General features: G+C 37.8%; 8 protein-coding genes and 1 non-coding gene across 9 annotated transcripts in view; 4 read left to right on the top strand and 5 right to left on the bottom strand.

The window, feature by feature from the left end:
- Positions 1–1,209: 1,209 nt before the first annotated feature.
- LOC111911739 (miraculin) lies at positions 1,210–1,968 on the bottom strand. Its single transcript, XM_023907490.3, has one exon. It carries the CDS (start codon positions 1,964–1,966, stop codon positions 1,325–1,327), a length of 642 nt encoding a protein of 213 aa, XP_023763258.1. The 5' UTR covers positions 1,967–1,968; the 3' UTR covers positions 1,210–1,324.
- Positions 1,969–20,864: 18,896 nt separating this feature from the next.
- Positions 20,865–20,971, top strand: LOC111911743 (small nucleolar RNA R71). Its single transcript, XR_002856951.1, has one exon. It is a non-coding gene; the product is annotated as a small nucleolar RNA R71 (small nucleolar RNA).
- A 22,163-nt stretch (positions 20,972–43,134) lies between these two features.
- On the bottom strand, positions 43,135–43,921 carry LOC111911738 (kunitz trypsin inhibitor 5). Its single transcript, XM_023907489.2, has one exon. It carries the CDS (start codon positions 43,867–43,869, stop codon positions 43,264–43,266), a length of 606 nt encoding a protein of 201 aa, XP_023763257.1. The 5' UTR covers positions 43,870–43,921; the 3' UTR covers positions 43,135–43,263.
- Positions 43,922–46,340: 2,419 nt separating this feature from the next.
- Positions 46,341–46,844, top strand: LOC111911699 (secreted RxLR effector protein 161-like). The gene has a single exon (XM_023907452.2). The coding sequence runs from the start codon at positions 46,341–46,343 to the stop codon at positions 46,842–46,844; it is 504 nt and encodes a 167-aa protein (XP_023763220.2).
- A 19,727-nt stretch (positions 46,845–66,571) lies between these two features.
- LOC111911736 (cation/H(+) antiporter 20) lies at positions 66,572–70,807 on the top strand. The gene is made up of 5 exons (XM_023907487.3): positions 66,572–66,780; positions 67,044–67,566; positions 68,752–69,254; positions 69,361–70,260; positions 70,351–70,807. Exons 1-5 carry the CDS (start codon positions 66,601–66,603, stop codon positions 70,687–70,689), a joined length of 2,445 nt encoding a protein of 814 aa, XP_023763255.1. The 5' UTR covers positions 66,572–66,600; the 3' UTR covers positions 70,690–70,807.
- A 20-nt stretch (positions 70,808–70,827) lies between these two features.
- On the bottom strand, positions 70,828–73,100 carry LOC111911737 (ADP-ribosylation factor GTPase-activating protein AGD7). The gene is made up of 3 exons (XM_023907488.3): positions 72,043–73,100; positions 71,654–71,743; positions 70,828–71,543 (listed from the first exon to the last, which is right to left on the bottom strand). The coding sequence occupies exons 1-3, from the start codon at positions 72,850–72,852 to the stop codon at positions 71,040–71,042; spliced, it is 1,404 nt and encodes a 467-aa protein (XP_023763256.1). The 5' UTR covers positions 72,853–73,100; the 3' UTR covers positions 70,828–71,039.
- A 23,791-nt stretch (positions 73,101–96,891) lies between these two features.
- LOC111911735 (ADP-ribosylation factor GTPase-activating protein AGD7) lies at positions 96,892–99,185 on the bottom strand. Its single transcript, XM_023907486.3, has 3 exons — positions 98,169–99,185; positions 97,787–97,876; positions 96,892–97,673 (listed from the first exon to the last, which is right to left on the bottom strand). Exons 1-3 carry the CDS (start codon positions 98,976–98,978, stop codon positions 97,137–97,139), a joined length of 1,437 nt encoding a protein of 478 aa, XP_023763254.1. The 5' UTR covers positions 98,979–99,185; the 3' UTR covers positions 96,892–97,136.
- Positions 99,186–137,061: 37,876 nt separating this feature from the next.
- LOC111911734 (short-chain dehydrogenase TIC 32 B, chloroplastic) lies at positions 137,062–143,673 on the top strand. The gene is made up of 8 exons (XM_023907485.3): positions 137,062–137,377; positions 141,981–142,212; positions 142,402–142,481; positions 142,611–142,764; positions 142,834–142,912; positions 142,991–143,075; positions 143,176–143,222; positions 143,323–143,673. The coding sequence occupies exons 1-8, from the start codon at positions 137,260–137,262 to the stop codon at positions 143,491–143,493; spliced, it is 966 nt and encodes a 321-aa protein (XP_023763253.1). The 5' UTR covers positions 137,062–137,259; the 3' UTR covers positions 143,494–143,673.
- The window catches only part of LOC111911733 (UNC93-like protein 3), a 3,190-nt gene continuing 2,633 nt past the window's right edge, over positions 143,623–144,179 (bottom strand). Inside the window, exons 9-10 of the mRNA XM_023907484.3 lie at positions 144,076–144,179; positions 143,623–143,960 (exon numbers count right to left, since the gene is read on the bottom strand). The exon at positions 144,076–144,179 is cut by the window's right edge and continues 20 nt beyond it. Coding sequence (XP_023763252.1) covers positions 143,775–143,960; positions 144,076–144,179 — 290 coding nt within the window. The 3' untranslated portion in view covers positions 143,623–143,774. The remainder of the gene's footprint in view (positions 143,961–144,075) is intronic.

Genomic DNA, 144,179 nt, shown 5'->3' with positions numbered 1-144,179 from the left:
TCACTCCTCTAATGGCTTACAAACACCAATAGCAAGGAAGATGATTTAGGAGAGAGGAGAGGGGAGGAAATCAGCCAGGGTTCTCTTACTTTAGGTGAGGTCCCGATTTCCTTATGTCATAGGGTCTATTTATACTTGTAGACTCCTTAAGGGTTACAACCTAAACCCTAATTGGATAATCTTCTCTTAAAGCTATCCAAATCCTTTCCTTAGATAAGCAATGGACGATTTTTCGCTATCCTTTAGCTTCTAGAATCCGTCCCATCTCTATCTATAAGGATTTACAGTCTAAAGCTTAACTATCAAACAATTGACAGTTTATACCCCTTTATTTAACCTCTTTAAGTCACCAAATTAATTCCAATTAATTCTATGACTTATATTAATCAAATAACAATATATTATTCTTTATATTATTCTCATAATATATCAATAATATTTACTCTCTCTTAATAAATCATCCTATCAAGTTGTTATGGTGAAGGCAACCCAAAAGGATCATGCACAATCGGGTCAAATACTTGCCTAATATAGTTGCAGCCTTAGACACTATTCCAACAGTCACGTCGTGATGTATCATCACCATGTCATAGCCACCACAAAAATCTTGTATTTTAAGCCTCAAATGCCATAACAACAACAAAAACTATTATATTTCAGTGTTACAGAACATTTGTTCGTCGTTCTCTTGACTGTAGTTAACGAATAGTAAATAAATTTGATTCGAAGATGTTAACTTTTAAAGAAATGGTGAAATGGTTACCCGAAGACACATGGAAGCAACGGAGGATACGCGCGAGATTTTTTATGTTGCGTTTAGACCATTCACCCACGCGTCGTCCGCATAAAAAAGGTGTGATAATACGGTATCACAATTTGGGATTTTTACCCCTTTGAAAATGCCTCTCTCTTTAGCGGCTAATAAAGCTACATTAAGCCCCTCCATGGCAACGATAAACAGGAAAGGAGACAATGGGTCTCCTTGGCGGACTCCTTTCGAAACATTGAACTCATCTGTGGGAAAGGAGACAATGGGTCTCATTGGCGGACTCCTTTCGAAACATTGAACTCATCTGTGGGACATCCATTTAAGTAGTAGTTGGGTTGGATTGTTATTGTCAGCATATTAAATGTCTATTAATATATTTACATTTATGATATCTTTGATATAATTAAATATTCATAAATTAAGATCCAAACACTAAATCCTTGACCTGGAATCATATCTTTATTGATAAAATAGCTTTTAGAGCATATCCCAGCCCTTTATTATACATACAAAGTATACCGACATACAACCCATTCACAATGGGCACATAAGTCTTTATGCCTTCTTAAAATTGACCTTAAGGGGCGTGTTATTTATGACCAGACTTAGACGTCCAGTTTTAGCAATCGTATGACCAATATCTCCACAAGCTGGCCTGCAAGTGTTGCACACAGTGGGGCAGAACACTAGCTTGTACCCATCCTCATGCTTCTCTATCTTGAACCAATTGCTTATGGTTTGTGGGCCTGGGTTCCCTAAGCTCCCATGGCTTGATATCTCTCGTTGCCCATTCACACCCTGATCAATTCGCCAAATCGCAGACCGGATACAAGCCGTTGAACCTGAGAACCTAATGTTTAGATCGATGGATTCAAAGATGTTGCCATCTTTGTTTGCCTTGACTGGTATGAAAGTCAACGGTAGCCCATTTTGCAGATCGTTGTTTTCTTGCACCACGTCACTAGGGCACGTCTCGTTTATGGTTGTGGGCACTAGTTTAATGCCCCCACCCAGGCCACGTGTAGTGGGCAAGATGTAGTAACCGGTGCCTGACCGGATGATATTCCCGTCAGTGTCGCGAACAGGAACTAGGGATTGGGCAGAAGAAAGTGAGAGCGTGGAGAAGACGATGAAAATGAAGAGTGGTGTCTTCATTGTGTGCATTTTATCCGTGGTAATTATGATTGTGATATCCATGACATTGGTGGAGCAGTACTTATAGTCAAGTTAATGGGTTGTACATAGAATTGTCAATTGTGGATGATGTGGTGTCACGCGGTGGTCAAATTCCTTACGCATGTATTCCAAAAATATCTATTAATGGCAGATAGATACAAGCCAGGCTAAATGTAGTATGGTATGTTCTTTTGAAAGAAGATAGTTTAAAAAACTTAAAATTCAAATAACTATCTAGAACTTTTAGGCTATCTTTGGTAGTTGAAAAGCTGTCTGTTAGCTGAAAAGCTAGCTGTTAAATAAAAAGCTAGCTCATAGCTGAAAAGCTAGCTGATAAAAAATAACGTTTGGTAAACTAGCTGAAATATATAAAATTACATAAAAAAACATATAAGAATATATGTTTCTATAATTAATTAAGGGGTGTATCTGAAAAATTTTTAAAAAGCTCCTAAAAAACTAGTCTAAGGCTATGTTTGGCGGACTAGTTGAAAAGCTAGTTGTTAGCTGAAAAGCTAGTTGATGGCTGAAAAGCTAGCTGTTAAATAAAAAGCTAGCTGATAGTTGAAAAGCTAGCTGATAAAAAATAATGTTTGGTAAAACTAGCTGAAAAGTTAGCTGAAATATATAAAATTACATAAAAGGACATGTAAGAATATGTGTTTCTATAATTAATTAAGGGGCGTATTTGGAAAATTTTAAAAAAACTCCTAAAAAGCTAGTCTAAGTAGCTTTTCAAAAAGCTAGCTTATCAGCTACTTTTTGGCTTACCAAACCCAACAACATAAAAAAGCTCGAAAAATAAGCTAGCTTATCAGCTAGTTGTGGCGCGCCAAACACAGCCTAAGGCTATGTTTGGCGTACTGGCTGAAAAGCTAGCTGCTGGTTGAAAAGCTAGCTGATAGCTGAAAAGCTAGTTGTTCAATAAAAAGCTAGCTGATAGCTGAAAAACTAGCTGATAAAAAATAACGTTTGGTAAAACCAACTGAAAAGCTAGCTGAAATATATAAAATTACATAAAATGACATGTAAGAGTATGTGTTTTTATAATTAATTAAGGGGTGTATTTGGAAAATTTTAAAAAAGCTCCTAAAAAGCTAGTCTAAGTAGTTTTTCAAAAAGCTAGCTTATAAGCTACTTTTTGGCTTACCAAACACGACAATATAAAAAAGCTCGAAAAATAAGCTAGCTTATCAGCTAGCTGTGGCGCGCCAAACACAGCCTTAGAAGGTCGTTGAGTTTAAGACCTCTACCAAAAGTAAGTGGACCCTATATATATATATATATATTTTTATATAAATAAAAATCATTAATATTGCAGTAAATTGATAAACTGTGACCGTTCCAAATTTCAGAATAATTTTTTTATTTTTAAAATAGAATAAATACACATTTTTATAAAGTTACATTCAAGTCAAACGAATTGTTTATAAACCATAATTCAAAATCAAAGTTATAAGGAAGACAATGTGGAATCTCGAATCACAAAACTATTGATGTGTGTGTATAATTTCGCTTTCGCAATCCGATAAGTACCTGACAAACATTTAATTCACAACTATAAACACACAACTTAATGAGTTCCCCAAAATATCACATACATCACATAATAATAATCAACTATAGGTGATCAACAACTCTGGGACTATCAACAATCCTGAGGACTATCAGCTTTCCTAAATATCACATATAACACAACAATATAAACAATTATGAGTTATCAACAAACCTAAGACTATCATAATTCTGATGGGCTCACAGGCTCACAGCAGTCTGATAGGCTCACAGCAGCCCTATAGGTTATCAACAACCCTGCGGACTGACAGTAGTCTTGGAGGTATTAACAACTCAGATACACATAACAACAATCGGCAAATAAGGCTTTGTTGGTATGGCATGCATATACTATGATATAGGTAATATCGTGAGAAGACTCACATGAATGAAGAGCTGAAATCCAATACTCAAAATCCCACAGAATCAGCTACATGAACCTCCTAAACCAATCACAAGCTAAATCTCATACTATAGCTCAACACATCTCCAAGTTTGACCAAAAGTCAAACTTTTCAAAACGTCAACAGACAAAGTTAGCCCCAGCTGATCACCACGTCGTGGACAACCATAGGCCACGACTTGGCAGCTACACGACAAAACAGTCGTGTTAACACCAGCCTACACGTCGTAGGAACTGGTCCCAACAGCTTAATGGGTTAAGTACTTAACACTTAAACCCAAGCTTCCAAATTTTCAAATCTGGTACCTAAGAGCTTCATAATGGATAAAGTTTCCAAATTTATCCATTATAATGGTCTAAACAACCAAGGATCTAAACTTTATGTCTCAAAGGGACCAAGAATACATCTTTATCACTTAATCCCTTAATTCCAAGTCTCTAACCCTCAGATATGAATCGACATGATGTTTAGGTGGATAAAATTTCCAAATTTATCTATAATGATGCCACAAACTTTCAAGATCTAAACATACATCATAATGACCTAAAGGACCAAGATAACTTGCATGGCTTAAAGGGAAGGGAAAATATCATAATTTTTCTATTCCATGAAATCCAAGAAGCATTCCAAACTGATCAAAAGATGTTGGAGTCCACTCAACTCCAAAATCGCCCATAAAATGGAGCAAAAGTGCCAAAAACCACAAATGACAAGATCTAACAAACTAAAGAGCAAGATATGAACTTTATACTCTTAATAGTCTAGAAATGAAGAGATTTTTGATAGATCCAAACTTGAAACAACCTTCCTTGCAACCAAAAGAACCATCTTGATCTTCAAGCGTCATCAAATCACCACGAAAAGCACCCAAAAGTGGTTCAAGAATAGAGAAGGAGCTCAAATCACGAAGAGGCGGGTTAGGGTTGCTCTCAAGGAGTTCTAGATGTGATGGAGGTTGAGAAAATGCCCTAAAACATGAATCATTACATTTAAATACGTTTAAAACCCTAAAAAAACTTGGGCTTGAGCTTGCCCAGCTTCTGCTTCGTGGAAACAATTCTCCGCTCCGTGGTGATTACCATACCAAAGAGACCTACTCTCCACCCGGTGGAGATGGGTTTTCATCTAAATTCAGTCCCACGAATGAACTACTAATATACAACCATGACTTTTCCAACAAGTCACATTCTACAAAAGCCCGACCAAAACTTGTCTGCTACTGAGCCATCAATAGTATCTCCATACTACTCAAATACCGAACTATACCAAAGACCAATGAACCAAATACACGAGTCTCCATGACACAACTTTCGGCTGAACTCTCGTAATTGAAATCCATGATGGTTCACGCCATGTCGTGACACCATCAAACCATTGGAATGAGAAGCTTATGGTTCCTCACTGTTCTTGCCATCTCCCTACCACATGCATGAAGACTCCCGACCAGCACCCAGTAGGCCTATACGCACACGACTATCATTACACCGGCCTATAGAAACCCAATCAACATTCCACTCAACACCTTAACAAAAACCATAGGAGCTATACCATTTTGTAACATGAAACCCTTCCACGGTCCAGGCTATCACCGATGCATCATTAGAAGAAAACATGGTCGCACTCAACCAGAAAATAAGGTAGACAGTTTGTAACGTCCCAAAAATACGAGCCAAAAATTTCATTTTTAAAACATGTACTTAGCAAAACATTAGGAATAAAACGTTCAACGATCATATCATTTCACAAAAGATATTGCATGTCTGGAAAACATTTTTATAAAACATAAAAGTGTCAGAGTACAAATCCCCATGAAGATCTCATGATGCGGAACACAAGCATGTGTGTGATGGGCCGCTACCACACGAGCTCCTTCCCCTTCGAAGAAGAGGTACCTGAAACCAAAACTAAAAACTGTAAGCACGAAGCTTAGTGAGTTCCCCCAACATACCACATACCATACAATCACATAACACACATATATTTTCAGGCATATTTGGGTGTCCGACCTACCCCTTCGGTCCTCTCGACCGGATATTGTCTAGTATATCTGGGAGCTGGCCTCCCCTTCGGTCCTCTCGACCGGATACTGACCAGTATATCTGGGAGCTTGCCTCCCCTTCGGTTCTCTCGACCGGATACTAACTAGCATATCTGGGTGCTGGTCTCCCCTTTGGTCCTCTCGACCGGGTACTGGGGACTATTTCACCCCCTACTACTACCACATAACACATATATCATATAATTTATCTAGCATGGCTGGGCATGACCACCCCTTCGGTCCTATCGACCGGTAATCTGGGGGACTATCTCCCCCTACTGTCACTAGCACATAGCATCATATCATACTAGCACAATAACATAACACAGGTAGTAGCAACCCTAGATGAATATCACAAAGACAATCATCTGTCATACAACTCCTACTGGTGGGCCGGCATTGTGGCCGTAGACCCACCGCTACTGGAAGGTAACTCACCTCAAAGTAGTTGCCGATCGGTGTGGGAACTGACTGTCTTCTTCTGCTGCTGCTCCGGAAATCCTCCGGCTATAAGTCCCACAAAATACTTAGTCAAATACTGCTAACCGACCTCAGGGTAAAATAACCATTTACCCCTAACTAAACCAAGAGTCAAAGTCAAAGTCAAGTGCCAGTTGACCCAACTCGCCGAGTTGGCTTGCCAACTCGCCGAGTCCCTATCCTTTTGTCTGACCATAAACCCGTCTCTACTCGTCGAGTTACGCATTGACTCGACGAGTTTTCCTTCTAAACCAAAGGCCAATAGTCCTTCATCCTACTCGCCGAGTTGTATGAACAACTCGTCGAGTTCATCTTCATCCGAAGAACACTATATGTTGTGACTCGCCGAGCTGTATGAACAACTCGCCGAGTCTGTTCTTGAGGCAAGAAGATTGCCTTGAACTCGCCGAGTCATGGCATTGACTCGCCAAGTTACTTCATGAGTGAGTTTGGTTTCCGACCCTCTAAGTCACACCCTATGACTCACTACTCCACCTCGCAAACGCGAAAAGGGGGAAAACTCGGGGACTCGCGACTCGACTCGCTGAGTCCGATGAGCGACTCACCGAGTCTGTCACATGCAAATACTATATACTCGATTTTGCTTGAATCCAGCTCATGCCATTTATAGATCTGGGTTTCTAGGGCACGAATAACACGTAAAGTTTCCAACTTTACGTGTAAATAATCACCAAAGAAGGTTTTAGGGCTCAAAATGCACTAAAAGGGTAGATCTAGGGCTTTCATGCAATATGGCTCCATAAAGGCAATAGATCCAAGCTCTTGGAGCTCAATCATGCCTAGATCTAGAGGCTAAACAACTTATTACAAACCCTAATACACAATCAAGCTTGGGGAAAGGCTCAAGAAGGACTTTCATGGAGCTATAAGGGACTATAAGCATGAAAACAGAGGGAAACCGAGTTATACCTCAAGGAAATCACTGAGATAACAGAAGGATGCCTGGCCTCCTTCTTCTCTTCTTGATCTACTCTTCTTTCTTCTCAAAATCTTCAAGAAACTCACCAAAGCACTTCAATCTCACAAGAAATAAGGGTTAGAACGATGTTGGGAGCTCTGAGGGTGAAGGGGGCGAGGTTGGGGCGCATAAGGTTGGTTTAAATAGGGTGCAAACCCTTGGAATTTAGAGTTTCACCAGACAGCGGGGACTCGCCAAGTCCAAAATGTGGACTCGCCGAGTCGCCAACTTAAACGTGCCCCCAAACCCGTCTCTACTCGGCAAGTCGGGCCTACAACTCGCCGAGTCCAAGGCTAAAAACGTAAAATACTTAGATAAATTTTGCGTACCAGGAACCAGGTGCTACACAGTTGAACGCTTGATCCAACTTGAAAAGACAACATTTCACACTCCCTATACACCCCTCACAACATTATTTGTTAAACTCCCAGCATTTCACACTCCCTAGTAGAAAACGCAAAGCTCCTCAGGTCGATTGTGTTCCTTCTTTAACATAACCTTACCCAAGGGTGAAGTATCAGCAGATCGAAGGAAACGATGAACCTCAACCGTTAATAAAAACACCCTCCTAACCACCAAACAAGATCCAATGCCATAAATTAAGTTGAACAGATTCCACCAATGCGCAAGTAGACCAATAAAATTTCCAAATTCTAAGAAGAATTCCAAAATTCTTTAGAAATGTTGCCAACACCCTCATCGAATCAAGCTGAAACCCAACCCATCTGACACAACATGACAACAGTGGAACATAAATAGGCCGTGGGCACACCTGGAAAACTGGACAACGTCGTTCTGACATCCGAACTCCTAATAACTAAGGATAGTTGCCAACTCAAACCTACTAGGAACAACAATTCATCAACCAAAAAGTAGAGAATACACATACACAGAGACCAAGATATACATCATACAAAACTTGACGAATGGTTGACTCATCAATTTCACCTTCAATTAGTACAACTCGGAGACCCTCAAAAAAATCCCATATGCTGATGAAGAATCAAATGACTAATCGATCGGAAATGGATCGAATAAACCTAATTATCCCACACATACTAAACAAAGTCCAAGCGAAAATACTCTTACCAAACTCTGAGGTCGCTCAACAAACTAACAAGTGCCCATCTCAATCAAAGATAATCAACGCATATTGTGGGCTAACAATGTTCTATATATCTGAAGCACAACTTGAGAGGCTTAACGCTCCTCTATCAAGATCCATGGTGCTTCCGAAAGGAACTACTGACCACAGCAAGTTCCTTACCCATCAACTTTCTGCTACGAGGGCAACGCATGTGTTCTTGAAGGCATAAACCTATCGTCAACTTGTTCTACACCCACAATCTGAAAAATCTTTAAATTCTCCGCGACCATGGAGGAATCAAAAGGATCCTTATGAAAAGCAACGAGAAACTTCCTATCTATAAGCACTTCTACGATAGCCCACTTTCCTTCTCTTATGCATCAATAAACCTGAGCCGAAATGTAGCATGCCTGAACTGCAGATTCCTCTGACCCATTGTCTTGAAACCATCAAATTAGAATGGAAAATGATCCTTCAATCTGAATAACTAGTTCTCCCCCACTTAGGGTTCAAACCATCATCAACTGACATCTACAACATCAAAGCCTCTGACCGGCTCAACCAGATACTTACCAACCTTGACTCTCAGAATGCATAACACAGCATAATATTATCCTTCAAATAAAAATCATCCAACCATAAGGAAACTTTGAATCTCATATGGAGACCTCAGAAACTTTCCCTATCATTACAACTTCGAAATTAGGAAGGAAAATCAATATACCACTTGGTTGACGAGGCACCCCGAGAATTGAACCTTGCTCCAATAAAATTTATAGAAGCTCCAATAATAGTTTTAACAAACCCATCATAAAAACATGACTCTCTATCCCTCGATGTTGCCTGACCCTACACCTACTCATCAACCTCGTACTGGTTATACACCTCAAATTCGAAATCATATGCCCGCTCTTTCATACCTTCGAACGTGGGATGCTGGAGAAACATAACCCTATCGTAGAAAACGAAATCTAAAGCTATCATCCGACCACCCAGCCTCAGGCTACAGTTTTTAGGTCAATCATCACAATCGCTTCTTACTTAGTCTCATGACTCAAAATGGCACTATTTTGAACAAGACCATCGAGACCTTGAATCAACAAACTCAATCAGGCCTGCAATAATTAGACCCAATCTGCCATGGTCACTAAATCGCGAGCATTAACCAGACTCACCTTCATCTTGAATGACCATCATCAAAAGACCGACGGCGATGGAGATGACTATAATTAAAGCTAGTGTTATACCACACTATCTACCCTCTACTAGCTCCTTAGAAACATTTTCAACTCTTCCTGATCCCCGTACAGATCTTGTGCTTTTAGTTGTATGAACCCATACTACCTTCCACACATATTTGTATGTGTCCCAAGAATTGTCTCAAAGTTCCTAAGTCACTACACACATCAAAAATACCAACTGCAGATACCTATGCTCCCACAAGCATACACTACTATTTTCCTAGACCATCCATTTAGGATTCTTCTCATATATATGCACGCACTAGAATACCTTAACACTTTTCTTAAGTCACTTGGAACTCCACCACTGCTAGGTGTACCAGCACACACATATGCTTAGAAAATCTACCATAAACTTCCTAGATTCTCACCTTAGGTTTCCTCATACACAAGTGCATACACAAGCACATTATAACACTCTTCCTAGGTCACTAAGAATTCCCACCCCATCCTGTTATCAATTGTGGAAAAGACTTCTACCAATGTTAACTAACAATCTTAAGAATACAATTACATGCAACAAGGATTAAACATTCCTTCGACTGAAAGATCCTGCACTACAACATTTGGACTCAAACAAGACCTCTGCAATATGGCCAAATCAAACATTCTAAAACTATTCAATCTTCATGGCATGCAACTTAACCTATTCGCTTAATAGTTAACTAACCTCAATATAGGTTTCACATAGCACAAAGCAAGTAGCATTCAAGTAGAAAAACCAACATGCAATAAGGCATCATAAAGATTAGACAATCCTAACACGCAATTCAAAAAGATCCTTAGCATACACATTATCATGCATCTCTAAAAATTCACATATCACACACAAAAAGGCATATCTCCTAAGCAATCACTATAACATGCAACCCTAAGCAGATCCTTTGGCTACTTGTAGCATGTATTTCATAATATAACATCAATATCATATGAAGGGTCTGATAAATGGTTTGGGCTAGGCTTTCTATGTGATTTGTCTGGTTATGAGTCTGTAATAGTACCTTTGAGTTATTTAGTGTCGTTCACTGTTTTGTCATGTTCACGACCGTAAACACGTTTACGGCCGTAAACATGATTACGGCCGCAAACTCCGTTTGCTGTCTACACGAGTATATAAGGGCTAAGAGTTGGTCATTTGTATGGTTGGATGCCAGTCAGTTTATGGCTAGTGTTTGAGTTGTACCAGACGGTTATTTGATATAAACGTGTGCAAGCTCAATTCTTATTCATCTTATTGTTATTCTCGATTTGTGATTGTTTGATTACTAGTATTAGATATAGATCCGGACCTAACAATTGGTATCAGAACAGAAACTGGTATCAAAAAGTCATTCGATCGAGATTTTGAGTGTTTAAGCTACCATTCTCATTGTTCGAGCATTAGTTTCTACGTTCTAGGCTTTGAAGGGACGAATTTCATCTTAAAATCGTGTTTTAAAGGTTGTTTGTGAGTTTACTGCCCAACCATAAACTTAGCTTACGGCCGTAAAAGGAGGAATCTCATCAACCGTAAACACTTAAACTTCAAGAACCGTAATCAGAATCGAAGAACCGTAAACTTAGAAACTGTAAACTCAGAAACCGTGAACTTAAACCGTAAACCCAGTTTACGGTCGCAAATTCATCAACCGTAAACTCTGTTTACTGTCGTAATCAGCTTAATTTTTAAACCGTAAACCTCTTTGGAACTGTTAAATTACTTTAAGACAAAACTTCAAAAATGGTCCCTGTGGTTTTCGAAAATATCAAGTTTAGTCCCTAAGTTCAAAAAACCTCATGGATCGTCCCTGTGGATTCAAAACTTTTAACATTTGGTCCTTCCGGCTAACTCCGTTACCATTTAGCCGTTAAGTCAGGGGCATTTTTGTCATTTCACTCCTCAGGGACCATTTATGAGGTTTTCTATTCCTTTTTTTTTAAAATAAATAATAAATAAATAAAATTTAATATGCAAAGGGTCCACCTCTCTCTCTCTCTCTGTCTCTTTCACTGTTCTAAACCAGCTTCCGTAGCTTGCAGTTTTTGGGCGTTTTTCCTCCATCTTGCCATTACCAATTGTGTTATTAGTTACAACAGTGAAAGATGCTTATGAAGACCGGAGACGACACAGATCTGACGGGATTGAAAACAATCGTTTATCATCTGTTCTAATGAACAATTCATATGAACAGAAGAAATGGAAAGACATTCAAGTAGGAGAAATCATCAAATTTTCTACAAACTAAACAATTCCATGTGATATCGTTGTGAAAAACCTAACAGAAATATATACGTTTTCTTAGCCAACATGGAGATCGATCAAAAACGCGTCTAACTTGGCCCTTCCAACATCGTTCTTCATGGATGTGTCCTCAAGAACACGAACTGGGCAGTAGGAGTTGTGGTGTACACAGGAATGGAAACCAAAGTCATGCTCACCAATCCAGGCGCCCAATCGAAACGAAGCCATCTTGAAGCTAGCAGAAACAGAGAAATCATATTTTTATCTATTTTTCTTGTTTTATGCTCAGTTGTTTCAATTTGTGTTGGAGTTTGGTTGAGACGCCATAGAGACGAGCTTGATATCATGCCCTTTTATAGAAGAAAAGATTATTCAGATGAAATTGAATAGATACGGAATTAGAAGTGTTCAATGGATAAAAGTAATGTTGTAGAAGAAAACAAGATGATACCTCTTCACTTTCTTCAAAGCTTTTGGACTAACTTCAGCTTTTGAACCAGGTTTCGTCCTCTTCTTCAAAAACTCATTTCCCCATTTTAATCGATCCACCGTCACATCCCCACACCACAAAATTCCCTTGATTAACTGATATGATCCCGCATCAATCATCCTCGCAACAGACCCACTGTAATCTTCAACATTTGGCGCCAACGTTGTCCAATACGCTGCGGCTTTAGCCTCCACTGAGCCACCATTATCCACCGCCACCGTTTCCGACACACTCCTCTTGACCTCTTTCACCAAAAACGCACTATACTCTTCTAAAACCCGATCGAACTCCTTCTCCAGACCTTTACTCAAAATCGTTAGCCCTTAATTTAACAAACTCTCATATTCGAAATCCGAATCATTTCCGTATTTTGTATCGGAAGGTACGCGAAGAGTGAAGAAATAGTGTGATCCGTCTAATTTCATGTTCTATGGTTGTCTCGATTTGAGGTCGGATTGCGGCAAGCAGGCTTAAGAGCGGTGGTTTTGGTGTTCTTGCTGAAACAAGCACCCAGAGAGAGAAAGAGAGAGAGAGAGAGAGAGAGAGAGGGGTGGGACGAAAAGGACATAAATACCCTTTAATATTAAATAATTAAATAATTAGTTTTTTTTAAATAAGACAAATCTTCATAAATGGTCCCTGTGGCAGTGAAATGACAGAAATACCCTTCACTTAACGGCCAAAAGCTAACGGAGTTAACGAGAAGGACTATTTGTTAAAAGTTTTGAAACCACAGGGACCATCTGTGAGGTTTTTTGAACTTAGGGACTAAACTTGATATTTTTGAAAACCATAGGGACCATTTTTGAAGTTTTGTCTTACTTTAATTTCAAATGGATTCTCAAAATCAAACTCATTTCAAGAACTTGATGCTGTTATGGGCACTACTACACGTATTCCAAGGTTAATGTCTGCTGAAGGTTTTCCCGAGTGGAAGTATAAAATAGAGAAATACATTAAAATGAAAGATTTCAAGATCTGGAGAAGCATTCTTAGAGATCCTGTCAGAATCACTGTGACAGTTGGAGGTCAATTGGTTCACAAATCTATTGAAAACTACACTGATGTGGAATTTGAATTGATTGAGGAACAGGAAAGAGCATTAGCCACTTTAACCATGGCATTATCTCCTAATATTGCTCAAGGTTTCCATGAGTACACTTCAGCTAAAGCTCTATGGGAAGCACTTATTGAGGTCTATGAGGGCAATGAAGATATGAAAGAGAGTCGGCAGGACATGCTGAGACAGAAATTCAACATGTTCAACTACATTCCAAGAGAGACTCTTGAAGCTCAATTGCAAAGGTTCACTGCACTCACAACTGGCATGAATATTTCAGGGATTTTCTTGACCAAGTCAGAAATCAACAAGAAACTTCTGAATGCTCTTCCTAGATCATGGGATATGAATGTTGTTGTGATTAAGAAAACCAAATTTGAATCGCCTCACTCTTGCAGAAATCATGGCGGTCATCAAAGCCTGTGACATTGATGACAAACAAAGAGAAATCAACCATGTGAATTCATACTCTACTGCAAATCTTGGAGTTTCATCCAACAGTGCTCTATCATCTTTCATGACTTCCTCAGGTCAAGCTTTCGCAGTTCAACAACCTCATATTCAAACCTTCAATGCTACACCATCCATCCCTCACCATCAAACTTCAAATGTGCCATTTTTCATTCCACAAACCGTCTCTGCTCCCAATGTGTCAGCTAAAGCCTCTTCTTCAATTACCAAAGAATCTGATGAAAATCTAGCTCTAGCCACTGGGCTAGTTAACTGCTACAATGCCTTTGTAGTTGGAGATCTTCCACCTCAGCTATCATTTGCTGATTTGGACCAGATACATCCTGCAGATGTGGAGGAAATGGACATCACATGGCAAATTGCCATGGCTGTTTTCAGAGCCAAACAATTCGCCAAGAAGACCGGGAAAAACAATTGGGCCATGAATGCTGACAAGAAGGTGGGATTCAATAAAATCATGTTGAGATGCTTCAACTGCCACGAGCCAGGTCATTTTGCTCGTGATTGCCCGAAGCCAGATCGCAGAATCAACAACAACATGCAGATGGTTGCAGTGGGAAACAATCGTGCAGGAGCTACAGCTAATGGAGAAACAGCTATGGTTACTCAATCATTTGACTGGCAGGACCAAATTCAAGCCTTGAATATCTCAGGGCCAGAAAATGCTCACCTAGCTCAAATTGATGATATTGCTTCAAAGAATAATGATGTTGATCCCGAAGCAGATATGATCGAACTACAGCTTGCCCTAATGGTATCTACCTCTTCCGAGCCCAAGAAAAGCAAGGTAAATCTACCTTCTTGTTCTTTCGCTTGTAAAGAATATGTTAAACTTCTTCGTGATGAAATTCAAGTATTATGTAGGCAAGTAGAGGACCTTAAATATGAGGGTTATCAACTTAGGAAAGGACAAAAACCCCTTAAGGCCCAACTAGAAGCTAAAATAAAATACTTTAGAAGAATTCAATCAGAATACAGTGAAAAATGTGAACTTTATGACTATATTAAGAGACAATTTGATGATGTAACCAAAGAACTTGACGCTTTAAAAATTAAGAGTGAAAAAATAGATGTTAGCTTCAAAAATTATACTGCGTCAAGTAAGACAGTCGATTCCTTATATGAAACCCAATTAAAATTCCAAGAAAATCAAAACAAGGGTCTAGGGTATGATAGTGTTCCTCTACCTTTCAATCATAACTACACATCCATCCCTATGACACAGGACGAAATTGACAGAGAGGCACATATTCGATATGGCAAACCAGCTGGTTTGGTTCAAGAGGTTTTATTAACGTTGAAAGTACTAATGTTTCTATTTCCTATACAGATCAACCATTAGATCAGGCAAAGAGTGAAGCTGGAGAATATGTTTCTGTTTTTAAATCTGATATCTCTGTTATGAACAATTTTGATTGTGTTTCTTATGCTAAGACTGAAAATGTTTCTTGTGTTGGCTCATAATCTGATACTGTTGAATTTAATTTTTTCGATATGTTTGTTGAATTGTTTGGTAATTCTGATGCTTGTGATACTAATGAAGATTCATCAACTCCATAAGTCAAAACGACTGAGGCACCTTCACTTGTCTCACAATCTATTTCTCATGCATGTTCTTCTGAGAAGAGTAAGAGTGTTTGTAAAGAAAATAAATCTGAAAAATGCAATAGAAGTTCAAATAATAAACATATTTGTTTTAATTGTGGTGTTGGTGGTCATATAGCTAGGAATTGTCAAAATAGGATCTTTGTGAATTACTTGTCACCAAGAGGAGAGAATGAATCTCGGGGAAGGTCTTTAATTAGAAATTCCTCAAGATCTCGCTCTCAAAATGATGATTGGAAAGGTGATAGAGGTAGAAAAAGGACTGTTTTACAAAAGAATAAAAAGGTTTTACTAACAAAACTCACAATCGTTTGCCAAAACCAAACAAGGCTGCGCCAAGATCGGTCTCATCAAAAGGCAGCTATGGATCTTCAACCTCCTATGGTGGAAAATCCAGAGGCTCAAGGCAAACTTCTAAGAAACCAATTTCAAAACCAACTGATAATTTTGCAAAACCTAAATATCAATGGAAGCCCAAATCCCTTTCTAATTCATCATTGAAATCCTCTTAAGAAAGTACGAACGAAGATCCAAATTTGAAAATACTGAAAAATGATTCAAAGAAACCAAAAGGGAAGCCCAGGATAGTGATGACCTGGGTCCCTAAGTCTAAATGATTCCGCTCATTTGGCAGGGACAGTTGCGGAGGAATGTCGTTCGTCCTAGGTACGTCGACAGCGGCTGCTCTCGGCATATGACTGGAGACATCCCAACTGAGCGAAATTCAATCTTTTAATGGGGGTTATGTTTCCTTTGCGGGCGGAGATGGTGGAAAGATCACACAGCGTGGAACTGTTACGAATGAAGTGCTGAACTTCGAAAATGTCAACTATGCTCTCGAGTTAAAGCACAGCTTGTTGAGCGTTTCCCAAATATGCGACAAAGGCTACTCTACCCATTTTACTGATAAAGAGTGTATGATTCTCAAGCCAGGCATTGTCATCCCAGACAAATGGATTCTAGTCAAATCTAAACGGGATAAGAATGCTTACATTATTGAGATGAACAGTAACCTACCTGAACAAGTCACTTGTCTATTCTCAAAGGTCTCCGAACACAACGCAATGTTGTGGCATCGAAGACTCGGTCATGCTAAAGCGAAAAACTAGAATCGTCTTGCGAAAAATGAGATGGTCCGAGGCCTACCTGTCAGAGACTTTATCACATTTAAAAAGTGTGTTTCCTGTGCTCAAGGCAAACATCACCGGAAACCACATCTGCCCAAGCAAATCAACTCAATTAGTCAAGTGCTCCAACTATTGCATATGGATTTATTTGGTCCGGTCAACGTCCTGAGCATCAACAGAAGCTCGTACTGTCTAGTTGTGATTGATGATTTCTCTTGGTTTACGTGGGTCTTCTTCTTATCCAACAAAGCGGGGGTTGCTGATCTGATGAAGAAGTTCATTGTGATGATTGAAAACCAAACCAATAAACAAGTGAAGGCGCTTCGTACCGACAATGGAACTGAGTTTAAGAATGTTGTTCTTGACCACTTTTGCACAGAAAAGGGAATAGTGCGTCAATATATATCTGATCATACACCTCAACAAAATGGTGTTGCTGAAAGGAGAAACAGAACATTGAAAGATGCCGCAAGGACAATGCTTTGTGACTCCAAACTACCTGTTTTCTTTTGGGCCGAGGCGATTAACATTGCTTGCTACATGTCGAATCGTGTTCTAATCAACAAAGCACAGATGAAGACACTGTACAAAATTCTCTATGGACACAAGCCTTCTGTCAGCCATTTCCGTGTATTTGGCTGCCCTTGCACCCTTCTTCACTTAGAATCCAACCCTAAATTTAATGCCAAAGTTGATGACTGTTACTTCGTGGGGTATGTTGCGCGCACCGTGTATAGGGTTTACAACAAAAGGACTAAGCAGATCGTTGAATCCTATGACGTGCGCTGGCTGGAGGAGAATGAAACAGACACTCGAGTGGGTCCCGACTGGTTATTTGATTACACATCTCTATTCAGATCTTTCAATGTGTCTTCAGATAATTCAAGTGGATCTCCTTCTAGTTTGAAGAATGTTTTTGAAGACGAAGAAGAAGATGAAGAGGTTGTCTACAGACCCCCAACGGTTGAGGGGGAGTCCTCTGCTCCATTTGAGAGGGAGTCATCTGCTCCATCTGAGGGGGGTCTTCTGCGCAACCAACTAGTCCAGCGTCTAAGGCTCCGACTGGAACTCCTAATGCTGAAGCTACACCTCTTACACCTGTTGAGAGATAGTTCATGTCTAGAGATGCTTCCGCTGTCAATCCAACATTTTTGGAACTCCTCTTTCCTGAAGAAATTGCAAATGAGTTCGTAGCATAGTCATCTAATAGGATTCAATCAGCAGATGATGGAGGTTTCAACATTCACACTCTTCCTGTTTCTCTCAATGATATCAGCCAAGACATTTTCGTAGTTGCACCTCTTGTTTCCAATCCAGAGGCGGAAATAGCAACTCCTATGGTGACAATATCAGGGATTCCTCTCCTTGATACTGTTTTACCTACATCTATGCCAATGGAATATGATCTCACCGCCACACAAGCCACTCCTCCTCCAAACAAGCGACACAGACTTGTTCTGAGACTAGCAACTCAGAGTACGACGAATCAAAGTGCTACAGCTCTGCCGACAATCACGCCTGTTATAGTCTCTGCTGAACCTATAAATGATGGTCCTAGCTCTGTGTTTGAGACCGTTGGTTCCTCATTTCAACCAAAATCCTCTCCTCCAAGACCAGATCACGATGATGCCTCAGCTAAGCTAGTCAGGCTATTGGCAGAAGAGCAATTCTCTACGCTACCATCTCGTGGCAAAGGAATTTTCATTGGAGGTGATGACTCTAGAGAAGACACCCCTTCACTCCATGGACTCCAAAGTCAGATTGACGTTCTTAATCGAAAGAATGTTGAACTTGATCAAAGGAATATAGAGCTAGTCATCAAGGTCGCAGACCTTCAATCTGAAAATACAGAGCTCAGTATCCAAGTGGCCGAGCTTCGCGAAGACAATGTTATGAAGACTAAGCAAATTGCTGACCTTCAGACACAATATGGTCACTTGGCTGCCAACTTCCTGGAGTTACAAAAGAAACTTGAAGACAAATTCGGTGATGAATTTAAGTCAACTGTTGAAGAACCATATGTCGATCCCCCCATTCCAGACGCTCCTAGTGTTGATGCTCCTACTACCTCTCAACCGATCAGATCTCCCATCATTGTGGATCGCTTTGAAATGGAACCTGAACAAGCTCCAAGGGCAAATGCTTCAAATAGATCCAAGAAGAAGAAGAAGAAGAAGAAGAAGAAGGTTGTTACCGAGGATGACAAAGGTAAATGGCTTTTCAAAAGAAGCATAGATCATAAGGCACCCTGGGATCAGCCACGAATTACTCTTACCGATCTTAGCACTCAAACTTTCAGGGATGTCTATGGTGATAGGTCAGGAATCGTGTCGTGGGGATTCCATGACATGCAGAACATGTTTATGGTGAGAAGGAAGAGCGGGAATAAGGAACTATACAAGGATGCTCATGATTTTCACTCTTTTACTAAGGTTGACCTTATTGAGTTATCCAAAGCTCCCTTTTCAAACCCATCAGGAAATCCCAAAGCCAATCAGTTCAAATCTTTCTTGGAAGATCAAGTGGCCAAGGGGTTTCTGTCAATGAAGACTGCAGAGTTTGTTGTCAAGGTTCACTCCAAGGTATTTGATACCTCAACAAAACAGCCAATTACATCAGTGATGTGGCCTGCTACGACTCAGGTTAAGCAAGTCCCTGTTCTTCAAAATTACCCTGATGGTTCTCTTGCATCCATGCTTTATTGGGTGTATCATGAAGCCATGGATGCTACGGTCATCAAGTTAAAGGAAAATTGCATACGTCTCTATGAGAAAATGGACTTGCTTCAATTTCACAAATGGGACATACATCATCTTGCTACTAAACAGATTGTGGTGGCTGAATCAATATTTGAGCCCGCTGCGAAAGAATATACAGCGATGGTGGCTCAAATTGTTGAGAAGAAGATGCGGAATAGAGCAATGGGGAGATCTGATGTGTTGGTCGTCGACAAGGACTGAATTCATTCTAGCACCAAACCAAGGGGGAGATTGAAGGGTCTGATAAATGGTTTGGGCTAGGCTTTCTATGTGATTTGTTTGGTTATGAGTCTGTAATAGTACTTTTGAGTTATTTAGTGTCGTTTACTGTTTTGTCATGTTCACGACCGTAAACATGTTTATGGCCGTAAACGTGTTTACGGCCGCAAACTCTGTTTGTTGTCTAGACGAGTATATAAGGGCTAGGAGTTGGTCATTTGTATGGTTGGATGCCAGTCAGTTTACGACTAGTGTTTGAGTTGTACCAGATGGTTATTTGATATAAACGTGTGAAAGCTCAATTCTAATTCATCTTATTGTTATTCTCGATTTGTGATTGTTTGATTACTAGTATTAGATCCAGATCCGGACCTAGCAATTTTGATACCAGTTTCTGCTTTGATACCAATTGTAAGTCCTCAAAAATGTCTGTGTATCAATCAGATCCGTTTGATGGTGTGGAATCCCAATCAAACGGATGGTGTCAGATCAAATAGAAGAGAAGGAGAAGAAGAAGATGATGATGAATCTATGTATGATATGATTAGAATGAAGATCAGGATACAAAAGATTCACACACAAAACTTCTCTCAAGTTTCTCTCTCTATAACACCTTCAAATGCACACACTTAAGCTCCTCTAGTGTTCATCACTCTATTCCTCACACCCCTAACCCTTATATATATATACACACGGAAAACATGGGCCGTAAACAGGGTTTATGGCCTAAACGGGTTTACGGTCGTAAACTCACTCACCGACCGTAAACAGCTAAACAATACATAAAAAATACAATTTCTCAGAAAAGAAAAGTATAAACCATATTTTTGACCCAACATCATATCAAACATGTATGTATAAACCATATTTCTTGTAATCTTCATATGGTAACCACTCCTTCTTAGGCTTTCTCCAATCTTCATCATACTTGTAACCACTTGAGTAGAACAATTGCGCCTTCTTATTCCCATTTCATCCAAATCACAATCCTTGGGTTTTCTCTTGAGTGTTTTGCAACACCATCTCGTGGATTGTGGTACTTTCTTGAGTGTTTTGCAAATTCGTCAATTAATTCCTTTATAGATGTTGGCTACTTCTTCGTCATAGGCTCTTGTGAGTCAAGAAGTTGTCTAGTACTTATATTCACTCCATCATAGAAGATGGAAACTTCTTGTAGAACATTCAAATCATGTTGAGGGCAACTTCTTAGCAAGCCCTTGTATCTCTCCCAAGCTACATACAATTGCTCTCCTACCTCTTGTTGAAAGGTAGCAATCTTATTTTTGAGCTTTGAGATCTTCGAAGGTGGACTAAATTGCTCAATGAAAGCATCATGAAGAGTAGCCAATGTAGTGATGGATCTGGGTGCAAGAGACTTTAAACACACCCTTGCTTTACCGGTAAAAGTGATCAGAAGCATCCTTAGTAAAACAGATTCCCTTGGCGCATTAGGGACATGAAAGTAGTTTGAAATGTCTTTGACTTCATTAATGTGCTTGAAAGCATCTTCATACTCTTTCCCGGAGAAAGATATGTCCTTGAGTATGCATAGAATGTGTCCTTTGAGCTCAAAACTTCTCTCGGGTGGTATCTCCGATGGAACTAGACCTGGTCCATGTTCTTCACATATCATCTTCTTATAGTCTCCCATCGTCATTCTTGTAATGTCTATCATCGTATATTCTTCTTCAATCTTTAACTCTAAATCGTATAAACTTCCTTCGACAAAAGATTTTGGCTTGAATCCAATTCCTTTTTTATCCGGCGTCAATTCTAAGCTTTCAAATCCTTTGTACGATCGAAAAGTGCTTGTTGACTCGTTGACTTTCATGTCTTTCATCTTCTGGAAAGCGGAGTATGGTTCTTGAAGTGGAGGAACAATAAGAGTTTTAGATCCTCAGGTCAAAAAGCACTGAAACAAAACAAAAACATGTAGAAGGAATAAAAATCACCAAACTAAAAAAAATCACTGAAGCGAGACCATGACATGGTGAAGATAACCACAACCTGGTTGCATCTCAGAAAGAAAAACAACTTAAACAAATGCAACCAAAGTAACTTTTTGTGGTTTTTACCCCACAAAAGGATCGAATAACTAAGAGTAATTAAAATATAAATCACATAAGTCGTTCCCCAGCAATGGCATCAAACACTTTGATGTGAGAAAAGTACGTACTTAGTTTTAAATTTATAGCCTAACAAACTTTTACTATCTATGCACCTATAGGCAGTGTACCTAGTCATTTTATAGCATAGCTCAGGTAAGTCGGGTGTTGATCATAGGGAATTAATTAACTACTTCTAATTAAACTATTTAACAAACTATGATTGTGGGTAGGGGGAGGGGGTTTATTGATTTTTCAAGATCAAAATAACTTACTATCAACTAGCAAACAAGCAAGCAACGAAAACATCTAAACTTCAAGAATACTTTTGCCTAGATCTGATATGATTTCACTTTCTCCTATGGTTGATTTCTTATGGAAAGATTATATTGATTACTAGTTATCTAGCTATTATGATCAAATATCTAGGTCTACCAATTTATGAATGATAAAGCAATAATCATGCACAAGTTAAATACCAAATTGATAATAACACAATTGGACTATGAATGATATCATTTACTCTCCTAATTCAAGAAACCAAGCACAAATTAATACTAATTATGCTCTCTAACACAGTTAAAGTTACTAGTTTTAATTACTTAAACTAAGATGTGATTAATCCAAGCTCTAATTATCTAATGATCATAAACAATTAGAAGATAGATTCATGCAATTAATATGATCGATTAACACACAAAATCTGATTTACAAGCCATATAAACTAGAACTTAAACATGCAAGGGTTTATATATATCAAACACAAGTAAAATCAATAATAATCATCCATTATCGAAATCAACACATAAGTATCAAGCTCATCTTCACCAAACAGAAGTAAAAGGTGATTAGCCTCTCACTGTTGCAGAAAAATACATTAGATCTAAGTAAAATAAGCTAGAAACAAGTTTAATAAGCAAACCAACTACATCAATGTTGAATATCTTCTAAATATTCTTCAATCCTTGAGCTTCACTTGAATTTTGACTTTCTCTGGGTTTCTAAGGGTTTATTAGTCGTAATTAACCTCAGAGAACCAAATGCATCCTCCAATTTCGACCTAATGTTCGGGTTTTTATAATTGAGGAAGTCTAACCACCCCATCGTGGTTAACCGACACCACAACGTGGTCTTCGAATTAATCCCGTATCTGCCATGTCAACATAAGGTTCACGATTCTTCCAATCACCACATTGAGGATAAGGCACCACGATGTAGTCTTAAGACCTTTTCTTTTCTTCTTTTGTTTTAGCTCTCGTTTCCTGCTTCCAGCTCCTCGTATGCTTCCTTTTTTTCTCGAGCATTTGCAGCTACAAAACACAATTTAAGCATATTAAGTATCTTTTGTTCCATATGAAGCATAATTGTAGCTAAAAGTATTAGAAATATGTATTAAATATGTACTTAATTATGCACATATCAGGTTATCAGCAACCTTGGGACTATCAGTAGTCCTAAATATCACATACAACACAACAATATAAACACTTTTGGGTTATCAGCAACTCTAGTTGTAACATCCCAAAAATCAAGGTAAAATTTTCATTTTCAAAAGCAAGCCAAAAACCCTAAATGTTTACAAAACATTCATGAATCTGAGTATCCCAAAATCAAATATCATAAAATCTGAAGGATATGCACGATCCAGCCTTTTCCTTACCCGTATCCTCTAAAGTACTTGAAACCATAACAATCAAATTGTAAGCCATATAGATAACAACATGCATATATGAGCCTTCAGCATGACTAGACCGCCTTATAGGGCCTACAACCTATTTGGACTGCTCTCTAGGCCTTCAGCCTGAATGGACCACCTTGCAGGCCTTCAATCTATTCGGACCTCATCGGGTATCTTGGACTTCAGCACAAAGCAGTATCACCTCAACCCAACAAACCATAACATGTTGACATATACAATGACAATCAATAACCAACAAGTAGATGTAATCATATAGATCTAACAGTCTAACACATAATCAGTAAACTTAGGTAATGATACAGATCTACCAGTCTATCATATAACCAACATAACATCAATCCAATATACCATGATACATAATCCAGTGGTTCGGCATTGGTGCCTTTGACCCACAAGTATAGTAAGGAAAAATCACATCATAATCTAAAAGATTGCTGAAATGAATGTTGCTCCAAATACCAGCTCTACATGTCACCTATACAATAAATAAGGACCTTATCTCAAGCTATGCTCAAATTACCAAAATATACCCCTAAGTCAAACTTGGTCAAATTCCTCGTCAAAGTCAAAGGGGTCAACATATACTCAGTACGCCCAATTTACTCAGTCACTATGTTTGGCGTAGTAGATCCATGGCCAAAATACAGGGCCGTAGCCCAGTACATGTAACATACCACCAGGTACCCCCAACGTACTCAACATGATCCTACTTTTCCTCATTAAGTGCTTATTCCATTAAGATATCACGTCCAAAGCTCAAACCTAGTCCCAGATATCATTTTAAGTCATAAAGTTTCCAACTTTATGACTTTCCATGGCTAGTAGTGGTCCAAAAATCAAAACCCTAACTTAAAACACAAACCCAAGCACCATAACTCTTGCATTAGGGGAAGAAAGGGACCAAGACCACATTTTTATGATTCATAGCACTCAAAAACGTTTGAAAGGACATCTCTTATGGTTTAGAATAAGTCATACTCATGAATACCAAGATCATGGGACCAAAATGCATAAAACTTAAGAACTTAGCAAGATCTAAGTAAACATTCATCAAGTTCCTAACTTTATACCTTTTGGAGGTTGTTTGCAAGGTGAAAGTTCTAGATCCACAATTGCTTGAAGCTTCCAAGATGATTCCACTTCCTTCTTCTTCCTTCAAGAGCACAAAAATACACACTCAAGCTCAATAAGGCTCGCACAATGGATTAGGGTTTGCGATGGACAATTTGGGAGGATGGAGGCTAGAGGTGGAAAGGGTTTTGAGAGTTAGGTATGCTTAAATAGTGCTCAAACCCTAAAAATTGGGGTTTGCACACCTGCCAAGTACGCCCAATGTTCTCATGAGTACGCCCAACGTACTTACATAAACACGCAACCCTTTTAATGAGCTACGCCATGCGTACACCCTAAGTACGCATGACATAAGGACCAATTTTGCATCATGTTTTCATAATTAGGGTCAAAATAGGAAATACATGACCTTTGGGTGTTACACTAGGATTATCAGCGATCCTACGGGTTATGGGTTATCAGCAACCTTGCGGGATTTCAGCATATATAACAATAAATGGAAAATACGACCCAACTGGTCTAGCATGCACACACTATGATATAGGTAATATAGTGAGAAGACTCAACTAAACGACGAGCTGAAATCCACTACTCAAAGTCCTACAAAACCAGCTACATGAATCTCCTAAACCAATTACAATCAAAACCTCACACTCTAGCTCAACACCTCTCTAAGTTTATCCAAAAGTCAAACTGGTCAAAAAGTCAATAGTCAAAGTCAGCCCCAGCTGACCTCCATGTCGTGGACACCCATAGGCCACAACTTGGCAGCTACACGACAAAAAAAAAAATCATGGTGACACCAACCGCCACGTCGTGGCGAGCAACATGTCACGTCGTGGGAACTGGTCCCAACAGCTTAATGGGTTAAGCACTCAACACTTAAACCCCAAGCTTTTAACTTTTTTGTTCTGGTACCTAATATCTTCATAATGGATAAAGTTTCTAACTTTATCCATTAGAATGGTCTAAATAACCAAGAATTAAAAGTTTAAGTCTCAAAGGGACCAAGAATGCATCTTTATCACTTAATCCATTAAGTCCAAGTATTCAACCTTCATATCTAAATCAACATGATGTTTAGATGGATAATGTTTTAGGTTGGTAAAGGGACCAAGAATGCATCTTTATCACTTAATCCATTATGTCCAAGTCTTCAACCTTCATATCTAAATCAACATGATGTTTAGATGGATAATGTTTTAGGTTTGTCCATAATGATTCTAAAAACTTTCAAGATCTAAACTTTAACACACCAAAATGACCTAAAGGGCCACGATAACTTGCATGGCTTAAAGGGAAGGGAAAATATCATTACCTTTCTAGTCTATGAGGTCTGTGAAGCATTCCAAATTAATCAAAAGATGTTGAAGTCCACTCAACTCCAAAATCACCTATAAAATGGACCAAAAGTGCCAAAAACCACAAATGACAAGATCTAAAGAACTAAAGAGCAAGATATGAACTTTATACTCACAAAAGTCCAGAAATGTAGTGATTTTGATAGATCCAAACTTGAAACAAACTTCCTTTCAACCAAAAGAACTATCTCAATGTTCAAGTTTCATCAAAGCACCACCAAAATCATCCAAATGAGGTTCAAGGATAGAGAATGAGCTCAAATCATGAAGAGGGATGCTAGGGTTGCTCTTAAGGAGTTCTAGATGTGATGAAGGCTGAGAAAATGCCCTAAAGCATGAATCCTTACCTTTAGATGCGTTGAAAACCCTAAAAATCATGGGCTTGGGTTTTCCCATCTTCTGCTTCGTGGAAAATAGTTCTCCACTCCGTGGAGATTACCATGCCATGCACACTTGTTCTCCACCCCGTGGAGACTGGTTTTTACCCAAATATATTTCAGCTTCAAACAGTCATAACTTCTTCGTTTCAATTCCGTTCCCGACAATCTTTATATGCACGCGAAGGTATTGACGAGCCCCATAATTCTATCCAAATACTTTTACTGAAAACATACGGAAATAAAATTATTAATTCATGCAACAAGCCCAAGATATCACATTTCCCATTTTTCCCTTTGCTTCAAAGCACAATTTGAGGGCTTTAATCACTTAACCAACATTATCAATATCTGATAGGGTCTAAACTCTATTAATTTGAAGCCCAAGACCTTTACTTGATCACATTACAACCCGAAATCTCATAATAAGAAATTTTCGTGAAGATGCTACTTTTATGTTATTAATTTGCTATGGATTTCGGATGTGTAGTATTGTAGAATGTGAATATTAATGTGTGATTTATTTGTGGAATAAGAATTCATAGTAGAATAATAACCTAAAAGTAGTGTTTTCATTTTATTTATTGTCTTTATTTGAATATATATATATATATATATATATATATATATATATATATATATGTGTGTGTGTGTGTGTGTGTATTAAAAAATGAGTAATCTAACCACAATTTAATATGTATTTGGTGAAAATAACAAAACAATTTGTTTTTTTATAATAAACATTTAGTTAGGGACAGATATTCTGTACTAAAAAACATTTTTTTCTAACAAAAAAGTATATTGGGCTAACATTTCGGAATTTCGGACCAACATTATGGATTCCAAACAAAAATTTCCTAATTCGAAAAAAAAAAAAAAAAAAAAAAAAAAAAAAAAAACCTTTGAAATTTCAACAAAACAAGTATGAAATTTGATTAAAAGTTTCAAAATTTCCAGAAAAACAAAATCATTTTTTACTTATATCTAACAAAAAGTTAAACAAATACTGTAAATATGCCTTGCATTGAATTATAGACAATATTACGCCTTAAAATGCAGACATTTATTTGATTGGAAAACTTGGCAAGGCTAAGGTAGGAGAAAGTGGTCACTTAACCTGGCCACCTAAATTTTAATTTTTTACAAACAAGTTATATATAAAAAAATATTTATGATCCACCTTAAATAGTTTGAAAGACATACCTTAATATTTCTGACAAAGAAATTGAAGGACATATCTTAATATGTTTGACAAAGAAAAGGTGACAATAGAAGATAAATTATATTTTATGGGATGAAGGAGTCGCACATCAACTTAATGAAGATAAACGATGTGAAGGTTTTTCATTGTAAATAAGTGTTTTCTCTTGCATACTTCCCGGCCTTAAGCTTGTTGAGACATCATTTAGACCAACTTATTTAATGTATAAGTTATTTTAGTAAAAATAAAATAAAAATTAAGGAATGATCGATTTGGGCTCGGTCCTTTCACCATAATTTGTATACATGTTTAACCATTTTTTCAATTGTCCCGGTTAAACCCGGTTTTCTATTGAACCGAACTGGTTGAACTCGATTATGATATAACGTAGTTTTTTATTCTAGATTTGTCACTGTTGAAAGACGATAGCATTAAACACTTCGAAATTTATATTTTGAACAATAATAGGGAGATTTATTTGAAAAAAAATGGAATAAACCAAAAAAGAACTCCAAAATTTGAAAATTAAATCCGAAATGAAATTCGGAGTTAGTTTATTCAATTTGCTTATAAATATTAATTAAGACATAAATGGGAGATTTAAAAAAACGTCGATGGTCCATATTTATAGGGATAATGACTTAGGAGGGTAATAACGTTTTCTGTTTGTCCATTTTAGGTCCCTAACGTATTTTTTATGTGTATTACACCGTTAAGGTTATTATAACCGTTTACAAATAGTCCTTTTAATAGGAAGAAGCCGGTAAAAGGATTATTTATAAACAATTATAACAACCTTAATGGTGTAATATACACAAAAAATACGTTGGGGACCTAATATGGACAAACGGGAAACGTTATTACCCTCCTAAGTCATTATCCCATGAAACTATAAACCCATATAGTAAATTTTTACTTTTTAAATAATAAAAACTTGTAGGTCTTGGGGTTGGTAGTTTGGATGTTTTTAACATCGGTCTTCTTTATAAATGGAAGTGGCGGTTTCTTAATGACAAGGGAGCTCTTCAGGTTAAAATTGTCAAATTTTGTCATAGGGAAGGTGGTGGTTTTTCGGAAGATTCAAGAATAGGAATTGGAGGGGGTGTTTGGCAAAAGATTATAGGATCCATTAATCACCTCCATGAGAATGGTTGTATTCTTTCTAATTACGTGTATAGAGTGGTGGGGGATGAGACTCAAACGAGGTTCTAAAAGGATGTTTGGTGCTTGGATATTCCTCTTAGGGAGCGGTTCGGGAGGCTCTTTGCTTTGGCCTTTAATCAAGATGCTCGAGTAAGTGAATAATGGGATCGGGGGGGGGGGGGGGGGGGGATGTAATTTTCATTGGCATCGGGGGATTAGAGGAGGGGCCAATGAAAATTACATCCCTCCGGATCCCATTATTTACTTACTCGAGCATCTTGATTAAAGGCTAAAGCAAAGAGCCTCCCGAACCGCTCCCTAAGAGGAATATTCAAGCACCAAACATCCTTCTACAAGATAATCAAATTGGTTCGATTCAGCCGCTCCTCTAATCCCCCAACGCCAATGAAAATTAATCCCCCCGGATCTCATTATTCACTTACTCGAGCATCTTGATTAAAGGCTGTTGGGCTGTAGTTTATTTTGATGTTGCGTCTTTTGGGCTTGATAGTTTAGCCATGTACACTCCGGTTTGGGCCTGTCCAACCGAGAGCCTTTTATGTATTGTATATAAGTTAATGCTTGCATGCATATTAGGTTAACGATTGATACGATAATTCTAGAGCTTAACGATAGTAATTTCAAGGTTTCTTTGATCGTTCTTGTAACCTTCCAATCCTCTACAGTTGATGTTCTTAATCGAGCTCTTCTGAGGATTTTGTTTTAATCATTCGACTCGTTTGATTCAATCTTGTCTTGTTCTTTTTATTGCGTTCTTACTGTTTTATATTCATATACTTGTTCAAGATCTAATCGATCTTCATTGATTAAAGTTTTTTTTTAATCTCATCAATTGGTATCAGAGCAGGAGGCTGTGTAATCGATATACATCTTTTCTGTGAAAAAGATTTCCATTAGGGTTTTTCCGCAATTAATAATATTTATTGAGCCGTCATCTCATTATTGACGCATCTTGATATTTATTGTTTTGCCCTAATCTGCTTTATTACAATTCTGATCTTTGAACAGGTTTTACGATCATAATGGACGCGACGCAATCAAACCCTATTAATATTTCCAATAGCATCGGTTCGACGACAAAAATTCCAATCTTATACACCCATGACTATGAAGTATGGGCGCATCACTTTGAAGACTACGTGATTGGATCGGAGGATAATGGGTACCTCATATGGGAAGCCATCATCAATGGACCGTTTTCTCATTCTGCAACGTCCAGAATCGTTAAGACTCAAAAGGAGTACAATGATCTGCTAAAGGACGTGAAGGATATTGCACAAGATGAAAAGGACAAATTCCAGTGCAATATTAAGGCGTTAAGGTTGATTAGATTCGCCCTTCAGTCCGACACATTCAGATTGGTCAGCTCATGTACAACGGCGAAGGAAGTTTGGGATAGACTTCGTGAACTGTATTCTACAGACGAGGATCTTGAACACTCTATCCAAACCTTGCTTCTATCTGAGTTTGGAGAATTCAGGCAAGGGGACGAAGAAACGGTGACCCAGACGTTTGATCGCTTCAATCATCTTCTCAGCAAGATGATCAAACACGACATTGATAGGAAGCTTATCGAACAGAAGGTTACTTTCTTGAATGGACTAAGGTCTGAATGGAGAGCAGTGGTTTCCACAGTCAAAGCCCATGAGCAGTTTAAATCATACTCTTTGGCGAAACTAGTGGGTATTCTAAAGTCCCAAGAGAAGATTGTGGTGCAAGAGAAGAATGTCGTTTCTAGTCTTGGTTCGTTGGCCCTCCTATCTAAAAGTAAAGCTGTGATGGAGGATGAAGACCTCAACTTGGAGGAATATGACCTCACGTCTGAGGATTACGCCATGATGGTATCCAATCCCAAAAGGTTCATAAAGAAGAGATTCCCCAGCAATAAAAACCGAAACTGGCAAGGGAGTTACAGCTCTGAAAAGGTGAACAATGAACCGAAGGCTGAGGAGCCCAAGAAGGAACCGAAGGTGGAAGGCGATTCCGGAGTAAGTTGTTTCTATTGTGGTGGCAAAAACCACTATGCTAAGGACTGTGTTCTTAAGAAGATGGCTGAAAAGGATGATGGAAATAATGAGGAAGCTGTGTTGCAGAAGAGACTGGATGAGTTGAGAAAGAAGAAGTCTACCGCTAACCCTTCTATTAATGCTCTTATTGTGCAGGGTTCGGTTAATGATGACGAGTTCGGTAGCACTGAAGTTTGGTCTACTGACTCAGAAGACGATGAAGTGAGGAAGCCTACCCATGGAAAGGCTTATGTGGCTAAGGAAGAAAGCAGTGGAGGAAGATGCTTCATGGTGACTGACGTATCTCAAATGAGGGGATACAACATCGATGGAGGAAGCGATGGACCGAAGGTACAGGAGGATATGTGCTTTACGGCCAAACCACTCAGCCAGCAGTTCAATGAGCTCGATGAACTGATAAAGAAGGTACAATCTGTTTTTATTTCATCTAAAGTACAACCATCCTCATATGAGAAAGAACTAAAAAACGTTAATACAAGAATTTCTCATCTAGATAGTAGCTTAACTCAAACTCGAGTCACCAATTCTAACCTAACTGATCAATTAAGCAGGGTGGCGTCGAAGAGTGAGGAGCGGAGAATGTGGATCGAGTTAAAGGAGTCGGAATTAGTTAAAGTTAAAGACGAAAACATCTATTTGCAAAGAGACAATTTAAAATTGTTAAAACAACGAAATGTTTTTTGTTTAATTGCTAAACGTTTATATTCCAATATTACTCAGCTTCACTTAGATTGTGAAATAGGCCAAAAGATCCATCGCATGATTTTGCCCTTCCTAGAGTTTAAGGAGGATGAAATCGATGCCGAAGCCTACAATTGTGAGAGTGTGATATCGTCTGATGATGTCAATCTGACCTACACGTATGGACTGGACAAAATTGATTCCTTCATTAAATCCAAGGACCACAAGGACATGCTCAAAAATCTTTTGGATGAAAATGATAGACTTAAACTGAGAACCGAAACCATGCAAAATTTTGACTCTTTAAACGCCAACGTTAGCTCAGAACACAAAATTGATGTTGAAAATGCATCTGAGCTTAATGAGGACGAAAACATGAGTGAAATTTCTGTAGAGGACACGGTTGACTGCTCAGAATTTGTTAAAAGCGAACCTGAAAACCACAAAAATCTAATTTCTGAAAATTCAGTAGAGTTCGCTCGATTGTCCCAACAGAAGTCCCCGAAATTGGTAGAGAAAGCAGTTGTGTATCAAAAGGTCAGGACCACTCCGAATCAAGTATACAAGGTGAATGGAGTAACCGAACATCAAACTGCTGAACTCACAGTTATTGTAAACGAAGACAATGCTGATGGCTGTGATGAGTTCTTCTGGGAAGCTCCAATAGATAATGCAAACGAAACCGTTGGCTTATCTGAAAGAACCTCTTGGATGAGAAAAGGAAGATACATACCTGAACCCTTGAATAAGCCGGATAATTTCAGTGAGCCAAGCACCAGTGGTACGAAAGATATTCCTCAGGAGGATGCTCGTTCGGCAAAAGAAGACATTCCCTCTACTCCCTCAGCTCAAAGTGAAACTTCTTCAGATATTCCCTCTAATCCCTCAGCTCAAAGCAAAACTCCTACAGTTCAAAAGGAACCAGCCAAGGAGAAACCAAAAACGAAAGCGAATGTTCATCATCAACCAAATCAGATGAGGAATAAGAAGATAGAAAGGAACCAACGATATAGGAAGAACCTTTCGGAAAGGAAACAATTCTGGCAATCCCAGAATGCATACTTCTCACACCAAGACAAGAATCTGAAGTATGAAAACAATCCTGTAGGAAAGCCTGGATCTCACAACAACCGAAAGCCAAGGTTCGGTTCACAAGAAAATACCAACCGAAGGCAAAGGTTCGGTTCTGAAAAGGACTTCAACCGAAACCAAAGGTTCGGTTCCAAGACAGACTTCAACCGAAAGCCAAGGTTCAGTTCACAAGACGATTCCAACCGAAAGCAAAGGTTCGGTTCTGAAGTCAAAAGAGAACAAGACTCCAAGGTTAGTCCCTCCAAAGATCAAAAGCTAAAGGGTCACCTAGAGTCTCCAGCCAGGAAGTCCTCTCAATCCACCGATTCATCTCCATCTTGCTCTAAAGCAAATTCTGTCCGTTCTCATCTGTCAGCTGAACAAAAGGGAAAGCAGAAGGTTAATGAATCCAAACCAGAGTCCAAACCGAACACACCCAATCCTAATAAGATAAAAGTGTTTACCATTAAAAAGAAAGATGAAACAACTCTAGTAAAACGAACATATCTAGTTGATATCTCTCTTACTGTTCCCGTTCCCATGAAAAGCTCACGTGGACCCAAGAAACTTTGGGTTCCTAAATCTGCTTAATTTTTGCAGGTTATAAGTGACGAGCAGTTCGACGAAGAATGGTACATCGATAGTGGCTGCTCGCGTCACATGACAGGGAGGAAAGAGGAGCTTAGGGAATACAGATCTCTTGCAAATGGTGGCAACGTCAAGTTTGGAAATAACTCTTTCGGCACCATAAAGGGATACGGAATGATAACAAATGGAGACTTTACTATAAGGAAGGTGGCTTATGTGGAAGGACTCCAACACAACCTCATCAGTGTATCTCAGCTTGTTGGAGGTACAGGTCTCAAAGTTTCATTCGATGATGAAGGTTCTGAAATCATAGAGAAAAAGACAAAGAAAATGATACTCAAGTCTGAGCGAAAGGGTGAAATGTTTCCTCTAAACATGAAACCTATCAAAGGAAACCCAGCCATATGCCTGTTATCAAAAGCTCAATCCGACGAAAGCTGGTTGTGGCACCGAAGACTCTCACATCTCAACTTTAAAGATATCAACCGACTTGTCACTGGAGGTCATGTTAGGGGTCTTCCATTGCTCAAGTTCGACAGAGAGCATTTGTGTGCTACATGCGAAATGGGGAAGCAGAGTCGTCAAAGTCACCCATCTGTAATCAACACAAAAGTTGTTGAACCACTCGAATTACTTCATATCGATTTGTGTGGTCCTTCATCTATCGAAAGCATCGGTGGTAGCAAGTATATTCTTGTTATCGTTGATGACTTTTCACGATTTACATGGGTGTTCTTTCTAAAGCTCAAATCTGAAGCGATTCAAAAGCTGAAAGTGTTTATCAAGCAAATTGAAGTTCAGCTCAAGAAGGTCGTTCGCAACATCAGGAGCGACAATGGTCCTGAATTCAAGAACAGGGAGTTTGAAGAGTTTCTTGCAGAAAAGGGAATTAGTCACAATTTCTCAGCTCCCTACACACCACAACAGAACGGAATAGTCGAAAGACGAAACCAATCTTTGTGTGAAGCTGCCCGAACTATGCTAAGTTTCGCTTCCTTACCTCTTTATTTTTGGGCTGACGCTATTTCTGCTGCTTGTTTTACACAGAACAGATCCTATCTCAACAAGCGATTCACGCTCACTCCATATGAGATACTAAACAACAGAAAGCCCAATGTGAAATTTTTCCACGTGTTCGGCTCAAGGTGTTTCATCTTTAACTCTAAAGAACACCGCATCAAGTTTGATGTCAAAGCCGACGAGGGAATTTTTCTGGGTTACTCGCTCACATCCAAGGCGTACAGGGTCCTAAACAAGCGTTCGAGAAGGATTGAAGAGACATACTATGTGACCTTTGAAGATAGCTATGTCAAGAAGCTACAGGCCAAAGAAGACACCGCTGGGGAACTCTTTCCTCAAACTGGCCAAGTCACAGTCTCGATCGCCAATTTATATGATAAATTTTTGGAACTCTTTGACGAACCGGAGAAAGCTTCTCTCTCAGAAGCAGATGCAGCAGACAACAAAGTTGACCATATGAAACGGATTCTCGAAGATGCTGCAAGAAGAATGCATGAAGGAGAATCGCCCACTGATGACTCTCCATCCAACAATGCTTCAGTCGAAGGGGAGCCAAGCTCTCATTTCGAGGGGGAGCTAAGCTCACAAGTCCAGGGGGAGCCAAGCTCTACAACTTCAACCGAAGGTCCTTCACCAACCGAAGGTACTTCTCCAACCGAAGATACCCCTCCAACCGAAGGTGCTTCAACGCCTGAAATTTCAGCACCACAAGAAACCCCTGAACCTCATGTTTCTCAAAGCTCATCAATTGAGGGGGAGCATGATGATATGACTCTTGATTACGATAGCCAATCTGAGCCAGAAGAAATGATCAATGCTGAACTTGACCCAACCTTTGATCCGAATTACCCTCCTCTTACCAAATGGACCAGAGATCATCCTATCTCTCAAGTAGTTGGTGATGTATCTGAAAAGGTTCTGACCCGATCACAACTGAAGGCAAAACAGACATCCTTATTTTCAAAGGTTGAGTTTTGTATGTTTAACTCATTCGTATCAAAAGTTGAACCGAAGACAGTTAACACTGCCCTCGATCACTCTGATTGGGTTCGAGCAATGCAAGACGAACTGAATGAATTTGAAAGGAACAAAGTCTGGCGCCTCATTCCAACTCCACCAGATGCTTCGGTTGTTGGTCTCAAGTGGGTCTTCAGGAACAAAATGGATAAGGAAGGTAATGTAATAAGGAACAAGGCTCGTCTGGTAGTAAAGGGATACTGTCAGGAGGAAGGGATAGATTACAAAGAGACTTTCGCTCCAGTAGCTAGGCTAGAATCAGTTAGAATATTTCCGGCTTATGCTGCTCACAAAAACTTTGAAGTTTTCCAAATGGACGTCAAATGTGCATTTCTCAATGGAGAACTCGAAGAAACTGTGTATGTGGAGCAACCTCCTGGGTTTGTGAACGAAAAATATCCAAATCATTGCTATATTCTGGATAAAGCTATGTACGGTCTCAAACAAGCTCCGAGAGCCTGGTATGAAACGCTTACAAAATTTTTAAAGATGTCTAAATTTAAACAAGGTTCGGTTGACCCAACCTTCTTTCGCAAAAAGGAAGGTAACCACCTTATGATAGTTCAAATTTATGTCGATGACATCATCTTTGGCTCCACGAATCCTAGCTTAACAGCTGAATTCAGAAAGTTGATGGAGACTAAGTTTGAAATGAGCTCAATGGGTCCTATTAACTTTTTCCTTGGTTTAAACATAAGACAGGGACCCGAAGGCATCTTTATTAATCAGCAAGCTTACACGAAGACTCTCCTAGCGAAGTTTGGAATGATGGGAGACTCAAAAGTCAAAGTCCCAATGGCATTCGGCACCAAGCTTACCCCTTCTCTAGACAAACCGGCTATCGATATCACGCTCTATCGTCAAATGATAGGCTCACTGATGTATCTAACTGCTAGCAGGCCTGATATCATATTTTCTGTGTGTTATTGTGCTCGATTTCAGGCAAACCCACGCGAACCTCACATGTTGGCAGTGAAGAACATCTTACGCTATCTCAAGCGAACCACCTCCTTAGGTCTTTGGTATCCATCCAACTCTGGCTTCTTTGTTCAAGCCTATTCTGATGCTGACCTTGGAGGATGTGGACTCGACCGTAAAAGCACAACTGGTGGCTGTCAATTCCTTGACGGGAAGTTGGTCAGCTGGCAATCCAAGAAACAAACTTGTGTGTCGTTGTCTACTGCCGAAGCGGAATACATTGCCGCTGCATCCTGCACATCACAAGTGATTTGGATCCAGAGTCAACTTCGCGACTATGGACTCAATATGAAGAAGATCCCACTATATTGTGACTCTGAAAGTGCAATTAGGATATGTCATAACCCAGTGCAACACTCTAAAACCAAACACATAGCACTGAGGTATCACTTCATCAAAGATCACGTGGAAGATGGAAACGTCGAAGTTCACTTCGTTAGAACCTCTGATCAACTGGCTGACGTCTTTACCAAAGCTCTTCCTGAAGCATCATTCAATAAAATATTGCAAGGGCTAGGTATGATGGAATCAGAGTCAGTACCTCACACTACCTCTCAACCTCAAACGTAAGAAGCGAAACCAACCGAACGTTCGGGTTCGGTTCAACCATCTGACTCGCTCATTACTTCAAAGGTAGTTTTTCAATGTTGTATATTTCTTGTACAAAGTTGTTTTTCTTTGAGTAAAAAAAAAAGTTTTTTTTTTGCTTGTCTAAACTCCTTGGTTTCTTAAAATTTTCCTAAACCGAAACCAACCGAAGGTTCGGGTTCGGTTTTCTAGAATTTTGTTGAACCGAAACCAACCGAAGGTTCGGGTTCGGTTTTTCAAAATTTTCCTGAACCGAAACCAACCGAACGCTCGGGTTCGGTTTTTCAAAATTTTCTGGAACCGAGACCAACCGAACGCTCGGGTTCGGTTTTTCAACTTTTACCAACCAAAAGCAACCGAACGTTCGGGTTCGGTTTTTCATTTTTTTTCCAAAGTTTTTTTTACGTCTTATTTTTTTTACTTATTTTTTTTTAACTTCTTTTATTTTTTTTTTAATTTCTTTTATAAATTTCAAAAACTCCAAAAATATTTTTTTTATTATTTTTCTTGTGTGTTTGTTCGTTTATGGGGATATATCTGATGAATTACTTAAGTGTCCCTAGAAGCATGCTGTTGTATGTGTCCCAAGCCTCATAAGATTTCGAATAAAAGCCTTCATGACCTGGTATACACAAACCTTGTCTTCCCAATAAGGCTAACACATTTATTCTAATCGTGAGCTACCTCACTCTTTTCTCACATGAGTTAAGAGTTTCCTGCTTGGTCCTTATTTTCGCAGCAGAGGTACTATGTTTTCTCACACCATCTCTATTATACTTCTCCACTACATTCGTTTCATCAACGTAACCCTTGAGACTCTCAGCAATTACCACTGAGGTTTATGGTTACACAACATCTGTGTTAATGATCTTAGTTTTGTGTCACTACGAGCTGAGTGAAACCCCAAATTCAACACCTAATGAATTGACGGTGAACAATTAATTTGCTCAAGTTTTCACCAAAGAATTGACGAATGTACCTTCATGAAATCTCAAATGTTCTTTTGCGTGATTCCTATGAAATTGTTACGCATCATAACATTTCTTCCCAAGGGATCCAGTTTTAAATTTTTATCTGAGATTTTATATTAATCCAAGCCAATACAAAATAAATTCCTACCTACTTGTTCAATAGGCTACACCAGTCTCACAAGTACTTTGTTCACTTTCTTTCTTATATCAAGAACAGAATTGATGAATCAAAGCGAAACCACCCTTATTAAGCCTAATTAAAAGAAGCCTTTCAACATTTATTAATAAGTGATTGATCGTAATTCAACGGGATTCCACACTAACACTTTGAGGTCTCTCTTGACCTTGAAGGAAGAGATTCGTGCCCGGGATCATCAGTTCCGTGTCATTATTGACATCACAGAATATCCTTAAAAGAGTTGCTTTATTTCTTTTTCTTTTACACTCTTTGCACGAAAATCCTTGATTTTCCAATATTTCGTTACTAATTATTTACAGGCTGGATTACTAATCGGTGGTTAATTATGAAGTTGTGGTCAGAAATAATCCACGTGGGCGTTTAATTCAAAAAGATGCCGTTTAAAAGGGATAAGACGAAAAGGTTGTTGACTCGGCGGGAGTTAAAAGGATAGAAATTCAAACGACGGTAAAAAAGGGACGCGTGTGAATTTGAAACGGCCGCGCTTTTACTGACACTTATGGACGCGTGTGCGAAATCCAAGCGTCATCACTCTGGCACAAAAGGCGCGTGTGGAAATGGAAACGATTTTCTTTCTGAAACGGCGCTTATTGGGCGGCGTAATCCTAGGAAACTGACACTCTCTCTCCTACGTGATCATCGCCCGCCCCAACTGTCACCAATCAGTCACTCAAACACCCGTTTCGTATTTCCATAAGAGATTTGAAACGATTTTTCTCTCTCCTATCACCCACTATAAAAAGCCGTCTACACCACCTTTTACCTCTTTACTGCCTCAAAAATTTCCAAAGAGCAAAAACTCCCAAACCGTCTCCTGTTCATCATCTTCTCCAAAACTTCAACAATGGCTGAATCTTCTTCCGTTCATGCTACTTCTCAGATCCTCCCCATCCGTCCTTAGCAATGTCTGGTCATTGATCTCAACTCACTGGCGTACGACTCCTACATGTCGCCGGTCATCGAGTGTTTGAAGTACTCTCAACTTGCTCCAGCACTCTCCAGAATTGAAACTGTGCCCATGGTGGCCCTGTCGCAGGTCTACGCGACTGCTTACTACGACAAGGCCGTAGAATGGGTGTTTTTCGAGATTGCAGAACACAAAACCTCCGTTTCTCGACAACGGTTCTGCACAATGCTAGGGTTTGCTGTTGACCCTTCAAGAATAAACCCGGAGACGATTCCGGTTGGGATGCTGTTTAGCATGTTTTACAACATGGGATACACAGAGGTTCTCACCTCTGTCGCCAAGTTCAAGAAGTCTTGCCTGCCGCCACAGTGGAATGGCTTATTTACAGTCCTTTTCAAGGGCTTGTCGGAGAGGAGCTCAGGGTCCGATGGTGCTAGTCGCCTCTTTCTATCAATAATGTATGCCATCTACAACGGGGTTAATCTGGACTTTGGAATGGTCCTATGGCAACAGCTCATCCAGAGTCTCTCTTCATCATCATGACACTCTGAGGTGTCGTTGGCCCGGTTCTGGATCTTGATTACAAGATGGGCCATGGACAAGTTTGAGGTTCCCACTGCTGTCGGTGCATCGATGTCTTCTGTTGGTACATTCCATACCAAGAAGATCATCGTCTCAAATGCATCAAAATTCTCTTTCATTGGCTCCATCCCAGAGACGATGTATGGCAGCGTGCCATCTGACAGCAGGTTGATTCGGACGATCAAGGAGTTTAGGCCAACTGGTCCCAGGGAACTGACACCGGATATGCTCAGATCGATCCATGACGCTGACAAACCAACCAACAGGGGCAAAAAGGGTGAAAAAGGGAAGCAAGCGGCCAAAGCACCAAAGGGCCCTTCTCCCAAAAAGAGGAAACAACCGAAGGCTGCACAGTCCCCACAGCCGAAGAGGAGGAAGACTCAACAAAAGCGAAAGCTTGTAATTCCCTCTTCTTCAAGCGAATCTGAGGGAGGAAGTTCGGACTCTGAAGGATCTCAAGGAGACGAATCTCCTCAACGAGGCAACACACCACCTCGGTCCCCAACCCCAAAGATGGAACTTCATCAATCCCCAGTTCCTTCACCTCCACCAACTATTCCTATTTCCATTCCCACCATAAACCCCACTATTCCCCCAACCTCTTTTCCTATACCACCACCCATTTTCACCACATCAACCGAAACACCACCAGTTACCGAAACCCCTCCCGTAACCGAACCACCACAAACCGAAACCCAAACTCAACCACCACCCGAAACTACCCCACCCCACACTCCACCTCCAAATACACCAACCACAACACCCCCAGATTCACCACCACCTCCATCTCCAGAAAATGCCTCCGATGGCGAAAACCCTTACCTTGGTGGTGATCACATGAACTTTGATTCGGTCTACTATAGTCCGTTTCAAGTTCAGAGTGATGAGGAGGATGATGCTCCAGTGACAAAGAAGCATCTTAAAGAGCTTCACGAGAAGGTTGATCAACTTCTCGCCTCCTCTTCCAACCAGCAGTCCACTCTCTCTGAAGCTGCCCTTCAGAAAATTGTTGACTCCTTCTCCAGGGCTCAACATGATTCGGTGGCCTCAGCAACTGCTGCGATCGATGCCTCCACCAGAGCCTGTGAGGCTGCGACCGAAAAAGTCGATAAACTATTCTCCGACGCTACTGTCCTGTTGAAATCTTTGCAGGAAAGCGCCGACGCCACTAAGACAACTTTGGAACCGATTGTTCAGCAATTGGCCAAGTTCGTCTCCACGGAGTTGACTTCGTTCGCTGCCCTACGCCAAAATATAAGCGACGACAACTCGGCACTTCGTGCCTCCATCGATGCCCGCCTGGCTAAGCTAAAAGAGGATCTTGCAGCTGAGAATTCTCTGATGGATGTCTTGGCGAGTAAAACAACCGCCCTTAAGGTCAAGAGCACGCAACTTTCCAACTCCCAACAACAATTGGAAGCTCTTCGATCCGAAAGGGAGGTGATCAGAACGTGTGTTTCGGATGTCCACGCAGCATTATCAAACATCCTGGAAGCACACGACCCCATCCTGAACCATTAGGTGAGGCGTACCCTCGCTGAAAAGCTCTCTCCGGCCATGGACCTCCTAAGCAAAATCGAAGGCCTACCGAGTTTCGTGTCCATTCCGAAACAAGGGGGAGATGCTGGATCGAAACCACCTCCTTCCTCCAAAGCTACTCACACAACCGAACCACCTCCAACTGGTCATGCTTCGGGTTCGGGTGTGAAGAACAAGGGCAAAAATATAGCTGAGGAAGATGAAGATGAAGATGAAGACAAGGAGACTATTGCTGACCTGTTAAAACGAAAGAACAGTCGCAATGCTGACGATGATGCCAGTCGTGTGGCGCGAGAGGCTGAAGAAGCCGAACGCAAGCAAAAGGAAGCTCACGATCTCCTTGAGAGCCGAAAGACGCTCTTCCCTGCCTGGACCAGGGAACGTATGATTAAAGAGGCCATAGAAACTCCAAGCATATTATGGCTCGAGCCGGTTATCTCATTCGACTGCAACAACACTGTCGATTCGCAGTTTGATATGCCGCTGACTCGAAAGGCGTTCATCTTCCACGCCTTCTCTAACATTTTTGAAGTCCCGCATCCGAACGATGAGCTTGACAGGGAGCTCATTGACTTCTATCTGGAGGCCGCTCGCCCTCAATACCTTACTTGGAGCGCCCAGAAGATTGTAAACGTTCGGGTGCTGAAGCCTTATGCCGTGGGGAGATTCACAAACGTTAAGTTCAAGCTCATTCGAGGATCAGCAAGAACTGCTCATCTTATCTCCCTGGCGGATCTGCCGAATCTAAATCCTCATGATTGGATTGTCCTGTACAATATTCTTTTGACTGATGAAGCCGAATATGGTCCTATCATAGACCATGTCAAAAGGATGTTAGCCTGCTACATCATGGAGGTTGCCCTAATGGATCAGGAGGTCGCCACAGTTTTCAAGAAGAAACCGAAGATTGCACCTGTGGGATCGGCCAGTGATCTAAACCAAATGATAATGGGCAAGATTGATTCGAGGCGTAACTCGGTCATGTTCACTAGAGCCAAAGGACAGAAATGCCTCTTCGCTTTAGCTGATAAACACCTTTACACCACAACTTGCTTGGAGCACGTTTTATCGATTATCAAGCGGTGTAAAGAGAATTCGGCTGATGACATCAAGTACTTCAATGATATGATCAATTGGTACATCTGGTTTAGACAGACCATTCTCTCCATAACCAAGTGTCTGTTTAGCACCGTGAAGAAGAAGGTACCTGCTTCAGCTGCTGGCCCAAGTAAAAAGTGAAGGTCTCGCTCCAAATTGACGCAAAGGGGGAGATTGTTGGGCTGTAGTTTATTTTGATGTTGCGTCTTTTGGGCTTGATAGTTTAGCCATGTACACTCCGGTTTGGGCCTGTCCAACCGAGAGCCTTTTATGTATTGTATATAAGTTAATGCTTGCATGCATATTAGGTTAACGATTGATACGATAATTCTAGAGCTTAACGATAGTAATTTCAAGGTTTCTTTGATCGTTCTTGTAACCTTCCAATCCTCTACAGTTGATGTTCTTAATCGAGCTCTTCTGAGGATTTTGTTTTAATCATTCGACTCGTTTGATTCAATCTTGTCTTGTTCTTTTTATTGCGTTCTTACTGTTTTATATTCATATACTTGTTCAAGATCTAATCGATCTTCATTGATTAAAGTTTTTTTTTAATCTCATCAAAGGCCAAAGCAGAGAGCCTCCCGAACCGCTCCCTAAGAGGAATATTCAAGCACCAAACATCCTTTTAAAACCTCGTTTGAGTCTCATGCCCCACCACACTATACATGTAATTAGAATGAATACAACCATTTTTCATGGAGGTGATTAATGGATCCTACAATCTTTTGCCAAACACCCCTCCAATTCCTATTCTCGAATCGTCCAAAAAACCACCACCTTCCCCATGACAAAATTTGACAATTTTAACCCGAAGAGCTCCATTGTCATTAAGAAACCGCCACTTCCATTTATAAAGAAGACCGAGGTTAAAACATCCAAACTACCAACCCCAAGACCTACAAGTTTCTTATTTAAAAAGTAAAAATTTACTATAAGGGTTTATAGTTTCATGGGATAATGACTTAGGAGGGTAATAACGTTTCCCGTTTGTCCATATTAGGTCTCCAACGTATTTTTTGTGTATATTACACCATTAAGGTTGTTATAACCGTTTATAAATAATCTTTTTACCGGCTTCTTTATGTTAAAATGACTATTTGTAAACGGTTATAATAATCTTAATGGTGTAATACGCACAAAAAATACGTTAGGTACCTAAAATGGACAAACAGAAAACATTATTACCCTCCTAAGTCATTATCCCATATTTATATGAGAACGCTTAGGACATAACGTCCCTTTTATTATATCTTACATGTCATTACAAATTTACAACACAAGTAGTGTATCAAACATTCAAAGCTACAACCATTCATGATCATGGGCATTAAAGTGATTATGCCTTCTTGAACATGACCTTAAGAGGCACGTTATTTAAAACAAGGATTCTACGTCCATTTTTAGCAATCGTAGAACCAATATCTGCACAATATGGCCTGCAATCATTGCACACCGTGGGGCAGTAAACCAGCTTGTAAGCGTTCTCATACTTCTCGATCTTGAACCAGTTCCTTATAGTTTCCCTGCCTGGCTGTCCTAGGATCGCATGGCTTGACACGATCCGTAACCCAATATCAAGATCGTCCTCGACCCGCCAAACTGCAGTATCAATACAAGTAGTCGCCTTACCGGAGAACTTAACGTTAAGATCAGTGGATTGGCGGATGATGCCGTCTTTGCTGGTGTTTGCAGGTGCAAAATTCAAGGGTAACCCTTTGCTCACTTCGTTGTTTTCTTGCGCTACATCATTAGGGCACGGCTGATCTCTTCCGGTGGCTAGGGTTACACCGCCTCCTCTGCCACGGATAGCTGGCAAGATGTAGTAGCTGGTGCCAGCTAAGAGGAAATTCCGGTCAGTGTCGCGGACGGGAACCTGCAGGGCTTGGCCTGAGAGAAGTGACAGTGTGCACATGAGGATGAAGATAAACAACGGTTTCTTCATTTTTTTTATTTATTGATTTTGATGGGTTTTGGTGGTGACATCTATGACACGGGAGAGATGTATTTATAGTCAGATGGCACGAAAAGATAATTATGAATGATGTGATGTTAATGTTATGCGTCGGTATTTCTTGAGTTCGTACACATGTATGTCGTATATCACAAGCCATTGCTAAATGTAGAATAGTTTGTTATAAGTAGATAATGTTTTTTTGGATAAAATGAATGATTTAAAAAGATTCAAATGAATATATAGTGCTTCGTTGCGTTATAATTTCATAATTAACGGATTTAATATGGACGAACACAATTATTTTTCATACATAAAGGTTTTATGGTTCACTATTTAAATTAAACCAATTTAAAATGAAAAAAGTCAAACAATACTAATTGTGGGTTCGGATCAGATCAAGTTGTATAAGCTAAAAAAAAAAAATTTAAAGTTCTTATAATTGTACACGATGAGGAGTGTGTTGAAGATTGATTCAAAGTTTCTCACAAAAATAATAACTCTCGTGACTTGGCTTAGTAACTGCTAGAAGGCTTTCAGTTTTTCTGCATTCACTTAAGTCCTTCCATATTTCCATCTTTTGCTTTTCAGTTGTAAAACTCTACTATTTATAGCTGCTTTCTGTTCTCTTTTTGTTCATCAATAAAATCACGAGAGTTCTCCTGCACTTCTTTTTTCATTCTGTTAAGATCCAACATTGTGGTATCAGAGCTTGGTCTCTTATCCAAGTCTCAATCGGTGACTCTCAAATGGCACAGAATAGCAGCAGCACTATTAGCATGTCACAACCACAAATTCTTGTCTTCAAAGGGGAGTCTTATGAATTCTGGAGCACCAAAATGAAGACCCTTTTTTAAGTCACAAGACTTATGGGAATTTGTTGAAGCAGGTTATATAGAGACAAGTGCAGATGAAGCCCGTCAAAAAGATAATCAGAAGAAAGATGCTAAAGCCTTATTCTTTATTCAACAGGCAATAGATGAGACCATCTTCCCTAGAATTGTTGCGGTAGTCACATCAAAGGAAGCTTGGGATATTCTCAACACTGAATACCAAGGATCAGCCAAAGTTATTACAGTCAAATTGCAATCCTTGAGAAGACAGTTCAAGACTTTAAAACATTAAGCCAAATGAAGCAGTACAAGAATATCTAGCAAAAGCAGCATCCATAGTGACACGGATGCGTGCCTATGGAGACAAGATTTCTAATGAAATTGTGGTGGCCAAAGTTCTCAGGAGTTTACCAATCAAGTTCGATCACGTGGTGGCAGCAATCAAAGAATCAAAGGATTTGAAGACTTTTACCTTTGATGGGTTAATGGGGTCACTACAAGCGCATGAGGCAAGAATCAACAGGAATCACACACAAGAAGAAGAACAAGCCTTTCAGATCCACGGGGAGTAGTCGTTCGATGTGACCACTTTGGAAAGCTTGGTCATAAGGAAGAAGATTGTTGGGCAAAGCAAGGTCAAGCAAAATATACAGAAGAAGAATATGTCGAACAAGATGAATGTCTATTCATGACCTACGCAAACCAAGCTAGCCGAAAGAAGGAGATATGGTACATAGATAGCGCATGTTCAAATCATATAACAGGTGCACGTGAAAAATTCAAGAATTTGGATGAATCAGAAAAATCACGTGTTAAACTTGGTGATAATAAGGTTGTAAACATAGAAGGAACGGGAGCTGTCACTATAAGCATAGAAGGAAAAGGCAAACTCATCAATGATGTACACTTCGCTCCAGGTCTCGCTCACAACCTGATAAGTGTGGGACAGTTGATAGAAAACGGTCTCAAGGTTGAGTTTGATGATAATACGTGTGTGGTGAAGAGGAAAAATGGTGAAATTGTTCTCTATTCAAGAATGACAGGAAACAGAATGTTTCCTGTAGACTTTTCTCATAAAGATGGTTACATGATGATGAACAACAAGGTTGATGAATCGAAACTTTGGCATTGTAGATACGGGCACCTACATGAAAAATGATTAAAGTTTTTGTCAAGTAAGCAAATGGTAAATGGATTACCTGCCATACATGACTCAAAACATGTATGCGAAGGATGTGTTCTAGGCAAACAATCACGAAGGTCTTTTCCAAAGGGCAAGGCGAGACGAGCAACTGAGAAATTGGAATTAGTGAGTGCTGACATTTGTGGTCTAATGAAGAACGAATCTCACTCAGGCAATAAGTATTTCTTGCTATTCATTGATGACTTTACCCGTATGTGTTGGGTATATTTCATTAGAAAAAAATTTGATGCCTTGGAACACTTTAAGAAATTCAAAGCTCTTGTTGAAAAACAAGGAAACACTACAATCAAGACTCTAAGGACTGATAGAGGGGGAGAATTCATGTCACGGGAATTCATTACTCTATGTGAGAAAGAAGGGATAAGAAGAGAGATGACAGCTCCACATACCCCAGAGCAAAATGGTACAGGAATGGCAGAACCCAGATGTACATGAGCATAGTTGGGAGACTAATATATCTTACACACACAAGACCAGACATAAGCTATGATGTTGGTGTGGTCTCAAGGTTCATGCATTCACCTACAAAACATCATTTTGGAGCGGTAAAAAGGATCATTCGTTATGTTGTTTGCACCAAGCATTATGGAATATGGTATATGAAGTCAAAGAAACTACTTTTGGAAGGCTTTACAGACAGTGACTGGGCAGGGTCACAAGAAGATAGAAGGAGCACAACTGGAAATTGTTTCAATGTGGGAACTGGAATTATCTCATGGTTATCAAAGAAGCAAGAAAACGTCGCATTATCCACAGCAGAGGCTGAGTATGTGGCAGCCTCAATCACAACATGTCAAGCAATCTGGTTAAGAAAACTTATGAATGATCTCATGCAAGAACAAACTGAAGCAATTATGATCTACTGTGACAATCAATCCGCGATTGCAATGACAAAAATCCTGTCATGCATGGTCGAACCAAGCACATAGAAATTAAGCATCATTTCATAAGAAAGCTAGTGGCAGATGAAAGCATCAAGCTGAAGTTTTGTAGAACTGAAGAAACAACAAGCAGACCTATTTACGAAAGCTCTTCCAGTAGCTCGTTTTGAATATTTTCGTGCAAAGATTGGTGTTGGTACCTTTGAATCAAAGGGGAGTGTTGAAGATTGATTCAAATTTTCTCAGGAAAATAATAACTCTTGTGACTGGCTTAGTAACTGCTACAAAGCTTTCAATTTTTTTGCATTTACTTAAGTCCTTCTATATTTCCAACTTTTACTTTTCAGTCGTAAAACTCTACTATTGATAGCTGCCTTTTGTTCTCTTTTTGTTCATCAATAAAATCACGAGAGTTCTCCTACACTTCTTTTTTCATTCTATTAAGATCCAACATAGTGGTTCACCTAATGGTGATCGTCGATTATGTAGAAAGAAGTTGGAATAGAGGAGTGAAGACGAAACGTCGTCCCCTAATGCCTACATCCGTTCACATGACTTTGGCTTCTTCTGTTTTCTTTTAAGTTGTATTGGGAAACGTTTGCCAAAAATATTAGGGTAGTTCACTAAAAAGTTTAGGGTAGGTCACCAATTTTAATTCTATGTATCTTATTATAAAAACAAAAAAAAAATAGGGACATACTTTCCCTCGCCATTGTTTTTCGTTGCCTTTCTGGCTCAAGCCATTTGAGCATGGTAGACATAGTGGGGGAGTGTCTTGGTTTTCCTCTTCACCCATCGGTTATCCTTAGTTGTTGCTTGAACAACGTTAGGGAGTGATCCTGGTTGGAAGGTATGTACATGTTGCTCGTAAGGTAAACAATGAAAGGTATTTTTTACGGCTGATGAATGCCCTAGTAAATAATTGGTTGTTTTACACAACATGTAACGTTCCAAAAACCATGGTAAAATTTTTCATTTTAAAAGAGAGTAAACACCCGTTGTGATGAAGTTACTTTCGAGTCAAACCATTTGTTCATAAATCGTAATTCAAAATTAGAGTATAAGGAAAACATAGTGGAATCTTGAATCATAAAACAGTTGATATGCATGTGTACAATCTCGTATTCATCATCTGATAAGTACCTGAAAAACATTTAATCCACAACTGTAAGCCAAAGTTTAGTAATTTCCCTAAAATACAACATACAATGCAAGCATACATGAGCCTTCAGTCTGCCTAGACCATCTTGCAAGACCTACAAGATGTCTAGACCGCTCTAATGAGCCTATAGTCTATTGGACCGCCTAACAAGGCCTACAATAGTTGGACCACTGCATTGGGCCGACAGTCTGACTGATCCTCTCGTAAGGCCTACAGTACACCGGAACCACCCGGGTATCTTGGCATACAATACAAAGTAGGACCGCATCAACCCAAACCCCCAATATTAAAAAAAATAATAATAAGCAACAAACACATGTAATCATAGCAGATCTACCAATTTAATAGATTACTACAGCATACCAATATCTTACACACAAGGATACATATTGCAGTATAAAATATAGTGAGAAAACTCACCGTGCAGTCTAGCAGATAACAACACAGCTCACACAATCCAAGAACTGGTACTACATGTCACCTATACAACAATCAGGGGCCAATTCTTAAACTACAACCCAAAACCCTCAAATTGACCTAAACTCAAACTTGGTTAAAAAATCAAAAGTCAACGATCAAAAGTCCATCAGTTGGTCACCATGTCGTGGCTAAGAATTTGCCTCGTCGTGGTGACTTCACGACAAAGGGTCGCGAAGACCACTTAACGCCACATCGTGGAGGCTAAATCTCTACGTCGTAGGAACTGTCCTCACCAGTTTAATGCATTAAGCTATTAATCCTTCAAGCTACATATCCATACTTTCCAGAAGGCTTTCTCTTACCCAATAAGTCATAAAAATTGGTGCTTTATAGATGATGCAACATCGGCTCCGACCACCTCCTCTGAGGATGTGCTTCTATGTCGGAGACAGATCTACGAGGTCACAACAGACAAGGCCATTAGAGCCACCCCAGGGACTGTGACCTGGGAGCAGACTCCGACGATCAAGTTAGATCATCTGGTAGATCTGAGATGGTTCCCTTTAGCTAGAGAGAACCAGCTTGGTGATGGTGGTGTATGGTGGCTGATGGCGGAGGGTGGCGGCTGAGCCACCCGACTGGAGTCTAGGGCGGCGGTTGAGCTGCTGGAACAGGTCCCCCTCCATGGAGGAGATATTGTTCACTTATAGGGGACTTTTAGGTCAATGGGAATTATGTCAGGCCTTGGGCCAGCCCAATTGAGACTCAACAAGCAAGGAGTTGGGCAAGGTTACCCGGAGGCGTCAGGCGAGGTTGGCGAGCGCACCCCCGGCAAGGCTAGCAGGTGCGCGCCAGGAAAGGCTAGCGGGCGCGTACCAGGAAAGGCTGGCAGTAGAGTCCCTAGAAAGGCTGACAATGGAGCGTTGGGTCGGGCCGGCAGGAGAGTCCCCAGCAAGGCTGGCAAGAGAGTCCCCAGCAGGGCTGACAAAGGAGCGCCGGGTCGGGTCGGCATGATAGTCCCCAACAAGGATGACATCCCCATTTTCACGGCCAGAAAAGACCGATTTTTGTTTATGCTTTATAAAAATCAGAGTAATTCTTTTAATAAAAATGTTACGAAATTTGTTCCCAGTAAAACATGATAAATACGTTATCAAATCATTTCCGAGGAAATGTATTTTTATTCATTTTAAAACATTTGGGATGTCATCGCAATACAGAAACATAAGCATAAACAGAACTTACATTCATTTACACTAGTGATCTACATCTCTTTAATATCTCAGTGTAATGTAACTTCATATCAACACCTGTGATATAAATAAACTAAGTGGTTCAGGTTGGGAAACCTGGTGAGTACATAGGGATTTCAATCACACAATGTTATATCATATATATATAATTTAGAACTCACAAAATATACAATTTCACCATATATACATAAGCAACTCTTACCCCGCCCCGTTAATCCTTACAACGAGACTATCCATACTCTCGGACCTTAAATTTTACCTCTTACTTAACCCATAATCTCGGATCTAATTCCTGCTCTCGGATTAATAATTGTGCCCATTCCATACTCTCAGATTATGGACAAGTATCTATGTGTAAATCCATTCTCCCGGATTAACGACGAATGACTATGTCCTATCCATACTCCCGGACTAAGGACGACTGACTATATCTTAATCCATACTCCCGGACTAAGGACAATTGACTATGTCTTAATCCATGCTCCCGGATTAATGACAGTTGACTATATCCAATCCATACTCTCAGACTAGGGACAATGACCGTGTCTAATCCATGCTCCCAGATCAATGACATATACTAAAGTTCTATTCTCTGAGTATAACTCACTTGTACTCGTAAGAAAATACTACCCAATACTCCTCATAATTAATTTAGGTTTACTCTTTATCCTAAATCATCATATATAACCAGGTATGTTCTTTAACATGTATTTCAGGCAACATCAATTAACTCGCATATAAACATATAATTAATACTTCAATCAATACTTGTATTAAAATCATGTTCATGAAAGGGACTAAGCACTCACTTGATAAGGTGGTGATTCCGAACTCAGACAGCGCTTCGCTTCTAAAAAAATAATTTCTTTTGACGAAACCTAGTATTATTACGACTAGAGTTTAGTCTATTATTCGCCGAGACTAATTAATAGTCTAGCTATTATTACTATTATATAAACGTTAAACAATACTTATATAACCCATAATAATAGCCCAATTACTTATTATAAGTTCTTAATAACGTTACTATAATTAAATAAACGATATATTAAAAATAGCGTAGGTGTAACTCACTTACAGCGAGTTTTATAAAAAACCGGGCTTTGCTTGGAGCAACGTTCCCGAGCTGAAAAGCTCTTCTTCTCGGAGTCGTCAAGCACTACGGGGCTTCCGCCTCGTGCTAGGGAGGTTCCCTAGGCTTTTCGGGGGGTTTCGGGGCTAGAGAGAGGTTCTAGAGAGAGAGATAGATAGAGAGAGTAAAGAGAAGAAAGAATGAGAAATGTGTGAAGAAAATGAGGGTGGGAGAGGTTCTATTTATAGGGTGAAAATGGCTAAACTTGGTGCCACATGTCACCATCTAGTGGAAAGACTTGGGGAGAAAGCAATGGCCAAGATTGTGCCACATCACCCATTTTCGCAGAACACAATTCCGACTTCTAAAATCTGTAACTTTCACATACGACCTCCGTTTTTGACGTTCTTTCTATCCACGCGTAGGTAAAAATAAGATCTACAACTTTCATTTTGACTCCGTCGGCTAATTCTCGACCGATCTTAAATTTAACAGTACGAGGAGATTATACTGTTAAATGTCCGCGTAAAATTCATAACTTCTACATACAGACTCTGTTTTCGTCTGTCTTTTTACCGTTGAGTTCCTATTAATGAGATCTTCAATTCTCATTTAGGTCGCGTAGGCCAAAAACCGCTCGAACTAAAATTCGAGTTTCGGGCCGTGCACTGCTATGTCAAATCTTAAAAAATTCATAACTTCCTCATACGAAGTCAGATTTGGGCGTTCTTTTTGTGTATGTTCTCGGTTTAAAATATACTACAACTTTTATTTGGATCAATAAGGATAAAAGGTCCTTTATCAAAAACTCACTATTTACGTCTCACAGTGCCGCGTCGGCTTTGCCGTAAAACTTCGACGGGCCATAACTTCTTCATTATAACTCGGATTTCGGCGTTCTTTATATGTACGGAACCCTTGAGACATGTTATAAAACTTGGTTAAGATCATTTATTCTAAATAATCTTTTGTCGAAAAGTCGTTTTCGACCCCTATTATCTCTAAATTGACTAGCCCAAATCTACGGGCATTACATACCCCCATGGTCTAATATGGTCTTTCATGCAATTGCCATGGGCTACCCCCATGGTCTCTCATAAAATGTCACAAGCTACCCTCGGGGTTTTCCATGCAAGTATCACAAAGACAACTAGCATCCTACATAGTATAATGAGAATACTCACCTCAATCTAAAGATAATCGAATCTCACCATCGTCACTGCTACACAAGCTCCTCACACTGAACACATCCAAAACAACCTAAATTAATGACTAAGGTGATAACCCATTATCAAAATTCCATTCCATACACTCTTACTAGGGTAAAATACCATTTTATCCTTTCCAAGATAGCCTAAACCAATCATGGCCTAAAGCCTGAAAATGGCTCAAGCCCACCTCTAGGAGTACGTCATGCGTACTCTCTCCTTACGCCCTACGTACCAAGCTTGAAAGATCTAGTATGCTTAAGAATCATATTAAAGTGATTTTTATAATTAACATATGATACTAATGGGTCACACTAACAACAACTTAATACAACTGATTATTTATTAGAAAAATTATTTTAATAAATATTCAATAAACTCTTATAATTAAATTGGAAATTATTTATTTCTAGGAAATAATAATTTTCAATAGCAAGTAATATTACATAATTCATATGGTATGAATCAATAAGTCATGCACAACATTTTGGCCTAGATAAATTCTTTTGTCTTTTACCAAAAAATTAAAATTTATATTTTATAAGAGAAAGTGAGGAGGTGGAGCATGGAAGGATGAATAAGATCATGGGCAATAGGCAATCTTCTCCTATTACCAAGATTGGAACTTATGGTCTTATGCTTGGTTATGATGTTATATTAGATTTGGTTGATCGTTTTATTCGTCATAAATGACGTGAAACATTATTTCTTTTCATGTACTATTTAGACATGGTTTTTGATATTCTTTTAATGTTGTAAATGGATCTATTTTGGTTTATAAAAATGGTATTTTTATATTTGAAGCTTTACATTGTAATGGTGTGTATGAAACTGTGATTTGTGTTAATTTCTTAGGCAATAGTGTATTCCATATTGATTCGTCTAACGGTTTATACAAGGCATGCTTGTGGCATTTTCGTTTTAGGCACATTAACAAGAAACGCATCGCCCAACTCCAAAGGATGGAGTGTTGGAATTATTTTACTTAAGGCTAGATGATGAATGTGAATCTTGTCTTGGCAAGATGACAAAATCTCCTTTCACTGGTTCTTGTGAAAGAGGTGAAGGTTTGTTGGATCTCATAGACATTGATGTGTGTGGACCCTTCAGATCCACCACAAGGGATGTTAATCGATTTTATGTGACATTTACAGATGATTATAGCATATATGGTTTTATCTACTTAATCAAACATAAATCATAAACCTTTTTAAAGTTCAAAGATTTTAAACATGAAGTCGAGAATCAATTAGGCAGGAAGATAAAGATGCCCCGATATGATAAAGGCGGAGAGTATCTTAGTATCAAGTTCCACGACAATCTCAAGGAATGTGGAATTGTTTCACAACTAACTCCTCCTAGGACACCACAACTTAATGGTGTGGCTGAGCGGCGTAATCGAACCTTGTTAGACACGGTTCGTTCCATGAAGATTCGAGCTTTTCTTCCAATTTATTTATGGGGGTATGCCTTAGAGACAGCCGCTCATATCCTCAATTTTGTCCCTACCAAGTAGATTGAAAATACAGCTCACGGGATGTGGATAGGGAAAGTTCCTTTGTTAGCACATATCAAGGTCTGGGGTTGTAAAGCTTTTGTTAGACGAGAGACTCATGACAAGCTAGCACCTAGAAGTGAGAAGTGTATTTCCATTGGCAACCCACAAAAGTCTTTTGGATATTTGCTCTATAGACCTAGTGAGAACATGGTTTTGTAGCATGAAGAGGAGTCTTTCGTGAGAAGGAACTCATATGCAAAGAGGACAGTGGGAGTACAATTGACCTTGAAGAGATTCAAGAGTCAGCCAAAGAAAGAACCTTAGAAGACACTAGCTCTCAACCAAACGATGAGACTCTTATTGAGCCCACTAAAAATTCATTACCTCTTCGACGTTCTAGTAGAGTTAACATGTCAACTGAGTTCTATGATTTTCATAAAACTACAGATGGTGACATGTTCGTTAGTGACCGTACACTGGTAAATATGGATGAGCTAGCTAACTACAAGGAAGTAATGTAAGGCCGTGAGGCCGCCAAGTGGAAGGAGGCAATGGACAGCGAGATCAAGTCCGTGTATGATAACTAAGTTTGGAATTTGGTTGATCATGTACCAGGTCGAAACACAGTTGGGTGCAAATGGTCTTCAAGAAGAAGACCGACATGGATTGAAAGGTACACACTTTCAACTCATGACTGGTTGCGAAGGGTTTTACTTAAACCCTAAGGATTGACTATGATGAGACCTCTCACCAGTGGCCAAGATAAAGTCAATTAGGATAATGATCACCATAGTTGCCTTTCATGATTATGAAATATGGCAGATGGATGTCAAAACTGTTTTTCTTCACATGAAGTTGGCTGAAGATGTTTACATGAGTCATCTAGAGGGTTTTGTAAATGCAAAGTATCCTAATAGAAATATATTTATGGGTTGAAATAAGCATCTCACAACTGGAATCTTTGCTTCCATGAGAAATTCAAAGAATTTGGTTTCTCTATGAGTGAGGATGTGTCATGTGTATGTCAAGGCTAGTGGCAGTATAGTAACCTTTTTAGTATTGTATGTTGATGATATATTCCTTATAGGAAATGACATTCCATCTATGCAAGAAGTAAAGTCTTGGCTTGGAAAGTGTTTTGCTATGATCTATCTAGGAGAGGCATCCTATATTCTTGGGATAAGAATTTTAAGGGATAGAAAGAAAAGACTAATTGGTCTTAGTAAGAATACATACTTGGATAAGGTACTAAAATGTTTTAGTATGGAAAATTCCATGAAATGAGAGTTGCCTATTCAAAGCAATGACAAGTTGAGTACGAATCAAAGCCCTAGTACAGATGAAGAGATAGCAAAAATGAGTCGAGTCCCATATGCTTCGATTGTAGGATCAATCACGTACGTTATGACATGTACTCGACTTGATGTTTTTGGATTAATGTCTAAGTCCATAACTATAATTGGTAAGACTTGACCCGACCTGGCATGGTCCATTTGGGTTGCATGGCATCATGCACTTGGATAGACTATAATGAGAGAAATAAGACACTTATGGTTATTAATATATTATAAGTTCTAGTATATTAATAATAAGAATAATAAGATTATTTAATTAGTATTGATCAAGAATTAATCTAGGATTAATTAAGGGATCAGAAGAAGACTAATTAAATATATGGGTTGATTGTGTAAATCATCCATACTTGTATAGTGGGCTAATGTTCCAAGGATAATCAAGTTGGGCTAAAACCCATAGGATGGTCCATGGATGCTCCATGGTGTATTTGAACCCATGGATCCAAGGAAATGGAAATTCATGACAATTAGGGTTTACCCTAATTGTAACACTATATAAAGATCTTATTCTTGACAAAATCGGCGACTAGTATCATTCTAGAAAGGGCTAGTCGATTTTCATGAAGTGTAGAATTCTCTCAAGTTATTCCAAGTGTATTTGGTGTTGTGTGAACCATTTGAGGTGTCACACTTGGGGCACTTGGCACTCAAGCTTCATGAAGACTTTCTACATGAAAGAGGTATGTATTCTATCTTGTTATATTCATTAATTTATATGCTAGATTAGGATAATACCTTGGATGTTCATATTTGTATGTATAATAGAGAAAACATAGATCCAAGGTATTTAGGGTTGCATGTACACTTAGGAGTGTTAGAATGCTCAAAACCCAACAGTGGTATCAGAGCCTAGGCTTGTTTTCTTGTTATGCTTGCAAATCTGCTTAAAAAATCGAAATTGTTGTTGTCTGATCATCAGACTCGGCGAGTCCATGCCTAAAAAGTGATCAAATCGGTCCAACTCGCCGAGTTGGTTCATGCACTCGACGAGTTGGACCCCCAGACAGCATAAATTCGACTTTTTTGGCTGGAATTGGACTAGGAACCTTACCCTAAGATGTTTTTGAACTTATAAACTTGTTTTTTTTATGTGGTAATCTTCATGCTAATCCAATTTCAAAGATAATTTTCAATATATTCATGTTTTGTATTAGTTTAAGGTTTAGACTAATTACATGAAAAAGTTTGATTTGAATTATCTTGTTCTTATGAGTTGCTTAGATTAATAGAAAATTTGAGTGAAATAGTTGTTTTCAATCCAAATTAATCTAAGAGTTGATTCTAAAATGTGTTTTTGTAACTTGTCCTCAAGTTATATGAAAAGTCACATTTAAGTTTCATAAAACTCATAAAAGTTGGCAAAGGTTACAAAATGAAGACTCTAGTTCTAATTAAATGGTGTTATGACTTCATAATTTGTCCTCAAGTTATGGAGGACCAAGAGTCTCTTCATTAAATAATAAATAAATAAATAAAGTGTAACCTTAATTAATTCCATAAGTTACAAAATACAGAAAAGTTAATTCTTTTATTAGTTTAAAGTCTTCCATAACTTGTCCTCAAGTTATGGAACTTGAAGAGTTTTTGGATTAAAACTACTTTAAACACATAAGTTATGGAATTAATTAGTTTTGAATAGTTTCAAAACTTGCCCTCAAGTTTTGGAATTTGAAAAGTTTTCACTTATGAATACTTTAATTCCAAGTTAGCCCTTAGAATTTTAAAGAGTTAAAATTCAACACTTATACTTTATAATATTATAAGTTAATAATATATATATATATATATATATATATATATATATATATATATATATATGTATAAGAGTAAAGTCAGTCTTACCGCTAGTACGCCTCATTCACGAAGTCGGTCTATAAGGTGGGTATAAGGTTGTTGCCTACAAAATGGCAACTTAATGGGTGTCCACTCTCACCCACCGCTTGCTTGACTGGTGGAGGGTCGTTAGCCGAATGGGTTTGACAGGACTATAATTCTCCCTTCATTAAAAGTATTAATGATAAATACTAAGTAACTAAACTCTTAATAATACCCAATCTTAGTTACTTAGGAAAATGTGAATAAGGTGCTAATCCATGAAATTACACTTTGCAATTTGTTTAAGTCGGTTAGTGGAGCGTGTGTGGTTAACCGGCACACTAACTCGTATTTAACAAGGTAGGCAAAGGGTAACTTAATGTTTATCATAGTATCGATGGAGCATGTGTGGTTAACCGGCACATCGATTGAGGGGTAAACACTTAAGGGTACCAAGTAATTTGCATGGTCACTTCACACCTTGTTTTGTGATCCTCGGCATCCCAGTCACAAAATCTGAAGGGCACACTCGAGATTGAAACATGTCATTGAACAGTTCAATGAATCTCAAAGATCTAGGAGTTTCAAAAACCAATTAAAACCTAATAATACATTTCGTTTATCTTGGTGGAAATTGGTGAATCGTCATTCACCTACCTTCAAATATTTTATAGCTTGGATTACGGCATACCTCTTCTAAGTTATAAAATAGTGTGTTGGGTCCTAGCCTTAATATTTCATATTGGGTGTCATATTAAGGACTTAAGATCAACTATCTTGAATATCTCCCAAAAGATGTCTGGTTTAGACATTTATGATCTTCCCAAATCTCTTGAAACAAGCTTTCCTAAATGAAGATGATGTCCCATGGAAATCATACTTCTTTCACCTCCTCCAATTATTCTCCCTAACCTACAAGTTCTTGAAAATTTTAAGTTCACTCAAGCCCTATTGGCAAGGCAAGGTCTAGGTGTGGTCACATCTTGGAGATGTAGTCACATATTGACAAGCCGGGAGAGTTGGGTGTCAAAGTCTTGAGAAAGTTGGTGGTTCAACTACTTTCTAAGTCACATAGTGAGTTCTTTTGGAACACCTATGAAACAGACTATGACAAGACCCTTAATGATCTTATCTATTTGCTAAGATCAACTTCCTAAAACTTTATGGACATTGACAATGGTGACACTAGAAATTTAGAAAAAGCATTCTCTTCCCAAGGAAAGGGATTGACCATAGTCAACTAGGTTGACCAAATGGTAACGAGAAAAGCTAAGTCTGAGATAGTCCCATTACCAAAGGGTCCATATGTTTATATATTGCCAAAGAAAGGGGCATTGGTTGCGAAGCTGCCAAATTTACCTAAGGATGTTAATGTCAATAAGTTTGACACTACTTCAGGTAAAGTCCACTATCTAACTCTGCTAAGTTTCTATTCTGAGATTCTTGATACATGATGTGACTGGGTCACATGTTGATGTTTTAAGAATCAAAGAAAAGTAAAGAAACTTAAAGAAAGAATATGCTGAATCTGATCGCGTAGATGGATTTCTATCGCGTAGCTTGAAGATCGGATTCTTGAGCTACTTCTTAGGAGTTATGAGAAATTGCTTAGGAATAGATAACAACAAGTTTTCATATGGATTATAAGGATAAGTTTTTCCGCAAAGTTTTAAAATAAAAGAAACTTTTAGATTTTATTTATTTTAAAATATCCTTACAATGGCATTTGAGGAAAAATTGTTGCTTATATGATTCCATTAATAGCAAGAGTGGAAATATGAAATTGATTCTTTCATTTGTGGTAATGTCTAAATTTACCAAATAAGGAAAGATTCTCATCACCCAAGTTTCAATTGGACCGGAACTTGGAATCATGCAAGTTGTATTGCATGATGAATGAGAACTTTCAAGTATTGGAAAATTAAGACTAACTACTTGTTCACATGGATGTGTGAGTCAAGTAACGGACTAAGGGATCGAGTACACATTCTTGTGCACTGATTAAGTCCACCACAAAAGATCGATAAGATTATTCGTCATAATTTACTAAAGCTTAGTAAATATGGTTATACTTACAGGCTAAAGTATAATTCTGATACATTGGAAAAGTTTCAATGTAAGGTAGAGCGAATAAGAAGAATCAACTTAGGCAGAAGGATAAAAGTTTCTCAAATCTGAAAAGATGGGAGAGTACTTTAGTATCAGTTTTTGTGATCATCTTAATGATTAAGAAACCATATCAAAATTAGTTCTCTAAGGAAAATCTTAGTGCATTCTTATGACTAAGAAGAGGAACTTGAACTGTTGAAATGGTTAAATCAAGAAGATGAGTCATACTTCGTTCCAATACAAGTCTTAGAGTCATACTCCAAGATTGTAACTTGAGTGACATGTCTTAAAGAAGGTTTAAAACACTTGTCAAATGTAAGAGTAAAAGTTTTCTACTCTTGAACATTTGAAATTGGTAAGTTGTGATGTTTTGGATAAAACAAAGACCAACTTAGGCCAATTTTGTGAAGTGTTTGTCTTGATTAGAATCCACACTATCTCTTGAATAACTGACAAGAAAGTCTTATATGTCAAGAGGACAGTGGGAGTCTTAAAGGTCTTGAAAGTCTCAAGAACTAATCAAGAATAAAACCTGAAGTTCTTCACTAGCACACGACTTGAGGTTTATAACCTATCGTGTTGACATATTCTGTGCCCATTCCAGTTAAAGTTGGCTTTGCATATGAGTTCTTAGAGTTCTCAATTAGTTGCACAACAACTTGGAAGCAATGGCAGGCCCTTGAGCTGCCAGGTGGCAAGAAATTAAGATTGAGTTCAATCCATATGAGTGTGGATTTGTCATTATCCTTGTCTTGTGTCTATGGTTTTGACAATTCACATGGATAAGAACATATACACCATTAAATCTAAGTGTCATAAGGTTTCTCTCCGATTCATGAAAATGATGGTGAGGAAACACTTTCACTAAGTAGATTTTAGCTAGATAGCAATTGTGATATTTGCATTCTCAAAGTCGTTAGTGGAGCGTGTGTGGTTTACCGGCACACTAACCTGGACTTGTGAGAAGCGGAAAAAAGGTCTAACCATTATGATTACGGCATCCCTCTTCATAATTGTTTAGACACACAAGTGTGCTATCTAAGGGAAGGTGTATGATTTTGATAAAGTTTTATCAAAACAATCTAGTATCAGAAATCTGAACTTTGGTAAGAAAGTCAGCTGATTTCTGAGTACATGTCAAAGCTAGTGGGAGCATAAGTGTTATGCTAATAATCATCATGTTAGTGGGAGCATGATAATTATAATAAGTATTGCAAGTTAGCAATGTTAATTATAGAAAACAAAAGGTTTCAATTGGGAAAAGTTGTTTTGCTATAACTAAGGGAGAGGAAATTATACTTCATCTCAAATCTATAAGCTTAGATCGTGAGGTTTTAATCATTTAGTCAAGGATATATATATGAATTTCATGTTGGAATGGTTCAACATAAGGAAATTCTGTATATGGGTCCATTATTTGCGTTCTTAAATTCGATTATGATTACGACATCCCTTTTCATAATCTGGATTATGAGAACTTGGAAAATAGAAACGGAAATGTTATAGCAAAAGACCGGTTTAGTCTTTATGTGAGACATCATGAATCGTGTCCCATATGCTTCGGATATAGGATCGATTACATGTGCTATATTCATCCATTCTAAAATTTTCCTAATGTCTGGTGCATTAAGAGGTGAAAAGGTTTAGAATTGGATGTGACTAAAAAGGATTAAACAGTTGTCGAGGACAATCTAAGGTTTATCAAAGATTGGGTGCTCAAGGACAGTTGGAAGTATAGTGATAATTCTGGAAGGACCATATTGACATAGTCTGTAAGGAGGCAACTCTTGTTCAGAAGTGATAGTCAAAATGGAATCTGGAAATGTTTCAAAGTTAGAATTTTCAATATGTTTAAGATTAGGAAACTTAATGCAAGAAGGATGTTTCCAAGGAGCTGATCTCCTTTGGAATACTCTATAATGATTGTTGTCAAGTCTTTCTGACTTTGTGCATAATCATTACAAGAGGATGAATGCATATAAGTTTAGAATCTAACATATTTCAGTAAATGACATGAATTTGGAATTCTTGTATTTGCAGTAAGGATTTGGGAGTGTGAAAAGAGAATCATTGAAGTTATGTACAATGGATCTAGTTCACAAAGTAAATATCATAGACAAACATAGTATGCATACTTGGTGTATGGCATGACTAGTGTTTAGAAAACATAGTGTACATGCTTGGAGCATGGAACAACTATTGTTTTAAATTCAAGAATAAAGTTGATAGCTGAAACAGTATACAATGAATAATGTGTAATCATATGGTGATAAATAAAAGGTGTTTTATTTATGTTCATAGGTTTTGATACCATATTGGATTCAATTATTATTGTGTTTCACTTTGCATGTTTTGACTTCCCGAATAAACTGGGTTATTCTTCCAGAATGACTAAGTTATTCAAACCATCCACAGTCGGTCATATGTTGGAAGTAGATATGAATTAAGACTGTCATGGGTTCGCTTGTAGAGGTCTAAGGTGTTGGACAAAGGGCTACAACACTCATGAGTGCTCATACGTTCTGAGTATTGGATTCAACCCGCGCTCATTGGAATCACTTCATGGATTTCATCACGAGTGATCATGAGACGATAATATCTTATATTCTTCAAACTTAGAGATATGAGTTGTTACTATGAGTTGGTTGTACATTGATTGCACGAAAATGCATTTGGTAACTCGGTGCTATAAAACGTGTCTTTGTGTATGATTCAACAAGTAGTAGAACAAGCCATATGAGTCGAAGGTTATCCATTCCTTTTACCTTCGGGATAAAAGCGATATCTGTGGGCCCCTCAATGATTTGATGATGACAAATGGAAGTGCTTGGCCGGGCCAGGACTGATTTGATTTGTTCAATTAGTCAGTCGTCATAAATCGGAAATCGGGAAACAACAAATGGACAGAGAGAATGATTATAATCCATGTCTCAGTCCATATGATATCTAGAATGGAGGAATATATGATCCCTTATCTAATGGACAAGTCACTGACAAAGGTCAGAGTTCATCTACAAGGTCAGAGTTCGACAGAAGCTTTTGAGAGCTACGATTGCCAGTCGGTTCCTGAAGTCATACGCAATATTAGTTTTAGACTTATCCAAGTGGGAGACTGTTGGATTAATGTCTAAGTCCATAACTATAATTGGTAAGACTTGACCCGACCCGGCATGGTCCATTTGGGTTGCATGGCATCATGCACTTGGATAGACTATAATGAGAGAAATAAGACACTTATGGTTATTAATATATTATAAGTTCTAGTATATTAATAATAAGAATAATAAGATTATTTAATTAGTATTGATCAAGAATTAATCTAGGATTAATTAAGTGATCAAAAGAAGACTAATTAAATATATGGGTTGATTGTGTAAATCATCCATACTTGTATAGTGGGCTAATGCTCCATGGATAATCAAGTTGGGCTAAAACCCATAGGATGGTCCATGGATGCTCCATGGTGTATTTGAACCCATGGATCCAAGGAAATGGAAAGTCATGACAATTAGGGTTTACCCTAATTGTAACACTATATAAAGATCTTATTCTTGACAAAATCGGCGACTAGTATCATTCTAGAAAGGGCTAGCCGATTTTCATGAAGTGTAGAATTCTCTTAAGTTATTCCAAGTGTATTTGGTGTTGTGTGAACCATTTGAGGTGTCACACTTGGGGCACTTGGCACTCAAGCTTCATGAAGACTTTCTACATGAAAGAGGTATGTATTCTATCTTGTTATATTCATTAATTTATATGCTAGATTAGGATAATACCTTGGGTGTTCATATTTGTATGTATAATAGAGAAAACATAGATCCAAGGTATTTAGGGTTACATGTACACTTAGGAGTGTTAGAATGCTCAAAACCCAACAGATGTGTCTTTTGCTTTAAGCATGATTAGTCTCTTTTAGGGAAATCCTAGCAGAGCTCATTGGATAGCAGTGAAGATCATTCTCAAGTATCTACAAAGGACAAAGGACATGGTTCTAGTCCTTGGTGGAAGTGATACGTTGAGAGTGAGTGGGTATATTAACGTCGGCTTTCGAATAGATAGAGACAACCTTCGTTCTCAATCTAGTTGGGTGTTCCTATTAAATGGTGGAGCAATTACTTAGAAAAGTTCCAAATAGGACAATGTGGCTAATTCTACATGTGAATCAGAGTACATAGTTGCAAGTGAAGTATCAAAGGAAGTAGCTTGGTTGAAGAGCTTCATCGGCAATCTTGGAGTAGTTCAGACCATTTAGTAGCCAATGGAACTTTTATGTGATAATGAAGGGACGGTTGCTTTGATCAAAGAACCGAGAGATCATGGAAAATCAAGACATATCAACAAAATGTATCATTACATCAGACATGGATTTGAAGGTCATATCCTGGTGAAGATAATGTCATCAGAAAACAACCCTACAGATCCTTTCACGAAGACTCTGAGTCGGGTTAAGTGTAATCAACATGTTAGGAGCATTGGTTTTAGAGATGATATTAGTTTTAGTAGTTAGATGATTAGCTTGAAACTTGTAACAAAATAAATGTAACTGATTTTTGTTGATTGAATAATAGAGATTATTTATGAGTTTGTTTACTGCCTTTGTCAATTATTTATTCTTGTGTTTCGATTTGCATGTTTTACTTCCTGAATAATTTAATTATTCATATTCCACATTCACTCATACTTTTGAAAGTGAGTAGTGAATTGAGATTGTCATGAATTGGATTGTAGATTGTCTATAGAGATTAGACATAGCAACGAGGTTGCTACAACATTCATGAGTACTTAGAAATGGAGATTTATGTATTGGATAAACCCACACTCAGAGAATTACTTGTTCTATCACGAGTAATTCTGAGACGATAATATCTTATATTATTGAAATGGAGATATATGAGTTATGATTTACAAGTCGATTGTATATTGGTGTTGCAAAAACGCATCAGTAACATGATGTTATAAAACATAGTATCATGTATGATTTGATGAGTAAATGATACAAGCATATAAGTCAAAGTTTATTCATTCCTTTTTCCCTAACGGAAAAAGTATCTTTGGGTCTCTTGGTGATTTGGTGTTGACTTATAGTGTTGGGCCCAACTAGGACTAAATTGATATGTTCAATTAGAAAGTCTTATGAGGTCATCACAAATCGGGAAATCGGGAACCATAGTTTTGGACATTGAGATTGATTCTAATCCATATCTTGTGTCCATACAATATCTTGTAGAACGAATAAATATTTGATCACTTATCTTAGGAACGATGTATGATTATATCAGAGACTAGAGTTGCTTTGGGAAGCACCATTTGTTGTTTAATTTAGAAGTTATACTAGCAATTGTAGTTATAGACTTATCCAAGTGAGAGATTGTTGGATTAGGTGTCTAAGCCAATAACTAAATTTGTATATACTTGAATTACAAGCAAAGTCCTTTTGGGTTGCTCTCAAAACTAGCAATTGAATATGATCACTTTGAGAGAGAGAGCGAGAGACTGATTTATTGATTTATTATGATTAATAAATAGCAATAAATGATTTATTAATATATTGAAATTAATATATTGATTAGAAATAGTATTACTTAATTAAGAATTAATCAGAAATTAATTAGAATTAATTTTGGGATTAATTGGATCAATTAATAGTGCAAGGACTAAAGATATAATTGTTCAATAGTTAAACGAAAAATGAATTCTAGAATATTTCTATGGTTTGCCGAAAATCAGAGGCTCCCTAGGGTTTCTAGAATATTTCATATGGATAATATGAATAATTAGGAAGCTGGATAATTCAGGATTTAAAATAATACAATTTTATTCAAATTAGGGTTTCTAGGGTTTTCATATCAACTATAAATAGGGTCCTTAGGCATCGCATTTTTGGCCACTCGTACTCCTAGAAGGATAGCCAAAAACCATCCCCTCTCATCTCTCTTTTCAAGTTTCTTTAGTTGTTAGGGTTTGGGTGTGAACCATTAGAGGCAGGAGATTTCTGGTGCTTTCTTCTAAGAGCTTTTGAAGAAGGATTTCATTGGTTATTTACAAGAATAATCAAAAGGTATGTAAACCTTAACTCTCTTATGAATTTCGATTAAACTAGAGTTTACATAGGGTTCTTTGATGTTTATAGATTATAACATTCAATAGTGAAAACATAGATCTAATGAGGTTGCATGTGAACTTAAAAATTAAGTAATTTTTTGTCACATGATTTTTGTCACCTATAAAACCTATCATATTATGATTATATATGTCTTTGGAAACAGTTACGAATGTCTACCATCTTACCCCCCCCCCCCCCCCCCCCCTCACCACATTTGTACATGACATGGAGCTTTTGTTTTTGTTGTTATGGTTATATAGGTTTTCTGCATTCTTTCTATATCTATGAGAATTCACTAAAGGATAAATTACACAATTGAGGTGATTACTCTACCTTATGAACACTTATCCCTGATATATGTAATTTTATATGTATATATTGTTTGGCTATTATGTGACACCTGTACTTCGGGATTAGTAGTTTTGACATTTAAAAAATAAAAAAATAATAACACAAATAATTATTTTGATGAGGTAATTGATCAAAATGTGAAAATACAATACTCAAGGGATTAAATTAACTAAAAATATAATCTATTAAAATTGTCTTATTAAGATTTAAAATTTAATAATAGAGAGTTAAATAATTTTGAAATATTCTAAATTATTAAAAAAAAAAAGTTACTCAATTTTGAGGTTTATCTAGATATAATTAAATAAAATATTTTTTTTTATAAAATTAAGGTAAGAGAATATAAAAGTCTAGGGGTCAATTTTCAACTCTGAAAACTTATCTAGATATAATTAAATTTTAGTAAAATTAAAGTAAAAGGATATAAAAGTTCAGGGGCTAATTTGCAGTTTTGGAAACACCATGTTTGTCAAAGGAATCCGGTTTGGGGATAATACTGCCAAGAGATCAGATCATAGGAACCAATCTTGTAAATCTTGGAAATATGGCCAGATGTTGCCCCCTGCAACACGACGCATCATCGGGACTTCTTCTTTCCCGTTTTTGGAACCTGGAAAGCGGATATCTTCAAAAGCCATAAGATCCTAACTCTGAATTATATATTTGAGCCGGAAACCGAGAGAATACGAGGGAGAAAGTGTGGTTGCCGATTAGGCTTTAGAAAAACTCGTTATCAAAAGGCATGTACAAGCTCCCTCTCACCCTATCAAGGTTCCCAGCCCCTCCCCGCAGCCGCCTCCGGCATCCCTTAAATCGCCGGAAAATGCACCTTTGCGGGATATATTCTTCTAATCTGTTTACAGACGAAATGGGGGTTCGTATCTCTTGTTAAAGGTGTTACCTAACTCACCTATCATTCAGGATGACATGTTGACGGCTAGAACAAAGAAAACAATTTATTTTCCTTGATTTCGTCCCAAGAAACTTACAAACTGAATGACTACACTTGTGGAATGTTTTCTGGCCGTTTGAATGCCTTCTTTTCTTCTGACTAAACAAGAATTAGACACGTATTGTGTATTAGTCAGAAGAAACAACGGTACCGCCTCAATATATATTATCTACGGTGCAATGTGAGCTATATTAATTTGTTGTGAAGTATATGCGGTGTCGTTTAAACTTTAAAGTATATGTGTATATATGGTGCTTTAAACAGCTTTTGTGGTAAGCTCGGGAATGAATCAAATCCGCAATAAATGCAAATTTAAGGATGATGTCCAGAAAATTTTAAAATATGAGCCATAGTTGCAACTTTGAATAGAGCAGGGACCAAATTTATAATTGCTATTTAGGGGGTGTTGAACTGTTGATAATGATAACCATGAGGTTACGTGTGTTTGTATAGATCGATATATATATAACCCTAGCTTATTTCATTGTTGACGATAGTAAGCAGAGATGACGGTGAATATCACAGCAATCAAAACCGCATCCGATGGAGTTTGGCAAGGTGACAATCCCTTAGACTATGCATTTCCATTGTTGATTATCCAAACCACCCTTGTCCTCGCCGTCGGCCGCTCGTTAGCCTTCCTCCTCAAGCCTCTCCGTCAGCCCAAAGTCATCGCCGAGATCGTCGTATGTTCCTCCATTTCTCTACTACATACATGTTAATATATTCTTTCAAATCTACAATCACCTGTCGTATGTCTCATTTTTCCGGTGTCTCTGTTTTGCACTTTACGAACTAGTGGTACTGGCCGGAACTTTCCGTGTTATTCACGTTTTATGATTTTCCGATCATTCCTTTACTGAAAGTTAGACATTCGTGTTACTTACATTTTGCTGCTTAAATTTTATAATTGTATAATTTATTCTGAGAAAACATTTCATATATTCAGGGTGGGATCCTATTAGGACCATCTGCGTTGGGCCGGAATCAAGAGTACATGCACCGGATTTTTCCCCGATGGAGTTCTCCCATCCTTGAGTCTGTCGCAAGCATTGGACTGCTTTTCTTTCTTTTCTTAGTCGGTCTGGAGCTTGACCTGAGCTCCATCCGCCGGAGTGGAAAACGAGCATTTGCAATAGCAGCCGCCGGAATCTCGCTCCCTTTCATATTCGGTATCGGAGTTGCATTCGTTCTCCGGAAAACAATCGACGGAGCTGATAAAGTCGGCTATGCTCAGTACTTGGTGTTCATGGGGGTGGCTCTGTCCATCACAGCTTTTCCGGTGCTTGCACGTATTCTGGCGGAGTTGAAGCTCTTAACCACCAGAGTCGGCGAGACCGCCATGGCTGCCGCCGCGTTTAACGATATCGTGGCGTGGATATTGCTTGCCCTCGCCGTCGCACTTGCTGGAAACGGCGACGAAGGTGGGCCTCATAAAAGCCCATTGGTTTCTGTGTGGGTCCTTCTTTCAGGTTTGGGTCTTCCTTTCTATCTACTTTTGCTTTTCTAAGTGTCACAAGATTAATGATACATAATCACAAGAAAGTCAAATCTTCATAAATATATGAAGACTTGTAACATGTGATTTTGAAGTTGTACGATCGAGTACAACTCCCCCTTTTATGACTTGTAAGACGTGCAACAAGCGAAATAACAATTCAAGTCAAATTCGATGCAACAGTTTCTATATATGTTAAATAGATTGATTTTAATTCGTCATTAAGGAAAACAAAAAAAAGAGTAGCTCAAAAGAAAACGAAACAACTTATTTAGAAAGTATTGAAAATGCATTAAAATGCTTATAACCTTGTTAATGTTTATTAAAAAAAATAAATAATTATTTTAATAAATTTCTTATAACTATATAAAATATCTATGAATTTTAAAATGATAGATATTGACTCAAGAAAAACAAAAAGAACCTGCTCAAATGAAAACTAGAAAAAATTGAAAAAAAAACAATAAACTCTTTATAATTGTGTTGGTAAAAGGAAAAGAAAATTATTATTTATAATGATGACACTTCAAATAAATAGAAAAAAAGTATCAAAAAGTTCCACTCGTTTTATGCAAAGTCGGCATGTTATTCGACCCAAATAACTTGTGCATCCACTTATAAGTCTATGGATGAACAGATTTAACGAATTTACATGAAACTGAAACGGATGTATGATTTTTATTTAGCTTATAATAAAAATGGCTTGTTTTTACACAAATTGATTATTGATTCAAATTAGCTTTCTTCGTAAAATTGTAAAAATAAAAAGATAAAAATAAAAATAATAAAAAATTAAACAGTTTGGTTTATTTGAATAATATTTTCTTCAACTTTTTTTCATTAATTTTGTCAATAATTGCTTTTGTGATCTTTATGATGTGATTCAAATAGCTTTGTTCGTAAAACTGAAAAAAAAAAAAGAAATTAAAAAATCAATAAGTTTGGTTTATTTGATTAGTATTTTCTTCAACTTTTTTTCATAATTTTGTCAGGAGTTTGCTTTTGTGATCTTTATTGATTCAAATAACTTTGTTTGTAAAACTGCAAAAAAAAAAATAAAATAAAATAAAATAAAATAAAAATTAAAAATTAAAAAGTTAAACAGATTGATTTATTTGATTAATATTTTCTGCAAACTTTTTTTTCAAAATTTTGTCAGGAGTTGCTTTTGTGATCTTTATGATGGTTGTGATCCGGCCAGCAATGAATTGGGTGGCTCATCGGTGCTCACCGGAACACGACACAGTAGACGAGGTCTACATTTGCTTGACACTAGCGACCGTCATGGTTTCTGGCTTCATTACAGATCTCATCGGCATACATTCCATTTTCGGAGCTTTTATCTTCGGACTAACCATCCCCAAAGGAAATTTCGCCGAGAAATTGATAGAAAGAATTGAAGACTTCGTCTCCGGATTGCTTCTCCCACTATATTTTGCTTCCAGTGGTTTAAAAACTGACGTCACAAAAATTAGTGGAGGGAAAGCATGGGGCCTACTAGCGATGGTAATCACAGCGGCATGCGGTGGGAAGATTTTTGGGACTTTTGTGGTGGCGGTGATGTGTATGATTCCAGTGAGGGAAGCACTTACGTTAGGGTTGTTGATGAATACTAAAGGATTAGTCGAACTCATTGTTCTTAACATCGGCAAAGAAAAAAAGGTTAGGGTTTCTTCATTGCAACTCAATTTTCTAATTTCAGTTATCATGCTTTAGGGTTTCTGACGTTCTTCCATTCGGTCAAATTGATTGCATAAAACATTTTTAGGTTCTGAACGATGAGGTTTTTGCAATATTGGTTCTCATGGCACTTTTCACCACTTTCATCACAACTCCGGCAGTCATGGCCGTCTACAAACCTGCCCGGAGCAGCGGCGGTAGAAGGTCATCCTCCGGGAAGAAATACGATCTTAGAGTATTGGCATGTGTTCACGGCCCTGGAAACATATCCTCATTAATCAACTTGATCGAGTCAACTCGGTCAGTGAACAAAACCCGGCTCAAGCTCTACGTACTCCACCTGGTTGAACTCACTGAACGTAGTTCCTCGATTGTGATGGTCCAACGGGTCAGAAAAAACGGTCTGCCGTTTGTGAGCCGGTTTAACTACACAGCACGTGCATTTCATGAGAGAGTGGCGGTTGCATTCCGAGCTTATGGCCAGATGGGTCAAGTCGTGGTTCGAACCACCACAGCTGTCTCGGCACTGCCAACCATGCATGAGGATATATGCCACGTGGCTAAAGAGAAAGGAGTGCCAATGATTATCTTACCATTCCATAAACGGTGGATAAAAACGGAGGGTCCAGATGTGATTGAGAATGTGGGCCATGGCTGGAGAGGTGTCAATCAGAGGGTTCTGAATAAAGCTGAATGCACAGTGGCGATATTAGTTGATCGAGGGCTTGGTGATGAATCCCAACAAAATGGCTCCGACACCACTGTAGCACAAAAGGTGTGTGTAATGTTTTTTGGTGGACCTGATGATCGTGCATGTTTGGAATTGGGAGGAAGGATGGTGGAGCATCCGGCGGTGAACGTGACGGTTTTGAGATTTGTGGAGGAGAAGAGGGCAGAACACGATGGTGTTGGGCTGAAACCGGCTCCCAGTAAAGGCAGAGATAAATATACCTTCTCTACAACAGTTATCCATCCCGAAAAAGAGAAGGTACAGTTTATCTTTTTTTTTAAATACTTCCATCATTAAAATAACACATGTTTTTTAATTAAAAAAATATATTTTTTTATATTCATTCAGGAGAGCGATGAAAAGGTGATGGATGAATTCCTGAGAAAGTGGGAAGGAATGGTGGAATACAAAGAAAACAGTGGAAACGACATCGTTGAGAGCATATTGAGAATAGGAAAAAGTGGTGAGTATGATCTGATTGTTGTAGGCAAAGCACGGTGCCCCACGGCTATGGTGGCTAGGTTAGGTGACCGGCAACCGGAGCATGCAGAGCTGGGTCCGGTTGGAGACCTGTTAGCCTCTTCCAACCATGGTGTTGTGTCTTCTGTGCTTGTGATTCAACAACATGATAAAATTGTTTCAGAAGAATCTCCAAGTCAGAATGAAGAGGCAGCAAATGAGGTATAGCTACGTGTCATGTTGGAGAATAAGTGCTACGTTAATGTTTCTATTGTAAAAAATGCACAAGAGTGGAAAAGAATCATATATAGTTTTTTTTATGCAAGTATTGGAATTCCAATTGAAATTGTTACCAACAATAAACAATTAACAAATGGTTTAAGGTTTTTTATACCAAATTACATGCCCAGAATAATAAAAACGAAAGACATACCAAAAGAATTTGAACCCTTGAACAATGTATACCATTACAATTACTTCTGTTTTAGTTGGGCAATTAGTTGCCAACTGCCCAACTTGTTGACCAATTAATTGTACACATATATAATATATAAAGTATAAAGTACAAACCACTAACCTCAGTGAAAGCCTGCCCCAGACCAATCTGATTTCCCCCCAGTACGGGCAGGGGTTTTACCATTGGATGGTTTCTGGTAGAAACCATCATCATCATCTTTATCATCATCCCACCCTGCCCAGCTGTCACCCCCTTTATGAGATGACGCATTAGTAGTTTCAGATGTGGGCTTTCTATAACCATCGTTATCCCAATCATCCCAACCACCAACGGAATTCGCATTTCTGCCTGATGAGCTCTTGGAAATTCCATTCCTGCCATTGGAGTTGGAATTGGAATTGGAATTCCAACCTTTTGACTCCTGATAAAACCCATCTCTTGAATGTGTTTGGTTCCAGGAGGGACCTTGACCTTGACCTTCTTTGGCATACTCTTCAACCTTCTGTGTAGCCAATGCCATGACACCTCTCATGATGCCCCACGTCATGTGTCCAATTTCAGTTGTTTTTGCAGTCACAACATTCACAGTCTCATTCACCTTGTGATCATAGCCCCCGTCTCTCACCTAAAAATAAAATAAAAAATTTCTAAATTGGTTGGGGTCTTGGGGATATGAATCACAGATAAAGAAGAGCATATGTGTATGTCTGAATCCTTTGTTGTCAAATTATAAACCTTTGTTGTGAATTCCTTAGTACCAGCTTGAACCACGTTGGCAGCCGACTGTGCAGCAGATGCAGCAACAACGGATAACTTACCAAGTCCCTGCACAAACATTTGATTTTAAATACAATCAGCATCAAATAACCTATCGGACCAATATCAGATATTTATATAGATATGTATCCTGGAACCCTCACATTCACTCAACTATGTATAATCATTATCGAACACTACATATATGCATCTATCATATTAAAGAGAGAAAAGCTCATTAGGATGTTTATGTGAGATTCAACAAGAGATGATCAGGATAGACACAACAAACAGAAACTAAATGTAAATGTAAATAATCCAACACGATAGATACGGGAAAAGTTGATTCAGAAGATTGGATGCCGTACCTGAGTGACCGAAGATAAAACATCTCCTTGAGAATTACTCCGTGGCATGTTATTTGGGGACGATCCGAACCCGACATACTTCCCACCCTTGTTGGGCGGCAATCCCTCCGGCCTTGATTCGTTCTCCGCCATCCTCCTTGCGAAAAAATCCTCCTTTGAGGCAGCAGACGCCTCTAATTGCGACTGTGTATACAAACTCTGCGTCGATCTTGACCTAGCCGGCGCCCCACCACCACCGCTACCGCTCCTGAAATCTCCAACCGTCTGATTCCTCCTCATATTATCCGCAGATCTGAAACCATCATCATCGAAACTGTTATCCCCCCAATGATCATCCCACCCACCAACTCCCTGATTATTACTAACCTTAGCCCCACCCCCGCCCGACATTGGCGGTTTCTTTTTACTGCCACCTTTGATCGGGCTCTCCTTCACAACCGGCGGATCCCGCCACTGTTTACCTTCTGCCAGGGCTTGGATTCGGTCGCGATAAACCGATGCCCCGTTGGAATTATATTTCGGAATTATGTCGGTTTCTTTCGGGATACCATACTCGGCCAAAAAATTGTTAAGCTTTTCGTTGCCGCCGGATTCCATTTTACGGAGCTGTATCTCGGACCATGAATCCATGGTGACCGATCGCACAAAGGAGATGTGCACACCGAGGCCACGGTGCTTGCCGGAGCATTCCAAGCACATAAAAATGCCATAGGATACGGATGCCCACTGAGGGTTCTTTTGTGAACAATCGACGCAGATCCTGTTGCCTGGTTGCGATTGTAGGTCACGGAGACGCCGTGATGCCGCCATTGTCAATTTTACGCCAGTGAGATCCGATCGGCGTTCGATTGTACTCGGATCTGCGTCAAAGAATTTGATGAATTCAAATTTTATGAGGGAGATCTGTTAGGGTTTACGTTTCCGGAGATAGAGAAAGAGATTATGCGTATTTGCCGACAACGTCGGCAAATGATATTGGGCTGATCGATTGCGGCAGCGAATTGGGGGTGAACGCTATATTTGATTTCCAGATGGGATGATGTCATTTAAGGGGTATTTGCTATATTTGGGTTCCAGATATGATGTCATTGTCATTTAAGGGGTATTTAATTATTAAATGCTAGGTTAAAGTAGGACCGTTCATTATTCGGATATAACCCAATTATCCAATTGGACAATTTGGATTGGACTATTTGGTTCGGATATTCAGATTTTTGGATTGGTTTTCAACAAAACTGAATTATTATTTTGGATTTTGGATTGGTTTTGGTTTTTAAAATAAGAACCGAATAGTCCAAAAAAACCGAATAAAGATTTATTATTTATCTATTTATAATATATATCTATGGTTATTTATTAATTTTGTAATTTATTTTTTTAAATAGGTTCAAAATGTTTCACCCGATAAAAAAAAACATTAATATGCAATATCTATAAAATATTTAACTATAATATATCTTTGTTAGTTGTTTATAAATTTCAAATCACAACTAAATTATTTGTTTTTGCTTCTTGTGTAAAGTTGGATAATATTATAATTATATGTTGTTTTAAAATGTTTCGGTTTTGAAAACCGAATTATAAAAACCGATCCAACCGAATTGTAATTGGATCGGATCGGATCGGATTTGAATTTAGTTTGGACAATTCGGATTTATGTTTTGAAAACCGAAATCAATTTGAATTTACTTGATTGGATCAGATCAAACCGATCCATCCAAACGAACACTCCTAGGTTAAAGTGTGTGTTACATGTTAGCAATAAAAAAACTTATATTATAAAAAAAACTTATATTATAAAAAAAATTATATCATTACAAACAATTATATTTATATAATAATTGGTAAGTGTAAGATTGTCTTTCTTAATAATTATCTAAAATTGGTAACAAAATTAAATAATGTTATACAAATCATTAATAATGAGAAAAACATAACGTTGTAATATGAAACATTTAAATTTGACATACTTAATATGAAAAAAAAATTATACATGATCTACCCTAATAAATAAGAATGGTTTTGCCACATGTCATTCTCTCATTCAATTGGTCACATGTCATTTTGTCATAATTTTAAGATATATTTATTTTCCACTTGTCATTTACTTCATTTTTTATTTTCAATATATCATTAATATAACTTCCATAAATTAAACCTAACATAATGACTATTAATTTCAATTTTCAAATTCTAAATTTTAATTTCAATTTCAAATAAATTTAGAATTTAAACCTTTGTGTTTAGCATTTTGTTATAATTTACCCGTTTAGTACACAAATTTGATAACTAAACACATAATTTTAATTTATTTATTTTTTGCATGTTTTTTTCTCATAATTTTCAGTTATCTCAAATTTCAAATTCAAATAAATTTTCCATTTAATCATTTATATTAACACTTTGTTTTAATCAACCCGTATAATATACGGGTCTCACACCTAGTAAAATAATATATATAAAAGAAACTAAAACTATCACTATTCTCATTCATCAATTTAAAAACACGTGTAGTGTTTGGATTTTGAACCACTGATTGTAGTATAAATATTTTTGGATTTTTTATTTTTCTATATTATATTCTAAATTTTCTAATCCCTTTAGCATCGGTATATTCCATGTTCTTCTTTGAATCTGTAAAAAAAACAACAATAGTAACTTTAAAATGAAGATGATATATTGTTAGTTATTTAAAGTTAAACATTTTGTAAGCTTCAAGTTTATATGTTTGTGGCATTTTGTTAAAAAAAGTAATCAAGTTAACCGATTGGTATATATTGTATTAAAAGGTTTAATGAAATAAACTAATTGTCATCACTTAAAAAATAATAAAATATTTAGATAAAACAATCATTGATTCTGCTAAGTTGTCGAGTATAAACTAATAGTATAAATAAAAAAGTTGAAACTAAATTGCATTAAACTTTCGAATAGTAGATGGGTTCACATAGTTATTCTTACTTCCATAGCAATGTCAATGTTCTTGATAGTTGGTTAAAATAAATATGCAAGTGTGAATTAAAAGTAGGATGATTTATAAAAATTATTTAACATAACGGTCCATGTGTAATAAGTAAATTAGCAATGCACTTTACTATTTGATTTAAAAAAACTTGTACTATGTATCTATAAAAGTAGGATGTTATATAAGACATACCATTGAAAGCACATTGCTATTTCATGTTTCATCAAAACATATGGTGCTACACATACACAAATCCAAAAACAATTATAGAAAATAAAAAATGTTGGCAAATAGAAAAAATGCAGAAAAAACGTAAAGAAAAATGCAGAAAAACAAAAAAAAATAAATAAATAAATAAAAACTCTTATGAGATTAATTATTTACTCTATATGATACATACCACTGAAAGACCTTTAATATTTAATGTTGTAACATCTCCCTCTGACACGTATCACAATATTGTCCGCTTTGGGCCACTCGGCATGAGGACTTCCCAGGGGGTCACCCATCCTGGTACTACTCCCACCCGAGCACGCTTAACTGCAGAGTTCTTATGGGATCTGCTGCCCTCACGACTTTAAAACGCGTTGTGATAGGGAAGGTATCCACACCCTTTATAAGGAATGCTTAGTTCTCCTTCCCAGCTGATGTGGGATCAGATCTAACCCACTTTCACCCCCCATTATAGGGTTCGACGTCCCCGTCGAACACATCGACCCGTGCCCTGGCTCTGATACCATTTGTAACATCTCCCTCTGACACGTATCAGAATATTGTCCGCTTTGGGCCACTCGGCATGAGGACTTCCCAGGGGGTCACCCATCCTGGTACTACTCCCACCCGAGCACGCTTAACTGCAGAGTTCTTATGGGATCTGCTGCCCTCACGGCTTTAAAACGCGTTGTGATAGGAAAGGTATCCACACCCCTTATAAGGAATGCTTAGTTCTCCTTCCCAGCCGATGTGGGATCAAATCTAACCCACTTTCACCCCCAAAGTGGGTTAGATCTGATCCCACATCGGCTGGGAAGGAGAACTAAGCATTCCTTATAAGGGGTGTGGATACCTTCCTTGTCACAACGCGTTTTAAAGCCGTGAGGGCAGCAGATCCCATAAGAACTCTGCAGTTAAGCGTGCTCGGGCGGGAGTAGTACCAGGATGGGTGACCCCCTGGGAAGTCCTCGTGCCGAGTGGCCCAAAGCGGACAATATTGTGATACGTGCCAGAGGGGGATGTTACAAATGGTATCAGAGCTAGGGCACGGGTCGATGTGTTCGACGGGGACGTCGAACCCTATAATGGGGGGTGAAAGTGGGTTAGATCTGATCCCACATCGGCTGGGAAGGAGAACTAAGCATTCCTTATAAGGGGTGTGGATACCTTCCTTGTCACAACGCGTTTTAAAGCCGTGAGGGCAACAGATCCCATAAGAACTCTGCAGTTAAGCGTGCTCGGGCGGGAGTAGTACCAGGATGGGTGACCCCCTGGGAAGTCCTCGTGCCGAGTGGCCCAAAGCGGACAATATTGTGATACGTGCCAGAGGGGGATGTTACAAATGTTTTATAAAGACAAACAGTAAAAGACAGCATGACGACACATACTTAAAAATAGTACTTTGATTTTCTATTTATTTGGATATGTAGGAAGAAAAGAGAACCAACATAACCAAAACCTCGTAAGATTGAACGATACACAACGATAGAAACCAACACAAACACCAACATAGATTGAATATTATAGCAACGAACTTTGATAGAAGTAACCTGGTATATTCTCGTTTTTTTGGTTATGATTGTGTAGCAAACAAAATACGTAGAAGCAAGAGAAGTTCTTGTTGATCGATTATTTGGGTTGATGGTATATATAAGAAGAAATTTTGATATGATTTTGAAGAAAAAATAAGATAGTCCGTTTATTAATACTTAATTTATGGGATAAAGCATAATTTTAGGTTATTCAAATTAGAATGTTTAATTAGATATCAATGAATTTGAATTTTAATTTATGATATGATTTATATCAAACAATGAATTGATTTCAGAAATTTAAGATACTATTTATATCAAACAAAGAATTTGAAATTCAAAAGTCAAAATTAGGATATAATTTTTTTTTTCTTTCAAATTTTGAATGTCAATTTGAAATTATAACCAAAATTAATGAAATACAATTAGAATGGTGTCATGTGGTAATGTGGTAAATAAGGATGCTAGAAAATTGATATGTGGCAAATTTAGGATTTGTTTATTAGGAGAGGTAGAGATAGATGCTTATTAGTTTTTTTTAATAGAGTAAGTATGCTTATAGTTTATGTAATATAAAAAATAAATAAATATTTAAAAATATATTTGAATTAGCTTATTTGTATTAAAAATATGTTTGGATTAACTTAAAAGTTATAAGTTGATATATATATATATATATATATATATATATATATATATATATATATATATATATATATATATATATATATATATCAGCAAAAGCATTAGCACGGTAGCGTCCGCTACCCACCAAACCCTGATTAACCCAAAACCACTTGTCTTGCCAGTTTTTGGGCGTCCGGTCGTCAAGCATTAGAGTATGCCCTCCCCGACGAACAGAAAACATGTATTTATCACCAGTACAACAAAAGTGGAAGAAGTACTTAAACACGAAGTAATCAGGAAGATACCTATTAGCCCGGCAGATCATCTCAAGGGCAACAACCTTGTTCACAGCATTTGGTGTTAGCACTTGAACACTACAACCATCTCTTTGAAGCACCTCCACCTGGAAATCAGTTAAGGGGAGATGGAGGTCAGCATCCAGGGTTTTTTGGTAGATCCCAACTTTTCCGGGAGGGGGGGAGAGGATAGAAGAACCTGGCGAAGGAAACTCCACACCATCGAGAGAAGTGATACCATAAGTGGTCTCAAGATACGCGTACTCAGAAGCAAAGGGCACAATGCCTAGGGGACTCGCCATGAAAGAAAAGAAAATGGAGTTAAGGAAGAAGAATAGAGAGGAAAAGGAAACGTAGAAAAGAAGTTATGATGGGCACTCTTATAAGAAAACGGAAAGGGCGTGATGTTCAAAATGTCTGACACGATGACGTAACCGTTGGTCATCATGAGCGGTCATGTCACCATTAAAATCGGAACGGTGAGCGAACGAAGAAACAACATGTGTAAGGCTATCAAGCCCAGAACGCCGTATCGAGTAGTACAACGCTACGGCTATTGGACCGGGGGACTTGATGACGTGCCTAAGCCAACACGGAAGAGTCACGCCCGACCAAGAAACCTGGAGCCCTGGCCGAGCCAAGAGAAGCGGACTCAGCGCCCGCTAGCGCCCCTAAGAGCAGGGCGCCCCAGTGAAAGGCTCGCGCCCGCAAGGAACGCTCCCGGCATCAAGACAAAGGTTACAGTCAAGCGACAAGGCAAAGGATCAGAGCATTATCGTCGGAGCCAATGGCAGTACTCTAACAGAAAGAGGCGCACAACACTTCAATCAGCGCCTCTGACCTTGTCCCCTAAAAGCGATCATGTCTCGTACGGACAACCAGGGTCGCTAAGTATAAAAGGACGCACTCAGGTGACCTACAGGTAAGCACTCTTCATCAAGCTATTCTTACCAGAAACACCTTAAACTTCATCTAACTTGACCGTCGAAGCGTTCTTCCGGGAGCCTCCTCCTGGGAAGCGGCTGATGGCGATTTTCTCCTGTGACCTTGCAGATACCTTCTAGCGCCATACTAAGGATCGAACCAAAGCAGTGATTCAAGATTTCAAGGTCACATCAATATATATATATATATATATATATATATATATATATATGATTAATTTATAATCATTTTATAGTTATTTCGATGAATAAATCATATGCACTTTTGAAAGGTAAGGAGTGCATGATTTTTCAAAAACTTCATTTTAAAGGTTTTGAAAACTAATTATAAAAGAACTTATTCATTTGTCAAACACTTTTTTAAACTATGGGTTTAAATTTCATTTTCACATCTACAAAAAGTCATTTTAAGAAAATCAATGGGTAAACCAGTTATCATGGCCTTGTCTTTAATGAGATAGTCATGTAAACACTTTCCCTTTTCTTTCAATTGATGTCAATCTTCTCCTTCCACCATCGGTCCTCATTTGAAACTTAATAACATTTTCACACACACGTGAAGGCTTTATGGTTTTTTAAGTTCATTAAGCAATCATAGCCAAAAAAAATAAAAATCAAATAGATTTAGTTGATGACTTGATGTTGGTGTGGGTTGTATTGGAGTTTCTAGGTTTGGGAGTATAGGTGAGAGGGTGTTATGGGGGTGCCTTCGAATGTTTGGTAACAATGTTGTTTCAAAGGCGCTTATCGTTCTTATAGGTACTTGGATTTGTGTTGCACTTTTGTTTGCCTGTCATTATTTGTGATTTAATTTTTTTCAATGCATTTTTTGATCAAAGGGGTTAGGGACTATTAATGGGTCTTCTTATGGATAACATGAATCTATGGGATTTGTTCATCATAAATGGAAACTAGGGTCAGTTGTAATCATGCCGTTAGGCCCTGAATTACGCTTTGTGTAATGTCCCAAATTTCACAATACATTTTTCATTTTTAAAATATAATAAACAGCCATTTTTATAAAGATATAATCAATGTAAAACTATTTGTTCATAAACTATAATCTAAAACCACAGTTATAAGGAAATGCAACGCGGAATCTCGAATCATAAAATTGTTGATGTGTGTGTACAATCTCTCCTTCACGATCTGATAAGTACCTAGAAACATTTAAGCATACATACACAACTATAAGCCAAAGCTTAGTGAGTTTCCCAAAATACCACATACAACAATATACGTATAAGCATACATTTAACGAGTGTCTAGGCTCACAATACTTTAGTTGATCTTAACATCAACTCGACCCTTGTGAATGGCTACGCTCAGAACACTTTATTTGATCATGCCATCAACTCACCTTTATGAATTTCTAGGCTCGCAACACATTAGTTGATCTTCTCACCAACTCACCCCTCTTTGGCCCTCAACATAAAGTTGTAATGCCTACATTGTTAGCTATCCGCACAAATTTGTACACATCGAGCCATCACAAATATGTCAACATATGCGTAATACGGATAAACAGACATTTTAGAATCACAACTCACAGACTACAGGACTACCTGCCTAACAACATACCGCAGTATAGCCACATCATAGCACACTAGGATACATATTGCAATATATAGTATAGTGAGAAAACTCACATGGGCTAACAACCAAAAGTTCAACAGCAACCCTCAACAATAGAACAACTAAAACAAGCTACTTGATGCCAAACTGAGACCATTCCTTAGTCGAATAGTCAAGTCTACCCAATTTTGACCAAAAGTCAAACTGGTCAAAAAGTCAACAGTCGGCGTCAAAGTCAATCAAACTGATCACCACACCACGAACAAGACCTTGAACCTACCTTGGTCCTGACATTAGATCGTGATTGCTTCCTTGTCACCGCATCGTGGCCAAACCTATGTCACGTCGTGGTCCCGCTGATGAACCACTTAATCCATTAAGTGCTTAATCCGAAAATTTCAAGTATTATACTTTCCAGAAGGCCTTAAAATCACTCCCATGGCTCATAAAAATAGTAAATTTATATACATATATGTCCAACGTATTTCCTTCCCAAAACTAGGTCAAAATAGTGAGATGGGGTCAAAACCCCATGCATGGCATCAAAACAACTTGTAAATCCATATCTGAAACATACAATGCTCCTGGAACCTCTAAGAGTAATAAAGTTGAAAACTTTATTCCCAACACTCATTCCAAACTCATCAAAATGGACTAAAACTCATAATACTTCAATATCTAAAGACAAGATACCAAAAAGCAAGGAACTTTGTGACTTACAAAGGTCCAGAAGGTGAATGAGGGTTGAGATCTTCTGATGTAGAGCTCCAAAGACCAATATTTCAAGAAATCACCACCCAACACTACCAAAAACCAACCAAAAGTGTAAGAGGAGATAGGAGATGCTCAAAATATGAATAGTGAGGCTAAGGTTGCTCCCAATGAGCTCTAGATGTGATGGAGGTTGAAAAAATGCCAGAAAACACGGAACCATTCCCTTAAATATGTTGAAAACCCTAAATTTCATGGTCTTGGGTTGCACAACCACCACTCTGCGGTCACAGGCTAACTACGTCATGGTTATGGGCTTTTCCCAATCCTTGTCCAACTTTAAATAGCCATAACTTCCTCGTTTCAAATCTATTTTCAATGATCTTTATATGCACACGTAAGGTATTCACAAGCCCCATAATTCTATCTAATTACATTGACTTAATGAATATCGAACTTAATTGAAGAGTACAAATATCGCTTTCCCATTCTACCATTTGGCTTTAAAACACAATTAAGAGCTTAAACCACTTAACCAATAATATCAACATGTAATAAGGTCTAAACTTTATTCCTTTGAAGTCCAAGATCTTTACGTGACCACACTATGATCCATTATCCCAAAATTAGAAACATTTTCAAACTAGGTGTTACACTTTGACACCCAAGTTATGTATGTAACTAGAGAGTATAATAAGAAAGAAGAGTGGGATATTAGAATCTCTTGTTGATACCTTCTATAGGGATATTTATATTTTCAGTATGGGAGATAAGGTTTGTTGTTAAGGTCCTCTTATGGCTCTTGCATTATGTGTATTTTGCAGGTGATATGTGTAACATATTATCCTATGTTGGTTGTAGGGGCTCTGGTGCCATGATATATGCTAGGTTGTGGTTGGATCTTATGGTGCTCCAGTCGCACCCCGACTTAGGTCATATCATGGTTCATCCCAAATACTAGGCTAAGTTGTTATGGCATTCAAACTAAAGTGAAGACTTGCCAGAGTGGTACACGATTATGTATAGATCCTCTTTTATGTCAACAAATTACTTTTATACAAAGATATATAAGATGGCACATCTCACAAATTGAAGGTAACACCACATATTTTGGAAAGCAAATCTAAACATCATTTATCTATTTTTTAATCAAGTGCAACTCTCAAAAGAAATAGTAGTGTACCAAACTTTCAACTAAATAAAATTTTGAATAAAAATTCAGTAAATGCAAATTTAAGGATAATGTCGATAAAATTTAAAAACCGGACCATAATTGCAATTTTAAGTAAAACATGGACCAAGTTTGGAAATACTTTTTATAAATGAAGGTATGTTGATAAGTGATAACCATGAGGTTATGTGTGTATAGATATACTAGGTATGTTTAAGACCGTGATAAGCACGACCCAAAAATGTAATTTGGGTATTTCTTTCACCATTGTCCAAATATTTAAACAAATGTATTGTACATTGTTGTTATGAGTAATAAATTTTAAGTATGTTGTTATTATAAGTAAGCAACCAAGTATGTTGTTATTACTTGTAAGGAAAAGAAAATACAATGATATTATGTATAAAGGAGTGAAACAATATTGTCAAAATCAGAGTAAATACTCATTTTCATAAAGTGATAATCAAAATAAAACCATTTGTTTGTAAACTGAAATCCAAAATCAGAGTAACAAAGGATAACATCATGAAATCTCAAAACAAAAACTTTGGCATATGTATACAGTCGTGTCTTTGCCTTTCCATGATCCGAAGAAGCACCTGAAAACATGTACTCCACAACTCTGTGTATAAAGATTAGTGAGTCCCCCAAAATACTGCATACAATACAGATAACTATTCACAACAGTAACGAGTATGTTTCAACCGAATAGGTCTATTTCAACTGAACGGGTCTGTTTCTACCCAACAAGTATGTTTCAACTGGACGGATTTGTTTCAACCCAATTGAACGAAACATGTAAACATACAAGCAGCAAGCAAGTCCCTACTAATCTAGCTAAGCATATAATCATATCATAGAAATTATGTCATAAGTAATACGATGAGAAAACTCACATCACACAAGACCTTTGTAAAACACCATGCAAATCAATGTAAATGTCGATCTCTCGAACCACCTAGATATAAACACGAAATCAAACAAAAAATTATCACCATCTCTACCACTGAAAATCAAACAAAAAATCTAAACCTTAAATCAAATACATTTAAACAAGAAATCCAAACCTGAAATCAAACGTGGAATTCAAAATTTCAGACCACAAATTAAAACCATAATTTCAAACCGCAAAAACAAAACTTCAAACCTCAAACCAAACCATAATCATTAAATTCAAACCGGAAATATGTTATGTATGTGTCATTGAATTCAAACCGCAAAACAAGATACCAAGGCATTTTATGTATGTGTTATTTTAGGGTGTGGACGCAACAGCGTCGGTCCATTTATAATGAGTGATTGTCGTCGTTTCAGTGATTTAGGACTTAGGTCATAAGTTTGATGAGAATATGGCAACGATGAGGGTTCCAGACTGTCGATTTCAGTGGGTGTACGATGTCGAGGGTTCCAGACTACCAATGAGGGTTTCAGAAAACAAAAAAAGTAGCCCAAAAGAAAACGAAACAAACTACTTAGAAAGGTTTGAAAAATCATTAAAATGTTTATAATCTTGTTAATGTTTATATATATATATATATATATATATATATATATTAATAATTATCTTATACTTATATTAAATATCCATGTATTTCAAAATAATTGTATTGAAACAAGAAAAACAAAAATAACTTGCTTAAAAGATGATAGTTTGTTTTATTTACTTCTTTTATTTAGTTTATTTTAGAATTTTTATTACTTTTTGTTATTTTTGCATTGCATATTTTATCCCTTCTTTATCTTGGATCGTAGTGGGTATTTTTTTTTCTTTTGCATAAGGTATTTTGCAAGTTTTTGGAGCCTCATTATGATCGCGGATTATCTTGTTGCTGAGTTGTTGGGCTTTATGGACCTTCAAGGAGCTATTGGGCTTTGCTGGATCCATATGGGAGTTTTTAGGGTTGATGTGTTAAAGACTTGGATGGGTCATGGATTCTTCGTGTAATCTGAACTTTGTAGGTAAATCTCTTTCCTTTATTTAAAGTTCAAATGTTGGGGTTGGTCCTATGCGGGGACGCAATGCATAGAAAGGAATCTTAGGCATGGGACTTTAGCGATCTATACGAGGCGTAGTTGATGATACGTAACGTGTAGCTGCCCAAAACCAAAACCCTGATATTGGGGTTTTGAGCCCTATTTAAAGGCTCTAACTCCATTTAGGCCCTTCCATCCTCAACCTCCATCCTCCCAAACGACCCCTTTGAAACCCTAATCCCCATTGGTGTGTTTTTGAGCCATGAGAGTGTTTTATGTTCACTTTTGAAGGAAGAAGAAGGTTGTAGAATCACTTAGGAGCTCAAACCAACATATATCTAGAAGTTTCATCTACTCAACCATCTACATAAGGTATAAAGTTTCCACATTAATGTGTTCTTATGATAGATTTAGTTACATTTAGGATTTCATGCTTTTTGTCTCCATAACCATGGTGTATATGAGTAAGAGCTACTCCATACCATTAGAGTGTCATTCCAAACGTCTTTAGGGTTGTTAATTCATAAAAATGAGAGCTTGGTCACTCTCATCCATCCATGCATGAGCTGGTCACTCTCATCCATCCATCCATGAGCTTTTAAGCAATTGAAGGCTTCTTGGGACTAGGGTTTGGACCAATGCTCTTTGTATGCATGCAAATGGATAAATTCAAAGACTTTATCCATTAAGACGTCCATCTAGTTTAGATATGGAAGTTTGGTGGTTTAACTTTTTGTATTAAGCACTTAATGAGAAAGGTGAATAACAGCGTGCTACGCATGGCATAGTTTTGGCTACACAACGCGTAGCCTTGTTCGGCTCTATAAAAGCCGCCTTGTGCTCTATGCAGTGCGTAAAGCATCATGTACGCATGTTGTAATCTAGCTGAAGTTGACCATTGACTTTGAACAAGTTTGACTTTAGGTCAGTTGAGGTATTTTGAGCTGTAGTTTGAGACTTGGTCCCTATTTGTTGTATTGGTGACCTGTAGAGCCGATATTTGGATTAGTGATTAATCCAGCTATCTGATGGGTTTTATGCATAAGAAACATTCCTATGTGCTCATACAAACCCTAATGCTTAGATCTAGGTTTCACTATTGAACATGCTTTGATTCCAAGACTTACAAACCCTAATCTAGCATATAAACAACATAACCAACATATAGAATCAGATCTAGATGTTTACCTCTTCAATTGTTGGCTTAGATCTTGTATATCTTCTTCTTTTGAGCCTAAAGTCACAAATGCAACTCCTCTAATGGTTCACAAACCCCACAAGCAAGAAGGCAATATGAGAGAGGGAGATGGAGGCTAGAATTCGGCCTAGGGAACTCTTGGAATCAAGTGGTAGCCAAATTCATGCCCTAGGGGTCATATTTATAGTTACAGGTTACTAGGGTTTCACTCTAAACCCTAATGGACAGCTTAACCACCAAGCAGCCCATGGAACCTTCTGGAATAAGGCCCTTGGACGAAAATATGATGGTTACCCATCATAATTTCGTTCCCCCTTAAGCCCATTAGGTTTCCTTAACCTAAAACTCAACTATCACACATTTGACAGTTTATACCCCTTTATTCAATTAATCTCTTTTGACCACTAAATTAATTCTTAATTAATTTATGACCAATACTAATTAAATAAATATGATTTCTCCTTTAATATATTATTCTTATAATATATTAATAAATCATAATACTCTTTCTTTCTCCTTAAATTACCTTGTCAAGTTGCTATGGAGAAGGCAACCCAAAAGGACCATGCACAACCGGGTCAAGCACATACCAAATATAGTTACGGGCTTAGACACTATTCCAACAGTCTCCCACTTGGATAAGTCTAGTAACTATATCTCACATATGACTTCAGAATCCGATTAGCAATCGTAGCTCTTATACTTCGCTGTCAACTCTGATCAACTTGTCCTTTAGATAAGGGATTGTATAATCCTCTGTTCTGGATATTATGCTGACAATGCTTATTATCCAGCAGTAGTTCCTTGATTTCCGATTTGTTTGACATAGAATTTAGTTGAACACATCAACTTCATTCTGACCGGGCCCGGCACATAAGTCAAACCAAATCATCAAGTGGCCAATATATCACTTTTATCCTCATAGAATAAAAGGAACAGATCAACTTCGACTCATATGCATCTATCATTTGCTAATGGATCACACACAATAATGTGTTTTATAACATCAAGTTACTGATGCGTTTACACATTATCAATGTATAACCAACCAGCAAACAACAACCATATCTCTAAGTTTTAAGACTATATGATGTTATCATTTTGCAATCACTTAAGATAAAACACCACTAAGTGATACAGCAAACTCGGGTTTAATCCAATGCTCAACTTATATTCACAAGCACTCATGAACTTTGCAGCAAACCTTTGCTATGTCCAAAACCTTTCAGACAATCTACAAACAATTCATGACAGTCTTAATTCATATCTACTTCCAAAATATGACCGACTGTGGACCTTTTGAATAATCATATCATTCAGGAAGTCAAAACATGCAAAATGGAAACAATAGATAAATAACCAACATAAGATAGTAACTTTACTCATAAATAATACAATTTCATTTATTCATCAAATGTCAAGTACAAACTATCTATTACACATTTCATATCTAATCCAAACTTATATCATCCTTCAGCCCAATGCTCCTAGCGTGCTGCAAGTGTTTGACCCTACTCAGTCCCTTCGTAAGGGGATCTGCTGGGTTCTCTTCTGATGATACCCTCTTCACAACGAGGAGTCCCTCTTCTACCCGATGTCTGATAAAATGGTATTTTCTGTCAATATGTCGAGATCTGCCATGATCTCTCGGTTCCTTGGTCAAGGCAACCGCACCTTCATTATCACAGAAAATTTCCATCGGCTCTTTTATGGATGGCACAACTCCAAGGTCTCCAATGAAGTTCTTCAACCATATAGCCTCCTTTGACGCTTCGCTCGCCGCAATATACTCTGATTCGCACGTTGAATCAGCTACAGTCTCTTGCTTGGAACTTTTCCAAGTCACTGCTCCTCCATTTAGGGTAAAGACCCAGCCTGACTGCGATCGGAAGTTATCCCGATCCGTCTGAAAACTAGCGTCACTATACCCTCGTACCCTTAAGTCATCACTCCCACCGAGGACTAGAAACCATTCCTTGGTCCTCCGAAGGTACTTAAGAATATTCTTAACTGCAATCCAATGTGCTCTACCAGGGTTCCCTTGATATCTGTTGACCATGCTCAAGGCGAAGGCCACATCAGGGCGAGTACAAGTCATAGCGTATATGATAGAGCCTACTGCGGAAGCGTAAGGTACTCGACTCATATCAGCTATCTCTGTCTCTGTACTCGGGCTCTGAGTCTTACTCAGCTTGGTATTGCTTTGGATTGGCAACTCCCCTTTCTTGGAATTTTCCATACTAAAACGCTTTAGTACCTTTTCCAAGTATGTATCCTGACTGAGTCCTATCAGTCTCTTTTCCCTGTTTCTAACTATTCTTATTCCCAGAATATAAGCAGCCTCTCCGAGGTCCTTCATAGCGAAACATTTCCCAAGCCAGGACTTGACCTCCTGCAAGGTTGGGATATCGTTTCCTATGAGTAGTATGTCGTCGACATACAATACGAGGAAGCTTACTATACTCCCACTAGCTTTGACATAGACACAAGATTCATCTTCGCTTCGCAGAAAGCCAAACTCTTTAACCTTCTCGTCAAAACAAAGATTCCACCTGCGAGATGCTTGTTTCAATCCATAAATGGATTTCTCAAGCTTGCATACTCTATTTGGATGCTTCGCATCAACAAAACCCTCTGGCTGATTCATGTAGACATCCTCAGCCAACTTTCCATTAAGGAAAGCGGTTTTCACGTCCATCTGCCATATTTCATAATCATGAAACGCAGCTATGGCAAGCATCACCCTAATAGACTTTATCTTTGCAACTGGCGAGAAGGTCTCATCATAGTCAACTCCGGGAGTTTGAGTAAAGCCCTTCGCAACCAATCGCGCTTTATAAGTATGCACTTTCCCATCCATGTCCGTCTTCTTCTTGAAGATCCACTTGCACCCGACTGTCTTACGACCCGGTACATTATCAACCAAATTCCAAACTTGGTTGTCGTACATGGACTGAATCTCGCTGTCCATAGCCTCTTTCCATTTTGCAGACTCTGGGCCTGCCATGGCTTCCTTATAGCTGCTAGGTTCATCCAAATTTACTAGTGTACTATCACTAATAAATGTATCCCCTTCAGTAGTAATATGAAAACCATAAAACTGGGGTGGAACACTAGCCCTAGTGGAACGCCGAAGAGGTAGGGACTCGTCAATAGGTTCAACAGGAGTTTCCTCCTCAAGTTGAGTGCCAGTGTCCGAGGTTCCTTCATCGCTTTGATCTTGAATCTCTTCAAGTTCAATTTGCCTCCCACTGTCTTCTTGGCTTATTAATTCCCTTTCTCGAAAAACCCCTCTTCTAGCAACGAAAACAACATTGTCACTCGGTCTATAGAAAAGGTAGCCAAAAGACTTCTGCGGATAGCCAATGAAATAACACTTCTCACTACGAGGTTCTAGTTTGTCATGAGTCTCTCGTCTTATGAAAGCCTCACAACCCCAAACCTTGATATGTACCAACGAGGGAGCCTTCCCTGTCCACATCTCGTGAGGAGTCTTGGAAACCTTCTTGGTGGGAACTAAGTTAAGTATGTGGGCGGCAGTCTCTAAGGCATACCCCCAGAAAGCTATTGGTAACGAAGTCCGACTCATCATAGAACGAACCATGTCCAACAAGGTCCGATTACGTCTCTCAGCCACATCATTCAACTGTGGCGTTCTCGGGGGCGTCAATTGCGAAACGATTCTGCATTTTTTTAGATAGTCGTGAAACTCAAGACTTAGGTACTCTCCTCCTCGGTCTGACCGAAGCATCTTGATTTTCCTGCCCAGATGATTCTCCACTTCATTCTTAAACTCTTTGAACTTTTCAAAGGTTTCCGACTTTTGCTTGATCAAGTAGATATATCCATATCTGCTATAATCATCTGTAAAAGTCACGTAGAAGCGACAAGCATCCCTTGTGGTGGATCTAAAGGGCCCACATACATCGGTGTGTATGAGATCCAATAAACCCTCACCCCTTTCACACGTGCCAGTAAAGGGTGACTTGGTCATCTTCCCAAGTAAACAAGACTCACACGTGTCATCGTCCCTAAGGTCGAATGACTCCAACACTCCATCCTTTTGGAGTTGGGCTATGCGTTTCTTGTTGACATGGCCAAGGCGACAATGCCACAAGCATGCTTTGTCTAGACTAGTAGACGAATCAATATTCAAAACATTATTTCCAAAATTATCAACAATCATCACAGATTCATAAATCCCATTACAAGGTAATGCATTGAAATAAAAGATACCATTCAAATAAACATTAATAGAACCATTATTATTATCAAAAGAATATCTGAAACCTTGTCTAAACAACCCGTGAAAAGAAATAATGTTTCTTGCCATATCTGGCGAATAACAGCAATTCTCTAAATCTATTCCTAACCCATTACTCAACACTAAAGAATAAACACCGACTTTGGTCACAGGCGACGATCTTCTATTTCCCATAATCAGGTTCATCTTCCCATGCTCCATCTCCCTACTTCTTTTTAGGCCCTGCAAATCAGAACAAATGTGGTAACCACATCCTGTATCAAGAACCCATGAAGTAGCAAATGATGAGTTATTAGATTTAATAGAATACATACCTGCAAATGTGGGCTTGATCTTCCCATCTCTTATGTCCTGCAGATATTGAGGGCAGCTTCGCTTCCAGTGACCCTTTTGGTGGCAATAGAAGCACTCTGCTTCTTTAGGATCGGAAGAGGGTTTAACGGAGCCAGCTTTGGTCCCACTTGAGGACGAACCATCACGGGGTTTCCCCTTATGGTGGCTCTTACATGGAGCCTTCCTCTTTTTGCCCTTTCCTTGACCTATTGCCATCACAGGAGCGGCCACGGCAGGGGACGGTGCAACGGATTTGTCTTTGAGGTTGCTCTCAGCAGTCCTCAAAAGTCCTTGGAGCTTGCTCAAGGAGACCTCCACTTTGTTCATATGGTAGGTCATCCTAAACTCATTGTAGCAGGAGGGCAAGGAGTGGAGGATTATGTCGATAGCCAAATCCTCATCAAACTTAACATTAAGTTTGAGAAGACGATCAACATACCTCTGCATTTTCTGCAAATGAGAGGTTAGGGATTCTCCACTCCCCATCTTAGCGGTGATCCTGTTGGTAATGATCTCATAGCGCTCTTGCCTCGCGCTCTGGTGATACCTGTCCAGCAAATCCTGATGCATTTCATATGGATACATGTCCTCATAGGACTTTTGGAGTTCGAGGTTCATGGTGGCCAACATGATGCAGTGAACTTTCGTGGCATCACGCTCGTGGGCCTCAAAGGCGGCCAATTCCTCAGGAGTAGCAACATCTGGGATGATCTTCTCAAGCTTTTCATCGAGGACATATTCTTTGTCCTCATAGCGTGTGATCATGCGAATGTACCTCATCCACTCGTTGAAGTTTGAACCATCAAATGTCACTTTCTGACACAAGTTCATCAACAAGAATGACCCAGAAGCATTGTTGTTGTTGTTGTTGTTAGCAGACATCTGAAAAAGAAAGGAACAAAGTTTGATTAGAAATGAATCCCTAATTAAACACCCAAATGAGAAATTAGGGCTAGGATCCAACAACATTATTTACAACTTAGAAAGGGATGTCGTACTCTAAAAGTAAATAATTTGAAGGTAAGTGAATGACGATTCACTAATTCTCACCATGAAAAACGAAAAAGCAATTTAGGTTTTAAATGTATTGAAAACTCCTAGATCTTTGAGATTCATTGAACTTTTCAATGACATGTTTAAATCTCGATATGCATTTCAAATTTGCGACTGGGATGCCGAGGATCGCAAACAAATTTGTGAATAACCATGCGAATTAACGTGGTGCACTCAATGTCACTATCACCTAATCAATGTGTCGGTAAACCACACACGCTCCATTGATCTATGACAAACATCGAGTCACCCTTCGCTACCTATGTCATCCCCAAATTGATGTGCCGGTTAACCACACGCGCTCCATCAACGTTTGACAAAGGTACGAAGTGTAATTCCATGGATTAGCATCATTTTCACATTTTACCCTAAAGTAACTAGGAATGGGAATTTGTAAAAAGCATGTAGTTACTTTATATTCAACATTATACTTTTAATGAGGAGAGGGTTGCCCTATCCTACCCATTCGGCTAACGACCCTCCACCAGTCAAGCAAGCGGTAGGTGTGAGTGTACACCCATTAAGCGCCATTTTATAGGCAGCAACCTTATACCCACCTTATAGACCGGCTTCGTGAATGAGGCATACTAACGGTAAGACTAGCATTTAAGTTATACATATATATATTAATTAAGCTTGTAATATATAATAGTATAGGGTTGAATTTTAAACTTGTAAAATTCTAAGGGTTTGAAATTTAAATTATTCAAAATTAAACTTTTAATTACAAAATTCAAATTTCAAAACTTGAGGGCAAGTTTTTGAACTTTTCAAAACATAAGGGATCAAATAACAAATAATTCAAATTAACCAATTAATCTTATAATTATATATATTTGACCTAATCTTAATTTCAGTCATTAGATAATTACCAAATAATTTTTTTTTAAATAATCCATATTTATCACATAAATAACTAATATTTAAAAGGATTTGAAATTATCTATTCTTTTGGCAAGGATAAACACTTAATATAGATAAAATTCGGATTTTAACTTCATAAAACAATTAAGCATCAAGTCCAAGTCAAAACAGCAGCCAAAAACCCGAAAAACCCTAATTCTGACGAACTGACTCGCCGAGTCAGGCCTGGACTCGCCGAGTAGGGGCCAACTCGCCGAGTCCAGGTAGTGACTCGCCGAGTTGAGTCGGGCAGGGACCAAAAAAATCGTTTTCTCAGCAAATAAAGCAGTTAAGCATCACATACAACTGAAACCAATCAAAGCTCTGATACCACTGATGAGTTTTATGCATAAGAAACATTCCTATGTGCTCATACAAACCCTAATGCTTGGATCTAGGTTTCACTATTGAACATGCTTTGATTCCAAGACTTACAAACCCTAATCTAGCATATAAACAACATAACCAACATATAGAATCAGATCTAGATGTTTACCTCTTCAATTGTTGGCTTAGATCTTGTATATCTTCTTCTTTTGAGCCTAGAGTCACAAATGCAACTCCTCTAATGGTTCACAAACCCCACAAGCAAGAAGGCAATATGAGAGAGGGAGATGGAGGCTAGAATTCGGCCTAGGGAACTCTTGGAATCAAGTGGTAGCCAAATTCATGCCCTAGGGGTCATATTTATAGTTACAGGTTACTAGGGTTTCACTCTAAACCCTAATGGACAGCTTAACCACCAAGCAGCCCATGGAACCTTCTGGAATAAGGCCCTTGGACGAAAATATGATGGTTACCCATCATAATTTCGTTCCCCCCTAAGCCCATTAGGTTTCCTTAACCTAAAACTCAACTATCACACATTTGACAGTTTATACCCCTTTATTCAATTAATCTCTTTTGACCACTAAATTAATTCTTAATTAATTTATGACCAATACTAATTAAATAAATATGATTTCTCCTTTAATATATTATTCTTATAATATATTAATAAATCATAATACTCTCTCTTTCTCCTTAAATTACCTTGTCAAGTTGCTATGGAGAAGGCAACCCAAAAGGACCATGCACAACCGGGTCAAGCACATACCAAATATAGTTACGGGCTTAGACACTATTCCAACACTATCTTCTAGACTTCGTGGTGAGTTTTCCTCATTATACTCATGGGTCGAATGCACCAATGTCGGCCCACTAGGTTGTGTTACGTGTCCTAGTATATAAGATGTTATGTTGTAGTGATCTATTATATTGGTAGATCTGTATGATTACCGGTACTTGTTAGTTATTGTTTATTTGTTGGATATGTCGACATAGTGTGGTTGAGTTGAGGTTGTACTGCTTTATTCTGTAAGCCAACAAACCTAGGGCAATCCAATCTGGTGAGTGTGGGTCGGGGGCAATCCATCCTGATGATGGTAGGATGGGGGTAATCCAGTCTGACGACTGTAGACCCCAAGGAGCATGCTTGTATATGTTTTGGTGTGTGGAGTATTTTGGGGGAAATCACTAAGTTTTGGCTTACAGTTTGGTTTCATGGTTTCAGGTATTTCAAATGATCAGAGCAATACGAATGTATGATCGTACACATTATCCTTTGGATTTATGTTGAGATATGTTATTGGATACTCCGATTTTATGACTACGTTTTGGAAACAATGTTTTGTATGACTTATGGTTTGTTAAAATGGTTTTTGAAAAATCAAAAATTTTATAATGATTTTTGGGATGTTACAATTCGAGATGGTTTTGGACTATCCCTTCAAGTGCTAGAAGATAATTGGATCAAATTCTAATTATAATGGGTGTGAAGGGGACCAAAGGAATCTTATGTAATGGAATGGAGTAGTGGAGGAATCAACCAATGACATTTCACCCGCACAGACCTACGTGGGTACCCGCACAACTGCCTTACCAGGGGCATTTTGGTCATTTGGCTTATCATTTACCTTGGGGGTTAAGTCTTGCAGCCACCAGATTGAGTTTTGACACCATCGGAGCAGTTTTGGGTGATTTTGGAGAGCAATAAGTATTCATCATCTCATTTTGCTACTATTCTCTTAATCTTTGATGTTTAAACACATTTGTGATTTTGAGTGGCTAGGTACTCTATTTTGTTTTACTTCGGCCAAAACCCCTTAATATTTATGAGTTTTGAAGGTTTGTTTATAATTTAGTTTATGTTAATGATTTCTAGTTCTTCATTCATATGATTGTTTGATACTTCTGTTCTTGAGCTTGGTATTTGATGAGCAATTGTTAGCCTTCTTCTTTTATTAAGTAATAGATCATTAAATTGATATAGAACAAGAGCTTTATGATGGTAGAAATCATCTCTAGCTTATGGATCATGACTCCTGTATGGTTGTGTAAGAATTGACATCCTCCAGGATTGAGGTTTTCCTTCATTCTTAAGGCTGCTTATTTTTTGGGTTTAATTGCTTCAATCACATCCTTAACTTTGATTAAGGAGTGTTGACCAATTCTTTCCCATATTTGAGCATATCACCATGTTGCTTAATTGCAAGAGTTTAGTGTTTTCAAGTCTTTTAGTTTTCAAACAAATCACAACCCCCCCCCCCCCCTTAGTTTAGTTTTAGTTGTTTAGTTTTATTTCACATGTTCATTTGGATTGCATTGGTAATTGAATACAACCATTTCTCTGTGGATTTGATTCCCCTTTTTACCATTATATTTTATTTTATTTGCAAGTAAAATGGTGTAATTTGTTTGGTGGCTTCACAACCTACCAAATTCAAAAAACAATAATAAATTCTTTAAAACATCTCTAATAAATATTGCAGTTTTTTCCTAAAGATTTTACAAAAAAAATCTTTTGGAAGGTTTTTACTGTTAAAGAAGAGAAAGTTAGTGCAAACATTCTTTCCTTGCTTAAATGATCTAATGAGAAAGAAATAGGCCAAGTCAAATAGAAAGTGTGTGTAAAGAATAAGTAATGACTTGCTTTGTGAGAGCTCAATTTCTAAGACAAAGGCTAAGAACTCTCGACTAGAGGGATTGAAAATATCTAGGGTAATTTATGAGTCTTGATGGACCTTTCTTATTATGGCGAAAGGAATAGCTAAGTTACCTCATTTTCATCAAATTGGGGTAGCTGAGGAACTCTAGAATCTCTCAAGAGTTGAATAAACTCTTTTATACTAGTGGAATTGGGAAGCATTGGAAGTCCGTACTCGACATTCTAGCTTCATCCTTGGTTTTCAAAGAAATCAAACTTCACAGAAGATAAATGTAAGATAATTCTTTATGGCCTTAACCGAAAGCGGGGGAGACACACGTCTACATACAGGTCTTGGATCAATAGAATCCTTTAGGGAAGAATATCGGGATTAGTCTCCTTGCCATTGCTATTGTCTATGAAAATCTAGTTAACCTCTCCTTGTCATGTTTAGTTATCATGCATTGCTCTTTCTTCTTATCTTGTTTTCTTGCCTTGTAGAACCGACATATGTTCCCTCTTTCTGGTTTTCACACACTTAAAGTTCATTCATTGGTAGTAGACAAAAGAACTTATTCATATGTCACTCCAAATAATTATTTTTCTCTAACCTTTAAATTTTATTTTAGGTTTTATCACATTCAATCACTATATTTAATAATACTTTATTTTATACCTTAATTATATTTAAATATAAGATTTTTTTTATTAGTTAATCAATTGATTTAATAAACAAAATAAAAATGAATATAATTTATAAAGGTTATATAATTGACAAGAAATTATCAAAACTTTCAGAATTAAAAATATCAAATATTATAAAATATTACGGTTACATAATATTTTATCTTTTTTATACTTCTATAACTATATGTGTGAGAATTTATTAACTTTTATAGCTTCGCAAAAAAATATCCATTAAATTTATTTTCTTCAGTTTATTTTTTGGCGTTAAGTGACTATAAAAAGATAAATATAACATATGTTAGTAAAATATAATCATCCAATAAATACCTGATATGTTTTTCAAAAAGTTACCAATAAACACCCGAAATATGACATGTTAAAAAACACCCGAAATATGACATGTTAAAAACTAATAAATTATATAAGGACTTAATAAAACATTTAAGATAGATAAAGATAAACTAATAAATTATAGAAAAGAAAAAAAAATTTGAAATGGTTAACCATTAAAAATAGTATTTTATAAAATAAAAAAAATAAATAAATAAATAAACTAATAATTCTTTATGAGTAACCATTGGAGACGCTCTATAACCTTCTTAAGTAGTGTTGTTAAAAGAGAATGCAAATAATTATTTTATAAGGGTAATGGGGCAACTAATCTTTGCTTTTGTTCATATTTAAGGTGTGTTTGATTTGCTTTCTAATCGGTCAGCTATTATCACCTCATTCCAATCGGTCCAATAGCAAAATGTGAAGGATTGAGAACAAATTCGCTCCAACTAATCGCAAGAACAAAGGCACGGAAATGAAGAAGGGACGACGCAGACGCACACATAGCCTCCACCTTCACAGTTTCTTCCTCCTTCCTTTGCTGTCGTCGTCTTTTATGAATCGATTTCTTTCAATTTTTTTATCAAAGCCTTCTGAATCAACCCATGTTAACATTTTCTTTCAATTCATTATCTGTTGTGTGTATCCAACTCATAAATTATGGAATCAAATTTTCAAATTTAACCAATGATCTTAAAAATTGCGGAATCAAGTTTTACCAATGATGAACTAGCTCAAGGTCCTCCAAGTATAGCATTCTCAATATCTTCTCTGCCTAATGGAGCTTTTTATAATCCAGACAAGTTCAAATCCAATCTTGGGTATTGGCCATCGATTTCTATTGCTTTCATTTGAATATTCACATCATCATTTGAGGTTCTTGGTGTTCGTATGATCAAAACCTTATTTGAGTGCAGGTATCTTAAAGAGTGGGCTTGGAAATCAAGATAAAAATGTGGAGATAAGATTTAGTTATGCATTAAGCGGAGAAGATATTGAGAATGCTATACTTGGAGGATCTTAAACTGGTTCATCATTGGTTAAAGTTATTCAGCCCAATTAACATGTTCATCCACTTGTAAGTCCATCAGAAAACAAATCGGACTAACTATCCCCAAGGGAAAGAACTAAAGACTTCCAATTGAAATTCTTACCAACAATTAACAAATGGTTTATGTTTTTTATACCAAATTACATGACTAGAATCATAAAAACGGAAAGCCAAAAGAACTCCAACTCTTCATCGTATACAATTTCTGTTTTAGTTGGGCAATTAGTTGATAGCTCCCCAACACATGTTGACCAATTAATTGTACATATATATAAAGTATAAAGTACAAACCACTAACCTCAGTGAAAACCTGCCCCCGACCAATCTGAATCCGTTGATTTTCCCCCATTACGGACAGGGGTTTTACCATTGGATGGTTTCTGGTAGAAACCATCATCATCATCTTTATCATCATCCCACCCTGCCCAGCTGTCACCCCCTTTATGAGATGATACACTAGTAGTTTCAGATGCTGGCTTTCTATAACCATCATTATCCCAATCATCCCAAGCACCACCACCAACCGAATTCACATTTCTGCCCGAGGAGCTCTTGGAGACTCCATTCCTGCCATTTGAGGTTCCGTTGGAGTTGGAGTTGGAATTGGGATTCCAGCCTTTTGACTCCTGATAAAACCCATCTCTTGATTGTGTATCATTCCAAGAGGGACCGGGACCTTGACCTTGACCTTCTTTGGTAAACTCTTCTACCTTCTGTGTAGCCAAAGCCACAACACCTCTCATGAGGCCCCATGTCATCTGTCCGATTTCAGTTGTTTTTGCAGTCACAACATTCACGGTCTCATTTACCTTGTGATCATAGCCCCCATCTCTCACCTAAAAAAATAAAAATAAAAATTCTAAATTGGTTGGGACCTTGGGGATATGAATCACACAGATAAAAAAGAGCATATGTGTATGTGTGAATCCTTCGTTGTGAAATTATAAACCTTTGTAGTGAATTCCTTAGTACCAGCTTGAACCACGTTGGCAGCTGACTGTGCAGCAGATGCAGCAACAACGGATAACTTACCAAGTCCCTGCACAAACATATGATTTTTCATACAATCAGCATCAAATAACCTATCTGACCAATATCAGATATTTATATAGATATGTATCATGGAACCCTCACACTCACTCAACTATGTATAATCATTATCGAACACTACATATATGCATCTATCATATTAAAGAGAGAAAAGCTCATTAGGATTTTATGTGAAATTCAACAAGAGATAATCAGGATAGACACAACAAACAGAAACTGATAGTAAATAATCCAAGATTTCGAAAATCTAAATTCAGAACTTTGCATACAGTCCAGTGTACCTGAGTGACCGAAGAGAAAACATCTGCTTGAGAATTACTTCGTGGCATGTTATTAGGGGACGACCCGAACCCGACATACTTCCCACCCTTGTTGGGCGGCAATCCCTCCGGCCTTGATTCATTCTCCGCCATCCTCCGTGCAAAAAAATCCTCCTTTGAGGCAGCAGACGCCTCTAATTGCGACTGTGTATACAAACTCTGCGTAGATCTTGACCTAGCTGGCGCGGCACCAGCAGCACTACCGCTCCTGAAATCTCCAACCGTCTGATTCCTCCTCATATTATCCGTAGATCTGACACTATCATCATCGAAATTGCTATCCCCCCAGTGATCATCCCACCCACCATCTCCGTGATTATTACCAACCTTAGCCCCACCTCCGCCCGGCATCGGTGGTTTCTTTGTACTTCCACCTTTGATCGGGCTCTCCTTCACAACCGGCGGATCCCGCCATTGTTTACCTTCTGCCAGGGCTTGTATTCGGTCGCGATAAACCGATGCCCCGTTGGAATTATATTTCGCGATTATGTCGGTTTCTTTCGGGATACCATACTCGGACAAAAAATTGTTAAGCTTCTCGTTGCCGCCGGATTCCATTTTACGGAGCTGGATCTCGGACCATGAATCCATGGTGACCGATCGGACAAAAGAGATGTGCACACCGAGGCCACGGTGCTTGCCGGAGCACTCCAAGCACATAAAAATGCCATAGGATACGGATGCCCACTGAGGGTTCTTTTGTGAACAATCGACGCAGATCTTGTTGCCTGGTTGCGATTGTAGGTCACGGAGACGCCGTGATGCCGCCATTGTCAATTTTACGCTGGTGAGATCCGATCGGCGTTCGAATGTACCCGGATCTACGTCAAAGAATTGATGAATTGAAGTTTTATTAGGGAGATCTGTTAGGGTTTACGTTTCCGGAGATAGAGAAAGAGAGTTACGCGGATTTGCCGACAGCGTCCGTAATTGATATTTGGGCTGATCGATTGCGGCAGCCAATTGTCAGTGTACCTGTATTAGTAAAATTGAAAAAAAAAAGATTTAACATGCTAATATATTTATTACTATCTCGGGCATATTATACGGATTTATAAAAAGTTTAATATAAAACTAGAAAGTTTAACCATGTTACGTGGGGGCCAAAAGTTTTGAATGTTTTTTCCGAATCAATAAATATAACAGACGTAGAAAATACAAGGATGAAAAGCTCGGGCTTTGCCATAGACTGTTTTTTTTTTTAAATGTAAAAGTTTTTACTGTAAGGACCAGAAGTGTTAAAATGGCTAAAGAATTAAAGGGATAGGAATTTGCAAATTTTTGAAAAGGGATCAAAGTTGTCAAATCATTAAAGTTTTGTGACCAAACTTTAAATATTAAAAAGTCCCTAAAAAGTGTAAAATTATTGATTGTAAGGACAAAAAATGTCAAAATGCCCAAAAAAATGAGGAGTAAAGTTGCCAAAAAAAATAGCAACTTTACTATTCCTAAGATTCATTTCTTTAATATATATAAATATATTAATTATAAACATTACATAGTTTTTAAAATAATAATTTTATATAAATACAAAGAATATAATAAACAAAGTAAGTAATAAAGGTTTTAGAGCATTTATTATGAAATTTAATAGAATGACCTAATTAACATATATAAATCTCATTAAAATTTGGATTTTAAATTTAAAATATTGAAAATTTTAAAAAAATGACAAGTGGAAAAAAATAATTCAAAAACTCTTAGAAAATAACATGTGTCAAAATCAATGAGAACATGACATTTGGCAAAATTGATTTTCATTTATTAGGTTAGATTTTGTATATATATACTCTTCGATATATTTTTTTTGCATATTTAGTCTTTAATATTTTCTTTTCCTAAAATAAGTATTTGTTGTTTTTGTACACATTCAGTACTTATGATCGATTTCTTTAGGTTTTCTCACGACATCCTATGTGAGACAATTATTAATGAGATGTTCAGGACTGTTGATGTTTATGGCCACTGCGACCTCAGCTGCTTGGTTGCTTAGGTTTTTCACATTTAGACCTTAATCATGGGGACCAGATTAAGGTCGGTGCATATTTAAGACATGTCACGGTGTGGTGGTGCCTCCACCACGTCGTGGCAACTCAAAACTCATAACTTGAAATTTATAAAATACCTCAACGAATCTAAATGTTACAACAAATATGGACGAAAACTCAGTGACCAAATATGTACAAATCAAAAAGAATATTACTTTTTTAAGTCATTATCCTTTTTTGATATGCACATATTTATTATATTTGGTCACTAAGTTTTTTTTCGTTTATATTTATCTTCTTCAACTTGTTTAAACTGTATACATTCAGTCCTTATCATCAGCTATTACAGGTAAGCCGAGAAATGACTTAATATGGTAATATATTTCTCACTTTTTACACATTTAGTCATTATTGTTATTATTATTATTATTATTATTTTGCAAAATAAGTCCATATGTAGCACCTGGTTCTTGGTACGTATCCTCTTGTTGTACACCTTGCATTTTGGCCTTGGACTCGGCGAGTTGAAGTTCCAACTCGCCGAGTAGAAGCTAGAAGAGACACGGGACTTAAGCGGTGAACTCGGCGAGTCGGGTCCCGGACTCGGCGAGTAGACCCTGTTTGGGCAAAAACTCTAATTCGAGGGTTTGCACCCTATTTAAACACTCTAACTCGGCCTCCCTTGTCCCTAACACTTTTAGAGAGCTGTAGAGCGAAACCCTAGCCCCCATATTGTTCTTGTGAGTGATTTTTGGCTTTGTGAAGGAAGTTTGGAGCTTAGAAGAAGAAGGAGGAGGTTGAAGAGTGCAAGGAGGGGAAGTAGATCCGAAATCTACACTGTGAGAAGCTTCCATTCAGGTAGAAAAGTTCCTACCTTGATCACTAGTTTATTAGATTCCCTTTTTGTCCCTAATTGGTGGTTTTCAAGCCCTAAAACCTCAAACTTCATGTGTTTATGCTCTATGTTCTTAAAGGACTTCAGATTTGGACCTTATGGACATCTTAGAAGTGTAAAGTCTTTGTGGTTGAAGTGATTGAGGTCCCTATTGAGTGTATGACCTCATAAAGAGCTTGGAACTGCCTTTTGGAGCTCATAGGGCCATGCATGCACGTAAAGTTTGCAACTTTACGTGATAAGCATGCCCTAGGAGCTTAGATCTATGGTTTGGAACTGTTGCATGTCTCAGATTTGGTCTGTATGGGAGGAGAGTTGAAGAGACTCGGCGAGCTCTATGAAGATGGTATTAGACTCGACGAGTTGGATGAACGACTCGGCGAGTCCTATGAAGATTGCCTGGAACTCGACGAGTTGTTCTTCAAACTCGGCGAGTCATATGAACTGTTACTGAGTTAAGAAGGGTTTAAGTGTAGAAGGTCCAACCCTTCGTAGCTGCACGTGGAGTTAGCAATTTAACGTGTAGCAATAGTCCCAGAAACCAATTCCTTAAGATAGATGCTCTGGTGAGGATTTGGAAGCGAGTAGGAGATCTGCTCGTGGGACTCGGCTAGTTGCTCTCGGACTCGACGAATCGGATCTCGAGTCAGTCTAATTGTCCCAAGAAGTGAGTTAAGGGTGAATCAGTGAGTGGGAAGAGGGACTTGATGAGTTAGTACTGGGATAGTAGGAGAGAGACTCGGCGAGTGTGTGCCGTGACTCGGCGATTCCAGTCAACTGGAAGTTGACTTTGACCAAGGAGTTGACCTTGGACCAGGGGTAGGTCAATCATTTGACCTAAGGGTATTTATGAGTGACTAATCTATGTTTATGGATTTATAGCCGGAGGATTACCGGTGCAGCAGTCAGACGTCTAGCAAGCAGACTTTCAACAACTACTTTTCGAGGTGAGTTTCCTTCCAGTATGAACGGGTCTAAGGCACCAAGGTCGGCCCGTATAGGCGATATGATAGTATCGGAGTGTGGGCAGAGCCTGTATCTCATAGTTGAGTTTGATGATGATATATTCTAGTGTGGTAGAATTGTTTATACTCGTTGTATGATACTTGTATGTTATGGTTTAGTAGTTGAGTGTGGGCGAGGCCCGTATCTCTCAGATAGCGGAGTGTGGGCGAGGCCCGAGATCGCCCGTATCTCTCAGATAGCGGAGTGTGGGCGAGGCCCGTATCTCTCAGATAGCGGAGTGTGGGCGAGGCCTGTATCTCCATGAGTGTGTGTGAGGCCCGTATCTCCTAGCTGTTCATCATATGATCATATGGTATGTGGTATTATGGGGGAACTCACTAAGCTTCGTGCTTACATTTTACAGTTTTGGTTTCAGGTACCTCTTTAGCTATGGGGAAGGAGCTGGCGTGGTAGCGGCATATCACACACACACACCAGGGGCGGACGCAGGAATTAGTAGTAGGGGTTGCACAATTTTTTTTCCCCATCACACATAATATAAAATATTAAAAAAAATTCCGGTCAAACATAATATAAAACATTTAATACAATTTTTTTTTGTTGGCTAAACATAGTATAACAACGATATATTAGAATTTAAATTTGTCCTCTTCATGCAAACATCTTTTGAAACCGCTCAATCACTTTTTCATTCTCAACTTTCGCAAGTGCTTCGGTCTCGACATTACAAAGCAATGCGTCGTTCAAAAATTCATCACCAATTTTGTTACGCAAGTGGGTCTTCAAGAGCATCATCCTTGAAAAACATCTTTCTACACTTGCGGTCGCTACGGGTAATATCAAAGCCAACTTTAATAACTTATAAACCAAAGGATAAGACCGATACTTCCCCGTACTAACCATCAAACGAGAAAGGTCGGAAATTCCTTTCAAACTAGTGAAGCGTTCATCTTTGATACAAGAGTGATAAAATATCTTAAGTTGTCCTTCAGGGTCTATCATATCTAAATCATCAAAGTCATACTTGTATAACTTACCCAACTTCAATAAATTTGATTTGTAAAATTGTGCAAATGAATCACAAGGGCTCAAAGCACCCATGTATTCTAGTAAGTGCTTGTTTCACTAAATCGATCCCGATATTCTATAAGTTGCATATCTACCACCGTGTTGAAGATTTCAACCTCAAAATGAAACCTATTAGTCTTTGTAGTCCTACGGTTTCTCGCACCAATATACAACTCTTCCATATCCAAAGTATCAATTTTGTGTGTTTGACAAAAAGATGATACTTTTAGCAAAATGCTAGCAAACCCTATGTTTCTAAAATATTGCAATGCCTCCATTGTCCATCTAACCATCGAAGCCCCTTCTAAAATGTCTAGATCTTTTCTTTGAAGTTGCTTTGACAATGTGCCCGTGACGTGTAAAATGTCATACATCATATGTAAGTAAAACACGAACTCGTATGATTTAAAATATGCTAAGATTCCAGATGCTTGTTGACGGTTTGCCAATGACCCTCCCTCCTCTTTCACAAAATCTAAAACTACAAGAACATCCGCAAACAACTTCATTAAACATGTGAGTGTGTTGAAATGTGAACCCCATCTTGTTTCTCCCGCTCGAACAAGTGTAGTCTCTTGATTTAACCCTCTTCCGGTTTCAAGTTCACCACCACACAAGCCTTTTTGCACCCTTTCTCTTGCTTGCTCTCGTAGTAAGTCTTTTCTTTTACACGATGCACAAACTACATTAACCACCAACGAAATTTACTCAAAAAAGTCACTAACACCATCATGCTTCTTTGCTACAGCCACAACTACTAATTGAAGTTGGTGTGCAAAGCAATGTACATAAAAAGCCATGTCATTCTCTTGTAATATCAAAACTTTCAAACCATTGAATTCCATTCACATATTGCTAGCCCCATCATAACCTTGTCCTCTTATCTATTAAAATTTAAAACACTTCATATATATATATATATATATATATATATATATATATATATATATATATATATATATATATATATTAAATTGAAATAACAAAAAAGTAAAGAATAATTTACCTGACTGAAACTCAGCTTATTACTTGTAAGTATTTCATTTATGGCGTTTTTAAGTGTCAAAGAAGATGTATCCTTCACATGCACTAGACCTATGAATCTTTCTTTCACAAAGCCAAGACTATCGACATAACGCAAAACAATAGCCATTTGTTCCTTTTTTGAAACATCACTAGATTCATCAACTAGTAAAGCAAAAACATCTTGATCAATCTCTTCACGAATACTCAAAAGTATTTCTTGTGCAAAACATTGTACAAGTTCTTTTTAAATTTTAGGGGAAATTAGTTGATTGTTTTTAGGAGCATTTTCTAAAGTATTGTTGAAAATATATTCACTAGTCTCTCGAATGGCTTTTAACACTTCAATGTATAGCCTTCTATTTTCCGAGTTAACCGACTCGTCATGACCACGAAACGATAAACCGGTTTTCAATAAAAGTCTAACAACAATAATAGAAACATGTAATCGAGCTTTAAATTTATGATCCTCTACTTCGGTTTGCCTCCTCAAGACTACATTGATATCTTGTTTTTCCCTCATTAAAAACTCACACTTTTCTTTTTCTTTGTTGTGAAAACTATCAACACCACCCACATGAGTCCGAAATGCATCTTTTTTATTCCAAGTATCAAAACCTTGGGAAAACATGCATCTCTCCCTTCTTTTTGTCCCATGAGGTCCCCACACAAATAAAAATATAAACAATATGCACTATTCTTTTTCACACTATATTCCAACCAATCAAAGTCATCAAACCATGAAGGAAGGAAACTTATGTGCCCCTACTTGACACGGTCCTTGAAGCAAATATGCTCTTCTTACATCATCTCTTATATTTGGTTTGTAACTTGTAATAAATGGCCTATCCGTCGGGTCCTTTGGAAGATCTTTCAAGTCAACATTATCATTAGGTTGGTTAGAGCATTGTGTTTGTGGAGTTGCATTAGAAACCGAAGGGGTTGATTGATTGGTGATTGGTGTTTGTGGAGTTGCATTAGGATTAGAAACGGAAGGGATTAATTGATTGGCGATTGGTATTTGGGAACATTCTTCACCACTTTCATTAGGATTAAGTCTTTGTGTTTTGGTAAAAAAACCACTTAGTTTAACCTATAAAAACATAACAATGACTTCAATAAAACAAGTTGGTTTCACCTAATCAAACAATAAATTCAATAAAAATATAACAATTACACCTAATCAAACAACGACTTCAATAAAACAAGTTGCTTTCACCTAATCAAAAAATAAATTCAATAAAACATAACTTCAATAAAACAAGTTGCTTTCACCTAATCAAACAATAAATTCAATAAAACATATCAATTTCACCTAATCAAACAATCAATTCAATAAAACAAGTTGCTTTCACCTAATCAAACAATAAATTCAATAAAACATATCAATTTCACCTAATCAAACAATCAGTTTAATAAAAAACATAGCAATATAACATAAGCAAACTATATAACTTCAACAAAACAAATCAGTTTCACCCAAGTCAATCACTAACTTCAAAAAAACATATCAATTTCAAATATCTTAATGAATTGGTAAAACTTACTTGCTTCATTGTAGTGTAGGGCTTTGAAGTGTTTTTTATTAACCAAAACAGTAGAAATGGAAAGAAGAGGGAACTTGATTGATACTTGCTTCAAGAGATTGAGTGATTGACTGTTGTTGAAATCGATCAAGGATTGTGATCAATCTTTTTATGAAATCGATCAAGGTCCAAGGATTGTGAGGTTGTCAACTCAATGAATGTGAATGTCGACAGTAGCCATCGCATCATCGCCTATCGATGATCGATTGAATTTTGGAGGTAGAAGACAGGAAGTCGAGTAGTCGTGCGTGAGACCGTGAGTCGTCTAGTGTGTAATCGTGTTTTTTTTCTTTGTACCGATTAACAAGACAACAATCACAATTAAGATTATTGGGCTATCTTTTTTACAAGCAATTAGCCCAATTGCTAATTTATCCAATTAAGTTTAATTTGGGCTTTAGGGCTTTAGACAATTCGACTATTAGACTATAATTGAATAAAACATTTGGCTCGTTACTATTTTTTTCGTTCGGTAATTCCCGAAAGAGTGACAATATTTTTTTATGTAGTTGCATAATTTTTTTAGTAGTTGCACGATTTTTTTTACATAGTGGCACAATAGGTAAAAATTTAAAAAAAAAAAATTCTACTTCGTGCGCGGAAAGTAGGTGTTGCCAGTGCCACACCGGGCACCTAGCTAGGACCGCCCCAGACACACACACTCTTGTTTTTCCGTATTATGGATTTCCTGGGATGTACTCTGACATATTTTTATGATGTGACTCGTTTTTAGACATGAAACATTATTATGAAACTTTTATATCGAAATTTTTATGAATTAACTTACTTATAAATGAAATTTTTGGCCTGTAATTTTTGGGACGTTACACCTTGATGTTTTGTATACATTCAATATTTATGATCAGTTTTTGCAGGTTTTGCCTACAACATCCTACGTGGGAAATCATTAATCGGGTGTTTCGCAGTTTTTGATGTTTATCGTCACTGCGGCCTCGACTACTTAGTGGTTTAGGTCTTGTGGTTTGGCTTATGTCTTGTGTTCTAAATGTCATAACTTCTTCATATGATCTCAAATTTTAACGATCTTTATATTCACGCGTTAGTATTTGAGTCTACTAAAAGTTTCTTTCAGATTACTCCCAATAAAAAGTAATATATTTTTATTTACGATATCTATATCCACGTTTTTTTTTAACTATTTAGAGACAATTTAAGGCTTTTGATTTGCTCAAAGGACGTTCAAAGGCTTAATCAAATATATTGAATGTTGATCGATTTAGAGGTTACCTCTAAATGGTTCCATTTAAATTTTAAAGGTTATCAAATAGTCCCTTATGGCTTAATAAGTTTCTAATGGTCGCATTCGTTTATCATGCGATATAGAATGTCGTGACGTATGTGTATTCTTATGTTATTTATTGTATGCTCGTTGTTCATTTGGATCGGTGGAGTTTCTCAAATAAGATGTCTACAGCCACAATGAATTTATGATGCTTGTAATATTATATATACTTTAAAAGTATATTTATCAATTCAAAATAATTTATACCGAGTTAACGAAAACAAAAAGCAACTAGCTAAAAACCTAACAAAATTCAACATTCATTAAATTTTATGACCTTCTTAAATTGTGTTCTTTTTTAACGTCAGGCACAAACAAAGTTGAAGCCTAATAGGAGTATCAATTTATGGAAGCAAGTAACTTTGTTAACCATGGATCTGGTCATGTTGTCAAAATTACCTTAAAGATTGTATGAAATAGTAAGTGTTTTATAATAAATTATTGTCTTCTATCCAGGTATGTTTAGATCAATCAAAGAATAAAAAATTATTTTTTTATTTATATGAGGTTGCTAACCTTAGGTGATGTTGGCATGTATTTTGTTTACTTTGCATACTTACCTTAAATGTTCAATTACATATTATTTTATTAATGACTTAATGATTTAAAAGTATTGATGCTTTAAAAGCTTGGTTAAGCATACATGAAGATGTTAAACTTCAAACCCAAATTTGTAACGTCCTAAAAATTAAGACTAAAAATTTTCGTTTTTAAATTAATAAAATTATTATCCAAAGCATCGTCATAAAAATCATGGAGGAACAAGTGTATCAACAACATCATAAAACATCAGAGTAACATAAAATGCGAAACAAGGTGGTGTAGGCACTACAATCATCCCGAGCTCTTCCCATTCAAACCAAAAGTAGTTGAAAACATAAACTGGAAACCGTAAGCACAAAGCTTAGTGAGTTCCCCAAAATACCACATGCGATACATAATAAACATATAATGGGCCCTGCTCGGTATACAGATCTGTCAGTCATCGGGCCCCGCCCGGTATACATATAAATATATAAACATATAAACATATATACGCATAACACATGAAATAATCACAAAGATAAATAACATACATAATGGCCATCGGACCCCGCCCGGTAGACATATAAACACATAACATATGTAAGAGTCACGCATACATCTAGCATCCTAAAACATAATAAACCATGGGCTGGCATTGGTGCCTTCGACCCGCTAAACACAGTGATGAAACTCACCTCTAGCTGCTGAAACACTCAAATGAATCTCATTTTGCTGGTCTGTAAAATCCCGACATTATCATCATCAAAATAATATCCAATTAATAATTGGATCTCAACCCATAACCAAGAATCCAAGCTTCTTAACCCATAACCAAGAATCCAAGCTTCTTAACCCATAACAGGGTAAAAGACCATTTTACCCTTTTTCTTACTTGGCCCAAAACCAAGGCCCAACCCAACTACTCAAAATGCCCAATCCTAAATGTCAACCCAAAGCACAATATGGCAAAATCTTCAAAATTGGGCCCAAAACCCATCATGGGACTAAATCCAAGGAAACCCAATATAGTAGTCAAAAGACCAAATCAGAAGTCAAATGGCCCATCAAGGCCCAATCTTAAAGTCCAAAGCATGACCCAAATCTATGAACGTCAAGCCCATGCGTCCATCTGCTGAGTACGCGGGGCATACTCAACTCGTACACCCAGCGTACGTCTCAGACTCCCAAACCACTTCATTAAGCACTTAAACAATTAAGACCTGTTTCCAAACTCTCAGATTTGGTCCCTAAGGGTGACTTAATACATAAAGTTGACAACTTTACACCCATGCATAGCTTAATGGGACCCAACACTCAAAAAGAAGCTTAATAAAGCTCTTAACTATTGCAAGGACCAATATCTTTCACAAAGTTTGCATTTTTATGAACAAGGGACCTCCATGGAGTTAAGATCTAACATCAATTGCTTTTGGAGTAGATAAAAAGCTCAACTTTAACTCAAAGACTCAAAAATTCATAAATAACACCACAAACTAGATCTAGCACAAAAGACCATCAGTGTAACACCTCCATTTCCATTTAATTATTTTAAGAGAAATATATATATATATATATATATATATATATATATATATATATATATATATATATATATATATATATATACATATGGAAACAAGGAACCATTTGGGTTTTATTTAATTTAAAAATGGGTATTTATAAGTTTGTTGCCATCAATATGACCATTTAATTAATTGAAGGTACAATAATAATAATAATAATAATAATTTATATAAAGGTCCAAAGGGGTATTATGCTATTTTCAGAAACTTGTCTTGTTGAAGAAGCTAGACTTGGGTTAAATATGTCAAAGATCCAAAAGTTAAGGGATTGTTCCTGCCGATTTTGAAAACTCATGTCCCCTTGTTCCCTGCATCACGACAACGAGAGGAGGGGGAGACCTTCATTTATTCACTTTGAGCCCAAATATTCAATCATCACTGTTCATTATTTAGTAGGGTTGTTCAGTATTTGGATAAAACCGAATTGTCCAATTAGACAATTTGGATTGAACTATTTGGTTAAGATATTTGGATTTTTGGATTGGTTTTCGACAAAACCGAATTATTATTTTTGATTTTGGATTGGTTATGGTTTATAAAATAAGAACCGAATAGTCCAAAAAAAACCGAATAACAGTTTATTATTTATTTATTTTTAATATATATCAATAATTATTTATTAATTTTGTAACTTATTTTTTGAAATAGGTTTAAAAATTTTCACCTAATAAAAAATATTAATATGCATTTTCTCTTAAAAGTTTTTTATCTATAAAATATTAAAATATAATATATCTTCTTAATAGTTGTTTACAAAATTTCAAATCGTAACTAAATAATTTGTTTTTGTTTCATGTGTAAAACTCGGTAATACTATAATTATATGTCATTTTAAAATGTTTTAGTTTTTAAAAACCGAATTATAAAAACTAATCCAACCGAATCATAATTGGATCGGATTAGATCGGATTTGAATTTAGTTTGGACTATTCGGATTCACATTTTGAAAACCGAAATTAATTTGGATTCACTTGATTGGATTGGATTAAACCGATCCATCCAAAAGAACACCCCTATTGTTTAGTTGAGCCCAAATCGATTCTGAATTACACAAATGACAAATCGATGCACCGATTTAAATCGATTTGTCTTCTTAGTCCTTAACTCAAACTACTTCCTTTCTCTGATTAATTCGACTGTGAAAAGTCAAATAAGAAAGTCAAAATCAGATTTTGATTCTTGTTCGATTTCATTTTGAAGTCTGAATTGATATTAAAATCAGTTTCGAATGATGGTTCATTTAAAGATGAAGAGAAGAATTTGGATCGAAGTAGGAAGAAGCTTTGATTGATTTTGGGAATTTCGATTGAGAATATAGGGATATTCGAAATTGTGATAACAAAGGAGAAGGATTGGATGTTAGGAATGGTTGATGTCGAATGAATGATGATAAATGCACATTGTAAAGTCGATTATACCGATTTTCTTATCTGATAATCGAATTGGAAGTATTGGGGTATTGTAATCGAATTGGGAGTATTGGTTTGACGAACACATTGGATTCGAACTGGAATTTGATTTTGAGTCGATTGCTTTGATGTCGGTGTGTTAAAAGCGAAGTGTGCTTTTACATAATGTTTTAAAAACCCGTTTTTTAGTTGAACCGGTATGGTGATCGGTTTTCGGTTCAACCGGTTTAACCGGTTCGACCACTGAATAAACCAGTTTCTATAATTTTCACTTTTTTTCGTATTTTCATACAAATATCTACATACACAAATCAAGAATATGATGTCCATAAGTTCAAACATTAAAATATACATGAAAACAAATTGTAGATCATTCTAAAAACATTAAAATAACTCATAACCATAAGTTTTACATCAATCTGTGTGCATTAAAAATAAAATAAAGTCTTAGATAAATATAAATGCATCGAAAAACTTCATAACATTTATCATATGCTTTTATTCAGAAAAAATATGAAAAAACTACTAAAATTTATTATGCAAAATATTTTAATTCCATGTGTTTTTATTCAATTTAACCGGTTTAATTAAATCGGTTCAAACAGATTTTTTTAAAAACCGGTCAGTTTGATCCGGTTTAGAAATAGACATAAACCGGTGATAGTTGAACCGTTCACTTCCTCGATTCCCGGTCCAACCGGTTCGACTTTCAAACTTTCAAACTTGTTTTTAAAAGATTGCTTTTAGAAGTCTGATATCAATTCTGACTTAGACTGGAGTCGTATTTGGTTGGAATGTCGACTGTGAATTTGGTGGATGTCTAAAGTTTGGGATTTTCGTTAATGATTTGTGCATCGACAAGCGAATGGAAAGATTTAGAAATTGGAAATGTAACGAATTGGTTAGAGGATGGAGTATGTGTTCATCGACAACAGTTTATCAGGGTCAAGCTAACAAAAGTCAAAATTTGGATTTTGATAAATTGAAAACGAATTGGGAATAAACTGGCTTTGATGTCGATGTTAGAAGGACTGATATCTATCGATTATTGTTGTTGGATTTAGAATGGGTATTTGAGTCTGCTTTTCGCTAATGAAGAACCGGAATCAGGCGTTGGAGTCGATATATCAAAGTCGATTTTGGTTGAAGGGTTCGTTCTTAAATTCGATTTTGTTCGTTATTGGGAAGTCAATTGATAACGAATGTTTGGAATCGTAATTTGGACTCGACATTGTGGCTTGGAAACATGATTCGAGAGTGACGATCATTGAAAGCGAAGTGTTGAAATCAGGTTTGATGATTCGTTGGAATGACGAACCGTGGATGGTTGAGATGTGATTAGCGATGGTTAATGTTGTTGTTTTGCTTAAAGGCTGTTGATAACGAACTCATGGGATTTTGGTTTGATGGTCAATGATTTGGATTGATCAAAGAACCAACTGGGAATTGAATCTATTTTGGGTTAGCGAAGGGTGATTTGTATTTCGAAAGCTTGGAGACTGGATTTGTTTTTTAAACAGATTTATGAGCAAAAAGCGAATGACTATTGATTTTGAGAAGAACTCAATTAACGAAGGTTTTTGGAGTAGATGTTAGCATATGTATTTTGATGTCCATTAACGAAGGGTGTGGATTCGCGCGCCTCGTTATCTTCGATCATACTCACGATTCGTTAAGAATAGTGAGACGAGAAAAGTGAATTCGTTACCTGATTAACGAATTGAAGAAGGAAAAAAGATTTCGTTAAAAAATGGTGCTGTGAAACTTTCGTTACCTGGGAAACGAATTGGGAAGAAATATTCGCGTGTATCTGTTAACGAATTGAAGAAGAAAACCAAGTTTTGAATCTGGTCCCTGATCTTTTAACGAAATGGAAATTTTCACCCCAACTTCGACTTTGGAGTAAAAAGTTGTGAATAAGGCAGAATTTCTCTTTGAGTCCCTCTACTTTTATCGAATGTTACACAATATACCCAGTTTCGATTTTTGGGAATAATTTCGATAATTTGAAGATGTGGGCAGAATTGTCGAAATGAGTCCCTGAAGTTTCGAAATTTTGTCAGATTATACCAAATTTCGAAAATGGTGTTCCAAAGCTAGAAAATGAAGATTTTACAGCTCTGGTCCCTGCAGTTTGTGCGAATTCACGCTTTATGCCCAGTTTTGCAAATGGGATAAAGTTTCGCATATTTGGTTGTTTTTGGCGTAACAGGTCCCTGCAGAATTCTGTTATTGACAATTTTTACCCGGATTTTGGAAAATCTTGCAACTTTCACCCAAAAAGTCAAAAAATTTCACAAATTGGAAATTTTTTGTGGCTTTTTCGTGATTGTTTTTCCGTGCAAGATTTTTGGTGATTCATTTTTGGTACACATCAAGGGGGAGTATTGTATTGTTCATTCCTCGGGCACTTCTCACCCTTAATGGGTTTTATAATCATTTTTTGATTATAAAAAGGGGGAGAATGATGGGTATTCGAAGCGGGTTTCTCGGATATTCGTTTACGGATTTTGAAGACTGGTGTTACTTCGAGGGGGAGTTTTGGTCTTGATCGCGTTAGCTCGTTGGAGACTGAAGCCGGGGCATCCAATCCTAACTTTGAGGGGGAGAATGTTAGGGTGCAAAGTCACGCTTGAATGAGGTTTTACCCACTTGTATGTGTAATGAGTTGCATTTCCTTTATAAGGAAGTGAGTGACACTCATTTTATGTAAGAAAGAGCCATTTGGAGTGTTAGACTACAGAGAGAAACTTTGTACAAACCCATTTGTATATTCTTTCTAGATCTAATATGAGCTTACAAAGATTTATTTACTCCTTGTGTTCTTGATTTTACATGATGATTCACTAGATCTTTCTAATTCGGCACATGTCATCATAATCAACACCACTACAGTCTTTGGATGGATAGGAGAGAAGCATGCGTGCATGGATCTCTTATTGGGGTCTCTCCTCTCGTTGGTTTGGGGAGCGGGGGTTTCACAGTTGGGCATGCCGCTTTGAAAGCCGCTGCATGCAAAGTGGTAAAGCAGAAGAATGCATGTATAGAAAATTAACATGTGTTTGTACTTTTTGCATTCGATACATTTGGTTTTCTCGCACCAGAGGCGGTGGAGCTCCTCAATAGAGTCCAACAGATCATGCATTCTAATGTCATATCTCCTAGATCCACAAATGTTTTTTTCAAAAGAATTGGTTTTGTCATCCAGAAAGGGCTAGCGACGCAGATTGTTGCTTGTTTACCTTCAATCGATATGCATTGAACTATATTAGTATTTTTAAGATATTGTACTTTAATTTGGTACGAATTTCATGGAAGCAGTGAAATTTTATGGTTGAATGATGTAAACTATCCAGACCAAAATTTAAATTAATAAAAAAAAAACAAAAAAAAAACATTTTATACATATTAGTTTGAAGACATTCCGTCCAAACACCATCTTTTACAATTCCATTTTAACTACCATTTAACATAAGCAATCCTTATTAGTGAACGAATTCCCTTTGCATCCTTTTAGAATTACAAGCTTCTTAATATGCAAACATCATGAATATACAATGTATTCTATCATATCAGATTTCTAGCATAAATTTCAACTTCTCGATTTTGTTAGTTTATATATTATTAGCCCGCTTGTTTATGGGCCCTTTAGTCTTTAGTCCATTAGGGTTTCTGTCTAGCTTGTATTTATATCCGCTTTATTCTTTGTAGTCTTAATGCTTTTCTTTGAAGACTCTTGTAATCTGTAACGACCACAAAAATTCAACCAATTTTAACTTTTCAAAAACAACTCATTTCTTACTGTTATTACAAAAAGGTTTTCAATACAATTATTATCAGAGTCTTCCCAGAATCACATCATAAAACATAATCATGAGGAGCGGTACGATCACGCCTTTTCCTTGCCACGGTCTCCTGAAGAACCTGAAAAACATTAAACCACAACTATAAGCCCGAAAGCTTAGTGAGATACCCCAAAAATACCAACCACATATACCATACACGCATAACATGTCATATCATATCCGATCACAAAACAACCATGCACTTCGGGTCTACTGTGTGACTGGTCCGCCGCACCGGCCAATAGTCCACCTGGTCCACCCTCCGAGTCTAGCCATATACATCGAGTCTGCAGTGTGATTGGTCCGCCTGCACCGGGCCTTCAATCCACCTGGTCCACTCTCTGAGTATACGGTATGACTGGTCCGCCCGCACCGGGCCTTCAGTCGGCCTGGTCCACTCTCCGAGCCTCGGCACGTCTGGTCCGCCCTCTTGGGGCCTACAGCCTATCCGGACCGCTCGCTGGGCCTTCGGGACAACCGGTCCCCCCTGGGTATCTTGGCCTACAGCACAAAGCAGGATCTGCCTCAACCCAACCCTAGTCCAATAACCATGTGCACATAAACATACAATCATATAACAATTCACAATCAACAAGCCGATCTAGCAGATCACATAACATATCATCATCCTAACCAGGACACCGACCTAACCGGTCACTAGTATAGCATCATCCTACATACCAGTATATCGACCCTAACCAGGTCTCTAACATATACCATCCTAACTACCATGATGCAAACATATCAACGCAATAACATAACAACAAATACCCGGATCTCTATCCGATAAAGGGCCGGCCTTGGTGCCTTAGACCCTGTTGATATAGTGAGGATAACTCACCTTGCCACTACCGAAACTCTAAACTGAAGAAGCAGATTCTTGAATCACCGACTCACCGAAAATCCCGAACTAGCCAACATAGCACAAATAATCATTAGGCTAAGCACAATACCCTTCCAAGGGTAAATTGACCAATTTACCCTTAACTCAATCTGGCCCAACACTAGGTAAGCTCTCAAGCCCACTAATGGCCTAAAGTCCAAAAGTCTGAAGCAAAGCCCATTATTGGTCCAATTTACTAAATTGGGCCCACCACACCAAATGGGCCTAGACCCATGGTCCATAACAACTAATGGGTCCATAATACTCCATCCATAATGTCCAGTCACGGCCCAAAATCCAGCAGCCCAATCCCTAAGGCCCAAAATGAAAACCCAACAGAGGGAGTATGTTGGGCGTACCCTCCTTGGTACGCTGGGCGTACACGCAGATTCGCGATTGGGGATCGAGGCACTGACCCGCTACGCGGGGCGTACTCCTCTGTTACACGACTTCTTAATGGCTTAAGCTCTTAAGCCCAAACTTCAGATCCTTAGGCCAAATATGCCTAAGATTCATAAAGTCTCAAACTTTATCACTTGGGACATCCATAAAGCTTTTAATCCAAGGTCTTAATCCATTAAGACCTACTTATCTCACCCATGGAACAACCACAACCCTTGGGACCTCATTTTTCTCACTCAAGACCTCTCCTAAGGTCTGAAAGGACAAATAATCTCGACCAACTCAAAACATGCATCAAGATGAGGACTTTTGGGACAAGAATGATGTCAAAACTTCACAACACTTAGATCTATGCAATATAAATGTCAAGCAAGAAGCTTTATACCTCAGATAGGCTCCAAAGGATGATGTCTTTCCAGATCTATAAGCTCCAGCCACTCAACTCCTTCTTTGACAACTTCCTCTTTCTTCTTCTATCCTCTCCTTTGCCAAAATAAGCTTTCCAAGGCCAAACACACCCAACAATGGAGGTGGAACGGCTATCAAGGGTTTCTGAGGTTAAGAGAGTGCTTATGGAGGCTAGGGTATGAACCACCATGTTCCTTATATAGTGGCTGACCTTAATTTTAGGGTTTTAGAACTCTGAGAGTACACTGGGCGTACCTCTAGTACGTTGGGCGTACTCGACCCTGCACTCGCGTCCATTTATACACTTACGCTGGGCGTACTCGGCGTGTCCCAACTTTCATATTTGGCCCTCTTTTTCCACTTTTCCCACAAAAGGACCAAAATACCCTTCCTCTTAAATCACGGGGACTCACAAATAAGTACTTCTAAGGATGGGGCGTTACATAATCCCTCTTTATCATAATCATATGACAATATTAACATGATATCAGATCGGAGGTTCGATACATTGTTAGAAGTCTTTGTAGTAGTCATCAGTGGCGCGGATCGTTACTGTAGCATGTTGTCCTCGTCTTCTGTCACTGGTATTCGTTGTTGCTTTTGATTTGTTGCTGCTGTTGATTGGTTGCTACTGTTGATTCGTTGGTATTGTTGATTTGTCATTGTTGATCATTCGTTATCCGATTGAGTGCTTCCGCTGGTTTGTTACTCCTTATTCTCATATTCTTATACTGTCATTGTGGTTATTTATTCATTGTCAACATGGCTGGAAAGGATGATTCCCTTTAGTCAATCAGTACTCGTTTGGATGGAAAGAATTATACGTATTGGAGTTACGTTATGAAGAACTTCCTTCATGGGAACAATATGTAGGGCTATGTCACTGGAAAAAAAAAAAGCAAAACCCACAGTGCCTCAAACTGAGAATTATGATTTGTTGCTTGATGCATGGGAGACTGATAACTCCAAGGTCATTACTTGGATCAATAACTCTGTTACTCAGCCTATTGGTATGCAGTTAGCTAAATATGACACAACAAAAGAAGTTTGGAATCACTTGGAGAGACTGTATACTCAGTCCAACTTTGCTAAACAATATCAGTTGGAACATGATATTCGTGCCCTTCAACAGAATGACCAGAGTATTCAAGACTTCTATGCTGCTATGTCTAATCTGTGGGATCAATTGGCTATTACTGAATCTAAAGAGTTAAAAGATTTCCAGCCTTACGTTGCTAGGAGGGAAGAACAACGCTTGGTCCAGTTCTTGATGGCCTTGCGTTCTGATTTTGAAGGCCTATGTGGAACCATTCTTCATCGCTCTCCTCTTCCCTCAGTGGATTCTGTTGTCCATGAGTTAATTTCAGAAGAGACCCGTATCAAGTCTCATGCGGATAAAGGTTTTAAAACAACCTCTATCCCTACTCCCGCTCTTGCTGTGCTTGCTGTTTCCTCCAGTCAGTCTCGACAAAGTTCAAGGGTTGCTCATGATGAGTGTGCATTCTGCAAACAGAAAAATCATTGGAAAGCTCAGTGTCAATTGTTATTCAACAAGGGTAAATCTGGTCAACCTCAGTAAGGGCAACAAAATAGGTCTGGTCAACAGAAGTTTCAGCCATGCTCCTCTGGTACTCCTCCATGGACCTCTCGTCCTCCGCAGTTTGCTGCTGCTATGCCACCAGTTGACAAGGTCCCAGTCAGCTTCGGACTTCGGTCCGATGTCAGCTTCGGACTTCGGTTCGATGCAGGGGACAAGGTCCCAGTCAGCTTCGGACTTCGGTTCCATGTAGGGGACAAGGTCCCAGTCAGCTTCGGACTTCGATCCGATGTCAGCTTCGGTCTCCGGTCCGATGTAGGGGACAAGGTCCCAGTCAGTCAGCTTCGGACTTCGATCCGATGGAGGGGGCAAGGCCTCAGTATGTGCTTGATATATTATTGTATGGTATGTGGTAATTTGGGGGAGCTCACTAAGCTTCGTGCTTACAGTTTCAGTTTTGGTTTCAGGTACTTCCGCCAGCAGAGGGAGGAGCTCGGGTTGATGGCATCGCACACACCACAGCTTCAGCTTTTATCCTGGGAGTTGATTTAGTTCTTGATTTTTATATGACATGGATATGATACAGTTTTCCGCACAGTGTTTTATTATTATTTTGAGATATAGCATGTATGGTTTTACGATATGACACTCAGATTATGGTTTTTGGTTATGTTGAAAAATGAAATTTTTGGGTCGTATTTTTGGGTCGTTTCAAGTTGGTATCAGAGCCCTAGTTTGAGGGATTCGGATACACTTCCGGGTGTATCTGAACTCAAACTAAGGGGAAATAAAAAGATTTTTCTAAAAAGGAAAATGTTTTCTAAAAGTGTTTTGAAAGCACTTAGAAGGAAAGAAATTTTTAAACAAGATAAGGGTGTGGTGCATGCGATCAGCCGAGCTCAAGTAAGTACTCCCAAATTACCCATACAAGTTAATTGTTCAGTTTCAGTTTCAGTAGAACAGCATGCTAGTATAGGACTAAGGATCTAGGAGGATGCCTTATGTACCTATTTTATGTGTTACAGCTTTATGAGTATTGCATGCTAGCATTGAGTAGACAGCAGTAGGATAGCCTGTTTAGGTTATGCCTGATAGTAAGAGCTTAGCATTGTATGCTAGAGTAGCTTCTCGTTATGAGGATAGTTTTGCCTGAGTATGTTTCCCTTATCCGAATGCTGCTTGCTTTGTGCTTTGTGGGACTCTGAATGGTGGGAGTTAGCCATTAGGTGAATACGCCACATCACATGTGATCAGGGTTGAATAATCTCAGAGTGCTGGATTTGGCCCTATTGCGCAGCTCTTGTTTGAGTCCAACCGTTATAGGGACGAGTCTTTTACTTGAAGGATTATCTGAGCCTCGTCACATGTGATGGTGTTCAGGTGGTGGCTAATTAGCATCATAAGGAAGCCTTCAGCAGCTGAGGACTAGTTGTGTTGAGTCTGAGGTTTCCCTAGGGCAAGCCTAGGATGAGAGTAGCAGAGATCAGCAGTAGTAGAAGTGACTTGGGGGAGTCAAGGCGGTTCTTGAGGAAAGTACGGATAGATGTGGAAGGTAGTATGGGCCCGTACTACTGAAAGCAGAGGATCCGTACTCGAATCAAGGAAGGCCGAGACAAGGCCAGGAAGCTAGTAGTAGTATCAATGATCCCTTGAGATATTTCAGTTTTCTGATATTGCTATGATGTGTTTCAGTATGGTGGTTTTGCGTCCGAGGACAGCAGCCGGCAGTGGAGGTGCCGGGGAGGGATCAGGATCAGGCTCGGGGAGCGAGCACATGGATGAGCAGACCAGAGAGTTTCTTTCTTCAGAGATTACTCGTATCATTTTAGAGCAGACTCCTATGATCTTCGGTTTGATCAAGGAGGGGATTCTAGAGCTGATGGATGAGAGATTGGGCACCTTCCGTGCCGAGGTAGCGGCCATGATGGGGTCGCGCACCCTTACTTTCAGGGAGTTCAGGGCATGTGGAGCTCCGGACTATCATGGGGCGCGAGACCCCATAGTGAGTACCAGATGGTTGGCGGATGTGGCCAACGCTTTCCGCACTAGCAGATGTCCCGAGGGGGACAAGGTCAGACTGGCGTCCTGTCTTCTGAAGGACAGGGCACGAGATTGGTGGGAGGAGGTCGTACATGCCATTGGGGATGATGCAGCATTGGACGCCATGACCTGGGCTGATTTCTCTACCAGGTTCAGGGCAGAGTTTGCACCGGTCATTGAGGTGCAGCAGTTGGCTAGGGAGTTTCAGGACCTCACCCAGACTACAGAGACAGTGGCGGAGATCACCGCCAAGTTCAGGGAGAGGGCTCTTCTCGTTCCTCAGTACGTGGCTGATGAGGAAATGAAGAAGGCCCGTTATCATGAGATGTTGCGGAGCGATATCCGCCAGTTTGTGAGCCGATCCAGCTGTAAAACGCTGGAAGATATGATTGTTAGGGCTCGGGAGAGGGAGATTGATCTCGAGATGGAGAAGAAGAGGAAACCGGAGATGGTTTCGGGTTTAGGCGATTCGGGCAAAAAGCCCAGGGTTTCAGATCACAGGTCCAAGGGACAGCCGAGCCACGGTCAATGTGGTAGGTGTGGGAAGATGCACGAGGGGGCGTGCAAGGCAGGGAGTTCCGGATGCTTCAAGTGCGGTCGGATTGGACATTTGAGTAGGGATTGTACGGCTCCTGCTACTGCTGTTGCAGCATCAGATCTGATTTGCTTTCAGTGCAATCAGAGGGGACATAAAAAGTCCCAGTGTCCGAGCTTAGCCGCAGCAGGGAAGGTGGTTGCACCTGCCCCTGCTACCTTGAGGATTACAGATGGCCGGCAGGGCCGAGCCGAGACGCCAGTGGCGAAGAGCAGGGCGTTTCAGATGACAGCAGAGGAGGCGCGAGCGACTCCTAATGTGGTGGCGGGGTCGTTCTCTGTGAACGGCATTTCTGCTATGGTATTATTCGATTCGGGGGCTACCCGATCATTCGTATCGCTTGCGCTTAGCAAGAGATTTAGTAGAGCTCCAGGGGAGCTGGATTGTCCATTAGAGGTTGAGATAGCAGCTGATAGGACCATGAGAGTCGGCAGAGTGCATAGAGGGTGTTCCCTTCAGTTGTTTGATGAGCAGTTTTCAGTGGACCTGGTACCTATTCCCCTGCGAGGGAATAAGGTTATTGTGGGCATGGATTGGCTAAGCCCCAATGGGGCGGTGATTGATTGTGAGCTTCAGCTAGTGAGGGTTCGCACCCCCAGTGGGGGAGAGTTAGTGATTCAGGGCGAGAGGCCACAGCGGGGACCGACCTTTTGTTCCGCTGCAAGGGCGAGGCGCTATGTTCAGCAGGGTTGTGCCGGTTTTGTAGCTTACGTCTTGGATGCCCGGGAGAAGGGCAAGACGACAGTTGATGATGTTCCTATTGTTCGAGACTACCCGGACGTGTTTCCCGAGGATTTGTCGGGGATACCTCCTGAGAGACAGGTCGAGTTCAGGATCGACCTAATTCCTGGTGCGGCTCCGATAGCCAAAGCACTGTATCGATTAGCTCCCCCTGAGATGCAGGAGTTGTCTACACAGCTGCAGGAGCTGTTAGACAAGGGTTTCATTCGGCCGAGAAGTTCGCCTTGGGGAGCGCCGATCCTGTTTGTGAGGAAGAAGGACGGGTCGCATCGTATGTGTATAGATTATCGGGAGTTGAATAAGGTAACGGTGAAGAACCGTTACCCACTTCCGAGGATAGATGATTTGTTTGATCAGCTTCAGGGAGCGTCTTGGTTCTCCAAGATCGATCTACGCTCCGGTTATCATCAGATGCGGGTTAGAGATGAGGATGTACAGAAGACTGCTTTCAGGACCAGGTATGGTCATTATGAGTTTGTGGTGATGCCATTTGGGCTCACCAATGCTCCAGCCGCGTTCATGGATCTCATGAACCGCGTGTGTAGGCCGATGCTGGATCGGTCAGTGATAGTGTTTATAGATGATATCTTGGTATATTCCAAGACGCAGGAGCAGCACGAGGAGCACCTGCGGGAGGTGCTGGAGGCCTTGAGGAGGGAGAGACTTTTCACAAAGTTCTCCAAATGTGAGTTCTGGTTGCGCGAGGTGCAGTTCCTTGGTCACCTCGTCAACCAGAAGGGTATTTTGGTAGATTCGGCCAAGATAGAGGCCGTGATGCAGTGGGAGGTCCCGAAGTCTCCATCTGAGATTCGGAGCTTCCTAGGGTTGGCAGGGTATTATCGGAGATTTATTCAGGACTTCTCCAAGATAGCAGTGTCGCTCACCCGACTGACCAAGAAGTCAGTGGTATTTCGTTGGGGGCCTGAGCAGCAGGCAGCGTTCGAGACCCTCAGAAAGAGATTGTGCGAGGCCCCAATTCTTACCTTGCCAGAGGGAGTAGAGGACTTCGTAGTCTACTGTGATGCCTCGATCACCGGTATGGGAGCAGTTTTGATGCAGCGAGGTCATGTGATAGCTTATGCCTCGAGACAGTTGAAGCCTCACGAGGCTAATTATCCTACCCATGATTTGGAGCTGGGGGCAGTTGTGTTTGCCCTCAAGATTTGGAGGCATTACCTTTATGGGGTCCGTTGTACTATTTACACGGATCACAAGAGTTTGAGGTACCTTATGGATCAGCCGAGTCTGAACATGAGGCAGAGGAGGTGGTTGGATGTGCTAAAAGATTACGACTGTGAGATCCTTTACCATCCAGGGAAGGCCAACGTGGTGGCCGATGCCTTGAGCCGCAAAGTGTCGGCGGCCCCTGTCAGAGATCTATGTTTGAGGATGACAGTGATCACTCCGTTGTTGGAGCGGATCAAGGAGGCTCAGGTGGAGGGCCTCAAGGAGGAGAGACAGAAGTGTGAGAGGATCGTGGGCCGAGTAGCCTCGTTTGATTATAATAGTCGTGGTTTGCTGACGCTTCACGGGAGAGTGTGGGTACCATACTGGGGTGGAGTACGGCAAGTGTTGATGGATGAGGCTCATAAGTCTCGGTTTTCTATCCACCCAGGGGAGACGAAGATGTATCGAGATCTTCGACCTGATTATTGGTGGCCCTGCATGAAGCGGGACGTCGCCTGGTACGTCGAGAGATGCCTGACCTGCCGGAAGGTCAAGGCGGAGCACCAGAGACCTCACAGCAGGATGCAGCCGTTAGACATTCCCGTGTGGAAATGGGAGGACATCACCATGGATTTTGTCACCAAGCTTCCCCGGACCGCACGTGGAGTGGATTCGATATGGGTAGTAGTGGATCGGTTGACGAAGAGTGCCCATTTTATCCCGATCCAGGAGAGTATATCGGCGGAGAAGTTAGCCGATATCTATGTGCGAGAGATTGTGGCACGTCATGGAGTGCCAGTATCGGTGGTGTCAGACAGAGATGTCCGTTTCACATCCAGGTTCTGGAAGCGGTTCCACGACGAGATGGGTACTCGTCTCCATTTCAGCACCGCTTTCCACCCTCAGACAGACGGGCAGAGCGAGAGGACGATTCAGACTCTCGAGGACATGCTTAGGGCGTGTGTCCTAGATTTCGGTGGCAGTTGGGATACGTATCTTCCGTTGGCGGAATTTTCGTATAACAACAGTTATCATGCGAGCATTGATCGACCTCCCTTTGAGATGCTGTATGGGAGGAAGTGTAGGACCCCGATTTGTTGGGGTGAGGTCGGTCAGCGGGTCATCGGGAGCACGGAAGTGGTGCTCAAGACGACTGAGTTGATCCAGCAGGTCCGTAGTAGACTGCAGATTGCTCAGAGTCGGCAGAAGAGCTACGCCGATAGGAGGCGTTCGGACTTGGAGTTCCAGGTGGGGGATATGGTCCTTCTGAAGGTCTCACCTTGGAAGGGTGTCATCAGGGTCCGGAAGAGGGGCAAGTTGGGCCCCAGATTTATTGGTCCTTTCAGGGTTTTGGCCCGGGTGGGTCAGGTTGCTTATCGGTTAGATCTTCCTGAGGAGCTTAGTCAGATCCACAACACTTTCCCTGTGTCTCAGTTGAGGAAGTGTTTGGTGGATGAGTCAGCAGTCGTTCCCCTAGAGGATATTCAGGTTGATAGCAGCCTGAATTATATTGAGAGACCGGTCACGATTCTGGACCGGAAGACCAAGACCTTGAGGAACAAGGAAATTCAGTTAGTGAAGGTGCAGTGGCAGCACCGGAAGGGGTCTGAGCGGACGTGGGAGGCTGAGGAGGAGATGAGGGAGCACTACCCAGAGATATTTGCAGATTCAGCCGTAGCAGACTTCGAGGACGAAGTCTGAGATAAGTGGGGGAGAATTGTAACGACCCGTCTCCGGTATGATATTTCCTTGGTATTTATTTTGAAGTTTTGCAAGAGGGACTCGGCGAGTTCATAGCCTGACTCACCGAGTAGGGTCGGGATTTCGAGCACGTGTTAGCTGGCGACTCGGCGAGTCCATATTCCGGACTCGGCGAGTCTGTCCGTCTGGGAGAAACCCTAAATCCCCGGGTTGCCCACTATTTAAGCCACCTTATAGCCCCCAATCTCACCTCCTTCACCCTCAAAAGCTGTGAGAAAACCCTAATTCGTTCTTGAGTGATTCTAAGTGATTTTTGTGTGCTATTGTGAAGGCTTGAAGGAGGAGAAGAAGAAAGGAGCAAGGAGAAGGATTGTAGAGCAGAGATTCAAGGGGAAAGCAAGAGCTCTTAGAGGTATTTTCGAATTTCCTTCTCTTTTATGCCTTAAACCCCCTTTCTAGATCTTGTTAATGCCTTCTTAAAGTCTTATGTTGATATGGAAGCTCTCTTATGCCGAGATAACCTTAGATCTGTTCATTTAGGAGTTGTAGAGCCCAGATCTATTGCCTTTATGGAGCTATTTTGCATATTAACCCTAGATCTATCCCTTTTAAGCATCTTTTAGCCTTTATTCCCTTGTTCATGTGTTTGTACACGTAAAGTTGGAAACTTTACGTGGTAAATCAGCTTATTGGACTCAGATCTATTATTTGTATGTTTTGGATTCGAGCAGAATCGAGTGTAGAATAGTTGCATGGCGGTGACTCGGCGAGTCGGAAGAACGACTCGGCGAGTCGAGTCGCGAGTCCCCGATTTCTTCCTTTTTGAGCGGTGTCGAGTGGGACCAGTGAGTAGTGGAGTGGACTCAGCGAGTTTGAGGGTAGACTCAGTAATGGAGGGACTCAGCGAGTTGTTCATACAACTCGGCGAGTCCAAGGCAATCTTCTTAAGCTCAAGAACAACTCGTCGAGTTGTTCATATGACTCGGCGAGTCGGATGAAGATTGTTTGAGTTCTTGGATCGAATGAGTACTCGTCGAGTCGATGCCATACTCGACGAGTAGCAGCGAGTAGGGTCGAGGAGTGAGAATAGGGACTCGGCGAGTTGGCGGCCCAACTCGGCGAGTCAGGTCAACTGTGGGTTGACTTTGACTGAGAGTTGACTTTGGCCAAGGGTAAAAGAGTCATTTTACCCAGTGCAGTGTTTAGTATTTGATTGAGTGTGTTTATGGACTTGTAGCCGGGGAGATACCGGAGCAGCAGCAGTTAGCCCTCCGAGCTATTCACTTAGCAGCCAGTTCACGAGGTGAGTTCCCTTTCAGTAGGAACGGGTCTAAGGCCACAATGTCGGCCCGTTTAGCTAGCAGTAGTATCCGGATTTTTATCCGATGCAGTAGTTAGCATGTTTGATGCCTTCGTGGTTCAGACAGGATTATGTGTGTTCATGTTAAGTGATACGTTTATGTTATGATCAGTCAGCTTCGGACTTCGGTCCGATGTCAGCTTCGGACTTCGGTTCGATGTAGGGGACAAGGTCCCAGTCAGCTTCGGACTTCAGTTCGATGTAGGGGACAAGGTCCCAGTCAGCTTCGAACTTCGGTCCGATGTCAGCTTCGGACTTCGGTTCGATGTAGGGGACAAGGTCCCAGTCAGCTTCGGACTTCGGTCCGATGTCAGCTTCGGTCTCCGGTCCGATGTAGGGGACAAGGTCCCAGTCAGTCAGCTTCGGACTTCGATCCGATGGAGGGGGCAAGGCCTCAGTATGTGCTTGATATATTATTGTATGGTATGTGGTAATTTGGGGGAGCTCACTAAGCTTCGTGCTTACAGTTTCAGTTTTGGTTTCAGGTACTTTCGCCAGCAGAGGGAGGAGCTCGGGTTGATGGCATCGCACACACCACAGCTTCAGCTTTTATCCTGGGAGTTGATTTAGTTCTTGATTTTTATATGACATGGATATGATACAGTTTTCCGCACAGTGTTTTATTATTATTTTGAGATATAGCATGTATGGTTTTACGATATGACACTCAGATTATGGTTTTTGGTTATGTTGAAAAATGAAATTTTTGGGTCGTATTTTTGGGTCGTTTCAATTATACTCGATATACATGGGTTTATCTTATGAAACGCAGATCTGATTTCTTTGATATTTACAGCAATTTTAGAGCTCTTGTTAAAACTCAACATTCAGATGTGATTAAGTGCTTCAGGTGTGACTTAGGGGGTGAATATACCTCTAATGATTTCACTCAGTTACTTGCTTCTGATGGTACCATACACCAGTCTTCGTGTACTGACACACCTCAGCAAAATGGTGTTGTAGAACGAAAACACCGTCATATTGTTGAGACTGCCCGCTCATTGCTTCTGTCTGCACAGGTCCCTAGTGCCTTTTGGGGAGAAGCAATCCTAACTGTTGTGTATGTGATTAATCGTATCCTTACTTCATTGAACTCAGGAAAGTCTCCTTTTGAGAAGTTGTATGGTCATCTACCAGACTACTCTTCCTTACGAGTTTTTGGATGTACTTGTTTTGTTCTTCGTCCTCATGTTGAAAGGAACAAGTTGGGGCCGAAATCTGCTATTTGTGTATTTTTGGGGTATGGTATTGGACAGAAGGGATACCGTTGCTATGATCTTGTGAGTCAGGAGTTATATGTTTCCCGACATGTTACTTTTTTGGAACATATTCCTTTCTACTCAATCCCTGCTACAGCCCACAATGTAACTCAGTTCGATCTTTTGCATATTGATCCTTTTGATGAAGATATAGAGGCTCGAGATTCATCTATGTCACATGATTCCTCAGCTCGTGACACACCCACCTCTTCAGAGGGTGCCTCGTCTCCACCTGTTCCTGAGCCTGATCCTCCGATTATTGAAATCGAGGATCCACCTCCACCACAACCCCTCAGGAGATCTTCTCGTCCTGTCAAATCCACCAAGCTACCAGATTTTTCTTACTCTACATATTCAGGACCGTTTGCTTCATTTATAGCAAGCATTCATCATCTGTCTGAACCTGAATCATATAAATAAGCTATTTTAGATCCTCTTTGGCATAATGCTATGGCTGAAGAACTCACTGCTCTCCATCAGACTCATACATGGGATTTGGTTTCTCTTCCTCCTGGGAAACATACGATAGGTTGTCGTTGGGTGTACAAGATAAAGACTAAAGCTGATGGTTCTGTTGAACGATACAAGGCTAGACTTGTAGCAAAAGGGTATTCCTAACAATATGGTTTTGACTACGAAGAGACATTTGCCCCTGTTGCAAAGATGACGACAGTTCGTACTATGATTGCAGTTGCATCCGTCCGACAGTGGAAGATCTTTCAAATGGATGTCAAGAATGCTTTTTTGAATGGTGACCTCCATGAAGAGGTTTATATGACTCCTCCCCCTGGTATTCAACACCGGCCGGGTGAAGTTTGTCGGCTTCGCAAAGCTTTGTATGGGCTCAAGCAAGCCCCTCGTGCTTGGTTTGAGAAATTCTCTAATGTGATTACCTCTCTTGGATTTGTCCAGAGTAATCATGATTCTGCTCTGTTTGTTAGATGATCGAGTGCGGGACGGATTCTTCTGTCCTTATATGTGGATGACATGATTATTACAGGTGATGACCATGGTGGTATTGAGTCTTTGAAGCATGATCTCGCTCATCGATTTGCTATGAAGGATTTGGGCTTGCTGCGTTATTTCTTGGGTATTGAGGTTGCTCAGTCTAAGAAAGGGTACCTTCTTTCTTAGACTAAATATATATCTGACTTTTTTACACGGGCGGGCCTCTCTGACAATCGGACCGTTGATACTCCTCTTGAAACCAATGCACGATATTCTCCTACTGATGGTATTCCTTTGTCCGATCCGAATCTTTATCGCACTATTGCGGGAAGTTTGGTTTATCTCACAGTTACTCGTCCAGATATTGCTCATGTTGTTCATGTTGTCAGTCAGTTTGTTACTGCTCCTACCTCTGTTCATTGGGGAGTTGTTCTTCGTATTCTGAGATATCTTCGTGGCACTCAGTTTCAGACTCTCTTGTTTCCCTCCACATCTTCTCTTTAGTTACGTACCTATAGTGATGTTGATTGGGATGGTGATCGTCATGATCGTAAGTCCACCACTGGATTTTGTGTATTTCTTGGAGAGTCTCTCATTTCATGGAAGAGCAAGAAACAGGATGTTGTCTCTAGATCTTCTACAGAGGTTGAATATCATGATATGGCTGTAACTACATGTGAGATTATCTGGTTACGGTGGCTGCTTGCGGATATAGGAGTTTACATTTCCTCATCTACTCCCTTGCATTGTGATAACAAAAGTGCGATACAAATTGCAAAGAATTTTGTTTTTCATGAGCGGACAAAGCACATTGAGATTGATTGTCACTTTACCCGTCATCACCTGCAGCTCGGGACCATTTCGCTTCCATTTGTTTCATCAACATTGCAACTTGCGGATATTTTTACGAAGGCTTTATCGGCTTCTCGATTTCGGTTCTTATGTGACAAACTCTCAATGCTAATTGATGCGGCATTGTGAGTTTGAAGGGGGATGTTAGTCTATATATTATTAGCCCGCTTGTTTATGGGCCCTTTAGTCTTTAGCTCATTAGGGTTTCTGTCTAGCTTGTATTTATATCTGCTTTATTCTTTGTAGTCTTAATACTTTTCTTTGAAGACTCTTGTAATCCCTCTTTATCATAATCATATGACAATATTAACAGATTTATCAATGTAAGAAAAAATAAATATAACATGATATCTCTTCAGTACCAAAAGTAAGTAAAATCATATATATGATCAATACATGATAAATCCTAACTTATAACTTAAATATTTTAGAAAATGTAATGGTCGATCCATACAAAATGTTTAAAGTTCAAACATTGTCACACCCAAATTTTGATAATGTTCAGCGACTGAACTCATGTGTGTCTTAGAAAGGGTTGACGAGAGTCGTCTTGATATGCTGTTTACCCTTTTTTATATGTAGAAATTCAAAAGAAAATTTAAATTGAAAAAAATATATTTATACTCTTAAAAAGTAAAAACTATTCATTAGAAAAAAAAATCTGAAAACCATTTATCCTTATAAGTTATGAACAGTGGATGTGATATCCTTCCACACTGATTAAATGCGAATCAAAGTCTTAGATCATTTAATTCGAAATAGATGTGGCAACCGCATTATTGCTAGTGTGCTTCCATATAAATGTTCAATTGAATTATCTATTCATTGAATCCAATGAAAATAAAAGTTATATGCGAAATAAATAGAACGGTAAAGAAATTAATTTGTACTTTTTGTCGTAATTTGTTATTAATCACATATCTATACTTTTAAAAACTATTAATTAGAAAAACAAATCTGAGAGGACAAGTATTAACGTCTCAAATATTTATTGATGATTTGTAAAAGTTGTTTTGATTAATAGTACAAAAATGATGATTATTACTATTATTTTTAGAACAAATATACACACATTTTAATATACACATAAAACTAAGGGTAAATTACACCAATCGTCCCTCGTGCAAACGTTCGGTCCTTATTTTCAAAAATTAATTCGGATCGTCGCTCGTTTGGTTAAAAGTTGCATGATTCGTCCCTAACAAATGATTTTGTTGCAGTTTTAGTCCCTATCAGATCTGAAATGACTATAATGCCCTTTGTATATTTATTTTCCAATAAGTTAATGTTATTAATATTATTAGTAATTTCAAAAAGAAAAAAAAGCCCCATACCCCACCTTCCCACCGACCTCATCGTCCCCTTTAATGATATATTTTTTTCTCTCATCTCTAATGTCTTCAAAGAAACCCAAAACTACCTTCCTTAAACCATTACCGACAGCCACTCCCTTCGGTGACAACTCCCTCAGGTGGCTATTCCCATCATCGTCCCTAACCTCTGATTAACCTTCTCTCTACATCTATCGACGTCTGAAACCATTTCCAACGTCGTCATCGTCACTTGAAAATGTCGATTGTTACCTATAATCACCACCTCTTCGCCTGAAACCCTAGCACCTGAAAACCATCGTTGTCTTTGTACCATTGTATTGGAGAGAGCCATAGAACCTCCATCTTTGCACCAATGTCTCAGATCTACACCATTATCTTACAAATCGTACATCCTAGGGTTTCGAGACGGAGAAGGAAGAGAGGGAGGGGAACGACGACATCTAGTGGAAGAAGAACGACATCTGAATAGATCGAATCAACTCTCCTCATTGAAACAATTTATGGGACTTTTTTTTCAAACGAGTTTGGGGGAGAAACCAACCGGAGTTGCAGGTTTTATGGCAGTGATAAGATATGGGGTTGAAGAGTTTGCGTCCGATCACAATCTTCCTCATATCCTCTCATCTCCCTTCTTCGTTTAACTGATTTGTAGATCAAGTGTATGGATTTGGGTTTGATTTTGAGGTTTAATTCTAGTTTATTTTTTGTTTTTGGAGATGAATGATGGTGTTTGCCAGAGTTGGCTTGTGGCTAGAGGTGACATGTAGCTGAAGGTGGCTGGTGGTCGGAAGTGACTGGTGGTAGGAGGTGGTTATTGATCGGAGGGGTTGGAACTGATTTAAAGGGAAATTTTATTTTCTAAAAGTTATAATTAAAAAAAAAGTAGATAAATTATAAATAAATGAAAATGAAAAAGAAAATGGTAAGATAGTCATTTTATATATGCGAGGACGAAACATGCACCTTTTAATTATACGGGGGATGGTCCGAGTTGATTTTTGAAAATAGGGACTAAACGTGCTTTCTGACACATGCACGATGGACGATTGGTGTAATTTACCCTAAAACTAATTCATAAATCCACTTATAAACTATCTGGGACTCGACTTTATTTTACTTATGTGGCTTAACATTTATCACTTGTATTTGTTATCTTAAAACTCAAGCAACACAAATATTATCAAAGAGTTTCTAGTCCAATGGTATTAGATGTTGTCATCATTTTTTGAGGCTGATGGTTTAAGTTTCATTTGAGACATAAATAGATTGATAAATAGTTTAGGAGTAGATTGGAAGTTCCAAAAAAAGTATTGCTTTATTCAAAATTGTAGTTTAAGGTTTTGTGTTTAACCATTTGTTTTGTAAGTGCGTTTTTTGTTTCCTACATTCATACACACTACAAATACATTATTTCTACAAAAATCGATAAACAACAACAAAAGTTCTATGTGAAATTATTTTTCTACTAACATTTGAACTATATTTTTTTTTATCTCATTGAATTTTTGTTTCTATTAATAATCGAACTACAGTTATTATCTTAGTGATGTTTTTCTTCTTACAATCATAAAATCGAACCACAAATTCGTGATTAAATGTTAATTATAACTTCTAACAATCATTTATTAATAGTGAAATGTTTTTTTAAACGGTAAACTAACTAACTCACTCCTAAATAATTATATATGTCTCCGCTGAGACTTGAACTCATGACCTCTCATATGAGAGAGTCACTCCTTACGCTTGTTACGACTTTTTCCTCAGAAACATGATTTGGGTGGGAATATTTATCATGGAAACTATGATAATGATAGTTTAGATCTAACACTTGAATATGATTTAGCATCGAGTATGAAATACACTCAAAAAGATTCAAGAAGATGAATTTCTCAATTTATTATGTGACAATGATATATTGGCTGCTTCATTTGTTGATATTCTTGGGCATGAGGAAAAAACAATTGGTTTGTCAATTATAGAAGATGTGGAAATGGACATGCATGATACTAACGAAGAAGGAACTGGAGCTAAGTTTATTGTCTATAATCCAATTTCTAAATGTAGTATCAACAAGCTATTAGAATATAACTTTATCAGAGCCCTTACCTTACCAACTGAAGTTTGGTTTGACAAATTAGGTGATGGAAAATGGGTATCTTCACTGATTTACAAGGTGTCACAGTTAAAGGCTACAAGTTCAATGTGGAAAATGAGAAGATGGAAAAATATGGTTATTTATTCTATGGGCCTCATAGATAGTATATGAGAGGTTTTTCCAAATAAAGAAGATTGGCGGGTAATACATGTATTATAAGCTCTGAATCTCGGGTTGATTGTGAACCCATATTACATTGGAGACACTACATGAAGGATTTTATTGCAAGGCCCAATATAAAATCAATAAAATTCAAAGAAGATTTAGAGAACAGGTTCTTTTGTAATGTCAGCATGGGACAATGTCATAAATCAAGGAAAACATTAAAGGGAGGCAAGATTAGTGACCAATATGTGAGGTTGTGGGATTATGCTAATAATATTAGAAGATCCAACCCTGATTCTAGTATATAGTTAGGCAATTATATAAACATCCTAATCTCTCTTATTTCTTATTCTAGAACCCTAACTTCGCTCCATCATTGGTGCTAAATATCCACCGCCAACATTTGTAATGTCCAAAAAATTCTAAGTAAAAAGTTTCTTTTAAATCGATCAAAACAACCATTTATTTAGTTTGAAAACCGATCATAGTATAAAATGTGTCATACAATCATCAGCGTATAAAATTGATTAAATCATGCAGAATATTGGTGGATGTTATACAATCATATCGACATCTTCCCATTGGAATTGGAAGTACTTGAAACCATAAACATAAAACCGTAAGCACAAAACTTAGTGAAATTCCCAAAATACCCCATACCATACATACATATCAGCTCGAAGTTGTACAAGTCTATTTCACCCCCCGGGCCTGTTTCACCCCGAGTTTATTTCAACTCAATTCGTATTTTTCCAACCGAACGAGTTTATTTCACCCTAAGTCTATTTCAACTCAATCGGTGTTTTTCAACCGAACGGGTCTATTTCACCCTCATGTCTATTTCATCCACTATCCATAAGCATATAGTCATATCAACAAAAGTCACGAAGATAATAAGCACATACAAGCATATCAGCAAGTGTCAGCATTGCTACCTTCGAACCACGAGTACAGTGAAGAGACTTACCTATCAATTAATACTCAACTGCTACTATTCTCATTGCCATAAATATTGATGATATGCACCACCTATATCGTTACACAAGGTAATCCCTTAGCTCTTCTTTTAAAACTAAGAGTTTAATCAAAAGTCAACTCAACGGTCAACATTGACTTTAGTCAACCGCCACGTCGTGGCCATCTATGACACACTATGGCCCTCATACAACAATACATATGGTCATTTCCAGTAGCCACACCGTGGCAACCTAAGGCCATGTCGTGGGAACTGGGTTTCTAACAACTTAATGGGTTAAGCCATTTTCTTCAATTCTAAGAGCTCCAAAGCTCAAATCTAGTCCATTATATGGTCTAGATGGATAAAGTTTCTAACTTTACCCATTAAGACACCCAAAGAGATCAAGATCCCAAACCCTAGGTCCAAATAAGGCAAAATACAACAAGTACTTAACCATTAATCCCTTAATTCGAAAATTCCTTGACCCAACCACTCCATAAGAGTTTCCAATACCAAATCTAGCATAAAGGCGGATATTTATATACATGCATGTCCAATGCATGTGTAGAATCCGTTTTTGGTCAAAATGAGTTAAAAGTGATCAAAAACTCATGCAAGGTCAAGGACCCCAACCAAAGTCTAGATCTACAAGATATATTGTTCATGGGACTCAGGAGAGTCATAAAGTTGCAACTTCAAACCAACCAAACATTTATTATGGACCAAAATATGCTAAGAAAGTAGATCTACAATCAAAGAATCATCAAGATAAAAACTTGAGGACTTACAAATGGTCCAGAGAGTGATTCCAAATATGAATAGGAGTTGTTGCTTGATCCTTGGTCTAACACCTTCTTCTTCTTCCTTCAAAATGCAACAAAAAACAAAAAAGAGATCAACACTCAACAAGGGAGTCTAGGGTTAGGGTTTCTGATTTTGATAGGCTAATGGAGGCTTAATGATCATGAAACCCAAACCATAATGTTCTTTAAATAGGGACCAAATCCCAAGGATTATGGTTTTCTCCAAAATCAGCTGCCACGCCGTGGCGGATCATTTAATCCCATGATCATGAAATGTCGTGGTGAATCTCCACCATGTCGTGGCCACCCAATAATGAAAACTTTAAAAAAAATCATGAATTGACTCATACCTGAAACGAGTGTTACAATATCACTTACCTTCACCATTATTGGTGCCTCTATCTCTCTAGAAACCATTATATTTCATATTTCTCTTTATGAATACCTTAAACTTGGTCATGAGTGCTAAATTGCTAATGCTAAATTTATACTGCTACCATCACTCACATTCATTACCAACGCAATTGTATTTTTTTCTTTCTCTTTAGAAACCCTAATATCTCCCTTATTTCTCCCAAACCCTAACTTTTCACTTTGCCGCTAGTACTATACTATAAATGCTAAATTGCCACCAAATTCAACCATCCTCACCTTTACCACCCTAACATTCACCGCTAACATCGCTCATCTTCACTATCATTGATATCACTCACCTTCACTTTTCTTACCTTTGTTACCCTATATTTCTCTCCACCAATTATATTCTCTCATTTTCTCTCTAATATACTTAATCTTACTTATCATGAGAAATACAAACAAAGATAAATGATATATAACCATAGCTACAAAAGGAAACTACTAATGACCCCAACCATAACCATGGTTACAAAGGGAAACACTTGTATCATTTTTGTGTAGCAGCCCCATGGATGGGTCTTGACATTAAACTATTTTGGTATGCATTTTTTTAAGGAACTAAGATTGATGCTTTTTAGTTTTTAAATGGTTTGCCCTTAGAAAAAAATAACGACCCCAAAGATGAATCTTTCTATTGTGTTCTCGATATATATTTCTTTTAAAATGGAAATCAATGGATTGATACTTTTGAATTTTTAGATGCTTCATCCTTTGATATAGAAGTAACTATATATTTCTTTTGGGTTTCTTGAAACATTTTATTTATTTGTAGATCTTGCATTGAATCTCCGTCACTAATCGGTGTAAATATCAATTTATTAGATCCACAGGAAGGTATACACCTATATCCAGAACAAAACACCGTGCTTAAACTTTCAAATATAAGTTGTTTTATGTTTCATTAATTTTAAGGGTTAAATGTAAAAAATATCAACGTATGTTCTTATTTATATGTACAAAATATGTTTATCTATGTATATATGTAGATGTGTGTATGATTGTGTGTATGTATGTATGTTGATGTGTGTATGCACATTTGATGTTATGTGTGTGCATGTATTTTATGATTTTGTTTTGTGTATGTGCATCAAACCATAAAAAAGCCAAAGCAATCAAGGTATAGTCAATATAAACATGCATTAAATCAATAAAATATAAAAAGTAAATGATTTGGTAACAACTGAAATATTTTTTCCTGCTAGTATATCTTACTTATAGTTTTTATCTTATTAATGCATTTTACTCTAATTATTGAAATACATTGTTATTTCTTACAATGAATCCATAAACATGAACTTTAAAAAAAGATGTTATTTCTTGCGTTTAAACCTTAATTATACAACATTGTGAAAACTCTTGAGCTTAGAACAAAAAGAAACATACTTTGATCATTTGGTTATTACAACGCCCTAATTCCATTTTTCTAATATAGCGTTATGCTTTGATGGATCGAGTTAAATTGAAAGTATAATGTTATAATTGGATAAATTTTGAAAGTAAGATGACATAATAAAAAATAAATGAAAACGTGTCACTTATTCTTTCATTCACACCTTCTATTATTTAATTATATTGAAATAAACTGAAACACCCCTCGGTAGGTAATTTGAAATACCTTTTAAAATAATTTAAATTTTAAGAAAACAAGTTCAAAGCTTTAATTATGGAAATCATATAGTCTCATAGTTCAAAACACGTTTAAAAGTTTCAAATTAGCGAGGTTTAACAATACAATATCATAACATAGTTCAAGATAAACATATAAGTTGTGAACGTCATTTCCATATTCTAAACAACTCTTAAGTTTTTAATGTGAGAACAAGTGAAAATAAGTTAGACAATAGAATTGCCTTGTGAGAATACCCGAGATCGATTCATTTTAAGTAAGAATATATCAAGCTAACTTACTAGAATTAAAAATCCCAAAATCAAGAAAACCCATCTCAAACCAAATTAAGGTTTTAATCATCCAACTAAAGATAAGTGTCCAAACCAAAATCAAGGGTTGATAACCCACAATATACAACAAAGGGAATTGATACCCCATAATCTAATTAACCCTTGATTTTGGTTATGGATTCATTATAGATTCTGGAAATTAGTGACATGTTAACATAACTATTATACAACTCATTTAAAGGGTTAAGGTTGAAATTCACTCAAATCCACCATCATTTAGTTGAATAGCAACCCCTTAATGATATAAATCATGAATTTAACAATAGGATCAATGAACAAAATTAATTGCCAACCCAAAATCGGATTCATGGAGACCTATGAATGGAGTTATTTTTTGAGTATTGATATAAAATCAATTATTAATCAAAAACTATACTAAAATTGCGAATTTTACCAAAAGCACAAATTTCATAAGTTAATGTTGTTTTATTTATAAAGTAAGATAAGATTGTCATAGTAATAACATATATCATATAAATTATTAATAAAATACTTAATTGTTTTAAAAAAAGACATGCTTAGTACCAGCAACGTGATCTAGGTATTAAAAAAAGAACAAATTACACGAATGGTCTTTAAGGTTTTGTTTTTTTTCCCTAAAGTAGTCCCTACGAAACTTGTTTTCCTCAGATGGTACCTACGGAGCAAACCTTGCACACAAATGATTCTTATGACTAACTTTATTAACAGATTATGTTAAGTGTGTGTGAAAAGATGAAAATGCCTTTTTTTTCAAATTAACAAAATATTAAAAGTAAATATATAAATAAAAACAAACGGCATTTTCGTCTTTTCACACACACTTAACAGAATATGTTAACAAAGTTAGTCATAATGATCATTTGTGTGCAAGGTTTGCTCTGTAGGTACCATTCGAGGGAAAAAATTTTCGTAAGAACTATTTTAGGAAGAAAAACAAAACCTTAAGGACCATTCGTGTAATTTGTTCTAAAAAAAATTATTGGTTGTTTCAACTTTATGTGCGGCCCATCCATGATCCATCTTAGAACAATAAATTCACTGATTTTGTTTCACACACTTTCCACCCGCTCTTTCAAATCCAAGTCATCTCTCTCTCGTTTTTGTATATATCTACATCAGAAAAAGGATTGATCTCTACATAAATATTCATCTCTCTCTCTCTCTCTCTCTCTCTCTCTCTCTCTCTCTCTCTCTCTCATATGCATATATATAGAAGTTGAACTACTGAAAAAGGAAACCAACATCTTAGTTTAAAATGGGAGTTTTATCGTTGATATCAGGATGGCCAGGGCGGAGTGGATTCGGATCTGCCTCCACCGCTGAACAAGTTTCTGATTCCATTGATGCCTCGGATCTCACTGTTATAATTACAGGTATCATTAAATATTTATATAAATTCATATATCAATCATTCTGTATTATGTTTATGCATCAATCCTCTTTTGTTGAAAGATATTGTGAGATTATAGTTCGATTTCGTCTACACATCAACGAACATGAAACACATGCATCGTTCTCTTTTCTTGTTTTTCTCTCACACACTTTGAATTGTGAGAGAGAGAGAGAAAAAAAATGTTGGAACTCCAAGCATGCTATAGAGTAGGGCAACCTGTACCAATCACCGAATGTTTGTGAATGGACTAACAGAACCTTTTGGAATTAGTTTAAAGTACATACACCACATTTTCGTGACCCAACGGATAATTATTTTCGCTAAAAATATACAAGATAGATTAAAAAAAAAACGTATTATGTTTTCTTAATGATCAGAAGAAAACTCATTTTAATCTTTTAACCAAATCATTAATTCTTATGTCTAGAAAAAGTTATTTATTGGGACGGATTTTCAATACCATCTACGGCAAGTATATATAGTATTAATTTCTTAGACCTACAGCACACACACACACACTTCATTACTCTATTTAAAAACTAGACCATTTTTATGCTATAAGTTATTTGATATAGCATTAACTTTAATACCAAATGTCGGTCGATTTTTAAAATTTCTCAGTCGACGTACGTCTTATAATTAATCATGACGAGTTTTTTATAATTATACCGTTATCAAACATCTATATTTATACTTTCATGAAATTGAAAGTATAAATAGGTGGTAGTATGAGTACATTATATTTGTATTTTCTTCACGATATCGGGAATTCAAATCGCATTTGAACATAGATGGGAATAAAATTAGATTAGATTTGTTATTTAGAAAAAACAAGGCTCTGAACTTTTTTTCTTTATACTTTCGTGAAATTAAAAAACGTACATTGTAATATAATTGGTGCTGAATTTCCAATTTGTTATATACTTTTATATGTTTTATGAAAATAGAAGAAAATATATACAAAGGATACAAACTTGCTAACTTTTAAATACTAATAGTTTATATAAAATTTTAAAATGTTTTATATTAACAGTTGCAAAATTTACAACCATTTATACATTTTAATATAAGTTTAATTAAAATAAAAGCTACCTATAAAACCAAAAAAGGTGATAAAAACGGACATTGAGTAAGCTAAAAATGATAAGTTGGACTAATCCGACTCATGTTTCGTCATATGAAAAGTGAATCACTAAGTACTAACAATAATTTGAGCATATCAGGATTTGAAATCGAGTGGAGTCAACTCATAAGATATATCAGACAGACTTAAAAAACACTTGAGATCGACTCGGTTGGAGTTGAACTACTCGAGTATATTATCAAGTCGAGCTCGAATATTGGAATATCAGCTCGTGAAGCTGCAAGTTTAATCGAACTTAGTTATATTTACATTTTTACCCTTAGGTTTATTCATATTTTACATATTCGAGCAAAGTCGAGTCGAGCTTACAAGCTTAATCTGTACGTATTTCTATTGAAATTTACTGTAATTTTAACTTTTAATAGTTAATTGTGACGAGCCGAGCCGAACTCAAAAGTGTCGATTACTTTATCGAGCTAGAGTCTGTTTGAAACTAAGGCTCGAGTTGAGTTTTGAGCTCGAGTTTTTTTTAACCGAGTTGAGTTTTTAGCTTAATAATACTCGACTCGACTCGATTATACCCCTAATGAAAATCATATATAAAATTACGTACCTTAACCACTAGTCTCTTATCACAGAAAAAATAAAACTGTTTGTCTAGGTACAAACTACCAATTTTATTCTATGAATTTTATCACAGTGATCGTTTTGGACATTGGATTTGATATCACCGAGTGACCGTTCTAGGCACTGGACTTGATATCACCGGACACTAATTAAATGTGAAATGTGGGTCAAGTCTATAATTTAATTCGAAATTGATGTGGCAACCATATTCTTGCTAGTATGTTTGTATATAAATGTACAATTGAAGCCTACGACTATATATTCATGAGCAATGCAAAAACCCTTGTATGCAATTTGCAAAATAACTAAATCGACAAAGAAATTTATATTTTTATTGTATATATTTTATATTTTAGAAACATCTATAATCGATACAAAAAGATATTGTGAAAAAAAAAAGTATAAATACTTCAAACACTTATTGATGATTAAAGGAAAATTATGTCAATGTATAATTATTGAACAGAGTACTCTTCCTAAGAGAACTCAAAATTTATATATATATATATATATATATATATATATATATATATATATATATATATATATATATATATATATATATATATATATATATATATATATATATATATATATATATATATATATATATATATATATATATATAAAGAATCAATTAATAACTCATTGTAATTTTAATAAAACTCCATACCCACAAAATTAGAATGATGGTATCTTAAGTTATATATAAAGAATCAATTAATAACTCATTGTAATTTTAATAAAACTCCATACCCACAAAATTAGAATGATGGTATCTTAAGTTATTTCAAGCATAAAATTTAAACCAAACATTACCTACCACACAAGATTGAGTAAGATAAGATTCATAATTAATTATTCAAATTAAACATAAAATTTAATAGGCTTAGAAAATCATATAAAAATAGAAAAACGTTATTTTTAACGTTCAAATCTAAGATTATAAAAATGACATATTTGGGGGTAAATCTCTGATCCAACTAGTGATAACATCACCTTAATTTGTAGTCATAAATCTAACATTTCAATAATATATAATATGATTTCATAATATCATAATAAAGTGTTTAAAGACATGCATTTGAATATAAAAAAATGGTTATAACGTAATTTGTGAAAAAAAACCTTTTAAAATGTCTTTAAGTTGTCAACAAACATATTTTTTAAGGGTAGCTAACTCGTATTTTATTATCATCTCGTCACTCTTCTTTTCAATTTTACATTTTGTTATGAATTTGGTTGGAACATTAAACTTTATCACAAATTCATCCTAAATTTACTTTAATTTTTAACTTTATTTTTCTACGAACTTTTAAAAAAATTACAAACTTTTTAAATATTTTATCTTAATATTTTACAGTTTTTTTTAATTAGTTTACAACATTTTTACTACTTGTTGTACTTATTTACAAAAAAGGTATAAACTTGTTTTACATTTTTTGATGTAACATTTTAAACTTCATTTATATCTTTTTAAAATTTTTTACACTCTCATATAATTTTAATACAACTCTTTTTAAACTCTCATAATCTTTTTAAACTTTCGTACAATTGGATAAAAATTATATGAAAATAATAATTTTTTAGTTAAAACATATAAAAGTGTTTCTTTTTTAAAAAAAAATATTTACAAAGTATTTTTGTTTTAAAACAGATGTTTTAAAATTGTATGAAAGTGTAAAAAAAATTAAAAGTTACGTATCAATTATAAATGTTGTATCAAAGTTGTAAAACAAGTTTATAACTATTTTAAAAATAAGTATAACAGATAGTAAAAATATTGTAAATTAATTGAAAAATAAAATTGTAAAGTAATTAAGAATTAAAAAAATGTTGAAAAATCTATAGAAAAGTATTAAGAAGTTGTAGAAAAACAAATTTGTAAATTAAACTAAATTTGTGATGTATTCGTAAAAATTTAATGTTCGGACTATATTCATAACAAAAATTAAAATCTATGCCAAAAATATAAAATTAGAAAGGATTTACCTTATCAACTTCAAATAGTAGGTATAAAGAAAACAATAGTTGATTACCCTTTTAAATATTTAAATGCATATATCGGAAATTTAAAGACATTTTGAAATTTTTTTTCCTAAATTGAGTGATATCACTATTAAAAAAATATTTAATAACCAAATGTCATATTCAAGTTGATGTTTATTTTACAACTCAATGCAATAGTTGAAATATATATTTTTTTTCTTTGATCACACGTCATGTTTGTATAATAAAATATATGTTTTTGTGAAAGAAAAAAAAATTAACACAACTATGACAAATAAAATGGCTAATCCTGGATTCTAATATTCTAAGTTCTAACAACAAAGCTTGGCCTTCCTAGAAGCAATCAACTATTGGTTCGTAGATGACATTTGTAGAACTAGGATAAATTGTTATGTAACATTAATAATAGAAGTGTATGCCTTTTTTGAAATTATCTATCAGATTTTAGTTGGTTATAATTGAATGGAAATTCAACAAACATTAGATGGATCCAATCGAATAGATTCGATAACCAATATAAAATATCCAATAGACAAATTTGATCGGTTATATCTTACTAATGAAAATCAATAATTTGAATTGGTTCTATTCAAAAACATTAGATGTAAAGCCAATGAAGTTTTATACAAACATTATATACACATCAGTGTGTACATAACAACACATGTACACGTGTATGCACACACCCTTTTATACCAAAATCTTGCAAATTCAGTGCAAAACTTTTTAAAATATTTATAAGAAAGGTCCAACACAATTCATCCTAGTAAAACATGGAAGTGGTTTCAAGATCCTGTGTTTAAATATTATATTATTTGGAGACTAAAAGAAGTTTTAAAATGTGAACAAATAAAAAATGCAGGAGGGGCAAGTGGGATTGGGTTAGAGACAACAAGAGTATTAGCGATGAGGGGAGCTCATGTGATTATAGCTGCAAGGAACATGAAAGCTGCAAATGAAGCTAAACAACTTGTTGTTAAACACAATGAGAAAGCTAAGATTGATGTTCTTGAGCTTGATCTTTCATCTCTCAAGTCAATTAAGACCTTTTCTCATAGCTTCAAAGCTCTTAATCTACCTCTCAACATCTTAATGTAAGTCATCCAAAAATCTTTACACCTACCATGTTAATTCTTGCAATTACATAATCCGTATGTCCTAACTTTTTCACAAATTTATCCTCATTTGTACTTTCCTTCCAATTCCCCTAAATATGACATCATTTAAAAAAAAAAAAAAAACAAATATTATTTATCCATACAACATTCTATTCAAATTTGCAGAAACAATGCTGGTATCATGTTTTGCCCGTATCAACTCTCGCAAGATGGGATAGAGATGCAGTTTGCGACTAATCATCTAGGTAGGCATCTACTCTTCTTAGAAGGGTAAAATGGGAATCAAAAGTTTTGTTTTAAATTATCTTCTTGAATATCACCATTAAAGAGATCATTACTAAAACTTAGTTTTTGGGGAATGAATGTTGTGGCAGGTCACTTTTACTTGACAAACTTACTACTAGACAAGATGAAGGAAACTGCTGCAGCTACCGGAATCGAGGGTAGAATTGTAAACTTGTCATCGGTAGCTCATGTCTATACTTACGAAAAAGGAATCAGATTTGATAAAATCAGTGATAAAGATAGGTAAATTTGTTCTTTAATTTCGTTTAATATAATGACATTTTTTACCATAATATTTTTTTTGTAAAACAGCTATTCAGACAAAAGGGCATACGGCCAGTCCAAGTTAGCTAACATATTGCACGCGAATGAGCTCTCTCGACGCTTGAAGGTATTAATTAAATAATTAATTAATATGTTTTTCTATTTGTCAATAATCTTAATTTAAAAATTAAAAATTAAAATTCAGGAAGAGGGGGCGAATATTACAGTAAACTCGGTACACCCAGGCATAATAATGACAGATCTCATGAGGCATTCCTTCTGGCAGATGAGTAAGTGTATTTTTATTTTTATTCCTAAACTCTAGTTCTCTGTATAACATTACACAGAATTTTATTCATTGATCCACAACTGCGGTGTGGTTTTTGGCAGGAATCTTGAAGCTGTTCACTTGTCTCTTTTGGAAAAATGTCCCACAGGTATTCTACTATTCTACCTCCATTACTATATGTCATAATTTATATGTAATGTTTTATGTAAAAAATGATTTTTTTTTTTTTTTTAATTTATTGTGCGTAGGGTGCAGCAACAAGTTGCTATGTAGCAGTCCACCCGGGGTTAAAAGGGGTGAGCGGAAAGTACTTTTTGGACTGCAATGAATGGCCAGCAAGCAAATTTGCAACTGATCCTGAGTTGGCAAAGAACCTCTGGGACTACAGCAACAATCTGGTCAACTCTCTTCAGCATTGACTTCTTCACCATACTTTTTCTTCTAATGCAAACTTTAATCTTATACGTTTTATACTTAGCTTAATCTTGTCACGTTTAATTAATATTCTAGTGGTTGGAGAAATTTATGTGGGTTTGTACTAAAAGACATGATGAAAAAGTTGAAATATATATTATATATATAACTGCTTTGCTTAAAAATGGAATAACAGTTGGTACAATAAAAGATAAGGATAAATAACAAGTGAGAAGAAGGTAAAGGTAAGAGCAGCAGTTTTTTTTTCTTTTTTTTTCTATTTTAATCAAGTGTGATTTGAGGAGAAGGCTTTTTCTAGTTTGAGCACGAGGAATAGAAAGGCAGCTAATGATAAGATGAGTGCAACAAGCATTAGAAAAAGCATGGCTTGCAGTGAGATATATGGACTCAAAAAGAATACAACTGCAATTGAAGCACTCTGCCACAGCTTCAGTTGTGCAAATGTTCCTTCCTGTTCATGTTCATGTTCATGTTCAAAATCACACACGATAATATATAAGTTCATTTAAATATCTAATAAAAAAATGTTGACACCTTTATGAAAAATAAATTCAAACAAGGATTACCATGTCATGCTTGAACAACATTGCCAACAAGGCATTTAGTTGTGTCATGAGCACTCCATCTCCTATTCCCCATATGGCTGCAATCAGAAGTGGATATACTACTC

Source organism: Lactuca sativa, chromosome 2, assembly GCF_002870075.4.
Source record: "Lactuca sativa cultivar Salinas chromosome 2, Lsat_Salinas_v11, whole genome shotgun sequence".
Lineage (NCBI taxonomy): Eukaryota > Viridiplantae > Streptophyta > Magnoliopsida > Asterales > Asteraceae > Lactuca > Lactuca sativa.
This window is presented reverse-complemented; position numbering and strand designations above follow the sequence as displayed.

What these genes read in the sequence shown, in the direction of transcription:
- LOC111911737 (XM_023907488.3), bottom strand. Translation starts at nt 72,852, where the DNA reads ATGGCGGCATCACGGCGTCTCCGTGACCTACAATCGCAACCAGGCAAC. An exon ending in TTTTATCTTCGGTCACTCAG is followed by an intron (nt 71,744 to 72,042) that starts GTACGGCATCCA and finishes ATGTTTGTGCAG; the next exon opens with GGACTTGGTAAGTTATCCGT. An exon ending in CTAAGGAATTCACAACAAAG is followed by an intron (nt 71,544 to 71,653) that starts GTTTATAATTTG and finishes TTTTATTTTTAG; the next exon opens with GTGAGAGACGGGGGCTATGA.
- LOC111911699 (XM_023907452.2), top strand. Translation starts at nt 46,341, where the DNA reads ATGTACATGAGCATAGTTGGGAGACTAATATATCTTACACACACAAGA.
- LOC111911739 (XM_023907490.3), bottom strand. Translation starts at nt 1,966, where the DNA reads ATGGATATCACAATCATAATTACCACGGATAAAATGCACACAATGAAG.
- LOC111911735 (XM_023907486.3), bottom strand. Translation starts at nt 98,978, where the DNA reads ATGGCGGCATCACGGCGTCTCCGTGACCTACAATCGCAACCAGGCAAC. An exon ending in TTTTCTCTTCGGTCACTCAG is followed by an intron (nt 97,877 to 98,168) that starts GTACACTGGACT and finishes ATGTTTGTGCAG; the next exon opens with GGACTTGGTAAGTTATCCGT. An exon ending in CTAAGGAATTCACTACAAAG is followed by an intron (nt 97,674 to 97,786) that starts GTTTATAATTTC and finishes TTATTTTTTTAG; the next exon opens with GTGAGAGATGGGGGCTATGA.
- LOC111911734 (XM_023907485.3), top strand. Translation starts at nt 137,260, where the DNA reads ATGGGAGTTTTATCGTTGATATCAGGATGGCCAGGGCGGAGTGGATTC. An exon ending in GTTTGCGACTAATCATCTAG is followed by an intron (nt 142,482 to 142,610) that starts GTAGGCATCTAC and finishes ATGTTGTGGCAG; the next exon opens with GTCACTTTTACTTGACAAAC. An exon ending in TTTGGAAAAATGTCCCACAG is followed by an intron (nt 143,223 to 143,322) that starts GTATTCTACTAT and finishes TATTGTGCGTAG; the next exon opens with GGTGCAGCAACAAGTTGCTA.
- LOC111911738 (XM_023907489.2), bottom strand. Translation starts at nt 43,869, where the DNA reads ATGAAGAAACCGTTGTTTATCTTCATCCTCATGTGCACACTGTCACTT.
- LOC111911736 (XM_023907487.3), top strand. Translation starts at nt 66,601, where the DNA reads ATGACGGTGAATATCACAGCAATCAAAACCGCATCCGATGGAGTTTGG. An exon ending in TGTGTGGGTCCTTCTTTCAG is followed by an intron (nt 67,567 to 68,751) that starts GTTTGGGTCTTC and finishes AAATTTTGTCAG; the next exon opens with GAGTTGCTTTTGTGATCTTT. An exon ending in TCCATCCCGAAAAAGAGAAG is followed by an intron (nt 70,261 to 70,350) that starts GTACAGTTTATC and finishes ATATTCATTCAG; the next exon opens with GAGAGCGATGAAAAGGTGAT.